The following is a 144,179-nucleotide window of genomic DNA, read 5'->3' as shown; positions in this document are numbered from 1 at the left end:
AAAATCCCCTATTTCAGTTAGATTAAACGACGTAAACTATATTGATAACCAATGCTGTCTTATTTCTTCTGATTTGTTAATGTATTACTTCCTGCAGCAGTTGACAAGGATATACGTGCATAAAACTATTTACTATCTATAGTTTTGATCATACAATATATTTCTACAGTGCGTATCCTACTTTAGATTGCATTGTATAATGTGACCATTCTATAAAGCGTTTTGAGCTATCAATAACATCTCTTCTTTAATAATTTACCTCATGTCTACTATTAATTCATTGTAGCAGATGATTGACATAAACTTTCGATGTTTATTCGATGGACTTAAAGTACAAAGTATAATCGACCGATATATTTCGCAAATTATACGCCCGTTTAAGTTTTAAATACAGCTGAAAATTGATGCATGAGAAGATTAGCGGTTAATTTCAAAGAGAATGATAAAATAGAATCTGTCAGTACTTACATTATTTTTTTAATAATCCAATCACGATTAATTTAGTATAAATAAAGCTGTCATCTTAAAGTTAAGGTGCTACCAACTTCGGTACGTAACAAGTAAAAGATAGCGTTGCTGACTAGTCAGGCGGTTCGAAAAAACAGAAGTAGAGAAGGAATTGATGTAGCATATTCTGCAGTAGTTCAAAAAATATTTTTTCGTGCAATTATAAGTATTTAGTATTGTCTGGTACTACTTTTAGCGCTTTTGTGCGTTTCTGGCCTTAGATTAAAATGAAGAGGTGTTCCCCCTAAATAACACAGGGGCAAAGTAGTATTGTAGTAAGATTCTAAAATTTTCTTTTCTATTATTATTAGTTTTATGGACGGTACGTATCTTGAGCTAAAAATATAATAATAATTAGAATTTACGAAAGCAAACAATTTAATAAAATATTATGTATTTCTATAAGATAATAGTGGTTAGTCGACATTTTCAAAAATATACAAAGTCAGGATTATACTAATTGAAAACATGAAATAATATCCTCTTAATAAAGACTACGTTCTTTAAAACTTAAGTCACATTAAACATCCTTCTACAAGAGGATAGATAATAAGTAATTTGTAACATATCAAGTAATGCATTTTATAGTTTGATTGACTAATTGATATCATTATTTATAACAACTATTTTAAAAATCTTACACTCATGCTAGCATTATAAAATTTTAATTATAATTGTTAATTATTCGAAATTCCTAGAAACCTTAAAAGAACAAATGAGCTTTGTATTCATCACGTCATTTTAATATTTAATGTATACAATATTATAGCTTATATCTCTAAACTGTTGATGTTTTTTGTGCCATTGAATGAGATTACAGTTTTTATTTTTCTCTATAGATATTAATTATCCAATAATGTACATAACACTGTATTATAAGTCTTTAATCTAGCGAGTAAACAGTTTGAGGGCAATGATTCTTTAACAGTCAAAAAGGGAGCTTACAAAATGAAAAATTATCAAAGGAATGAAACGACATCAAGTATCTTTGTGCTAAGCTAAGAATATTAGCTTAGCACGGCCGAGGTTGTCGCATAAAAAGATAGTGTAAAATGATACTATATTAAATGAGGATACTATACCTTCGTTGTTACGGTAAAACTACCTCGCAGCTTAATATTAAGTAGAATTATTCTTCATGTATTGGTTTCTGTACAGATACAATCGGTACTACTCTACATTTTCTTCTACAGATAACATTATAATCAACGTATATACTACGCTACTAAACTGGTAGCTTTATTAGTTTATTTTACGCAGTAGAACTGAGATTACAGTTAAAGAGTTGCAAAGTATAATTAAAGCGCAAAATCTCTACTGCAATTTACAATTTAACGGTAATATGTTTTTAAGTAAATAAAGGACCTAGCTTATTATTACTAGATCATAAACTATAAAAATTGGCAACTGTCCACAGAATTACGATTAATCAAATCATACTTTTAAAGCAAATCAATAGGTAGCAAACCATTGCAAGATATTGCTACCGTACTATACAAGCAATCAATACCATATAAGCTTGAGAAACCTTAACGAAAATTCTTAGAATTCAGTCAGATTTAGTATAAATTGAATACCACCACAGTATCTGAGTAATATTGCATTATGAGATAGTAATTTTTCAACTACATTGAACTACTCAAGCTAGCTGATATATTACAAGACTCACATAATGTAGCCTGAGAAAGGACCTTGCCACTAATATCGAATATTATAAAATCAGTTCTTATTCAACTAATTCTATAAAATGTGTATGCGTAGGGACTTAATTTTTAAGTAGACTAATTTAAATCAAAAGTTAAAATTACCGTAGTTATTCTAACTAACCTTTCTGCTAAGCAATGACAAATTAGCCTAGACATTTTCTGAAATTTTAGCAGACTAATACAATTTGATGTTCAGTTTGTCACTTTAAGCGAATAACTCACTGCTAAATCCATTGATTAAAAAATTACGAAAGAGCTTGGCAATATACCAATCCAGAAAGTGTCGGTAGCACTTCCTTCCTGTAATCGAGGGTTTGGCTTATAACTTATAAGTCAGCACGTTTTTACTGATATCAAATTAAATGAATAACCAATATATTTATATTTATTCGTGATATGCATATCATGTCATTCACCGGCAAACTGGCGTAACAAATCTTCTGGAATTAAATTATGTTAATAAAATTAAATCATAAATTAAATAAAATCTTACTTTATTTGATTAAAGATGACTACCCTAATATTCTACGTAGTTATTGTATTTATGTACCGTAGGTATAAAATAAGTATAAATTATCAGTTTTAAAGTTGCTGCTCGAATAGCAAATAATTAATTTACTGTCAAACTATTACCTCTATATCATTATAATTTCAGATATGAATTAAGACAAATACACCATTTTTCCAGTACGAATCAATCCACTAATAAGATAATTGATAGCCATAATTTAATATATGATTACTTTAATCTTTGTCTTTTCTTATATAGTCGCTAAATCCTGTTAAGTGGGTATCTTGATATTGTTCTTGCCTCTATATCAGTAGGTATATCGTAGAATCAGAAAATGTCATGAGACACTTTTGACGGAATAGGTGCTAGTCTAACAATTTTAGTTCGACTTAGTTTAGGATTGCTATATTGAGACATGTCTAGAACGCACTGGTACATCCTGCTCCTTAAGAAGTTACGATATCGTTGGCTACTTAATAGTATTATGTAAGGACCTAAAACGCTGTTTGAATACATCAAAATCAGCAAGATACTATATTGCAATATATTCAAATTAATAGTATTGGTTATCTGCAAAAAAGTGGCAATTGCTGCAGGACTGTAACTAATCCAATAACCTAAGAATATCATAAGCAACACCAAATTAACTCTTTCTTGCTTTTTATTCCACAAGGTTTGCACTGTTTGAGGATTATAACTGCAGCGATTACCCAATCGTGAGCCAGCATGCTTTTGTTGTTTCTTTGCTTTTAAAGGTTTGATAGCTTTCCGCTTTTTTGAAAGAATGTGTTTATAGATAAAATAATAGCAGTAGCCGGTAGTACAATTGATACAGCAAAAGAAAATAATTGTAATCAAGATGTAGTATGTTAGATGATTAAGGTTGTTTGTAAAGTAAAAATCGGGTATACATATGCCATAATAAGGATCGTAAACTAGTTTACCCCAGAAGCCAATAACAGCAGGAGCTAAACTTAAGATTGCAATAAACCATATGGCAGAAATAATTACGAAAATGCGTTTAGAATTTAATAAATGAAGAACATTACGATTCTTTACCGTAATCAAGTAACATAAAATTGCAATTACAGCCAATAGCATGGCAGTAGCAAATGAAGTCGCCATAATAGGACCATAATGTAGTCTACACCAAAACGAATCATTCGAAAATATTGGCTTTGGGATGATACTGGTGCCAACAGGTAAAAGATAAATGATACTAAGACAAAATATAATGAATTTTTAATACCCATTCTAAACTACTTGTAATATTTTGATCATTTTTTATCTTATTGCTGTACTGTCTAACCTTATATTTTTAGCACTAAATTTATAAGCTAAACTGAGGAGCTTCTACTATATATTTGTTAAAATCGATACAGCTTTTACTTATAATTGGAATATTTCTGATCTGACTTATCAACCTATAATTAATCAAACTAATAATATATGCAACCAAATTGTGATGGAGGGTTCGATATCTCAGAGGATTGAGATTTAGTCGCCATTTACAATTATTACAACAAAGGGTTTATAAAAGTTATGCTTTATTGTAGGTTAGTAATGTGAAGTACAGTGAGGTAGTTACGGTAGATCAGCGTGCAAGCTGTCGTGAGTAACGAGTAGAAGTATTAGACTGTGAGAGACTAACTAGAAGACTAACTGAGAGGCTAATGAACTCTGAGGTAGAAATCGCTGGTATTTATAGTTTTAAAGATAGAGCACATGCAGAGAATAGGATTGTGGAATTAGATACAACATATACCATAACAGGTTACAAAATAGCAGATGATTGTAGAAAACAGCGAGTACCGTAATAACTAAATACAGTAGTCTATATATGAATGTAGAGTAAGCGGACTGTAGATCTGTTTAAATATAAGAGCAATACAACATGTCTATATTTAAGAGTAGAATATAGTTACAGTATATTCTAAATACACTACACAAATGATTGCAATCTATTTATTATTGTATAATTTGCTCACTTCTACTCTTAGATTTTATTTTAGTTAGGAAACTAGAATAGAGCTAGAACTTATTTTTAACTAAAAACATTTGATAATTTGTCGAATAGGGTGAAAAGCACTCCTAATATTTCTAATTGTAACTTCATAAATTTTACCTTATCCATTAGCTGGGAACAACAATTTTATTTACGGATATTATATAGAAAAAATAGTGAGTGCTTAGGATATCTGTTTTAGTAAGATCAGTATTGTACAGTGTGCACAATATTAACTTATATTACAATTATTAGGAACTAATTATCGTCACAATTTTTATACCTTAAATGTATGAAGTATTCCATCAACATAACTATTCTCTTTCTTATCCTGCTTACATTTTCAGGATATATCACCTCATTTATATTGCCTGAACTGCTTTCTAGTATTAATAGCTTATGATGCAGTAGCTACGGCATCCAACTATCTTAAAAGTCCTCACAGCGTATTACGATATTTACAGCATATGGATTACTGAATATGATAAAGCAATTACAGTAAATAAAATAGTCTGCACTCAGATAGAAAGAGATTATGCATTATGTGAAACTAAAGATCGGTAATTAAATACATATTTCAGTCAAGAAGCAATAAAATCAGATTAAATCATGTTTGGCAAAATTAGGCTGTAAAATTTCAGCTATCGTTCCAATTTGATTTTCTATTGTTACAAACCAACTTACCAAGATACGACAAAACAAAAGTCGCCCACTAAAAGATTCGCTATGACAATTTCAATTGGTGAAATTTTGGTTTTATTTCATTTCCATATAGTCTATAAGGATATAACCGTACCTAAACTGGATATAATCAGAGAAATAATCCAAACGAGGGATAATATATCTTGCACCTTTCGGGGAATGTCTTCAACATTAAAATTACTTCTTGTTGCATTATCAGTAATATTCATGGCGTAAGTTTTCATGCCATTTTACCATCATTGCCGAAAATATCGTTTAGCCATCAGGTATTGAATCCGCATATATCAATATACCAATCAAAAACTATCAGAATAAATAGACTACTTATGTAAAATTAAATAATTTGATTGAAACGCTAATTAGAAACTACTAACGGCATTAAAATATTTGGTAAAATCCAAATACAGCACCGTCATCATAGTAATTAAGTGCTACATAATATCATATTGAAGATAATTGATGCTAACTAACTCATGTAATAGATTGCTACTAATATAAACGTGAACTGCGTTTAAGCTTTACTATACGATTTGCAGTAAATATATAGTCATATAATTTAAATCAGAAAGTTAGAAAAAAATTTCTATAATAAACAGGAATTAATGATTATCGAAGCCACACAAATCTATTAATTTAATGCCAGTATACCTTATACAATAATAACGATAAGCAGACCTGTAGTCAGTTGAGGTCTTAATTGATCATAATAAATATATAAATAAAAAAATTTACATTTAGCTTAAATTCCAGTAAATATCAATGATTAATCGGCTTATTGCTATTCAATAAAGCTTCCTTAATTAATAAAACCTTTAGTATGCCGAAATAACAATAAACCAAGGAGTACTTTGGTATTAAAACATAATAAATTAAAAATAGAATAGAGATAGAAATTAGCAAATACATAAGACTATGGAAGAACATCAGTAATTAATCAGCCACCAATTTGACTTTCATTAATTTAATTTACGGTGATGCATTCATAAAATAAAAGCTTTTTAATTACTTTAGCCAGATGCCAGAAAGTTTTTCAAACATTACTCAACTGCCAGATGTCGTGTGATCTCTATTTATTACAATAAACCCAGAAGACAAGATAATTAATTTCGATAAAAGTCACGCTATGCTGGTATTGAAATAACAGCCATAAAAGTTAGCCTTCAGCGATAAGACAGCTAAATATTCGATTAGTCTTGAGTTTCTTAATATCTTTGATTTGGCTCCAATATTTCTATCTGAAACTCTTTCAAAAGAAGAAAAATTACTGTACACCTTGTACACTCATTAAAGTATTGCAAATGGTAGCAAATAAATCACACAACTTCCTTGCAATAGCTATTCTCTCCATGAATACGCATATCAAAATAGTCGGAGAAGAGTGTTATAAGTACTTGCAATGTGAAGAAGTATAGGATATAAATCATGAAGTAGGTCAGTATTGAAGAACATCATGAATGTCGAAATGGAACTAAAAATATAAATTACACTACGTATGTCTAACCTACAAGGTTTACTAAAAAAACTATCTGCTTCAGATTGATTCCAGCAAAATAGCTAAACCGAATTGATCGATATTTTATTACTAAAACTGTTCTTGTGTTGGATATTTGCAATTATTAAATACTAAGTTGTTTGAAAATTAAATATTCTTAAACATTTCATTTTCTTTACGGCTTATAAAACAATCTTCTTTTTAATAAGTAAGCAGCCGGCACTAATTTTTCCTAATGTATAACCTACAGTATAGCATTGACCTTCAATAAATTAGAGCCCAACACCTAACTTATATATAATAAAGTATCAAAATAATACATATAATGTATAAAAATCAGTTTATCAATGGGCAGCATAAATGATGAGCGTAATTTATGTAGATACAAGGCGAGTTATGAGGAAATTCTAACCGTATTGGTGTATAATTAATGTATGCTCATAAGCCTATTGCAGTTAATGGGTTCTATAACCATTTAAGTTTACAATCAATACTAAAAATTTAAGTTATTTAAACGGATTAAATCTCCAACGTGACACAATTTGGTTAACACCGTGCTTAACTTTAAAAGTATCATGTATTTATGGCAACCCTGACGGATATAAATTCATTTTTCTTTCCTTCATAATAACAGTTGAAAGTGGCCACAATAAACCGGATAATCGACTTTAGCCTCTACTAAAACAGCAATTACTTACAATTTAGGAATCACATTAGTAAATTACACAAAATTGTAACTGTATACCTTTGTTAGCTACTGCCTTATGCATCCATAGTACAAATAGTACAGTGATACCGTTCATCATACTAGCCATCTTAGAATTACCTTATTAAGAATGTCAGATTATTTTTTCCTAACGCTACCTTACTTCATGTTACTACAATAATTAGCCGAAATTTTTACTCTCAAATAACGAGGTACCAGTTTCATCTTATCAAGTCATTCAGAAGCTAATGCAATTCATTACAGATATATTAATTAACTGGCCAATTATATTTATTTTTACAAATATTTTGAACAAAACTGGATCAATATTAAATGTTAAAGAATCGATTATGATCGGAAGAGAGGACTCCAAAAACTACTGCAAGACCATTAATATAACAAAGTGATACATTTTAAGATCATCACTTTACATAAAGCCTAATCTAGAACTATATAACTTCCGATTGCTTATTCTAAACCTTATACTCAAACTGTGCATACACTACCGATAACTGCTACATCATCAAATTACAGACAATTTTAGTTAATTATATTTTAATTAGTTTAATTTTTAACGCTACTCTTCTACCATAAAATCAAGACGCTTACTTATAAGTTAACATTCAATAAAGAGTCAACTCAGTTTAACTGAGCATATTAAAACGACAATTTGATAAATACGGTAATTAATCCATTTTGTTATACAAAACGCTAGCATATTATTCGTTTAGGGTAAATAACGAATATTACCAATTACCGAATGCAAACAGATGAAAATATCAAACTTCAGTGCCAAGTAGCATAAATTAAACATTCTATTGTAAGTTTGATATTCATGCTGTCCGCCATGAACAGTAACACCAAATTAGTGTTTTGTGATAGCAAAATTTTCGAACAAGATGTCAGTATCAAGCATTTATGTACGGAAATTCTATCTATATCAAACAGGCAAATCAGTAAATAATTATTCTTTCAAAATTTTGAGCAATGTTGTAATGCTATAATTAGTTTTGTAGTATTTTATTCAAGTAATAAAAGGTCATTGAATTTAGGCTTTAAAGATTAAATTTATAAACGTGACGTGGCCTAAATAGCTCGCAGATTACACTGTAGGAGAACCAACCGCGTAGTCAAAGTCATTAAACATTTGCGAAATCATTGAATTATTCTATTATGTATTTGGGGAAGATTAACTCTGGTACGAAATTACTGATAATTACTATAAGAAAGTTTGAACGCTAATTGAGTTATACAAAGTGCAGTTCTTTTCAGAGCAGTATGTAAATTGAATACTACTACACCAATTTGTTACTAAGAGCTTTCGCGAGATATTTCGTAAACTATAATTATATCTGATATAGAATCGATAAACTTTCGTATTAATATAACTCAAGTTAGGTATTACTATTGATGGATACACGTAGTAAATATTTCTATATATGCAAAACGTTAGCACTTCTTAGACGTTCTATCGGTAGCATAGTTAAGTTATTGAAGGAAGGAAAGTATTAACCGTTTTCTGAGTATTAATATTTTATCTCGAATTTCATTTTTGATGTTTCCTTGTTTGGGTTAATAATGATCACCAATCAGGTTACATTGTTAGTGAAATATTGGGCTGTTTTGCTGTTATTCCATTCCCAAATTAGAGTATTTGTGCTGATAAGCTTTCGTTACGTATTTAATCAGCTATTTTAAAATGGCTGTTTATCTTAAAGGAAATAGCTGGTAATTGCTACCAGAAATTTAGGTCGTAAACAGCTTCATTCTTTGTATTTGTGTATATGTTGGAGTAATACCTCTAACTGCTATTCGTCGACGAGTTAACAAAATATATGAACGTAGAAGAGAATGTAATTTTGCTATGAAAATACTGCGATAATTTCGACTACTCAGTAATAATATAAACGGATTGGCAACACTATTAGAGCACATCACAGTGAATAGGATGCAGGATCGAAGACTACTTGCCGTAACGATACCAGCAACTTGAAAAATAATAACAATTGCGGTTTGACCATATGTTATAATATAGCCCATAAATATAATAAATAATATCAAGGTGATTCTGTATTCTCGTTGTGCCCAAGGAATGTGTTACGATGAAACTCTATCATTAATGGCAATTGTATAAGTTTGATGGCGAACATCATTAGCTGGATTATAACTTTTTCTAAATTTAATTAATCGCAAGCATCGATAAATTTGACAATAACAATAACTAGTGACAAGATGGAAAATACAAGAGAAGGTAGTAAAAATAATTATATTATATGTGAAATGATTGGTATCCATTTTTTGACCATAAGAAGATGAGCATAACCCGTAATGACTGTCATAATCCAATTTACCCCAAAAACCAATAATTGTAGGACCAGTGCATAATGCGGCAATAATCCATGCAGCCAACGTCGCTATCAACATACTTTTACGCGTTACATAATAGAAATATTGATGATAACAGGCTATATTTAGATAGCGAATAATGGCTAAGGCAACTAGAATGATTGCACAGCTGTAAGAAGATATAAGGATAGGACCATAATACAGACGACACCATCCAGAATCGCTTGTAAATAATGGCCGAGGTATGGCTTCAATTACTCATAGCAGCATGAAAGCAATACTATCTTAAACGAAAATGAACGTTTAGCGAGCTTATGAGTTACTATTTAGTTATTATTAAGTATGATCTATTCCATTTACAATGCTATAAATATATAAAATGCTCGTTGAGGCATGTCTTTAGTGTTAAATTACCTTAATAAAGATGGCACGCAATATTTAACAATTACAGTAATAATTACATTATATCGTGCAAAACAAGTAATTTCGAAAACTTGCAATTCTACAGGTAATAGACTTTAATTTTAAAGCTATTTGAAAGTATATCTTATTCCTATACGTCTCTAAATCAACTCAATATAATAAATAATTGTATCAAAGTATTAATTTTCATACTTTTAGTTTACAAAATCATAAAGAAGAACTAGTATAATAGTCACACAGCTTCGATATATTTGATGAGGTTTCCAAAGTAACGTGATTTAAATGGCTTAGCTATTAATAGCTTATACGAAATTTGTACATTATATATTACCTTTAACTTTATATATTACCAATATAGAAATCGTTAACACTTATTGTTTTCGACGTACTGATTTAGGTTTGCAACCCGTCAGAATTTTCTTACCCGAGTGTCTCTCTCAGAATACTGACTAATCGGAGTAGCTCAGCAATGTAAGCTCTGCTGAATTGATATAAAGAATAGCAATAGCAATCTTCTGAAGTTTAAGAGTAGGAACCAGTATTGCACAATAATATTGACCAAACTGTTTTTCTTCTGATTTTATCAAAGTGTAATTAAAATTAGTGTTATAATTCCTATATTATTCAGCAATTTAAAACTAACAATCTATCATAACTTTATAGCTTCCTATAGAATTAGGCGAAATTGTTATTTTTTCGTACATTCTAGACACACCTAATGTAACGATCGCGTTTCGAAGCTGAACAGAATAGCAATTACTAAAGATGCGTTATTTTAAGCAAGTACTCAAAATGCAGACAATGCAAAATATCTCTTTTTTGCCGAAAGCAACTATTTACTGCCACTGATTGTGTAACGATTTCGTAACAAATTTTCTCTATTAAAGGCTTAGCAAACAAATTAATTAAAAATTACGAAGAGCTACAACTTTAATAGCACTAACTTTAACAGTGCGAAATTACCCTTGATATCGTGAGAAATATAAAATTAGCCAACGAAACATTACCATATGTAATTTGCAGTAAACATTACTTTGCTCCGTTTAGTACGCGAATTTTGTATTTATTTACAAAAATCTTTTCTTTACGTGTTTTTCAACTCATTATAATAGTCTTGTCAATACAGGATAAATTTCGATTATCTTAAGATTAAAATAGCTGGATGCAAAATAAACATAAAGAGAGGGGTGTCCATCTAGCGGCCTGTAGCTACTGTAATTTGATCGAACCTTAATTAAATAACGCATGGATTATCATGCCTTTTTCAGAGTTAAAGTCAATATTACGCTTGCATAACATCATACTTTTTTAATTTAGCAAACCAAAACGATATATACTGGCGTATGTGGGTAAGTAATGCCTCACTCATCGTAATATTCTTTAAAAGTATCTAGCATTTATAACCTGATTCTGGCAGAACATCTATTCTTCAATCAATTTCTAAAGTGTGAAATCTATTCTTTTGTGATATTTATTAATATACTTCAATTAAAATAGCTTAGTATTTATAATTCGATTCTAGCCAGATGTCTGTTCTGAAATCAATCTATCTAGTGTAAAATCTTGTACTTCCGCGGCATATATTAATAACATACATACAGTCGCAAAACGCTATATATGTAATGCTCAACTCATTGAAAAGCTCTTTAATAAAGTTTGGTATTTATAATCTCATTCTGGTCGGCCATCTATTCTTGAATCAGTGCATGAAATACAAAAACGTGTACATTCCTAGTGTTTATTAATACATTGTCACAAACCAGCTTCGTGACAAAGATAACGTAAAACAAATCTCTAAATTGCTATAGTCTCCGGGATTCAGTATCCCTTAACTACCTCACAAGAATTTAGACGCCTTTGATTCTACGTTAAATTCAATTAGACAATTGAGAACTATTTTATTCAGCTATTTGACGGGTTTATATACCCTTCTACAGCAGCTAACATTCATGAGTCATCTTATAAAAATACTTAGGTGAGAACTTCTACTAACTAATTTTTCACAGTCGGATTACAACATGTCCATTCACAGAATCATTTCAGTGCACATTACTACACAGCATTAAATTTACTGTAACACATTTATAATTAGAGTAATTCCTACTTTAAGTAACTATTTGTAACATATTATCACTATATTATATTAACCAAATTTAGATGGCTATTTCTTCACGGTAGTTTGTACCGTAACATACATATAGCTGTATCAAATATACCAATCGGTGTTACAGTTACCAACAATAGGTAAGTAGAACTAAATTTTCTAGATAGCGGCTCTAAATCTCGATCTGTCTACCTTTTTACTGCGTATCCACTAAGCTAGATAGCCAGTAAATATAATTAAGGTTAACCTTTCATTTGCGGTAAAGCTTAACTGAAAAGTGAAGCACTTATAATTTATTTCCGATCAAGCAAGTATTTTAAAATTGATTCAAGCCGTATAAAATCTATACCTTACTGGTATTAAGAAAGCATTGTTAGGTCAGAGATACCAAATAATATCACATGTATAATGGGTATTAAAGCCAAGTTTCATACAAAAATATATTATACCGCAATGATTGCAAAGTCATTTCTTGGTTAAGAATTCCACGACGTAGCACTTCAAGAAATTCAATATCGATTCAAGATATTACACATTCTCTGAGTAATAATCTCATTTAACAATCGCGATCTACCACAACGATACCTTTTCCACATCATAAGCATCTCGATGCTAAATTAAATATTGTAACTGAATAATGACACTCTGCAACGCATAAATCCTATGATTAGTTCTGAAGAACTCATCACAACCCTAACCTGTGACTGAATGTTTAATTTGCATTATTGCATTATATTGTGCTAAAGATATTGAAGATAAGCTTCTTCACCAGATAAAAATAATTCGCATTATTTTACTTGGTTTTGATCAAATTTGCTTTTCTATTTTGAAGTAAACTGCACTACTGTAGCTACACTAAAGTTAAAAATTCTTCAATTCACATAGGTTGTATTAAGTTATCGATGATTAAAATCTTGTCATTATTACTTCACTATTTTAAAATGTCAGATAGGTTTTAAACCAGTCTAAGAGCTACAATCCTGTTCAAATCCTTAACGAAAATCTGAAACTGGAATAGTGCTCTCGTTTATTACATTAAGAATGATCGCAATTGTTATTTAGGAACAATTTATCAGCTTTTGCTAAGACTTTATCCTTATTTGAAGCCTCTGAGTAATTAAAACTACATAACGAAAATCTGAAACCTGAATAGTATTGTCAATTATTAATTTAAAAATAGTCATAACTGTTTTGTAGCAGTAAGTTATTAATTTTAGCTAAGACTTCATCCTTATTTGAAACCACTAAGTGGTTCAGAAATACTTTAAAATGAATAACTTAAAGGAGTGTAACTTACCCATTTCCAACAAATATAAAATCGGCAAATACCAAATTGATAAGCAAAAACTTCTGTTGGTGATAGTTTATTTTTGTATCGATGATATAGCAATATAAGAATGATAATAGTTTCAATTAATGATAGCAAGAAGGAGAAAGCCCATATTACTAAAAAAATTATCTTGTTCGTACGAGATAAATCCATTACTGAGCTACTTTTATTCATATTGACACGCATTCAGCTATAAAGAGTTACAATTTTTTTAGGACAACTTAATAAATTTCTTCTTGAAATAGATATAGATAGATAGAACTGAAAGTATTTAAGTTTAAACTTTTTCCAGTATCAGAATTAGAGTTTATATCCTCAGATCAAAGTCATAACTAGTTTTCCTTGCACTAGATTAGAATTAAGATCACTTTGAATTAAGTTTACATATAATAAAATTTGATAGAGTATTTAAATTTAACGAGGGTAAGATTTAGAATGAAATTGATGGCAATACACGTATTCGTGAAGTTTGTTACCCAAGTGAAACTGAATTAAAGGCCCAAGTTGTATTATAAAGCGATGATAATACAACTATTACCTATGTAATAATGAATAATTACATGTATTCCTATTTCAATAGCAGATTATTCTATACGGAAAAATTTGCAATAGAAAGCAGAATTTCATATTAATTACCGTGTTCTATTTATAAGCTATCTGTATTATGTAATGGATGCCAACTATTCAAATTGATCCTGTTAGTAGGAAATTATTCATGGGTTTCAGCTAATCACGAAAACAATGTAAATTAAAATATACGAGTAGCCTGCACATAATTAAGCAATGTTTTGCTAAATTCAGTATAAGATTAGTAACCAGATAATTATGATGAAAACTGTATTAGCCTTATTTGTAGTATTCAGAATATTGCAACGATTTGTCGTCAAATAGTGGAGACTATGCAATTTCTATATCTCAAATGCATTGCTGTTCCGTGAATAGCGTTTCGAAATAAATAATTAGTTGCTAGCCATAAGATAAAGTTTGGAGTTTTCTCGGCCATTTATTAGAATAACTGATATTTCAAATAACAATTACATAATGGAACCTTGTGCCACTTTTACGTCCTTTTGTAGAATAAATAGTAAAATCTTAGCTTGCATCATGTTGCACTACTACCCTCTATCAACTATTTATATTAAAAATTAGGCAATTTATTGTGTAAGTGATCGAGACCTAGTTCGAATATTTGCGAGATATTAAAGAACCTCAATGGAAATAAATTACTAGCAATAGCCTAAATTTGACCTAGTTTTCAGGCTTTTAATATCAAGTTATTATATATATAAATATTGGAGAGCTAAAAGAGAGATAATAAAATTATAAATATACACTAGTCTCATTAAAATATAAACTGATCTCGCTTGCCCTCAATAATAATATGCTCATAAATCAAAGATTGCGTAACGTGATAAGAAATCGGAATAATATTAACCAAGTATAGCATGCAAATAATACCATGAAACTAAGTCACATGGTCATTAACCTATTGGGCATTTCGGAACTGCCAACAGGCATATTCTTACGTTTTTCTATTTTTAGCGGATAGGTTATTTTCTTATAAGATATATGAAAATAAAAGATTTAAAAAATTAGAGTGAATGAAAAGGATATATATAGCACTGAAGTTATTACAAACGCTGCCTTAGAGAAGAAATATAATGAAGAATGTCAAAATATTTCAGCTATTTTTCTTTTCTATCTCTACGTTTTTTAAGTTGTTGTAAAAAAAGTATGCTTATCCATTTTGTTTATAGCTGAACGATTCTACTGTGTTGGTTATGTGTTTTGTATATTGTGAAAGTATCTGTATCCTATTAAAAAATTTCTGATATAATGCCTATTGCATTCTTTATTCTCTCATTTTAATCGTCAATAAATCATTACAACCCTGGACTCCTTTCTTCTTCGTATCTATCTTACCAAAGTTATGAAAGCGATAATAACTCCTAAATTTCTAAGTATTCAAGTTTGAATGAAAACTTTTAGGCAAATTATGCAATCCAAAATAGGCCGCACTAAATATAATTGATTTCCTAATAAAGAGTTTTAAACGCTTTTATACGTTTTCGGACAATCCGTATTAATAGCAAACGATATCATGAAAGTAGATGCATAGATAGAAAGTTTTGTTTTGACGTAAACTCAATTGTATAACTGTGTGGCTATTCTAACAAATCTTAACAATGCTGCACATAGAACATATATTTTAGCTAAGCTTTTTCGCAGTACACTATTCCACTTCTTTAAGCAAGGGATTGTTTCTTTTATGCATTTAAGTATTTTCTGGCTAAATCAAAAAGATCTTATAAAGCTTTTATAATTCCTTAAATTTTATGAGCACCATCAAAAGTTGATAATGAAAGCCTATACACATTAAATAAAACTTTTAAAGTAGTTATAAGGGGATCAATTAACGCTATAAGCTATGAAAAAGATTATATTTCTGAACATAAACGCACGTAGGAACGATCAATAAATAGCCTTAAGGTTTAGCCTACATACTAGTTCAAATAAATAGCTATTGAGTGATACTTATAAGTTTAGGAATATTTCTCATCTACTGTAGAAACAATATGAAAATCTTCTTTTAACTTCTTCTACTGTATTTACTTGTCAAATAAAAGCTGATATAATCAAAAGGAGCGCGAAATAATTACAGTTCTAACTATTTTAGAGAAGCTGATTTCTCTCTTTCCGGTAAAACCTAGTATTGGAATTTAAATGTCAAGGCGAAAATGAGTAGTAATATGATCGTATACAAAACATACTAAATCGTGAATACTTTGTTTAAATTTCATTGCCATGCAGTTGATTTTTATTGATGAATTTTAAATTAAACATTAGTAATAATTATTTAAAAAAATCTAAAGCTAAATTCAGGCTTTAAACATGCTTCTGCAGTGTATTAACTGATTCTGAGGCATAAATATTGACCACAGATTAAATCTAGCGGTTCTAAATGAATTTGAATTTCGAATTCATTTTCCAAACTTTTCATTGATTCACATCAATAGTTATACCATAAAGTACCGATCAAGCACTTTTTCCTTTTATGGACTTCGAAGAAAAAATTTTTAGGGGCAGTGGATACTCCATACTTTCCAATTTGGGTATTTATTTACCGCCCTGGCAATAATTTAATTAAGCTATCAGCTACATAGGTAGAAAGGTGATCGTCTTCATGTCTATCTTCAAATCTATATTATTCATCTAATGACTTTAGCGTTGTAAGGTGATCCAATATTGCGTAGTGTAAAATACTGTAACGGTAAATATTGCTAAGTGTAAAATGCCATAAAGTGCTAAATTTATTGGATTAATGATTAATACTGAACCTTAAGTTGTTACCATAGCATTTCACGATGCTGATTTTTCTAGAGGGGGAGGGAAGCTTGCTCGGGTAGAGGCTATTGCTCCGTACTTTATGGTACGTGAATTTTCAAGCAATTACCAATAATAGTAATTATCAGTCAAATTCAAAAAGTAAACTTATTCTGAATTAAACAGACCTGATATCTCATATGGAAAATATTATAACTACAAGGAATATTGAAATTGAAGTGCCTTTCGAACTAAATGTAGCAAATTAACTTGCTAGCTTGCGTAATAATATGCATATTAAGAATACAGCCGAATAGGTGGGAAAATTTATTTTTAAAATGCTGCAAGAAGAATGCTAAAGATTTACCGATACGTTATTCTTAAGCATTTGTAAGATTTAATAAATTATGCTACGTATCTATACTACAGCATAGAATTAATTAAAAATTCTGTTTACCTAATTTAATTGAATTTTATTACTTTTAATCTTGCTATCTTACCGTATAAAATTATTATATTCAACTACCAGGTCATAGTGCGACTTCTAATTAACTGCAACTTCATATGACTTATTGACGGTATAATAGTATTTCGACGACCAGTTCGCCGACATAAGAAGGACTGAAATTTTTGACTGCGACTAATAAATATAATAGGATTAGTAATACCATTTATAAATGAAATCATGCACAATGTCAAAATAGTTTGAATTGGTAATGGACATCGACGAAATAAATAAAACGTCTGTACTATAACATATGGGGAATAAGAGATAAAATAAGTTATGACAATCATAAATAGGGTAATAGATAGTTTCCTTTCCTTTTGACGTAATATAACACTAGTAGGAATACGCCGTCGTTTTTTAGTAATTAATAAACTAATTGTGTTATAACATCGTCGGTGTGCTCTACTTGCACTTTTAAATGCGGTTATACAAATCTTGGTATAACAATAGGTGATAATGATGGTCGTTATCAGATAGCCAAATCCACCGAATAAGATGATATAACTTAAGGATGAGGGCGTTTGGTAGGGATTAAATGTTGGCCAGCATACACCAGTCTTTGGAAAATAATCTAATTTTCCCCAAAAACCAACCACTGGTGGTATTACCGCAATAGTAGCAACTAACCATAGGCATGAAATTGCTATTTTAACGGTCGCTGTTGAAAACCAATGAAGATTTTTTTGCGGGTAGGTTATCTTATAATATCGTGTCGTAGTTAATATGATCAAAGTTGTAAAACTAACAAACGTACAAACAATTGTAGGCGCAAAAATTAACCGACAAAGCAATGAATTGTTTGGAAAAATGGGTTTAGGAATTGGTAAAATCACTAGTAGCGCATTGATTACCCTACGAGAAAATTAGAGATCAAAGATTAAGAGGACTTTACAAAGATTACTTTATTAACAAAATCAGGTTGTGTATATGATTCATGCAGTTATTATGACACTCAAATAAATTCTAAAGGCAGACTTAAGTAATATACGAGTATATGCTAGATATTGAAAATTCCCAGTCTAATTTTAAACTTCTGTTTATTACCTTTAACAAATCTCTCAAGTTCACTACTTTAACTATATCTGTTGCATGAAGTTTTTGGAATAATATTTTAATAGTTAAAGCTGGGAACAACTCCTATTAATGATTTAAATCATCTCATTCAAAAATTTGGGTTTGATATTGTAGTCTATTAATTTCAGCATCTGCATAATTTCCTTCATATATCTTTGTATTTTCTATAGCATATTGCAGACTATGAAACGCTTTCGATCTTATTTTCCTAGCTTTAAAGTCGTCGTAATGTTTCACTGCATTTATTTAGCTAAATAATATAATTGACGGCTAAAGTATATTAACTGACATGTTTATATGAAGTCAAGCATTCAATTATAAATCTTTGGCATGATAATTGTGACTATAATACTATCGTTCGATTTTAATAGTTACACATATTAAATTTATACATTAAACTATTCAAAAATTAGTTTCTATTCCATATTTCCTAGATTAAGCTCAAACTGTGATTATTTTGAAGTCGTAACGATACCTCAGGCTGTCTAGACTATAGAACTGAAGTCTTAGAAACGATTAAATAAAGATTTTAAATCTCTTTTCATCTTTACTGAAATACAGCTATTCGCACAATACACCAGTAAAATACTCCAGGCATATACTGTACATTAATTGAAATTTTCAAATACTATGATACTCCATCAAATTCATTCTGAAATGGGCTTTGCTAATGGCTTTATACTGCTATCGTCTAAGCAGTTATGATTGAGACTTAGCTGAAGTAATTGTCGGTTGAAAGGCTGTCATGATATTTTTGACTACAGTTTTTGCATCTTTCAATTTATCAATAATAAATTATTAGTATACGCGTATTACTACAAGAAAAGAAACAACATCAATATAGTGCCTGTCCAATAAACGTATAACAGTAAATATTTCACCAAATAATTTAGCAATAATTATCTCTATTAAAACATAAGTTCGTAATATATAATCTTATTTCGTGTACTATATTTTTTCAAACTATCCACTTATATAAATGAATTATTCGTCTATTCGGATATGTAACAAATATTGACTTGATAAACTTACGTGGATATCAAAAAGATGACGTCGGAAACGGATAGGTTGGCAATTATTATTTCAGTCGGAGATAAATATTTGCGATAGGCGATAGCAATGCTAATTAAAATTCCGTTACTAATAAGTGAAAGAGTAACTGCAGTGCATGAAATGATAATAAATGGCAGTTGAGACGAAAATTTAGAAACAGTCTGATTATTTTGGAAAGAATTATTTTTGTAATCATGCCACATGATGAATAAATAACGAATATGTATACTCAATTTATCCAATGTTTTCACTTAATTGAAAACCGAAACGGCTAATACCAAAAGATCGATACCAATTTCTTTACGAGGAATGAATGGAAATAAACAAAATTACAGTAAATTCGTCAAAATAAAGCTGTTGCTGAGTATTCCCAAGACAATAATTGATACTGAATTATCCTTGTTCTGTTATAATAAGTGAAATACCTAAATTTCAAGTATTCAACGCATAGATAAAAATTACTTTGAAGTCATAAGTATTAATTTTTAAGATACACTAAATATCGCATTTAGTAAATGTCCTGGAATTTACTTCTAGTTAATTTTTTGATCATGTTTTATTGCAAATAGAATAAGGCGAAAAATTAGCAGACTGTATGCTTACACATGCTAACATATCGGTACTAAAAGTACGAATGTAAGTAATGGATATTGATAGCGAACAAGCAGTAAATTTTTTGCTTATGATAGAAGTATATCTGGATCTTCTCGCTACCAAGATAAATTTGAAGTGATTAAGCAATATTTAAGATAATTCAATCTATAAGGCCTACTTCATCCCTAAAGAAAGTATATTTGACTGTTTCGAAAACTACAATAATAAAACTTCAGTATATGGAAATACGGTATACCGAAGATCGATTTCTAGTACAAGTACACAAATGATATTTGGACGGTACAGTTTTTCCGCTAAATCTATACTACTAAAATAGCTACCGTACATAACATTCTTAAGGTCTATTCGAATAGAAACTGATGGTAAAATCTTGGGTATATTGAAAGTACTCGTCAAGAACAGATAAAAGGCGGATATAATACTATTCATGCTATGAATTTTCGTGAAAGAAAAATACTGATTATTTCAGATGATTAGTTGTCAAGCCTAGACACAATCCAGACCATTGTGAGTAACGACTAGTCAGTGGAATTTCAGTAATTGCCAAGTATTTTGTAATGTATTGCATACTATACAGTTATCAGTCCATAACAGATCAAAATTGATTTGCCATGGCTTAAGATGAAATTTCCAGGCATAAATTGATAGAATATTATAACGAAGACAACTTTTAATTTTACACACGTGATGTCTAGATATCTGTTAGCATTATAAACGGAAGTACCAGATAGATATTTAATTAAACGATTAGCATTTTAAATTGCAACCATTAAATATCAGCCTGCTTGCAACATTGAAGGTGTCTTATAAGTGATTATCAATATTAATAGCCATTAAATTATCGGAATGGATATTGACATTTAAAGATCATATTAAGGTATAACAGAATAGTCTGAAATCAGATTATCGCCCTTATGTAGCTTTCAAACGGTACGAAAATTGTTGCATAAGTACGAGAAATATATCAAGAATGATACTTCACTACATGATACTTTATATTTAATTAGAAATTCGATCGACTTACACTAGTAACAGCGGTCTGAAAATAATCAAAGAATTTAATATTCTATTAAACTATGAAAGAGTATGCCTAATGTCCTGAACTCAGTATCGTAAAAGCTCTATTTCACTAGAAAATTTTTTAAATGATCAATCATCTTACGATGGAATAAAGCGATAGAATATACATTACAGTGCTTGGGCGCACATAGCTACTGCACTATATTTATTCTAAAGTAAACTTTGTAATGCATTTAAAAGATTTACTGAAACAGTGAAACGACTAGGATTATTAATCAAAATCTAAATACTAAATCTAGACAAAATCTTAATCTTAAAAAGCTGAAGTACACAATAATTCTGAAGTAGTATGACATTTTCATGTTATACAAATTGTTTAATAAGCGAAAAGAAAGTCGTTAGCTTACCTGAAGCGATTAATAATACAATTAAAAGCTTAAGTTAAACACTTTATCTGCTAAATTTCAAGGTACGATGATATATATGGTCGTACAATTATAGAAGGTTTATGGAAAATAATAATGATAGCTAAGATTACCTGTGTTGTAAATACAAAGTAATTGCTAAGTCTTATCAACAAATTTGTAGGTATGTCGTATTCTGCTGTTTTGGCAAGAGTGTTCACCGGCGTAAATAAATAAATCTATTCAATACAAGTATACTGCAATAAATATCAAATCAGCTTAGTAAATTTATGTAACTTAGACCATACGAAAAGCAAAGATGTTGTCAACACCGATACACCATTCTGAAAAATAATTTCAAACAAAGGATTCGGCTGTGATACCAAAGAAATATTCTGATCGAAGCTAGTCATTGCCTCGAGGTCAAAACCTAGAACTGAATGTAAACGATAGCAACATTGATCCAAAGCTGACGTTGAAATTAAATCACGTCAATTAATTGGCAATTTTAATATACAATTGTAACCAGGTGAAAAAAACTAAATGCTATCGGTAAATTAGCTGAACTCATACAAGGAAACAATTTGAGATTTATACTAACCGGATACTAGAATTTGGTTTGCTCTGTTCTGTATTTAATTTTTTGGTATTGACATCGAAATGATTTGTTGCATATTGTTGTAAGAATAAGGCACGATTTTGTGACTTTTTATCCTCTATGTATATTTTATTGATTCATATTCATTTGGCTAAAATTTACAAATTTCGCGATACTATAAACAATCTTTGAGGATTGAAAGTTACTGCGAGGACTAGCGAAGATAGTCTCCACCTACTGTCAGAGTGAAAACTAAAGTCTTTATAAAATAGTAAAAGTTATTGTTTATAGTCTATTAAAGAACAGAATTCAGATTGCAGTATTATATATAGAGCATTATTTCTACATATCCCTGTTAAGTCTGTTCGTACATTAAATCGTAACCATGCAGTGATAATACATTAATTTATTTATTTAAGACTTTTTCTTGATTGGACGCCTTAACTTTGATATTTTCGTGTCAAGTTATAGGGCACCACTCAGCTTATGATCGTAACAATTGTAAGCTGAAAGGTGTACTGTAACAACTACTTATATGCTGTCAATCGTAAACATTTTAAATAACACTAACTACTAATCACAAAGAAATATCCTCGAGGACGTTTACAATTATACGCACAAGATATTGAAATAAGAGCTACACCTTGTTTACTACTTGCATTGTAAATCAGTAATATTTTGCGACTGAACATAACGAGAATTCTACTATCGAGAATCAAGCATTTTCTAGACTCTAAATATTATCTAGCGCCATATTTATTCTCATTCAGTTGGTGAGGTCAGACCAATTGACAAACAATGTATCATGCCTGAAATCTATCAATAGTAACATAAACAATGCGAGCACAACTTAAACATAATTGGATTTAGTTAGAGTAATATAGTAGTCTACCACTTTTGTTTTACATTACAATATAATATGATTAGCTTAAACGACTTATTGACATTTGATTCCTGCATCTAGAAAGAATGTATTATCACGGATACTGAAACATAAATACAGTACCTAAAAGAGTGTTAACCAATTCATGCTTATATATTGAGTAAGCTGCACTAAAACGGACATTATACATCTTTGCTAAGGAATGAAATAAGTTTAGCAAAATCACAAATGCAAATAATCAAAGTAGGATAAACTAAATAGTAGATTTACAGTTGTGGAGATATTAGCAATGATTATGGCTAATGATGCAATTTCTTAGCAATTCCATTCTTAGCTTATATGGATAATATTCGAGTCGGTCTTATATGATAATTCAAAAATATTAATATTGCAAGAACAGTAATTATTGAAAACACATCCTAGAAAGTTTAATTACGATTTATCTGAACTAGTAACATCTTGAGCTTTTTGTTGTTGTTTTCTCAACCATTGTCGATAATCACTTAACGTAACGATAGTATCACCATAATAATCATCTTCATATTTGCTCGTACCATACGACCTTGAAACACGATTGGCTTCTATTCTTTGCAAGAAATCTTTCTCACGCTATTTGACATTAGTGAAGAAACAACATTTAAGGTATAGTTGACTATATCAATGCTGATGTTATTACAATCTTTCAGTATTATTTCTGCAAATAGCTGTATTGTTAACATAATGGTATCCCAAGCAGTCGGACAAGATTGCAAATATATATTTTCAAGAATAGATACCGTATGCAGTAGCGGTACCTATATAAAATTAGGTAGTAATCTGTAATGTAATCTTACCTCATCTATATTCTTAGCTAATTCTCTATTAGAAATCTTCCAGAAAAAGCGATACAGCGAAGACCCTCCAACAAAAGTGCACAAGCTAGCTAAAACACCAGCTGAAGCGCAAAATATGATTGGATCCATTCCTCTATAGTATAAATGTACAATGGATGATTAATATAGTTGTGGTTGACTGTGCTCGTATGAATAAATAGCTTGAATTATTGCAAGTACAGAGAAGCCCTTCAAGTAAAAAGATTGATGATATCATAAAACTATTATTTTAATTGACTGAAGTAGACAAGAGTAGATCTATTGAAATCTTGCAAGTTTGATTCTCACACGATGTATGCAGCTGCATGTTGGCAACGATGTTCGATGCCAGCTGTATAGATCCTACCGTTGATTTTGAAGATTGATTGATTCTCTAGTATTATAGTATGCAGTCAGTGAATTGCAATGTACAGAATGCTAATACGCGTCTAGTTCAAAGTAGCAAGCCAAGAATTGAAGGTAACTTCCAATGATAAACGAGGTTAAGCTAGAGTTATCGCGATATCGAATGACATGGAATCATTGTATGAGATAACTGATCAGTTGCGCATAGCATTGATTTCTAGAACTGTAGAAACCTTTATAAGTAGTTTTGCATCATGTTGAATGTATACCATGGATTCAATGAGTGGCTTGGTATAGTAGTATACTGTAAGCTACCTATTTAATCGATAGTATTTATAGGCTATCATTGCAGTATTTTATAATGGAAGTGTGCCGTTATTAAGATCCAATTGATTGATAATAGAGTGGACTAATTTCAATGTACTGTATACGGAATCTATCTGTGTGACGACGATTGTAAGAGTCAAGAAATGAGTTTCATCGACTGCTGTACAGTAATATAATTTGCAAGCGTAGCATTTGCTAGCACTTACAGTATCGGTTGAATCTCATCCGGTGGTGTATCAAACATGTTTGGAAGCATGTAAGCTGATACCATTGATGAAGCTGTTAAACCTAACAGGCCAAAAGGAACTCCGGCAATCCTACTTCTGACTTTTAATTTCTTACGAAATGTGATAAATTCTTCAAAAGGTAACTGTAATGGGGTAGGTCGAATTTTGGATCCGAAACGACCAGCCGTGGTATTCAGGCTTGGAGCTGTTGCTTTATTCTCTCCTTTCTCATTCATTTCTTTGTTATCATACTTGATCGAGCTAAAATGAAGATATCTACAAAAGCTCGGATGATGGCTTGTACCTCTATTATTTAAATATCGATAAGATACACCTAGCATTGAATGGAAATTTCTCCATCGGATTACCTGCAGTCTGCATGCAGCCATCTTTGTTTTTATTCATGCGTTGAAGGGTAGCGCAGGTCTTACTGGTTTGTGTGCACGTCGAGCACAGTACCACACATGACTGTACGCACAGTACAGTACAGTCATGTGAGGTAGAACATGCGCAGTCGTACAAGTGGACCATTTTTCAACAGTCAATTGGACACAGTGTACAGTACAGTACTCTACAGTATACTGTAGTGTAGCGTGACCGGACTAACACCAGTGTTGAAGTACTGTACTGTACTGTACTGTAGGCCATGCTACTGAACAACTACAGTACAATTACTGTAGTACTGTTTTACAGTTAGTGCATGGTCCTTACGAATCCCATTATATTCCCGCCAGTTATTATAAGTAAAAAGTTCTTACTGCTACTTGGCTGAAACTACCGCACTAAACACGATGCTAAATACCTCGAGATCCCCCAATTTGGAAATGGCAGTAATCCCATACTCACCCAGTAGGAATTTTCAAATACTGTAGTGTTACCCTCCACTACAGTACTGTACAATGTACTGTACATAGACTGTACACTGTACAGTACAGTAATAGCAGTCAGAGACATCGGATGGGACAGACTTACTGAATTCGATTCATTCGCCTCGGTTCTATAGTACATAGTATGGGAAACAACCAAAGCATCTATAGGTTGATTCGAGGTTTGCGATGCCTTGGAAACAACTCTTAAACTTTAACTTTACCGTGATCATAAGTGTCAACAGTTTCTTCCTAATGACTCCTTAATAAGAGAGACAGACATCAACCCATGAGCTTGGGGAAGAAAAAAACTGCCCTTCTACCATCTCGATTCTAGATACTAGTATCCAGAAGAAATCGCTTCCATTCAGCAGTCCCTGCATCGTAATGGATAGATATCTCCTGACAGATATACAGTACTGTATTGTATTAGAACCAAGTGGAACAAATTCATACATAAATAAATTAATGATATTATTGTATTACTGCCTATACGCGTACAGTACTGTACTGTATACTGTATTGTACTGTGCTTCAGCCAATACGTTTACATTTCTTGATGTGGATTATATTTATTTATATATATTGAACACGCTTGATTCATTAGGCCCCTTCGGTTTATACGATTATACCATAGTATAAATGATATTTGGAAAACGTCTACTTAGCAGTTGTATATCCATGAATAAGCTTAATGATTAACCCTGCCGGAACTGGCAATCAGACTCATTTATTGTAGTAATAAGTGAATAATTTTTAAATTTCGAATATGCCTTAAGTACGTCAAAAATAGCTAATGTACGTACGTCATAAATAGCCAATATTTCATGTACAGTATTCCTAGGAAGTCTATATGGATTCAATTTAGTCATTCTCCGTTATTTACGTAAAATTCCACTTCAAGTTTAGCCGATTCTTTCGGATACTATAAATTTACACTATTTTATATAGTAGTAGTAGCTCGAGATCAACTTTTTACTCTTGATTAATGCTGCCAGAACTGGCAATCAAACTCATTTATTGTAGTAATAAGTGAATAATTTTTAAATTTCGAATATGCCTTAAGTACGTCAAAAATAGCTAATGTACGTACGTCATAAATAGCCAATATTTCATGTACAGTATTCCTAGGAAGTCTACATGGATTCAATTTAGTCATTCTCCGTTATTTACGTAAAATTCCACTTCAATTTAGTCGATTCTTTCGGATACTATAAATTTACACTACTTTATATAGTAGTAGTAGCTCAGATCAACTTTTTACTCTTGATTAATGCTGCCAGAACTGTCAATCAAACTCATTTATTGTAGTAATAAGTGAATAATTTTTAAATTTCGAATATGCCTTAAGTACATCAAAAATAGCCAATTTACGTACGTCATAAATAGCCAATATTTCATGTACAGTATTCCTAGGAAGTCTACATGGATTCAATTTAGTCATTCTCCGTTATTTACGTAAAATTCCACTTCAATTTAGCCAATTCTTTCGGATACTATAAATTTACACTATTTTATATAGTAGTAGTAGCTCGAGATCAACTTTTTACTCTTGATTAATGCTGCCAGAACTGGCAATCAGACCCATTTATTGTAGTAATAAGTGAATAATTTTTAAATTTCGAATATGCCTCACGTACGTCAAAAATAGCCAATTTACGTACGTCATAAATAGCCAATATTTCATGTATTCCTAGGAAGTCTGCATGGATTCAATTTAGTCATTCACCGCTATTTACTGTATGTAAAATTCCTCTTCAATTTAACCGATTCTTTCGGATACCATAAGTTTACACTATTTTATACAATAGCAGAGGCTCGAGATCAACTTTTTACTCCTGACTAGGCGCGTGATAAAAGGCTATGGAAAATGATGCATTGCACGTGCAAGTACTGTCTCCATTTGTTCCTCTATCTATAAAATACAATCATTTCAGTGTAAATTCAAAAGTATCATAAAATTAATTAAAAGGTCTGTAATTTACCGTTATAAAATTATTGCTTGCATAGAAGGAAGTCTGTCATTTCCTCTTGAAAATTGCTTGGCGATCATATCTTAGTATCCACTGACTATCCTGCATCCAGTAGGATACTTGTATATCGGCCTTGTATAATGAATATCAAGTATGTCGGCGCTAGCTTGGATCGTTGATATACCAGGAGAACGGTAAATAGTTCTTCAGGAAAAGATCTCAGCCTATGGGCTATAAAGATGGCCGCTAAAATTCGAGTCCATCCAAAAATAAAACCAATCAATAAAATACTGCTATAGAATTGGCGGACAGACGATCATCCAGTACTCTTGCTGTGGCCTATCGTAATACGGTAGCAATGGCAACGTACAGCATTATTCAGTACCGTAGCAGGGTGCACAGACTACGGTATCAAACCAGTTCGTGTACTAAAGTCGCAAGGCAAATTTAGTAGAAATAGACTTGCGCTCTACTCATTGCTCAGTCCTGAAGTATAACTAGTTCATTCAGTCATTTATTAACTTTCCAATAGCAAGCAGAAGAAAACATGTCCGGTCAAACATCACGTTGGTTGCCGCTTGAATCCAACCCAGAGGTATTGCATAATCGTCGTAGATTGCTATAAATTGAAGCCTACTTATCATAACTGCATAGAAAATCGATCAAATCATACGTGAGAAGCTCTCTATATATATATACTGTACAATGGAATTCAGTGCGACGTGTAGATGATCCTAATTTGAAAATAATTCTATTTATTATGCTAGGCTATAAACAAGGTATCACTCATAGCGTCCAATAAGAAATCCAAGAATTAGAACGTATAGATAGACTACAAGTTGATAGACGTCATTGATGCAATGCCTGCTTGTTTATTAATTTTGATGTGATCAACCTCATATCGAGGGAATAGTTTGCTTATGCTTTAGGGGTCCCCAAAGCATGGCAGTTTGTCGATGTTTTCGGATTAGACGATGAATTACTAGCTTTCTTACCTCAACCTGTCGTAGCCTTATTAGTTCTATTTCCTATAACATCGAAGGTGATTGATATCAGCTTTCTTTTACCTTTCTATTTCCCTTAACACTATGATAGTCGTTGGAATTATAGTTGCTAATGCGTTTACGTGTTTTATTAATTTATCTAGTACGAAAATTACATAACTGATGAAGTCAATCGACTTGGTACTCAAGGCCAGGTCAGCTAGATACGAACATTCGTAACTGTAAAAACTAAGAAATAGTATCAATCGATAAGTGAGTTAATATTAGGTCTACATGGACTGTAGTGTCTATCTAACTAACTACTCGTTATCCTGCAAAGGAACAAAGTTTATTGTACTGCTATAATATACGAGCACATCTAATTTTGCAGTAGTTAAGTATTTGTTTATGTGTGCCTACAGATACAGCAAATTATAACCATAACCATAAATTTAATTAATCTGGTAACAAATTGTAAGTGTATATTGTATTGGCCTGATGTACTGTAGTTTGTTGGCGACGATGTCTATTTTATGAAGCAAACGATTGGCAACGCTTGTGGTACAATCGCACTTATACATGCATTCGGCAACAACAGTGCAAATGTTCAGCTCGATAATGGCTACCTAAAGGAATTTTTACAAGCTACAGCTAACATGAATGCGGTAGAAAGAGCAGCCTATCTTGAAAATGATAATGTAAGTATACCTAGGATATCTTTAAAATTTCACCATCTACCAATTCTACTGTAACCTCACAATAGAGAATACGACTACAGTATAATGATTGCACGAAATCAATGATATTTCTTATTAATCTCTATCAGGAAATTACTTCTGCTCACGAAGCATGCGCTCATGAAGGGCAAACTCAGGTAACTGTCAATAATTATTATTATTACTTGAATATCTTACAGGCTAAAAGCAATACTTAAATCTTCATGGTACACCGATGTAATGGGCAATATATAGAAAATAACAATTTATCATTTTCCAGCAGTTATGATTGCGATCTACAGTACATTACAGTCTTTTATTAATTTACAGTAAATAGCGTCAGTACAAATATTTAGCTGATGTGTAGTATATGTATGAACGTACGTCCGGTTATAATTGTATCCTCAAGTTACTAAACTGTGACATTTGCAATTTGCTATGTCGTCGGTGAATGAATAAAATTATTCGTTGTGTTAGGCTCCAAGCGTTAACGAGGAGGTTAACTTGCATTACGTTGCTCTCGTCCAAAATGGTGGCCATTTATATGAGTTAGGTACGTTGTACACCACCTATACTGCAAGAAAGCCATTGATAGTACGATAAATTCTTACAATTTAAGATTTAATTCATGTAGATGGACGCAAACCGTTCCCTATCAATCATGGCTCCTCAAGCCCCGAATCATTTCTAAAGGTAATGTTCATCGCTATTTACGCTTTAATATTACAAGCGTCAGCAATAGCCTATCTACGTATCACTAATTAATACCATTCTTCTTACGGCAAACATATCTGTTCACGAATATGCTTGCTCTTAATATCTTACTATTTAGGATGCCGCTAAAGTGTGTCAATCTCTTATGCAGCGTGATCCAACAGAAGTAAATTTTAGTATTATCGCGTTGGCACAAGCATAAATTTGGAATATCAACTAGGATATTTTCCTTTATATTTTTACACAATACGAATTGATCGCTTATATAAGTTTTATATGTTCAAATATTATAACAGACGCCAAATAGGATACTGCAATAGTTATTCTGATAACTTTACTGAAATTACATTTTGAGGTGCTAGTGTGTAATCGTTTAACAATGTCCATAGTATCATTAACAAATTCATTTCCCATGTAGCGTTGTATTAATTATTTATGACTACTCTATGATGTTTAACTATATCAATCAATAATATATAACTGAATTGAAAAGCTAAATTTTTGTAGAAATATCCCTTGATGTTAGTAAAGTGGCCTATCAATCATCCAACAAGGATTTCGATTGACGGTTCAGAAAATAAAACTTTCAACTGAAAATGAACTAGCTCATATGATAAGATAGCATCTTAGTTGATGCTTTTCTTAATATTTTCGACTACGGAGTATTTGTTATCGATAAAAGATATAACTTTACGAGTTACAAGATAAAACTTAACAGTACGTAGAGAGTTATAAAAGTAGTGTCCAAGAAACGAATATTGTACATATGCAGAAATTGACTATCATTGAGTTAACAGTAGCATTCTGAAACAGTATAATTCCTACAAAACGTCATTTAAAAACATCCAAAGGATGCGTAAACAATCAAGTGACATATTCTGTTCGTAACCCTAGCTCTCTACCTATTTATACAAAATACTCAAGGTATACTTTTGAATAAACATCAGTGTGATAGTTGCATTTAATACACAATTTTAAACTAAACATATTAATGTATAATTAGGTCGAACTTGCTATTCCTAGCTGTCAGCCACCTGCCGCATAATTATTATTTAAACTGTATTCACTAAGCCTCATCGGAAATAGTATAATTTACATCTTTAGTCATCTCTGTGTTTTTTACTTCGTTTCCGTCACTAATAGAATCCTGGACAGCTAATTGCTCAAATTCTGAAAGAGTATTGCTGTCTACTATTTCTGTAGCTTGCTGTACATCTATTTCGGTAGTAGAGCTATCCATCGTCTTCAGATCATGATTTAGTTGTAAATTAGAATTTTCATCTTCATCCTCTGGATTTTCGCAAATTGATCCATTTACTTGACCCTCAGCGCTTTTATTTTCTAAAAGTGCAATTTCCTGTGCATCAAATTGAACACATCACATATACTGTACTGAAAGCGCTTATGGGTAAACTTTATAGTTATAGAAAGCTAAAATGCATCAATTATATAGTAACAATATAATTTACTTCGGATATAGCTGAGATTTCTTTCTCCAATTTCTTATTATCAGCATAAATTCTGGTAGCTCGATCCTCTATTGTTTCAGACTTAGAATGAGCGAAAGCATGTCTATTATACATACCCGACCAGAATCTATATGAAAGGATACTACAATTAATGCCTACATCAATTTCAAATGCTGCTATTTGAGTTGTGTATTGATATAGTAATAACATTATGAACTGACTTTAATGATTACCTTATACACTGAGGATTTATCAATGGAATAATTATTCCTCTTTTATCTGCATTAAAGTTTGGGTCGTAGTAAGGGTTCAAATATGTTGCCAACTGTTTGCACATATAACCCCACAATGAATAGGTCTTTTCAGAAAGTCTATCCGTATAATTGGTAAAAGATTTAGTATTTCACTAAACAGAGATAGATGAAACCCAATTTTGAAACATAAATTAATACGTCAGCTATATTACGTACGACTCCTTCCTTCTGTCCTGTTGGCAGTTTCCTAAGAAATTTCCAAACTATAGAAAAATTGATAGAATTTAAAGAAGATAGACTATATTCCTGATATTTTAATAATATTAGCACATATCAATTTTAAAGATCTCAGGAATAGTCTTACTAATAGTAACTAACCTGGCAAGAATAAACATGGTCATGTATAGTTAAAAGAAATTGTTCGTTAAATTCAAATGCGAACGGAAACTGTTGCATTATCTGCCATGTACAATCTATAAATTGTGTGAATACAGGCGAAACTTCGCGGTTTTCACGGCGCAGTAATCCACAACTAAATCAAGTTCGTCAAAGAATTCATTATAATACTATAGTTAGTAACTAATTTTGAAATAAACCGATATCTAGAAGTAAATCTCTTACCGGCAGTTGAATTTATGGCCAAATGCAAGCCAGTCTTTCTCAATTAATATCTAAAGCGTCAATTTATATTGTTTATAGAATGACTGGCAACTATATTGGAATAGCCAATTTACTGTACCTGGTAGCCTTTAATTGTTCTGTAATATGGGTCAAGAAATAACGATGCTAAAGCACATGTTTGAGCAGTTCTATCCCATCCATCACTACAGTGGCATAATACTGATGCATTATCCATTAGCATTGCCTAAAAAGTATAACATTACAATCTGCGTCACTTTAAAAAACAAGGTAATCCTTTAAATCTGAATTTCGTCTTGTACCGACGCGATACTAACCAGGGCAATAAATCTAGACGTATCAATTACTGATCTAATATGCTTAAGCCAACTACTACTATCTAAAGAATCGAAAAATTCGCCAGCATTTAGCGCAGGATTTTCTATAACTAGAAGACACATTAATTACAAGTTAGCGATTGATTAGCATAAAAAATTAATGATATTCACATGATCGTGGAGTAATTGGCTAACCTTCCGATAACTTTTGCAAACTCTCTCGCATAACATGAATATTTTGTATTCCACGAAATCGATATAGAACATTAGGATAATTGTCCAAATTTTCATAACCTTTGCCAGCAGCCTTATTCGCCATAGCATTAATCTAAATTCAGTCCATAATGCAATTCTTAAATAAGTATAGACATCAATAAATGATAATATAAGTAAATGACATTGGTCGAATTACCTTAGGTCTGGTATCTACTATATACATAACAGGAGACTTCGGATTTGATTGAATTACAGCCTGTAATAATTGTTCATCATCTACGCTTCTTCCCCGCATTCCTGTTAATGGCTGACTACTGCGGCATAAGGCAGTCTACGTGCAAGAATTTAACATGTACTGAAAAATAACCTTACGAATAAATTGTCTATCAAATCTATCAGATCGAGTAGTCTAGTACTCGCTAATTATTAGTTTAGATAGCTTTAACAATAATAAAACAAAATTCTACCTTGTTGTATTTATGGTAATAAGTCAAAACGGGTAGTCTACCTCTGCTACGAAAAGATGCACTACCGGTTAGAGTCTCTTCTGTAGCTGTCGCTGGCACATACAAGACTTCAGGATAGGTTGGACATAGCTACACAGAGTATTTACAACACCATTACATAATCATGTTATTCAGCGATTGCTAATATAATATGACGGTAATAGTTTTAGATCATAAGCGAAGAATCAACTCTACATATGGTAGTAGCTAAGGAACAACAACGTGTGCACATTAAATAGATTTATGATCGTAATTTTACCTTATAATCTTTATTAATATCTGTTTTCCTCCACAAATCACTCGGTACTTCTAAGCGAGTCATTTCAGCTTCGAATTCGAAAATATTCCATCCGTCAGATCTAGGCCATTTACTACCAGGAGGTTCGTAAGTAAAGGCGTGCAATTCCGCATAATTTACTGAGGACGATAATTTTAAACAAGTAATTTTAGGAATTGGTAGTAATTACTAAGCCTAATTTCAATTAATATTTCTACATTTGTAAACATACCTGGTTTTGTTAAATTTTGTAGTGAGACATAAACGTCTTGACAATCACGCTCCTTGTAGAAGACAAAGTTTAGGACACGAAAATCTTTACAGACAATTTTTAGTGGTGCTCCTTTAATACTAATTTGCTGCTTCTCCACAGTAGCTATATGCGAGTAAGATAACTAAAAATATAAGAAAATTATCACTGGATCAGTTTGGCTGATACCATGATGAAAAATCTGATTTACCAAAATTGCACTAAAACTTTACTTTAGCAATCACTCAAAGGTCTATTCAATATAATTGATCCAAAAATGAATAAGTTAAAACTAATGCTGCTATTAATCTAATTTATGACAAGTATTCAACAGAAGTACACATAAGATGAAATTGAAGCTCAATATATTTAAGCTAGTAGAGTATTAGACTAATTGCTTCCAACAGTAACCACCGTACATATGGAGTTTGTATTCAATTTCATCCATTGCAATTGAATATAAGATGTACTGTAGAATATTTGACATAAAGCATTTCTTAATTAGCATTGTAATTACCCATAGTTCTGGATTAACTGCAGGATTAATAAAAATTAGATGGGTTGCTGTTAAATGAAGCGTTCCGTTATTTTCAAAGCTTGGATTAAATCTATCTTTCAATGTGACCTTATCTACCTGTAAATACGAAATGAGTAAATTGCAATAAATTACGCAAGAATTAGAATCTGATGTTGCAAAGATAATCACAAGGAGAAAATCAGGACAGAAAATTATCTCAATTTATGCTGTACAATATCATGAGCAAAAATCAAAGTACTGGTACATACAAATTTGAAATCAAATCACAATTCTTGGTGTATAAAGGACGATAGACGAGTACAAGTAAATAATCCGTCAAAGGTTAATAATAGTACGTTTATAGCCAATCGTTTTTACATTTTATGCGTCTGTCAAAATGTTGTAAATACATTGTGCCTTGCAAACAGAGCTTGTTATTCTATCTCATCGATCACCGGGACCATATTTAACCTATTTTATTGATCATTACTTAGCTTGTTACTTTCGTTTGATTTAAAAGGCAAATCTACATGAGTGTATATCTATATGCATTGGATAGAATATGGATTTATGTAAGCGAGATGAATGTAAGGAGTGAAGAGAGAAGCTAGCAGCCGCTAATCGTCGTTAGGCGTGATGGCATGCTATCATCAGTAGTCTACCCCTTGATCGTAGTCCGTATCATTGATCGATCACTAATTTACTGATACGTTGTACAGCTATCCTTCTACACCACTACTTTAGCCATCGAATGTTGACTTGATTACAGCCATTTTAAATCAAGGAAGAAAATAATCCCTCCCCTCTAGAACTCATCATCGCTGGCTGATCTATCCAAAGGCAGATATACCTAGAGGGAAGACAACACATCCGTTTCAACTAGTCTCAACCAGTCTCAACTGGACCCGTATGACAACATTTTGATCAATTCTTCACAATCCCCATGGACTGTACTACAGTATAACGATCTATCCAAAGGCAGATACAACCTAGAGGGAAGACAACACATCCGTCTCAACTAGTCTCAACCAGTCTCAATCAGCCTCAACCAGTCTCAATTAGCCTCAACCAGCCTCAACTGGACCCGTATGACAACATTTTGATCAATTCTTCACAATCCCTTGGACTGTATAACGCCAGACATGAAGGGAAATTTGAAAATCAGTTGGAATAGCATGATCGTGTGGTCTCGATTTTATTCTTGGCTAACATACCTTAGTTGTTTGTAGGTAATCCATCGTGTTGTAAGGCCAAAACGCAAATCTAATACCGTTATTGAGTGGTTTGTCTTGGGCCGATTGATTGATGCGATTTCAGACACTCAAGGCTTCTCCGTACGGCGGTTTTACTTCGTGTCGAGTTCCTGGCCCAGTGCCCAGGTAGGCAGACCTTAGGGTACAACGCGTTGGCGTAGTCCATTGCCCTCGCCAACAGTCACAGTACTGCACGAGTGGTCGTACATTGTACAGTATACTGTACAACGTACAGGATGCGTCAACACACAGTTCATTGGTGGGTTGGCCGTTTGGGTGTGTAAAGCAAGTATGGGGGTGGTGCGCTATACTATGACGGAAACGCAGTTTGGTACCCATACTAACTTCATGGCGTAGTACAGCCATGGTGAACTGTATGAAAGTAGTGACGTCAGCCGCAGCAGATTGGTTATTATCATTACTGTAGAGACATTGATTTGCAGGCAAAGCTAACGGTATAGCAATGGCCGGCCACTTTCTTACTACAGGAATGGCTATGAAATAAAATGATATCATTACCAATTTGTATATAATTATAGGCTTCTAGAGGAGGTTGGCTTATTCATTGCATAATATCTCCATGAAAATTAGTCAAGCTTACAACTGCACAAGCTATACTGTATCAATAAAAATGTTCATACGTTCTAATCTATCCAGGAAATATCTCAACATAAAGAGGTTAAAAATAAACATCGTAGTCCGCTAGGTTTCATTCAATAAAATAATGATATGCAATGTTTAGAATATGCGATTGTGCATGGCGAAATGGAACAATGTACATTGATTTTTGCCTCCTCTACTGTCGGTAATCAAATATCCAGCTAGTATTTACTACAGGCTTTCTTTTCCAGCCATCTGTAGAAAGACGCATACATACGTAGAGATCACACAAACGTATATTAACGACATTGGCTGTCCCATTTTTATTATCAAATGACCCCAGTAAATTCAATTCAATTAAAATGGCAATTCAATTTGTTGGTAGTCTAGCCCAATCTGCCAATTGGCAGACTTTTTCTCCATAGTCTGCTCTATTTCCACCTTTTCCCTTGCTTTATTCTAGCGTGTGGTAGCAGTAGTTTGCTTCTTACTGTATCGAGGTGTTACTTTGTTTCAGCTATGTTTTACTGTAGTGGCCATCCATTCGTGTACTACAAGCTCGACGCTAGCATTATGAGAGTGTAATAACAAAGTTGTATTGCACGATGTTTTCCGTAAGAAAAAGTGGGATAAAACACTTACGTGCACGCCTTCATAACAGGGAATTGAAAGAGAATAACTCAAATTGTAATGATTAACTGAGGCTGCAAGCTGCAATAACGATCACGAAAAAGGACAGCTATCACATGAAGACACCACTGAAGAGTAAAAATAGTGCGGTAACTTGGTCAGACGAGATGTTTCATCATCAGCCAAAGTCCACCCAAACTTGACCTACGTACGAGTAAAAGGACTGGATCTAGCGTAAAATAATAATCAGTTTAAGATCGTCCCAACGGAAACGGCAATGTCATAGTTTTCAACTGACGTATCTTAAACTAGACATTAGGATAGCTCGGTAAAAAGAAAAAAGATTACTCATAACGGCTAAAAGAAAGAACTTTACTTGCTTACTTTTCGTTTACTTATGCAGTACTGGTAATCAAACATAAACTGCAATGATTCAAAAGAGATAGAGAGAAAATGCAAACTCTCTCTTTCACTATGCGCTGAAATACTGTGCTAGATAAGGGTGACAAAGCCCAATTACGTATTCGTATGTAAAACTATAGGATAGACAGATTCATAATTAGATAAAGGCTTGATTTTAATTGACTACTGTACGTCGATGGATATTTCAAGGCTAAGGTAATTCGAATATTGGTATAGTAAATTGTACGCCCAAATAATGAGCTCAGCTAATATACTGATTCAGCATAATTTGACCAAGTCCGTTATGTCACTTACACGTATACAGTATTGCATATTAAGTGATAGTGGTGATAGTGGCAATGATAGTGAAGACTTGCTCGATACAGCCTCTCATTAATATTCGTATATAAGTAACTTACTATATTATACGCCATTGGAAATGGTCGAGCAATCGGGCTAAGTCATGTCGTACAATGCAAGTAGCGCTATATATCTTCTAGATAGATAAGTTACGTAGACAAAGGTAATATTATAACTCGTTAGCCGATATGAATCATTTTGCACTAGTGCCGTATGCCTGTAATCATTGACCTTTACAAAAAAAGTTGCTAGAATTGATCAGTAGAGTTTGAATTATTAGCATTTTTATCCTTCTCTGGAACTATTTTGTGTTGTTACCTGACACGTATTGTAGACATAGGAGTACACATTTCATGCATTAAAAGGAAACAGAAAACGAAAGCAAAGTACATGAAATCCAGATTTAATCAATTATTATCAGCAGCATGGATTTAAAAGGCAAAGTTTGCAGATGTTGTTCTTCACTATATACAGAATAACATGTACATCAGAATATTAAATAATTAGAATAACATTATGTCGGATTATAACCTATTTTAAACTCTAATTAAATAATCATCTTTTACATACTTTTCTTACAATTCTAGATTTGGCTTTTTGGATATATTTATCGTATTGCATATAGCACAATAGGTAGCAAATATTCTTCCGTTATCGTAGCTGACAATTAATCGTAATACTAATATACTCGTATATCTTACTCCCACATCATACTAAATATTTATAAATTATTCCAATCTTTACTTTTAATAATATTATAAGTCAGCGCCTATAGATAATTGCACTGCAGTAAAATCGTGTACAATTCTGAAATCACTGTCAATAATCTGCATTACCAGCCAATAACCCAATATAATTTCCATCTAAAATTATAACTACTGTATATGGTTAAACGCCGCAATGAATATTTTGTAAAATTCTTATCTACATAAGAAAAAAAGCATCACCGTAAACCTTTTACATCTAAGATCTTAGATATGTTGATACATTTGTATAAATCAAACAGATTGTCAGTGTTGATTCTATGAATATTAAATAAAGTTATCCGGCTAGTAATAATGGCACACAATACTGAAATAAAGTTTAATAACAATATTTCGATAGTATTAACATATTTTCTTATAATAGCATGGAATAAGACTGGCAATCGCATCCATCTACTAATATGATAGAATTAGCATTAGAATGTCTGCCAATAGGAATTAAGCTAATGGATGAATTGATAAATATATAACTGAAATTAGATTAATCATTTAATTTAGACCATCAAGTATCATGCAAGTATGAAATAAATTCATTAACATCTGTAACGTTATTACCATCTTTTAGCATATTAAATGGATTATCCATATTGCTATAATTTCCTAGATTGATGCTGTTGTAAATGTTAGTGAGACTATCATTGTTATTATGGTTAAAATTCTCTTCAGGATTGATTACTCGATCAATGATACTCCGTTGATTCTCCGTAGGTAAATGAATATTCTGTTCAAACGAATTTCTCTTATTAGGATCATTGAATTCAGCGGAGTTAGGCATGAATGAATGCTGATTGAAATCATTTTCGGTATTAAAGTTAGCATAATATTGCTTAACTATTTGGTGTAGTAACAATAAGGCCATCCTGACCAGAATTAATCTTGTTGCTATTATTTGTAGTCCAATTTCCTACTGGATTCTCATGGATATCGTATTCAGGTACAACATTTAAAGTTGAAGGATTTTGAGGCGTAATTGGAGCGTGTTGATATTGCTGCATAGTTTGAGATGTAGCAGGTAGCGGATTTTGTGTTGATTGTGGTCCTTGTGATGCATTGGTAAAAGTGTCATTAATTCTATTTGGGTCAGTGTTGATCATGTAATGTTCAGGTAGATTTGAATGATCCTGATAATTGCCTAAATTTGTCTGATTATTGGCTTGTGTGCGTAACATAGAATGCCCTGCAACAAAATTGTTTTGATTTTGTTGCAGATTTGATGGATTATTGTGATTCAAATTTTGTTGCAATAATGGCACAGACGAAACTGCATGTTGCTGAAATTGAGAATTGTTTCGAATTTGCTGTTGCTTTTGCATTGAATTTTGTTGAAGTTGCTGCTGAATAATGATTCTTGACGCATGAGGAATAGGGCCTCGTCTGATTTGTTCTTTACCTTTTGCCTTAGGTATGATCGGTGGCCTTGGCGGCCTTTTCATCCATTGTTCTTGATGCTTTCTATGCTGTTGTTTCCGATTAATTTGTTGCCGATATGTAATTTGACTGCTGTTGTATCTAATTTCTTTCAAAGATAACGGTTGTTGCTCATTACCTTGTCCTGGACGCTTAGGTATGGAAGAATGAAAGTGATCTATTTCCTGGTTAGGTATAAATGCTTCCGGATGTGCAGCCTGAAGATGAGGTTGATGTACTTGTTGCTGCTGTTGTTGTTGCTGTTGTTGTGACTGTTGTTGCGATACTTGGACCTGCAATGATGGCACTGGGTGATTAGCTTGTTGTAAATTGCTATCTGTTCCATTTGGTCGAGGATGATAATTAGCTGGTATGGTATGCGCATTATTCGTCTCATTCATATCACCAAATGGACTCATAAATGTCGCAGAAACAGTAGCAGCAGATGCATCATTGGTTGAAGTTTGCCATTTATTGGGGTGGCCAATAACTGATTGTACATGTCTACCTTGCATTGGTACGATCCCATCTAAACTTATGGTGTTCGATGTAGATGGTGTTAATGATACATTAACGGCCTTACCCGATGTTGGATCATTGATATTCATGCCTACGCTACTCGTTATCGGCAACGTTGATTCATCATCATGTGGCGTACAAGCAGCACCTACCGCTGGATCTGACATGCTTTTAACCTTTGAATCGGCTAAGTTAGCAATCGGTGAGTTTGTTACAGCTATATCTGAATTAGCTGGACTATGAAATCCTTTTTTATATACCGATGGCCTATTGTTGACTGAATTAGCCTGTACGCTATTTAAATCAAGGCTTGCACCTGATTGTTTCTTTCTTCTATTACCAGACATTAACATGGATTTATATTTCAATTTAAGAGAATCTGTAGCTTGATCTTTACCAGGCATCCTTTGCGGTGGCAAATCATAGTTTGGTGTACTGCCCATATTTCGTAAAACTACTTCATTAATTGGACCATCGTGATGATATGCTTGACCACTTGTAGGAGCTAATAAATCTGATCTTTTTCTGGGCATTAACGCTTGCTGCTGCTGTTGACGTAACGTTTGTGGCTATTTAGAAATGAAATAATAGTTAATGTGGTATACCGGTGAGATTATTATTAATGTAATATGCATAAGTTAGCAAAGTAATTGTAACAAAGCATAAAAATTTTGTTTTTCCTATTTTCGACATTTGCAAAAGATAAATATTAATTAAAATGAGAACTACTAATATAAATATCAACTACTTTAATTGATTACATTAGTATAACATTGGTTACACTTAATTGATTATCAATAACTATTTTAATAACATTACTTAAACATAACCTCTAGAGTGAAGATTAAGCTGAAATATTGACCTGCTTAAATATGAGAGCCTTAAGATAAAAGCCATATAATTGCAATGACTAGATCAATGTAACAACATACTGACAAGCGGATTATTCCATAGATAAAGAGCATAAATACAGATCTACATGGTATATACTCGTATGCTGATATCAAGTAAGTAAGTTGCATTCATCAACTCGCATCATACATCTAAGTATACAAAATCAGCCGATTGCCTTACGAAAGTATCCCAATTTTCAATAATCTATTTTAGTTTACGGCGCTTTCAGTTAATTATTTTGTTGCTAATTATATTTACATATACTGGTAATGCCTATGTTTTCATTCCATTAATAGGAGCATTTATATAGAGTGTAATGTACCCACTTTACGAATGCAATGAAATTTACTTTTACATCCCGGAAACAGCCATATTTTCACTCATTGTTTGCCCTTAATACATAATCAAACTCCGGTAAGATTCTCTGTTCTAGTAGGTAAACTGACTTACTGAAAATTCCGTTTGAGTCAGAAAACCACACATTAACTAAAGCCTTATCAGTATATCATTCTAGTTTTGAATTCAGAAGAGAAAAATGTATGTAATAGACTTTGTGGTCCAATGGAGTATATATGTTACTATATAAGTCCACAGCAATGTATGTACTATTAGTAAGGATAGACGAAAATGCGAAGATCCTTTCCATATCATGTTCTTAGTGTTTATGTAAGTTTGGCTACTCTCTTACACAATAATAATTAATGATGTCGTGATAAATATCGCAATTATATACCCACTTTAACCGAAAGTAGACGTACAGTATTACTAAAATCATTAAAATCATTTACAAAATCTCATAAATATTATAAATACCGGGAAAGTACAGTATCCGCGTATATACGCTTAGATGGAGATATCAACATTATTAGTAAAAGGGAAGTTGTATATTTAAGCGATATAGTGAATAGTTAAGTTATAAGTGTAAGAAAAAATGGCGCGGTAACATAAGGATAGGAGTTTCTATATTTTGGTACATTTTACGCGTAAATAAACTGCTACATTTATGAAGTTACCTAATCGACAAAATAGGAAAACAATAATTGCTATAATAATCGCCAGCTTCTCATTTTGACTTTCAGGTAAACTATATGATTTACGGACGAGCGTATTTTTGCTACAGACTGTATGCTATAACTCTATGGTTTATAAAACAGACCTATCATAATGTGATCCTAATTTACCAAGAAAATTTTTTTTATTTGATCACAAAATTGTTTTCTTACCAGCAATAAGGCTATGGATAGGTACGGTATTAATGAAATATTGCGAACAATTATTTAAATTTCATGTGATTTCAAAATTCTTCTTTACTATGTTTCAAATTTTAAGAACTTAAATCAATCCTGGTGCAGTACTATCTAGATATAAAGTTTATAATAATAGTGATGGAAATAACGATGACCTTAGTAAAGACCTGATTTTAGGCTGGTATTATCGATTTATGATTTGTTAAGCAGTTTACAAAAGGTGGTATAAAAAATGTGTATGTTGACTTTGCCTATACCGTTGTTTATGCTATATATGTGTTCCACATCAAGAAAACTACGTAGAGTTAAGGCTTTAACTACCATTAATAGCTAGATTAAATTACTAATAGATTACCAATAATTCCGCTCAGCCTAATAGCTGAGAATTCATTAAGAGAAATTAAATCATTCAAATGGTCCCCAATTTTTTTCGTGTAAGAGTTGTTGCTGTAGTTACCGTAATCGTAATCGACGTATTTCAATTTGTTATAACTATCCAAAGATTCGAAATCGTGTAAACAGACAGAAATCTATTTATTACGTTTTAAACAGATGAGTAAAGACAATGGGTGTACAAGTGTATTACGATCTAAAAGCATGTTTTTAATTAAACTTTGATATCAAAGAGAAATATAACAATTACAATCCTCTGGTATTAACTAGGTGCAATACTATTTTCTATTGGAGAATTCTACATTATTGCCCTAATCTTTACTTGCCGTTGTAAGAGTTATTCATAGCTCAGTATCTAAGTAAAATAATTCGAGTAGGCGTATGGTGTTCTAATAGACTGTGGCTTGAATAAATCTCTAACAGTTGATAAAATAGTCCTTCCTTCTATTATAATTCTAGTTGAAAAAGTACTTAATAGAAATTCTATGGGTAAATTACTACTTCAACGCATCCTCATTGTGGGCAAAATTTTATTTTGAAGAATATGCTACCGAGTGATGGCTACTATTTGAACTAAGATTTTTTATAACCGATTGGCTAGTCAAACTTGACTTGTTTACCAATAAAGTTTACAATTTTAACCTCCACATCAATATTTTCTCTCTTTCTTAATCAGGTGATTTGATTATTGAATTGTAAGTCAGTCCTCAATTAGAATATAATAATAAGATAACATTAAACTAATACAGTCGGCAGTTGTCTCGTTTCTACTGTCATCTTTAATTGTGAATCGGTACTTTCTATACAATTATCGACTTCCGAAAATACAATTTTAATAAATAAAACATTAATTTGATCAATTTTACATCTTTTTACAAGGCAAAATCGGTAGTATTTTATTTTGGACTTTAAAATGCATTCTATTATTGTAACCAGATGGTATAGTTAGTTTTTTACTACTCTTGATACGACTTCCATATGCTTTGGTTTGATTGAAAGCATTTCATATAATACCTGAGGAATAAGTTACTGTATGACTATACTGTAATCATTGACTCTGTAAGCCTCGAACCAGCTATTTGTAGTATTCTAGAACTTAGTTTTGACGTTAATTAAGCTATTTAGGTTAAATAAAATACATTGTCAATTAAATTTTTAGATAAAGTTGATCCAACAATCTTGCACTTTATAAATACTTGACTAATAGAACTGTACTACAGGAATAGAAATAATAACTTTTGCTCAATGTAACAATTACTTGATTATTACTACACTAACTAGTTATTGAATATTACTTAGGGTATCTATAGCTCCTACGATATTATGGCTTAATTTGTTCAACCATTGCAATCTCACTTAGGATATGACACTTTTGTTTACTTTCGACGCTAAATTGATGAAATAGCAATTCTATCTATTTTTTGGTCACAAGTAACGACTGTATATCATTCTTCTACTTCTTAAAATTTTAAAGAATGGTTTAAATGATGGATACTTTGCCAAAATTGACTGTATAACAGGCTTCGCTTAGGAGAAAGTGACTATAATATTGAACAAATTGTGATATGATATATTTTCTACGTTGTATTTCTAGGTCGTTTATCATTAAACTTCCTATCCGGCTTTTTCGCCGCAATTTTAATATGACGATTGTTAACGACACTAATATGTATCTAAAGGAAGTAAATTCCTTTTTCATTTGCTAAAACGTGTATTATCTTTACATAGCAATTGTACTATAGAGAACAACTCGTTCTCGTAAGTTGTATATTCTTTTCTAACTGATATTGAAGATTAGATATGAACATATGGCATAGAAATGTACTAAGGTTCCTTCAATGTATAAATTTAATAGAATATATTCTCTTATCGTTAGTCATAAGTTATAAAATTAAACAAGTACCAACTGTAAAAATAAAGCTTATAGCTCGTAATACATAACTTTAATTCTCAGTTCACATGCATCTTACCTTCTTATTTGAACTAAATTATATTGACAAGATATAGTTAGCTCAATTACTTTTCAAAAAAATTAATATGCGTTTTCTAAAGCAAAAGAGAAACCTCGAACTAGTTCTTTGAACTACTCGATTAAATCTATTTCATTGGTTTGCAACCTTATTTACGGTAGTTCTGTATCATTTAAGTCTACTTTATGGTTCTTATTTCAGGAACAAAAATACTGATTGCCGTTAACAATACCGTTATACATTTGTTTCGGTTAGAATAAATAAAATAAAATTTAATTAGTCAACTAAATGTTCACTAGTTATCTATCAACGCTTTAATGTCTACTGAATAGATCAATACCTATTTTCCCTCCAAAATAGTTAAACTCCTTAAGAAAGAAATCAAATATTGTGAGCCGATTTTTCATTGCGCACGATCATACATTGCTTAACTTGATCTTAGAGAGTTAATATTTGGACTTAATAGGATTAAAACATGTACTCTTACTTAGCAATGCATGTAACGGAATCCAGTGGAAGTCAGCAACTGATCATTTAAAGGAAGAAGCATAATTTAAATGCTCATATGACATAAACAATAAATAGAAGCGAAGCTAGTTCTGTTATTGTGAGGAGAAAAGATCCACTAATTCCCTATTGTATCATGGTCTTTTGTACAATTTATACCAAAGATCAATTTTTAAATTTCTTTATAGATTAACAAACTAGGAAGTTATGATTAAGTCTTATCGAAGTCCCTAACTAAATAAGTGGTTTAAATATTATATCATCTCTTCCTAAAAAAAAAATGCTGTATTCAATAAGACGACCCACCGAAGCTCCTGTTAAGCTACTTGTAAGTCAACGATAGAACAACCAAGAAAAAACTGCTACTGTATAATTTTTTAAGGAATTATTCCCTTCATGATTATACAATATACATTAACTTTTTGTCGTCCATTACATGTACATGGTTCTACTAAAGTTAAATTATACCCTGATTGTAGATGATCTAAATCGGATATAGACGTTTCAAAGCTGTGCAACCTTACTTTTATAAATTATTATAGTTATCCTAGACAACGTGTCCAACCAGTTTTATCCTAGAAGTAAAATTTCACTATGTCGATAATTGTTCAATCCTTAACAATCATCGCTTTATCTCATCCATTACTAGATTTATCACATCTCCAGCAGTCTGTTTCTTACTTCTTTTTATGTTTTCATATTATGCAAACACAAATCCATCTCTTATTTAGCAAATATAACATAGATTTACAGGCATTAAGCTATCAAGCGCCATTGTGTCTTCCCAACTCATACAGCAGCATCTACAGCATCAATTTTTGTGCTACTCGAGAATAACTATCATTAATGTTAGCTGGCCTTGCTTAAGATTTTATAAGCAAAAGTCTTAGCCAAATCAATATAGGAGGTAAGCCGTCTAATAAAAATGATTTACTCAGACACTCAGTCTTCAAAGTGAACCCGTAGAATTGATCGAAAGCAATTTATAAGTACTTCCCCAAATAACTTAATCATAACATACTTGTGTACTATTTTTATGTCTGAAACTTCCATTACCAGGATAATTTAATTATTTTTATGGCTATAAATCTCCAGTAATGTCGCAGTGTGACATTCGTACTAATATCATGGTATCGATCTATAGATGGTAACTTATAAAATTCCTTCATACCGTTTATAAGTATTTAGCAAGCATAAGTAACAGATCAATCAAGAACAGTAAACATAAGAATCAGCAAAATTTTAAATTATCAAAAACATATTATCGTAAAAATAAGTGTCTGAATACTTTAAAAACTTAAAGGAAGAAAAATAAATATTCATTAAAGTCTAACAAGGAAACAATTTGCCATCAGTGATTACGACCTCATCCTTCAACTTAAATATAAAAATAAGTAATCGTAATGGAGTATAGGAAATTCATACTAAGGTGGGCTTACCTTGGTGAGATCGTTTTGATACGATGCCACATGGTTGAATGGATTTTGTTCTGTTTTGTCGTGTGTGGGTATGTTAGTTGTAGTATTTCTGATAATGGGGTTAGTTTGATTTTGCTGCTTTCTCAAAGCCATTCCAGGATGTAATTCGTATATCTGTTTCGCTAGTTGTTCTTGATTTAACTTACTCTGATTTTCTGTATTTGGTATATTTTTAGAGTGTAGTCAATCAATCGATTAACCCCATGATTATTATCGATTCATACGATTAAAAAAAAAATCGCCATTAGTTTGTTTGAATGTATCGATTTGAACACTTATTACCATAGATATTATATAAACTAAGAATAAACGTAAGCATCTTGTATTTTATGTTGCATGATAATCACTTTGTTAGCCAAATAATATGCAAGTATAATATTCATATGCTTAATCCAAGAAATGGAAGTGGTGATAGCAAGGATATATATGATACGGACAAAATATTAACGACAACAATTTCAATTACAGAACCATATAATAATCATCAAGAAAGCGGAACCAAGTAAAGGGAATAGAAAAAAAAAATGCTTTACTCTATTAATGGACGTATAGTCAATTACTAAATATAAAATTGATTAATGATAATGTCATTGCAAATCTAGTAATGACAACAGCGGTAGTACTACGTTTCATTTTGATGATGATTATTGCATTCTCACTTGGCGTATCAAAATAATGTAATATGAATATTTTATACTTGATTGATATAACTCTGGTGTGTGACACTTAAGCTAATTGGGATATTCTTGTATAAGATAATCGGTATATCCCTTTTAACTATCCAAATGGGTTAATGGCACGCCATTTTTTTACTAGCAACGGTAATGAAGCAATCTTTCCAGGGAATGATCCTATCTTGTGGTTTATAACTACTAGTACAACTACTGATTGCACTCTATCGATCGATCCATATATATTCGTATACGCTAATATTAGTCATAAAGTGTAGATAAAAATAACGCTGGTGTGTGTCATAGCTGATTACTTTCATTAAATAATCAATCCTAAGGTAGCAATAATACCTCTTGTAATAGATTGGGCCACTATGATTATTGAGATTGAAGTTTACTTAATATAAAAACTTTAGATAGATGGATGAATATGGCACCTTCCACTAACTGTTAGCTTACAGTAGTGTAACATGATCATCGATATTGTTTACATGAGATGAAATTAACGTAGCTTAGTTGGACAGTAAGTACAGTAGATACAGGCAAGTGGAAATTAGAATTCGTTGATTCATTTATCAATTCTTGAACTCATCTCGTAGGTAAGACTTGCTGCAATAATATACGTAAAAGGGATTAAAAACAGGATATCAATGAGCTTGATGAACTGGATTAAACTATAGTCATGGCTTATTTAATGATGATCAACCCGTCATCATACCTTATTTTGTTGATTAAATTATAGAATTACTGATAGAAATAGATGATATGAATATTGACTGTCGTCGTCTAGAATGGCGCTAGAATACTATAGTCGATACAATATTAAACTCTTCACCCAATATTACTTACGGTAGACGTATCCTTTCTGTGCTATCAATCTAGATTGATTAATATATCTCAATCGATTGCTGCCTATCTACGTCAACTTTTTGATATCAATTTTGTACTATATGTCTATGTAAGCCAGTCAGTCATGTTGATCGATTGGTTCTATCGATCTCTATGTTATGAGTATTGACATCAGTCTGTTTGCGAGTCGACTGTATTTCAATAGACTATATACAAGCCTAGGATAAGTCTATCCGATGACAACGTTGACCTAGTTCACGCTTATCGTTTACTACCGTTATTAACATCAAAACATCAATCAATCAAGTTGGAGAAACTTACGGCATGGATCAACTAATTCCGAATATTTATCATCATGGCTGGTCGTAACGGTTCTGTTCTCGTTCATGGTAGGTGGTAACAATGAAAATTCATTGATGTCGACTTGACCCTCGATTTGATTGCACTACTTGGATGATTGAATTTTTTTTCTTTCTTGTTACTAATCAATCGACTTTCAAGAAAAAATGAAACTCAAGTTGACAATTATTTTCTTTCTCTGTCTCTTTTCTCTGACTTTCTCTCTCTGACTCTGTCTCTTTCTCTCTCTCTTCTACACTCTTGACACACACTGGGACTGCTTGTTTCTCTTTTATATATCCATATGTATCGACTTGGATATGCATAAACGGTATGTGTTGTCAAAGGTCTTTTTTACACCGACACTAGAAGTGATTAGGCCAATAATACCGGAGATGGAGTTGTAGTCGATTTCTCTTCGATTAATTCAATTTGGATCTTGTATTATTCAATAGCAACCAAGTACAATTTGCAAGTAATTATTGAGTAGAACGATCATACGGTGTACCATTGGATCAACATGACGATTGGAAGGCTATGAGTGAATGTATCGATTGCGCTTATTGGCTAACAACGAGCAATTACTACCGTACTGTGAGTCCTAGTGGAATGAAATCAGTCAGTTAGTCAATGAACAAAACTAGCCGATCGAAAAATAACATGTCCAATCCAAGTGTAGAATGATTATTATTATGATGATGATGATTATTTTTATTTTTACACAAAGTTTTCCTTTTTATTTTTCACTTTTTGATTGATCAACTTCAAAGTTATACAAGTTGAACTAACGAATGTGAGCGTGTGTCTTATTTTATTTTTTTATTATCCCATTGTTGCTGTTGGAATCTTTTCAGTTTTTATTTTTTGCACGCTATTGTTGTTGATTTCTTTTCAATGGCATTCTTTTCACATTTTTCATCGGTTTGATTGTTCACCACTGGTTGCTTTCAACTTCTATCCTATCATCATCATTAACGGACGACATTGGTTGCAAACGTCAATCATTTGGACCTCTTTATGGCGTTGATTGGTGGATACTGCCGCCAGACTCTCTACCTTGTATTCAAGGGTCAACAATAGCATGCTGCTGATTGGTGCGCTACTCAATGATTGGCTTCAAATGTAATTACAATGGTTGTATTCAACCAGCGCCGTGGCGTAAAACGCTATTAAGATCATTTTGATTATCCAAGGCACGCGAGTACTTTAGTTGCAAAAAATACTCCAAGTCCCCCCAAAAAATAATAACGACTTCAATGATGATTTCCAATCGGAGTTAATCACGACATGATGAGTTGCAATCATGCTTTCATCAACATCGTCTCTGTCCAAGGGAACGGTCAATCTTGACGACGTGTTAATATTGACATTGGGGGAGAGAGCACAGTCATGATCAAGAGGGAAAGAAAGAGATCGACTTAGGGCAATGGCTGGCTGGTGTAGGCTAGAGTCAGCAAAAAGTGAAAATAGATTTGATCCCCCCAAAAAATGAATGATCATCAACCACTCCAACATCATCTATTTGCAGTAGTCGATGAGAAAATGACAGTAATTATCTTATCCACTCTCGCCTCATCGTCTTTATGACTTAACTCAAATTAATTATACTATTCTTTCCGTTACATGGATACTTGCCGCTCTTGCAAAAACATAAATGTCCATCACTATTCATTTATCAAAAGTTCTACTTATCGATCGATACTTCCATGTGTAGGCAAAAGAAATCAGTAGTGTTCCTTCCTCTACTTGGATAGATCGACAGTATTTTGTTTTTGATTTCTATTCATAAGGGTCTCTTTCTATTATGACTTGTTGAATTATTTTTTTTTTTTTCCATCTCTTTCATATCTTGCGTCAGCAATGCAAATTGTCCAACTCTTTCATGATCATGACGAATCACCATTATCGTATGCGAACAACTTCATCGATTGATTCAGTCATGTGGTCGGCATGGCGAACAAGACATGTTGTTATAGTTTACCCTTCAATTTTACAGGATCCGATTACTTTCTATTTATACAATTTCCTATACTATACCCCTATGGAGTTGAATTGTTAGTTTTTTGTCACCATCCACACGACATACAATAGCATTACGGTACTCATATGCTAATAATCAATAAATTCTCATCAGCCACCGCTCCCTACCAAAAGATAATGTATTGCCTAAATTGAAGACAACACCATGCTCCTTGTTCCCCACCAACACGATCTGTTATCAATTTGAAATCCAAGTTCATTTTGTTTATATAAGCATGATTTTCCTACCACAACACAACTTGGTAGACTGCCAAAGTAGCCATGGAAGATTTGCCCTCTTGTACTTTCTATTTCGCCAAACGCTGCCATTCAAGTTTCGATAGAGACTAATCGATGCTGTCAACACAATAAAAGCTACAGTAATCGAAATAAATGGATAGAGCAACTTTTCCCTTTGACATTGCTCTCATACTACGGGTATCGATTTAGACCGAAATGATAGAAAAAGTCTCAAATTGATTGAGCATACTATCCACCACGACGAACATGCTACGCAAAATTCAATCACAAATGCTATCGATGAGATTAATTGTCAATCATACTGGAAACCTATGTACTTCGCGTTAGAAACATCATACCATTTACATCGTAACATGCAACAGTCTAGTTTACTATCACCATGTTAAACTAGTCAAATTAGTAACATTATTGAAGTTATTTCATACAAGTACAATTGAAATTGAGCCAGTTAAAGTAAAGCATCAAAAGGTATCCAATACCATAGACATGGAAAGTCAAGCAAAATTCAATGTTGCTTTTCTTTTAATACCGACACAGCATCATTGATACCGATAGGATTGTTTGAAATTGTTCTAACCATGCTGTAGTACTATTTTTTTTTTCACTTAGATACAACATTTTTGTACGGAAGAAAGAGAATAGCTTAGAGACCAAGCCATCTCGCTGAAAAGTTTAAAATTTAAAGCGATTTTTGTATTATCTTGTCAATCATTGGACTATAACTGAACAATGACACGGTCTGATTTATATCTATGTATGGACTGCCTACCAAAGGAAGCTATGCGTAAAAGACCTCTTTTACACATTTTCATGTAGGCATGGGATGGTTGATTCATGGGTAGCTGTTTAAGCTCACAGCGATAAGAACTATTTTCTTCTTCTTGATCGTATTAAAACAGCTAAATTGATAATAGGCTGACCAAAGGAAAGAGAGTAATACATAGCAATAAACTGTAAGATTGCCAAGAAAAGTTTGAACATTCTGAAGATGGGAACAGTTAATCATGGCCATACTATATTGTATGCCTAGTTCCTTATTTAGATCTAAACTTAATTTCAACTTATCACTATAATAACCGCTTCATAATATCGGTAGCGTAATACGTTGAATATTGCGTTTAAGTGTAGTTTCTGTCACTATAAAAATATTTAGTTGCTATGAATAGTATCAATTGTAAATACAAAATTACCAATAACCTACTGTTTAGCTTAATATACAGTTAATTTAGGATTGATGTTCATTATGTAATCTTTCCATTAACTCAATGAGAGATTATTTTAGTATCATCATCATTACTGTACCTGTGGCCGTAGCGATTGATGAAGATGGTAGAAATAAATAAAGGACATAAAATGATGACATGCTACAATCTACTATGATGTATGGTACTGTCATATCTTCAGTTAGTAGGTGCCATTTATGCTACAGTTCAATTTGAGCTTGATAGCCCATTTACAATCTCTGTCCAATCAACAATTTAGTTAGCCATACAGCTTTTTACGCAAAAAGTGTCAGTATTAATTGATGATCATCTATTATAAATTAAGATCATAATCCAAACTGATTCGTACAATTATTGCTCAATGGCCAAATATTAGACTAGAAAAGATATATTGTCGCCCATTCGAAGGATAAAATGATGCCTTTATTCATTTGATGTGGCATACGTTACGATTTGTTTCAATTAAACACCACTGTAACATTGATGATATATTACATAAACTTCAAAATGAACAAGGTTGAATGAGTCAGTCTAGATATTGGGGACATGTTGCGTATTATTTCACTTTCATCGTAACGTTCTATATTGGAATTGTATTTCTTATCCATGATGGAGTTAAATGTGTCATAAACTGTAATTGTGATCTTGCTCGATTCGACATCAAAGAGGTTAGAGTCAAGATTACTCAATTTCAAGCCGATTGCAATAAAATATTGATTCTTTATGCTACCACCGTAATATTAATTTTGTATTCCCTATGGCTCAATTAAGCTATTTAACCGATTAAGTGCTCTGGGCGAGTTAAACGGTTTATCAATAGCGATACTGTACTTCGAAACTTTTAACTTAACATTTATGTTACTGTAAAGGTAATAGTCTCATATCCTAGTCATTGAATAACATTTATCATTTGCAGATAATATATAATCCCATGCTAAGATTGAGTTTGTATCGGTAAAATTCTATTACACATCATGATGTGACGATATTTAACCAGATTAGATCACAATTAAATCTTAATGATGGTTTAGTAGATCGAGTAGATAGTTACTTGATATCATTAATTTGTATTTGTAACTATCAAAAATTGTGAATGTCTACAGCGGAGATTCCTTGTCTAGCATAATGTTTTGGTATGTCGGCTTATGTCTGCATACAAGCAGTTTCCTCACACCTGCTTTGGTGATAAACAATATTCAACATTTACTCTTTCATCGACATTTATTGTTTAATCGTCCTATCATCGGTTATAGCCATGATAGAGTAATTAATTTTGATTATTTAAACTATCCAGTGATACAATAACTACTTTAATTTTCAACTATTCCAGCGATTCCCGACATGTTTTATGTCTAGTATCTACTATACACCAACATTTTTTTTCGAAATCAATCTTATTGGATAGGAATAAACATACCACAAAACTCTTGTTCGCTATTTCCATGTTATATATTAACTCGATTATTGAAATTGAATATAATTCTATTTTTGGTATTAAATTCAACCTTTGATAATATTTAGCCCTCTTTAATAGATTGAAATGCTAAAAAGAAATTGATAAAGGCGTAAATTTTGAACATCTATCTCAGTCTGTTATTCATTTTAATCTAGTAAATGATTAATTAGAATAGGATAAAGAAGAGTAAGTAGATGTGAAATATGGTAAAAATTAATTGTATCAGTGATTCTATCTACGGGTATTTAATTATACTTATAATCAGATAGCTAGAGGAACTATTAGCATAGCCTTCCAATTTGTTATCATGATAGCAACTCCTCATTGAACTATACCACCATGCATTGACTAAGTTTATTGATAGAATTAAATTCTATCCATGCTCAACTGCATACAAGCTGATAGAGAGTAAATAGAATAACTAGTAAGAGTTAATAGCTAACTAATAATGTGTAGAGTGTAGACAATACCATTCATTGATCACAAAGCATTCCTTCTTATGGCAAACATCACCTGACCCAACAGCTGGCTATAACGCCGACAATAGGGTTAAATTTGTAACTATGACCCCGAAGAAAGACTTTTTTGGCGGACTACGTTGATATATTTTATTACAAGTTGAAAGTGAAAAGGGTATTTGTGGTGTTGCTTTTACTCTATCCGATTGATTTCATTATTCTACTAAATTGATAATATTATCAGCATCCTAACATTTTAATTTGTTATATAACGGAACGTAGAATAAGATTTAATCATAGAAGTGTTCAGTAAGCATAATAATAATCAATGATAGGCGATATTCAACGCGATACTTTATCATCCTTTCCTTATCACGTTTTGTTTACATATTAGCCACAATGGCTATCATTATAAAGCGATGATATTGTTATTGTAATAAAGAGCTATAATGGAAGATAAAATATATAGAATTAGGGTTATTATCAAGTATGCCAAGACGTATCTAGATGAATAACCAGTTTTTCTGATTCAGAGCCATGTCATCTTGACCTAATTAATAATTGCTAAATTTATATTTGAGCATCGGATCAAGAAGCTAAAATGTAATTCTAGAACAAGAAAAAGTAATAAAATTATTTTGATTAATCTGAATTGTATTTTATGCCTTTTTTATAAGTCATACCAATACATTGGGTGGCTATTTAAGAAATGGTACGACAGATACAACTTAAAAGGGGGATTATAGTAGAGGTCTATATTACTGTTGATTGTAGTTGCCATAAAAGAACTTAAGATAGTGGAAGATAGTATGATAGATTGGAAATATTATACAGTTTAATTCGTAAAAATTATGATTTAACAGCTATATTTTACATCGAGTTTTGATTGATTTTATTGTTTGATGCCTGGAGATTAAAGAACAAGGAATCCGAATCATAATGTAACTGTAATATTATCGACATTATAAAACATGCATTTACATCAGTATCGACAACTCGTAAGATCTTTTCAACGTCTTTTACGGATGCTATTGTCCTTGTATTAAACTATTAGTCAATGTCTGCTTGGTTAGATAATAATTATAGAAGAATATATATATATATATATATATGGTTATATAATGGAAAATTATAATTTTTCACTGTTTTTGGTATCATCGGCATGAGTTTATCTTCATTAATATAATACTTTTTTCCATCTTATTCTTGCTATGTGTTGGGCAAGGATATTGATACGATCGTACGTGCGCATTGTACAATAGTGAGGATATAACATGATAATTGTTCTTGATACTAGCTTTTGATTAAAACTTTTTTCATGCATACTTCAGTAAACGTCAATGCATTATAGACCGTAGTGGGTGTTGATTGAATAAGTATAAGGAGAATAATTCATAGTTTGTAACGAAAAAATATCGCTTATAAGTCGCGATTAATACGGCACTATACGAGCGACGATTGTGTTAAAAGCTGTATTGCTGAATATTTTGACTATATTATAAATTTCATTGCATACCAATTTACTGCATATCATTAGTATTATCTGTCAATCATGGCATCTATTCCACTGGTTTATCTTATATTTAATCTGAAACATTCAGGAAAAAACAGATTTGATGAATAGTTATGAATAATTAAATCATACTTAGAACAGTCGACTTTTTTCTCGGCTAGTATCTCATTTTAGCTGCTATGATTTCTTAATGGAAAAGAGCGTTTATTAACTAGTCTATTTTAGTTAAAACAGGTTAATCGGCACAGTTTGTTTCCATGCTACATATAAATAGAATGTTAAGAATGTAGGCATTTTAACATTCAGTATCATACAGTAAGATAATTAACTCGGGAAAAAATGGAATACAAAACAGGCTTTAATCGCTCAACCAGCTCAGATTTATCACTTGACAAGGATAACAATGTCGTCGTTAGTGAAATTATAGGTATATGCATTATTGTACTGCTTGTATACTGTAGTCTTGCTCGGATCTAGAGTATTTCATGAATGTTTAAATAGAAATATAGCAACATCAATCGTCACTGTCTGTAGTTTATACTGTATATTTAGAATATTTCATAACAGTAGAGTTTAAGCTATGATTGATTCTGTAAGTTACAATTTAAGATTTCAATTATAACCATCACTAGACGTAATGATTATATACTCGTATAAGGACTACCTCATTCACTAAGGTTATCTTATGATTTGGTTCTACAAGTACTATTTAATAATTTCATTATTAGCCATTACTGGTTATAATAACAATAGACTCGAATATTTACATTGACTAAATCTTTCACTAAACTTATGCCATGATTTGGTTCCTCAAGTAGCGATCAAAATTAACCATCCTTGTTTATAATAATAGTAGATTCGTAGATGCACGTAGACTCTTTCATTTACTAAACTTATTCCATGATTTAGCTCTGCATGTAGCCGTTAAGATTTTAATATGAACCATCACTGGCTATCATAATGGCACTCGTATATCAAGACTGTCCAGTTTACTAAACTTTTTCCATGATTTGGTTGTGCCAGTAGTACTTAAGATTTCAGTATTAACCACCACTGGTAATCAAGATAGATAGTTAACTCGCATATTGACTATCACATTCACTCAATTTATTTACTTCTGCAAATAGCATTTAAGATTTCGATTTAACCATCAGGTGGTTATGCTAAGAGTAGACACCTATCGCATTGCAGCGAACTTACGCCGTAATTCGTTCTGCTAGTAGCAACCTAAATGTTCAAATGCATCCATGATTATGCTAGGTTGATGGCAGTCGTATTTACTTTTCGAGAAAGAACAGCAACTATTTTTATATTTTCACTTCTAATGCCTTTAGTCATGTAGAATGAATTAATAATAATAGTCTACCCGAACGTGTATAAATATCTTTTGCAACTGTTTTCTACTGTTTTACTATCCAAATAGGCTGCTATGGTGCTCTGCTATACAGTATCCAATAGCTAGAGCTTGAAATTGGCTTCGATTAAGGCATGCTTGCAGAGCGAATTTCCAAGTAAGAAATTGGCCTTGACAAAATTCTACTTGCAATGATATAGTTTTGACATTTTGATATTTCTTGCCTGATTTACTAACTTCAAATATAAAACATTTTGCCAAATCAGTGAACTTACTCGTACCTAAAAAATGTTAGCATAGCGTCTATAGTGAAATAGGCTTATTTCTCAAACAGTACTGTGCAGTGTGGTCTATTGCTAGTATGAGATTATAGTTGACAAGTTACACCATAGCTTGAATATGTTCTTCCTTTAGCCATGGATAAAAATCAAATTTATACCATTGAATTCGTGTATAAATATGACGCCATTTCGCTCTATACATATATAAATGAATGATTGAATTTGCAGGATTTACATGCTCGAAAAAAGAGTGCAGCCCTTCGAGTTCATAATGGCTTAGCGGCATCATAACCATCGTCCATTTGAGTCCCCAGCAGTTATACGCAAGCTCCGTAGCGCGGCGGTTTATTCGAAATTTGAATAATTCTAGCATAGTTTTGATTTACAAGGAGTAAATAAATGCTGTAAAAATTGCCAGTTAGCTCATGATACAGTCCAAGAGTGGTGCCATTACCTGTCTTTGAGACTTCCCTACCAATCTTATGCTAGAACAAGGATAGATTGGTATTCTGTCAAGTATTTTTTTTGCAGTTATTGTCCGTATAAAATTGGTGGTAGAGTGTTTACCCGTTGATGCTGTCGATTGGCAGTCTTTTGAGCTAGGATGAGAGAAATATCGACTTGTGATTACTTGAAAGTAAAGGTTTAAACTAGTAAAAGAGTATATCGTTGTATAAATACGAAGGGCTGAATGGTAGCCTAAAGTCTAGTAAACACACTCTAGGCTAATCGTTGATGTACAGGCATTCAACTGTGTTTAAAAAATCAAGTGGATTAGAAGACATCTTCAGTTCTTCTGGTGACATCATCAAGAGCGAAATTCTTAGCAACCTGCCAAATCAGTGTATAAACTATAGATCCAATGGCAAGCATCATAAGCACAGACGAGAAGGAGCGTATTGCACAAAAGTTTTATAATCTCATTGCCCAAATAGGCTTGCAACATTGCCATGATATCAATGAGGCTATTGCTCAGGTAGGTAACCTTTAGTCTAATAAGATATGGTAGAAAATGATCTTTCCATAATGTTGTTTATCTTTCATTGCGACTGTAAAATACTGCTTTCTCGAGAACGTGTCAGTGTATGAGTATATTTGCTTGAAGGATGACGAAGCCAAGTTTTTCTAGATTATAGACTAAAATCAGTTGCTGTAATGATTGTAGTATCGTATAACAAGAGGAGTTGATAGAAATGTTTGAATTGCAAATGTAAAAATGACTATACACTTAGCGATGCGTGGTTGGTTACGATGCAATGATACTTTAGCATAGACCTGTCGCTCTCTTAACACATGCTATGACTTACATTGGTTGTAATAGCATTATACATTTACAAGTAAAGCAATATTGATGGCCTAATGCTTCAATTAGAAAATACATTATCCTATGATGACATTTTTGTTCCTGTACTTGTCGCCATTTTAATGCACGCCAAATAATGATACTTGTACGCAGCCAACGCAAGCAAGCATTGTTGATGTTATTGCAAGGCACAATGTTATACTGTGTCACGATATTTTAATCTAGACTTGTTGCTATCTTGACGTAAAGATGCATAATAATCCGATAGGGTTTATTTGTAGTGACTCAAAGCCTCTTGTAGCATTGTGTATTGAAAGCACCCTATCGTGCAGAAGTTACCATGGACGATAAAATGCTTGAAATGTAAAATACTGTACAGTATTAAATTGACTGTTTAACCATAGTTTAACATAGACTTGTCTCTATCTTGACATATCTATGTATAATAATGTAATAGGCATTACTTGTAGTGACCCAAGACTTCTTATAGCATTGTGCATTGAAAGCACTGCATCATACCGAAGCTATATTTACGATGAAATGCTTGAATTACAAAATACAGTATTATTAAAGGATGATATTTTAACATGGACTCATTGCTATCTAACGTGAACAGGCATAATAATATGGTAGGGATTTACTAGTAATTTAAAACCTCTGTAGTGATATTATTGTTAAACACTACACCATGCCTAAGCTATGTTGACTATAAAGTACCTGAATTGCAAAATACAGTATCAAATGATGATATTAAAGAAGGACTCATCCCTATCTTAACTTAAGCATACTTAAAAATATGATAGGGATTACTAGTAATTTAAAATCTCTTTCTAGTAGCATTATTATAAAAGCGCTACATCATATTTAAGCCATGTTGACCATAAAATACCTGAATTGCAAATGATATTATTGGAACGATGGTATTTTAACTTGGACTCATCGCTATCTTAACGTGAACATGTATAGAAATGCGATAGGGGTTACTAGTAATTTAAAGCCTCTCTCGTAACATTATTATAAAAGTATTGCATCACTACATCATACCTAAGCCATGCTTACCATAAATACCTGGATTGCAAAATACTATATTAAATGATAATATCTTAACATGGATTCATCGCTATCTTAATGTGCATACATGTGCTATTTTAAAACATGTAAAATAATACGATAGGATTACTTGTAATGGGGGGATATATTTTAGTAGTGATACTGATTAAGTAATGTTGATAAAATGCCTAATTTGTAAAGTATTGCATAATAATATTTGAATATAAGGTGTCATTATCTAAGCACATAGAAAGCAATGTGATAGGATGGATTATAATAACTGCAGTTGTATCGTACATTAGACGAAAGCAGTGTTGATGACCAATTGCCAAAATTGCATAACACATTATTGAAATGTCAACTCTGACTATAATAATGATATTTTGTTGCATGCACTCACAGCTATCTTTAAATATGCAAAATAATGTGATAGAATTTCGTAATTGTAATGACTGTAATATTATAATGCATAGAAGTAGAGTTGATAAAATATATCATATATCGGTGCTGTGGAGTTTACTTTTAAGCCATGCAGCTAATTGGCAACTTCTCTTAATCTCCTAGTCGTGATCACTTAAACTATTTTAACGTTCGTTATCTTCTCATCCTATACGTGTGTTAGATTGACTAGATATTATGATAGTACATATTCTTAGTAAAACGTGAAAGGTATATTGAATAATAACAAATGTATACTGTGAATTATTTACATCACTAGCCATCTATAAAATTTCTCTTATACATGGCAAGACTTCTATAAAGTTTATCTGTACGTACAATCATTATAATACAGTAATCCTATACTGAAATCGATAGGTTGAAAAGAAAATTACTCACCATAACAAAGATATAATGAAAGAGAACACGTCGGTAAAGGAAAGCTTAGTGGAATCTGCCGCAAATTCTACTTTCTTTGACGCTACTGCCGTCGATCAATCTGGATTAAACAGCGAGGATGCTTTAAGAGGCAATAAGTTAACCATATCAAACAATTCAAATAACTGTAGCTACGATTACGAAAAATCTAATCCTGTTGTAGAAGACGAAAATACTAGAAAGTTAGAAAATGGTAGTAAGAGTATAGAAGAATGTATTTGATCGATACGATAATCATGAATAATCACAATTTCAATTTGTCATTTTCGTCACTGTAAGATTATACTATTTTTATTAGATGATATTAGAAGCCTAGGTAATACCAGCAACCAAGAGAGTTCGCTACGTAGCATACCTTTTGAGAATAATAAAGAAAAGTAAGTTAGTTAATTCGTAGCTTACTAAATCGGAATCTATACTTAACCGTTGTTGAAGTAGGTACTGTACTTGTCAGAACTAATATACTTTACTTTACTATCAGTATTTATCTTCCAGTTACCCTCGCGCTAAGCTTTATCGTTGCAGTATTTTAATTTGTCATGATATTTGTAAGCCGATTCTGATTTGCACTAATTATAATTATTATTAAGTTGAGATCTGCCTGAAAAATTCGGAATAAGCTTTTGCATAGTAGATTAGTGAGAAGTATAACAAAGCTGTCTTCAGTGTCCGCTTAATATGTATTATATTTCTAATCGAGATATTATTAGTCAATAATTTCACAAATTGCCCTTTTGCTGAAACATGCATCCACTATTTGTTGAACCACGATAAAATTATGAATACAGACTCAATTCATTCTGTGATATCTGAATACCAATTCGCATCTTCTGAGTATGTGCAAGGTCGATATAAGCTGAATAATATAGTATACTGCTTTAATAATAAGCTATTGCAATTAAAATTAATCTAAGCGGAATTGGTGTATAAAAAACGTAATATCAGCATTTGCACCTTGACACTATTGCTGGTTAATTAATTAACGTCTTTGATCATATTGCATGGCGCAGCTCATTTAACGAACGACTAAATATCCATACTAAAGATTATCAATATCCTGAAGAAGCCGATGATGAACAAGACTTAGATGATTGTATGTATAATATTTTAATGGTATGAAATCGAATACGAGAATATACTTTATGCCAAATCTTGACGTTACCATCTTCAAATACTATCATGACAATGTTATGATCATAGCTATGGAATCAACATCCAACTACGCTTTAACTAGTGCTATCATGAAGAGAAAACAGCTTCAATTTAGGTATTTTCCGCTATTACTATTTACCGTAATGGCAAAACTATAAAAGTGAATGAACTTATATTTTTAAATCTTAGCGTTCTTCGCAACATCTGAAATTTAATGGATTATATTCTATATTGACACTTAGAGCTTCGATTTCTCTGTATAGGCTAGACTACGAATCAAGCATTAATTTAAGTGATGGCTACAGTTCAATCTGCTATAATCAAGGCGACAATTCGCATAACTTGCTAAATTCTAACTCAAAAGCTAGCAACTCACGTAAGAATTTCTTATGGTTATACTAATATGTGCTATTACTCTATGCTAATATTTATAAACTTTCTACTAGGTGCCTCAGTATATGAGATTTCTAGGTATTAAGGACTTAATTAGATATAACATTGATTGTTTTATACAATACTGTCGTTGATAGAAATAATAATAACAGTTTATACTAGAAATGATTCAAATTCGTGGGTAATATTATAGCTACTGCAAAATTTATGGGTTAATTTTATATTTCGAATAGCACTGAAAGTAATAAAACTGCTTATGATCAAGACAAAGCTTCTATGCTAAAAGATGAAAGTAGTAATTCTGGTGATGGTAAGATAACTCATGTTAATGAACATCAAACTATATTGACTAAGGCTTAGATAGGCAGTTTTATTTCTGTGTTTTAAATAACCCCTAAAAGTGTATTTCAATTTGCAGATGTAAGCAGGAATAGGAATCATACAACGGATAAATCCAATTTGAATAGGTACAGTCTAGCCTGCGTTATTGTTAAATGTACTCCAAATTGTTTTGCAAGTTCTTAGCAATGTATTAATGAACTAATCATTAAAAATTTACAACCTTTTTATTTGTAGTGGAGAAGATAGATCTTTTATTGATGAATCAAGGCCTTCTGGTATGAATAAAAAAATTTTTTTCTCTAATACTTTATTTATCATCTGAAAGAAATGCGTGTACTAACGTGTTTTCATTATTAGAAAATCTTAGTGATCAATCTTCCAGGTATGATAAACTTTCATACTTCTCTAAATACTTACCTTGTAGATTATTATAATATTTGATTCATTTGAAAATATAACTCTGTAATGCTGCAGCTATAATTCGTACTTACGAGTGATTAATGGTCAAACTCTAATATATTTACAAGGGTTGACGAAGTAAATGAAATCCATTGCGAGCGTTTTAGCAGACGCGACTGTAACAGTAGTGACGAAGATGACCAATTTGAATTATGTAATGCATGAGACTCGAAGCAAATCATTTTAACTAAGCTTAATTAAGTATTTATAGCTGTCCTGAAATAACATTATATGTATCTATACCTAATAAAATATTTTAATTCTAGTTTTACGTAAGCACAGGAACCCGACGATGGGAAAATCGCTAAGCGATAAAAGTTCAGATAGGTTAAGATAAATTAAAATACCTAGCGAGTATTGACGTGAAATATAAAATGGATCATAGCTATTGCTATATATTATATCGAAATAATCAATAAGGGCTATTCACTAACTTTTGAAATACTTGGCGGAATCAGACCTATTTAGTAGCCTCTTTCGCTAGGGAATTACGATAAGCTAATTCTGAACTTTTTCATTCGTAGCCTAAATGATTTTATTGTTAGCGATAACACTGACGGATCACTTGACAGCGATGAAAGACAATCATTTGTGCAATCTTGTAATGACGACTTACGAAAGGAAAGTAATTTTGTGGTAGATGATTGCAACAGCAAGAATGATTCTAGCACTGTATCAGATGCCAAGCAGGTTGATGATCACTTATCATCAACACCAGTGGTGCGTTTCACTCCTTCAAATAAACCTTGGAATTCTACTTCTAAAAAAGCAGGTAAGTCCTACTTATCTTCACTATTAATCAGTGAACGATCTGTTCCTAAACGGTAACGCTCGTATATCATCGTCTTACTAGGTCAACTTGTAGTAGAGCGAAAAAATTTGAATTCGAACCAAGAACAAGATTTGTACAACTTTGATCCCCTTAGTGCAGTTTTAAGTAGTATCGATACACCAGCAAAAAGAAACACCCCATGGTCTGTCCGAAAATTGAAAAGTAATCGAGATATACTTGTACAAGGGCTATTTGAAGAATATAATCGACGCGTCTTCGATAGCAAGGTATTAACCTAGAAATTTTAAAATTTCTACGCTGTCGTACTCGTAATGAAAGTGCTGCATTTTCGGAATACGCGTAGACTCGCGTAGTTGTTCATCGGCTAGCTAGTTCTCACATTCAGGGATCACAATAACCTTTAGAAATTTTACCGTCACGTAAAATTTTTTGTTTCTATTCTATTCTGCAGCTACCTAGTGATTTTCAAATTACGTGGAATAAAAAAATGACAAAAACTGCCGGATTTTGTATTTATACGCGTCGAGAAAATGCAAGAATCGCAAGGATAGAGTTATCGGAGAAAGTTTGCGATTCCACTGGTAACGGTTTTCTAATTTTATAATCTTGTATAATGGTAATTTCACATTTGATTCTTTGCTATTATAGAGCGAATTCGTGATACTCTAATTCATGAATTATGCCATGCTGCGACTTGGGTAGTAAACGGTTGCAAAGACGGGCATGGAAAAATCTGGAAGTATTGGTACGGCACAGTAGTAATTTGCTTGATTTCAAATTGAGTGATAGAGAGACGTTTAGCTGCTTTGTGTTTATTTTAATCATAGAGATATTTTATCTATTGCTGGTGTAGTCCATTTATAGACCTGTTATTTCGTGTACTCGTAGAAATGAATTAGCATAGTACACTTATTTGATAATTCAATTACTTCCAATAAACCTATTTAAATGCAGATTGTCAGTAATGAGTATATATATCTAAGCGTAGTTTCGTAACAATTACACAAATCTATTTATAATGTGGAGAATTTTTATAAATTTGTGTAGGGCCTATAAAGCAAATAAAATCTATCCTAATATTCCTTTAATCAGCCGCTGCCACAGCTACAACATCCATGCGAAATATACTTATAGATGTACAAATTTAGAATGTAGCTATAAGTAAGCCTAAGATGCAATTAGTGTATACGAATTTAAATTGCATAAGCATTTACAGTAGTATTTAGTTTATATCTTTTTAATGTATATAGAATCGATCGACATTCAAAGTCTATAAACGTAACCAGCCATGCCTGCCCATATTGCCTTAGGTAAGTTATAGCTGCAATGTCGCACAAATTGAAGGAATTCTGCTTCACAATATTTATATCTAAGGATTTGAATGAATTCATGTAATTATTCCTACTGTCTTGAAGCCATTTAGAAATGGTTCGAAACGTCGGTTCAAATAAGTCGAAATCTGGTAAACCGAATAATTTCGCATTGTTTGTGAAAGAAAACTTTGCAGCTGTGAGATCCAAACATCCCAATTCTAGTCATGGTGATATTATGAAAATGTTAAGCTCATTATACTCTCAAAGCAAGTAATGTTACAGCTGTAATAGATCGTTTCAAATGCCATTATAGCAAATGAATTTCGGAATAGCTTTGCAAATAATAAAAGCACCATCAATATGTAGCGCGTACAGTATGTAATTTTATTCATGAGTCTGTGATACATTTTTATTTAGACTATACAGAAAACTGCATATGCAATTTACATGTTTTCATATGATAAATAATGACTGTCATTGCTTGTTACTATAATTTTACGAAATTTACTTGCTAATCGTAATTAAAAATGGTAACTAAGGCTGATATAACAGCACTATCGTATTATAAACGTATTTTAATTTAGTAATTAAGACTTAAAATCAAACCGCAATTTGTAAAAGTATCATCGACAATCGTTATGATTTGATTTTTATATTTCAATTTGAATAACCGGGATTCTACAAGTTTATGCACTATTTGTAAAGGCACCTTTATCGACAGAGTAATAAAGACTCTTGAATTTTTAGATATTGATAACTATTGAAATATCTTAGCAAGCAAAAGTTAATTAGTGCAACTGTACAAAAAAAAATAATAGTTTCTTTAGTCATTAATCTTCAGCATTTTCTTCATCGTCTTCTTCTTGCTTAACTATTGGGACACCGTCTAGTTTTTTAAGCTTTGGTAAGCGCCTGCTAACTTGATCTCTCCAGTCTCCATCATTGGAGTGCTTTTCTTCTATTGGATTGTTAACAAGTAGTAGGTCTTCCAACTGCGCTACCTCAGCTAATTTTTGAAATTCGGCCCAATCTTTAACCCTATTATTGGACATGTATAAAACTTTCAACTTTTTAAGATGATCGACACCTTTCAACTTTTCAATGTTGTTATAAGAAATCCAGAGTTGCTCCAAAGTATCGCCTAATACTTCCTATATAATATAATATAAAATCAAAATTATGCCAATTGCTGAAGAAAATTTTAATCAGAGTAAAGTATCTAATGATAAACAGGTGAAGCTAGTCTGACGTGTTTGGTATACGTTTTTTAGAACATGATACATTTTTAGTAGTTTAGAAGTATCGATAGCACATTGTTCTGTATTAATGCGGTGTATTTTAAAATAAGTATTTGGGTATCTACAGTAATGATTTTTCCACTGCACGATCGCTCATCATTAAATGCATAAAAAGGTTATGCTACATTAATGTGTAACTGTAGACTGATTAAGTATACTATTCAACAACTTGATACTAATCATCTTACCACTCCATTCAAGCTCTTGATATTATTACGACCCAAAGATAGAACCTTTAAATTCTTTAATCCATTCAAATTAGCAATTTTTTCAATAGAATTAGAAGAGAGGGATAATTGTTCACAATTGACCAACATAGATAAGGAAGCATCCATTTTTTCTATCAAAGGTAACATCCCGCATATTTTGATCTTTTTTTCGTCCGCAGCTTTCTTACCAGTTCGCTCTTCCCATCTTGATAATGCATCTCGAACGTTAATTCCTTTCGACATGTTATAATATTAATTAACTACTATACGAAGGTGTCCTAGAATAAACAAGTTAAAAATGCAACTTGTCCGCTGAAAGATTGAACAGTAATATGGGCAGTAATGCTCAAATAAGCTTGATGCTAAACAGCACTTGGAAATCAGCAATATTGTGATGATAACGTACTGTATGTATTAAAATTGACTCCTGTAGTCTGCAAACTTGTATCAAACTTGATCTACTGCATTAAAATCGTATGTAAACCAGAATAATTGATCGTTTTATTGGTATCACGTTTCCATGGATACATCCTCGGTTGGCTTCTACGCTTGCGTTGACGATGGTATAGTACCGTACGGTCTTGACAAAAATGATGTCACCGGTGGGATTCAATTTGTACTGTAGGAGGTACTTTGAGCAAGATATAGTGACATTACTTATGCTAGCGATTCGTATTACAACCCAGTATTTAGTCACATTCATTAGCAATACGTGGAATACAGTATACAATGCGAAATGTGACACCATTCGCGCTCGCTAAAGGAATGTCACTAGCATATTCGTTCAGTGCTTCTTACAGTACATTGGGCGACATTATTTTTACTTCCGTACAATCAAGTACTTTCAGGGTACTGTATGATACTTGTTGTAGAAATAATAGAAATTGTATAACTTGGTATTTTTCAGTTAGAGTAAAGTGGTCGTTTTGCTATCCTATGTCGTAAACATGATGTATAATGTACTGTTATAGGGATATATCGTAAACATGGCTACTCGATTCATATAAATGACATATTCGGCTCATTCTTTCTAGGCTAAGCAGTTCATCTCGCTACTATGTACTGTAGCCTTGGAAGCTGAGCATTCTGCAAAGCTCAGCTAGAGGCTGCATCGCAGAGTAGCATGCGTGCTAACTCTCCATATTATGAAATTAAACTATATTGAAAGGCCGATTCTCTTAATTTGCAGTATATTATACCATTGCCAGGCTCTCTTTGAATGTCAGATTGCTAATATCCATGATCAATTTTCAAGATGAAGTTTTCTTATAAGGTAATTTGATTGTAGAGTATCTGAAATGTACACTTATATCAACGAAATACACGTTGCAGTAATGGAGGCAATGATTGGATTGGCAATTTTGCTGTACATCCATGATAGCATTGACTGCTGTCTAGCAAAAGTATTGCAATATCTAGTATTGGTGATAGCAATTAGTTTTCGATTATAAAAGAATAGGTAATGATAGAATTGAGCTGCAGCATACAATTAGAGTACAGGTTAGATCGATTGACAAGATTTAACCATCAACGTCCATGATGCGTGTACTGTACCTCTATCTACTAGGCTTGCAACTAATATCTTCTTCTTATTCATGGTTAGTTTTCCAACCTTTGCGGAACTGTTTATAAGCGTGGCAATATCCTTTTCACGCCTAACGAATGCCTGTTGAGTCCAGTTGGAAATAGGATTACCATTTTTGATCTTAAGAAGTAAGTCTGCATTGACATCGCCTGAATGGAGTGATCCTCGTTGTTACGTTTTTATTGTACAAGGAGGATTATACGTACGTTAGAACACATTCTATCAATGTTTTATTTCGTTTTGCAGTCATAAATCGCAGACTTTGCCATTCGAAAATGTCAAAAATATTTCAAGAATTGCTTTATCTCCAAATGGTTTACTAATAATAACGGTGGATCAAGGTAGTTATTACTTATCGAATAAGTCGATTCATTTGAGTCTGTGTTAATTCTTGGATGTTCAATTGTTGTTTATATTAATCTTGATAAATTGTAATCAGAGTAACTATGAATGACGATGATCGAGGTGTGTTCTTGTATACGGTAAATATCTTGAGCTCATGTTGTTTGTATAATTGTCAAAAATAGATGGAAAGGCCCTACTGGCTAATATGCAAACCAAGACTGTATTTCACAGATTCAACTTTAAATCTAAAGTCTATGATATCAAATTCAGTCCAGATGGGAAGTTAGTCTTCTTGTATACTGTAATTTCGATGTATCTGCTGCGTTGAAAGTACTTGTATTTAACCGCTTGATTGCATTAATAATTGCTAGATATATTGCTGTAACACATCAAAAACATGTAGAAGTTTGGTTAGCTCCAGCACACGATGAGAAAAAATTTCAGCCATTAATTCGCCATCGAACTTATACAGGACATTACGATAACACTCTGTGCATCGACTGGAGCTGGGATTCAAGGTTTCCAACTAATAAGAATTATAATTGATTTTTAATTTATTAGAGTAGAAGACCTAAATTATAATAATTATTAATATTATTTGTATGTACCATGGGGTTCTCTCGACAAGTTGATTTAATGAAGCTTGTGCATTTGAAAAATAATTCATTTTTAAACACTTAATGCCTTATATAGATTTTTCGTTATTGGATCGGAAGATATGACTTCGCGCGTATATTCAACTAATCCAATGGAAGATTTTGCACCAGTGACGCTACCGGGGCATAAAAGTGCGATAGTATTGAGCTGTTTCACTGAGAAAAGCCTAAATGTACGCTTTTTAATATTCATTTATAAATTTTAATTTTTAACTTATAATAAACCTTATGGGTAATAATTTTCTAATGATACCACCGTATTGTAGATCTATACTGTGAGCAAAGACGGTGCCTTATTCATTTGGCATTCAGTTATAATGGCTGCAAGTGATATTGCAGATGGTGCACCCCCTAATTCAGAAGATACAGACAGTAGGAAAAAGAAACCTAAAAGAGGCTTATATAAATGGACAAAAAATGCAAAGTTCGTTATTTATGCATTACCTTCGGAAGTATTTTGCTATATATACGCGTAAACGGAATACTTATACGTTTGATCTTAACAGTAATGAAATTACTATGTGTCATATCATAATCCAACATAGGCATTACTTCAATCAAGATCGTGCCGAAGTAACATGTGCTACTTTACATAAGAGAGACAATATGCTAATCGTTGGCTTTAATACCGGAGTATTTACTCTCTATGAAGTCCCTGACTTCAATCTTATTCACTCCTTGAGGTAACTCTTACGGTGCTATTATATTATCATTAAAAGTTCTAGTATTAATAAATTATACAGTAAAGTTATAAATTTTACATCCAATTGACAGCATATCTCAACAGAAAATTACTACTGTTGCTATTAATGAAACTGGAGAATGGTTGGGGTTTGGTTGTGCTGGAATGGGACAGCTATTAGTATGGGAATGGCAAAGTCAGACATATATTTTAAAGCAACAAGGCCATTACTATGATATGAATGTATTATCTTATTCTCCGGATGGACAGATAATTGCTACAGGAGGAGATGATGGCAAGGTAAATCATGGTTATGTATATTTATTTTTATTTGCATACCTTATAGACTTGCCATATGAAATATCTGCATATGATTTTCAGGTCAAATTATGGAATACATCTTCTGGATTCTGCTTTGTTACCTTTAGCGAACATAATTCAAGCATAACTGGACTTGCATTCAAGTCCAATGGTCAAGTAGTTGTTTCAGCTTCTTTAGATGGAACGGTACGAGCATTCGACTTGATACGGTAAGACAATACTTTTATTAACTGTTGGAAACTACATCACGGCAATATTTGTTTGATAGACTGAAAATTGACAACCTTTTTGATGGTACAGCTACCGAAACTTTAGAACGTTTGTTTCGCCATTTCCAACTCAATTTTCATGTCTTGGCTTAGATGGTGATGAAATTATAGCTGCTGGCTCGCATAATCATTTTGATATTTACGTATGGTCAATGCAGACTGGTAAACTATTGGAGGTATGATTTGCTCATTGCAACAGCTGTTTAGATGATTATTGTGACCACAAATATCAGCTTTTGCTTCTTATAAAAAGATAAATTTATTGAAGTAAAAAAAATTTCGCATTGCTTTGCCTTGAAATAGATTTTAAAAGGTCACGAAGGCCCAGTTTCGTCCTTAACATTTAGTAAAGATGTCACATTACTAGCCTCTTCTTCTTGGGATATGACCGTTCGATTATGGAAAATATACGAGAAAAATACTGCTGTGGAATGTTTACAGTTCAATTCGATCGGTAATAATAATAATGTTAATAGGGATAGCGTGTGATAATCTTTTCTAAATTCTATGTTTCAATAATTTATTATTTTAGCAACTTTTACAATCTTCAGCCCCAGTGGTAAAGAATTAGCAGTGGCGACATATAATGGCGAATTATCATTTTGGAATAGTATAGATGCAATGCAAACCCGATCAATCGATGCCAAAGCGGACTTAGGTGGAGGTAGAAGTTCACAGGATATTATAACAGCTAAGAAGTCAGCGGAAGGAAAGTTAGTTTGACAATTATTTGAGTAGTAATATAAAAGTTGAATACTATTTTAAAACAACGATTTAACGATGATTTATTATTTGAAAATATACGCATGTAGATGCTTTAATTGTCTTTGCTATTCTGCGGATGGTGAATATGTCCTAGCAGGTGGTAGATCGAAGCGTATTTGTATTTATAATATTAACCAACAGGTACGCATAAATTCTCCGATTTCTACACATTTTGTATATATAGTACAACGAAAAATTTCAAAATTTTGTTCATAACTGGCCATCTGTTAGGTTTTGTTGAAAGCTTTCGAAGTATCACGTAATCTATCTTTGGATGGTATTCAGGTTATTTGTCATTTGTATCAACACGTCTATGACAATGTTGTTGAAGATGTGAAAGAGGAATAAAATCTTACTTTGTATACTGTAGGAATTTTTGAATAGCCGTTTGATGACAGAGGCAGGACCATTAGATCAGCTAGATTTAAGTGATGATAGTGATAAGGAAGACATTACATTACCTGGTGTCACTAAAGGTTGTATTAATACTTGATAATGTTTCATCATGTAATCAGTAGTATGTAAGTACTATTTCGGTGCAATTTGATTTATATAGGTGATATGAGTTCCAGAAAAGTAAGACCTGAAATACGAGTGAAAAGTTTACAGTTTAGCCCATCTGGTATGACGCTACGACTATTTTTTAATAGCTAAATCTGCCTTTTATGCGTAATATGCTCATAATTTATATTTATATTTAGGCCATTCATTTGCTGCTGCAACAACCGAAGGTCTGATGATTTATTCACTGGATTCGTCATTAACCTTTGACCCGTATGATTTAAGTATCGATGTTACCCCTGAAACTATTCGACAGAATTTGCAAGATGGCAATTATCTTGCTTCGGTAATGTTAGCTTTCAGATTAAATGAAGTTGCTATCATTCGTGAAATTATTGAAAATATCAAGCCTGACAGCAGTAAGTACTGTTATAACGTCTGATAAGATCGTATGATTATGATGGAAAGTGTTACAAGCAAAAATACTGTATTATTTGCCTACTTAGTTGATTTGGTTTGCCAGTACTTACCATTGGTCTACGTAGAAAAAATTCTTCAATTTGTTGCGTTCGAGTTAGAAACATCACGTCACCTAGAATTCTATCTCATCTGGTCTAATCGATTGTTAATGCATCACGGTACTGCTCTGAAACAGAAATCGGGAGATATTATGCCAATTTTGATTTCACTACAAAAGAGTATTAAGGACAAGAAAAATGATCTATCAAAATTGTAAGATGTGATACCTCTACGTACATGAATTTACGTAAGCACCGTTCTGACATTTTTTAGGTAATTAAGCTGCTTATATTTTTTATATAGGTGCAATAGTAATAGATCCACGTTAGAATATATATTAACGTTAGGAGAGCTTAAACAACGGACATCATTGACTGAAGATGATGATAATGAGGAGCTAATGCTAATGGACGTGGATGAATGATATTTTTGTACACTATGACTTTGCAGCACACAATCGTATTGTATCTGAGATGATAATCGTTGCAAAGATGTCTTTGTCGCCTAGTGATGATTAATAATCTATTTCAGTGCAATCTATATCCATAAAATTGTGCTTAGCGATCAATGATAACCTACATCAATATCAAATTGGCTTTTGTACATATTGTAAGCCAATTTATATTCTTCATATTATCTTAGGCAGTTTTATATCGGATTGACATTCATTATAAATAAATAAAATACTCGTATTTAAGAATAACTTCCTAATATTGATTTTAAAGACTTCTAAGCAATGTAAGCAAACACTTTGACTTGATTGGTGACAAGGTTGTCCATCGACATATTGGTATCGTTAAAGATTGAGACACCACTCTCTTTAAGAACTTTCTAGATTTATTATTATATTCAACTAACTTTATTTGGCAAATCACAGTAAAATGAAGCTTGAAGCCCGATGAAACCGATACATGATAAAAGTACTAAGTTTCGCTGTTGCAATCTCATACATGAAATGATCCGTAGCGTTAGCAATTACAGTATATACGATGAAGCAATAGATTATGCTACTAAATTATGAAGGAAATTTTAACATTTTAACAATTGCTTGGTTACAACATTGTTCAATAGATAAAATTAGAGACGATAATAGAAATAATATTATTTTCATAACTTGCTAGATAGAGCGGCAACTCCCGGTAGATTTTTTCCTAACATCAAGTAATTGGAATAATACCAATGTGTTAGAAGAAATTTAGCTGGCAGTAAAGTATTTATACATTGGGGGAAAATAACTATCATACCTTCTAACAGTTCTAAACTTGCACCACCACCGGTGCTAACATGGCTAACTTTGTCTTCAGTACGGAATTTAGCAGCGCATGTAGCTGTATCTCCACCACCGATGATAGTTATTGCACCATTCTTAGTAGCTTCAACGACGGCCTCCATGACCCCTTTCGTTCCGCAAGAAAATTTTTCGAACTCGAATACACCAGGAGGTCTAAAAATGATGTAACAAAAAACTTAATTATCATAACTACTCGCGGATTACGAAAAAGTATTAATCAACTACTATCTTTTAGAAAGATCTATGTAGATTATACTACACATAAAATGATCTCAATTGCTCAAGCTTTTACAAACCCATTCCAAACTATAGTCTTTGCACGACTAATGGCTTCTCGAAATTTAGCAATGCTCTGGGGACCACAATCTAAACCCTTCAAAGCACAAAAGTAATAATAAAGATGATTAGATTCCTACTGCATTGGTCAAATTGATGGAAGAAAAATAATTTACCTGCCATCCATCCGGTATACCGGACTCTACCGTTGCTGAGCTGGTCTGAGACAAGCAATAAATGAGAATAATGAGATTATCAATAGTAAATACACGTAGCGAAAGCTGTAAAAAGGAACTAATTAATCAATTAATCTATATCTATCTAATATCTGGGTAAATGTACTGCTGCATCTGGGGAGAAAGCATCTGCCGTGACGAAATCCACAGGAAAATGTAATTTAACTCCTTTGCTTTTGGCTTTTTCCACTAATTTTTCAACTATTTCTGATCCTTCTGCATCAAATAGTGAATTTCCGATCTGTTGTACATTAAGACAACATCAATGTTAGTAAGGTTAGCATATACACCTGCTAGCATCCAATACAGCCATGCTTAATCTATTCATTGTAGTGTACCTGCATGTTATCTAATACTTTGGAGAAAGTGAAGGACATTCCGCCCCCAATAATCATCTCATTCACTTTATCCATTAAATTTTCGATTAATTGAATCTTATCTTTCACCTTGGCTCTAAATAAATTTTTCAAGTAGAATTTGTATAATAATCGTAAATATGTTTTCCAGTTTCGATGAATTATCCATTGATTACATAGACAGTAACGAAATGATACTATTTTGCATACCCGCCAAGTATAGCTAGAAATGGTTGCTTAGGCGATTCCAACGCTTTAGCAAAGTAGTTTAATTCTTTGGCCATTAAGAAGCCAGCAGCTCTTTGTTCTAATGCAACACCGACCATGGAGCTACAGCATAAATAGCGAATTATACGTAAGCAAATTTCTCAGTTATGATATTGTTGCAAATGATGGAATCATGAAACAAATGTTATCATAATTATCAACGGCAAATATAGCTGAATTTGTATCTACTCCCTTATTAAAGTCACGTAGTCGAATGTAGTATTTTACGAACTTATATTACGGCATTGACAGTGAAAGATTTCATGGATTCAAATTTTACAGAATAATGAATATTATTGAAGTACCTATGAGCTCGATGAGCAGTACCAAAGGCGTCGTTAATATAGATATCGCCTAATTTAGATAATGATTCTCTGAAGACAGCAACCTGATCTTTGCTGGCTGTAATCTAGATTTTCAAACGAGCGTATATATTGTCCTCTTAAAACTGATGTATGAAAATTTTCTCCAGATACCGCCACACGGTCAAATAGTACAATTTACCTTCTTGCCATTGCTATCGACACCTTTACCTTCTTCTTCGACGTGAAAGCGTAGATTTTCTAGTAGAATGATACTACCTACAACATTGATATGCTATCGTAAGAACTTATCTTACATAGATGTGATAAGTGTTACGTATGTCTATTACTAATAAGATTATTTCAATTTAACCTTGACGAGGGTTGCTGCACGCCTCTTCAACAGACTGACCCACACAGTCATCTAAGAAAATGACACTCCTATAATGCAAGTAGACCAAAGTGGCATTGTTAATTGAGTAACCTTAAATAGTCTATTATGTCCTCCCGTAGGAGAAGTAAGAAGCAATTTTATAGTATGAAAACAAAGGATGGGTATTGAGTAAGTTGCTATCAAAATTATACTGCACTTGTTTCAATTTCGACATACCTCTCAAGAAGGCGCTCTAGTTCACCTGCTACTGGAGCAAGGGACATTTTTGGATTACGATTACCATTTGGGCGACCTAAGTGACTCATTAAAACTACCGATTTGGCTCCATTATCTAAGACATGCTTGATGGTTGATAAGGCAGCAACAATCCTATGATAAAGTAAAACTCCGTAATTAATTTTGAGTCAATTCTTCAGGAGGTGCATTGTCAATTTGGAATGGCACTTTAAGAGGTCAGAGATGCTTTGATCGTGCAATTGTGAGATAAAATATAACAATCGTAAGGCTAGAAGTTCTTTAAGCTCGGTAACAGAATGACTTTTACAGTAGTTACATTTACATTATCCTTGATTCAAACTACGAGTGGTATCACCGTGCACATCATAACTGTTGGACTATTGCAACTTGATGCAAGAACTATCTCAATAAAATCCTTTCCATTGCTGGCCATGGCTGAAATAAGGAATTTCTAAATTTATGGCTATTAGCTGAGCAGCATCAATTTACCGTCGTAATATTGTAAACGAGCCTTAATTGAAATTATCCATGACAAGGAAGAGCTTTTCATCATAATTCTGAGTTGTTTAAAAATGACTACGTGACTTTAACTCAGCTTTTATGTCGGTTATGATGATTGATGATCGAAATTATCCATGACAAGGAAGAGCTTTTCATCATGATTTTAAGTTGTTTAAAAATGACTACATGACTTTAACTAAGCTTTGATGTCGGTTATGATGATCGTCAATTTTTTACTATGGAATCAGTTATCAGCCAAAGATAGGCAATTTATCTTAACCGATTGAAAATGATCGAGCAAAGCTTACCTTTGATTGTTGGTAATGTTCAGTTCTTTATCCAAAGGAACATTGAAATCCACCCTAACAGAAATTTGTCATCAAAAATAAGTTGAATACCCCATGGAAGATGACATAACCTATTTGTACTATTGCTATTATAGCATTTCCATTGATGGGGACATTACTGTAAACTGATGTTGTTGTCGCTACTACAACATTTTCATCAGGTGTCTTGAAACGTATTGATGTAAAGTCTTTTACTCATATGAGGATTGTACAGTGGATGAGTTTTACTGTAGCATTTTAGCTTTCATTTCAGGTCATTGCCATGGCATCTAGTTGTATTTCCTACTGCAACTTGATAACAACACTACTAGAGTTTCAACAAGTTTGTCGAATGTATTTTATCGGCTATCTCGAGGTTGTACCGTCTAGGCTTGAGTAGCTTGTATATGCGTATCAAGCCATTTACCTCTGGGTAGATACTATCAAGATTCGCAAGGCTTTCGGAGAAATACCCATTGAGGCAAGTCATTCTACAGTAAAATAATGGACTTTTTGGGGGGCTATCGTTACGTTCTATGCTATCAACTTGATTGAGTTCAGCTTGACTTAAGGTAGGAGGAATGATAAGAGCCAAGAGGTTCAAATAGGATTCATAATATTCAAGACTTGTAAGCCTATCCTGAAATCAACATTGAGACAAGTACTACTAGTAACCATGGAGAATTGCAACTTTATACGCATCTTCTACTTTCGACAGTAACATGACGTCGCTTTTTCACTGTACAGTACTGCATAGAAGCGACGTCGCTTGCTAGAAACTTAACTCAATTCAGCTAGACTTAAGGTAGGAGGAATGATGAGAGCAAAAAGGTTGAAATAATATTTTTATAATATTCAAGACTCGCAAACCTATCCTGAAATCAATATTGAGACAAGTACTACTAGTAAGCATGGAGAATTGCAACTGGATACGCCATCTCCTACTTTCAACAGTAACATGTTGTCGCTTTTTCACCGTACTGTATAGTAGCGACGTTGCTTGCTCAAACTCAACTCAATTCAGCTTCAAGCAAGGAAAAAAGACAGGAGACAAGGGATTCAAATGGCAAACTGCCAGCCAATCGATGAATTAAACTGGATCAATGATTCCTATTGCACTAGTGGACCAAGACAGCAAAACAGCAACCAGCCTCGTCCATCGACTGGTTGCAGCATTGAAACGCCTTGCTGCAGCTCAAGACACTTTTCTCGATCATCAGTTTGCTGTCTCGTACCTACTGTAGTTATCATGACATCATCTTATTTCATGAGATCAAGATTACCTAATAAGGATACGCTTATCTTGGACATTTAAGTCACTGACAGTTAACTTCTCCATTGGCTTAAAGAGTTTAGCGTGGATTCCCTGGCAAAACGAATGGCAGTGTGGCAGCTGAGCTTTGCAAAAATGCTGCCAACCGGTGCCAGTATGGAACTCAATGACTGTGCCTCGACTATCACACTAGAGCCATGGACGAACTGCTGGTGTAAATGATATACCCTACGACTGGATTGGGTGATGATGTCAAGCGAGGGCAGCAACAGCAGTTTCCAACTTGTCACGTAGGCGCAAGTCGGCCGTGAAAGGCGGATCCACCACTATGGTCACCGACGCCGTTGGAATTACTACCATTAGTATGGCATTGGTTGGATGATTGATACCCAGGACCACCACTATCCTTGATTGACTGTGACAGCAAGAGCAAAAATCATGTCACTGTACTATAGGGTAGGCCAATTCAGTCAGCAAGTTATGGACTGAAATAGTGTGGTTATACAGTACACTCAGCAATCACTGGTGGATAATATTTGTTTTCCAGTGGCTAGACTTGAGTCGTTCAAGTACAGTAGTCTACTTAAAGTTGTACTAATTCAGTATCATCTGTCTACCATGGCAGTTTTGTGTTAGCAACTTTGCAAAAATAATGTCACTCTACCGTGTGGAATACAGTCTACAGTGTACAGTGTACAGTACTATATGCACAATTTGTACACTGCCGATCGGACCAACTTTTCTCTACCCTGTCCATTTCTCATTTGTGTACTGTACAGTACACAAATGAGCCAAGCCATAATAACCCCCATGACTCAGATACTCAGCGTCAATAGCCTCAACGGTGATACATTATTGTAAGAGTCTGTACACCCGAACCGTACAGGGGCGACATTCTTTTGGGGGGAAAGGGTTCAAATCCTGTACAGACAGTATGGTAGACGATTTCATCAGTACTCTTTGAATAATGGCATGAAATTGGAGGCACAAACTACTAGAATAATGTATCATCGTTGAAGCGATTGACGCTGAGTATCTGAGTAATGGGGGTTATACTGTATAGTGTATAGTGTACACTGTACAGTACAACTGCACATTCTTCTACTGTACGTACTGTACTGTACAGTACTGTACGGTACTGTACAGCATTGTAACGATACTGTGTACTGTACACTGTACATTGTAGAATGCACAATGGAGTGCAATGAATTTCGATGGAGATCAAGTTATGCATCATTTAATACATCATTTGGACTACAAAATTGTTCCAATTTTATAGGAGTGGATAGAAAGAGATCTGATATACACGTTTGCCTAGTTACTAATAATGGCATGAAATTGGAGGTACAAACTCCTAGAATTATGTATCATCGTTGAAGCGATTGACGCTGAGTTTCTGAGTAATGGGGGTTATACAGTACAGTACAGTATACTGTAGTGTACAGTACAGTACAACTGCACATTCTTCTACTGTACAGTACTCACTGTACTGTACAGCATTGTAACGAAACTGTGTACTGTACACTGTACATTGTAGAGTCCACAATGGAGTGCAATGAATTTCGATGGAGATCAAGTTAAGCATCATTTAATGCATCATTTGGACTACAAAATCGTTCCAATTTTATAGGAGTGGATAGAAAGAGATCTGATATACACGTTTACCTAGTTGAAGGTAAAAGAAAAAAAGAAAAAAACCTCAGATACAATCTTGTAGATGTCGTATACAAGATGGACTGCACGACGCGTCAGAGTGGCAGTACGCTAGCTTACAAGATAAACTACCCTAGCTTACGGTATATTGTACGCTGTATGGCCAACACGGCACATTCATCGTCAACCATTCGTCGAGCATGGCTTGCTTAAGAGCTCAGCTTAGGCTATGGAGGATTGCCAACCGATTAACGCTTCCTCTCGTTGCAAGACAGTATGCAGGTGGTAATGGCCTGACTAGGCAATTTCACTTCAACTATAATCCTATCCATACGGGCATAACAGGTAGGCAGCATTCTATATCATACAGCTGACTATTCACCATAGACAGACGAAGAAAGATGATGCAATACTCAACTGCCAGCTCAATGCAATTTTGCATCGATTCATCATCATCATCGAGCTCATTTCGACATCACCAGTAGGCTATCCACTCTTTTACTGTACGATATAATCGTCTCAGCATTTTTCTCCACGCTACTGCCTTCAGTCCTACCATTTTACTAAATAGGTCGTATTAGAAAGGGACGATGTTGCCTATACCCTAGGCCAAGGTCCCTGCAGTAATGCACTATATCAGCCCATGTCCATAAACTAGTCCAGCACAGTAGTCCCATGGAATAGTTAGTGGATCGAGCTGTAGAGGCTCCAATACTGTGTCAATCAACTTTAGATCGCACAAGACGTCGGGCAAGGTGATTTTGTTTACAATTACAACCAGCCATCACCTTGATTCTCTTTTATTCCTACAGTGTCAATAGCATTCATCTCTGCCGACCATGATATAACATAGAGCTTAGTGTAATATGGTATACTATATACGCATCGAAGGAGCGATGAATGAATTCATTGCTATCCACGAATGACACCAATGATATTGGCGCAGCGCTAAAATACAAACTCTGCCATACACGCAAAATGAATATCAAATAGTCTTAATCAATTATAGGCACAGTTCTTAATACTTTATTACCTCTATAGCTTTACTAACTCTTGTAATGATAGACTACAAGTTTATCTGAACCATCATACCCGTCATCGATAATACAGTACATGTTATCTCACTTTGTAGGACCAAGGGTAATCTCTTCCAGATGGTTATGCTCCAATGGTAAAGCTGAATCTACTGGTAGCGAAAACATCGATTCGGTAAATTAAATGAAGTATAATCTTGACAATAATGCACCCCATGACAGGTGCTGCTCTTGTTCTTGTTAATATGACATCAAAATAAGGGATGAGAAATAGTTCAATCTTTACTAAACCTCTAGTACTACAGGAATGATTAAATTACTACTGCATTAACTCCTTAAATGATTGCCATAGAAAAGTCATCGTGCTAACGCTTGATGTGCATTTTCTTTGTCGCCAATTCAAAAGCAAACAACAACCAGTCAAGATGCTAATACGCCCCAAGTCGATGCAGATCAAGAGAATATCGTAGAAGAGAGCTCAACGGTAAATGAACATATGACCGTCGATAGCGAAAAAATAATAGGTATGTCTATTTGTACATGCTTACATTAGTGGAAAAATTTTCATACGTTGCAAGATAGATACCCCTGGCTTACTTTGCTCTAGTTTCATAAGTTATAATGACATTACGAATAGGAAAGGGCGATACTCATGAATTTCAAGCTGAAACTCGCCAATTGTTGGATATTGTAGCTCGATCGTTATACTCTGAGAGAGAGGTAAAAAAATTATACGAAATGTTTCACTGAAAATTCGAAAGTCTATCACAACGTTATATTTTATCCAATCTCAAAGTTCTGCCAATCTACTAAGGCTGTACTAATACTGTATGTGTATACGCATATCCTATGCTGCTTCAGGTTTTTATACGCGAGGTAATCTCCAATGCTTCGGACGCACTAGAGAAATTACGCCATCTTCAAGTAACAGGAGAGAAAATTATTGACGAAGAGTTGCCCTTAGAAATCAGAATCTCAACGGATAGCGTCAAAAAAACATTCACTATTCAAGTATATTAACATACTAACCTAATCGGTTCTTGCTTTCTTCAATACATGACGAAATCGTTTTACATTTAATTGCAAAAACTTCAAAGTAGTCTAACGCTTCCTGCAGTGTAAAATGCCGTGCCTCAAAGATTGTTTCGGTATTTTCATCCATTCAGGATACTGGGGTAGGCATGACAAAAGAAGAGATGATTCAAAATCTAGGCACGATAGCAAGATCTGGCTCAAAGGTAACGCATATGTACCATGTCTAAGAATGTCCGTAGAATGTTTTTTGCGACGCTATTAACATCATATCTGTCTAACCTTTGCATTTTAAGGCATTTATGCAGCAACACGGAAGTGATAATAGCAATAACATCGCTACAAGCATTATAGGCCAATTCGGTGTTGGATTTTACTCCACTTTTATGGTAGCCGATTCTGTGGAGGTGTACTCTCGTTCTGTACTTCAAGATTCTCCCAGCTACCATTGGACTTCTGATGGGTAAGATGCAACATAAAGACCAATTTAATCTTTCCAATAGTTATACTAGGAAATTTTTTTTATTTTGCGTCGCATGAATTATGGTGAAATAAAATGTTTTGTATGTATTATGGGTACAGCACTGGCAAATATAAAATTGCTGAAGCTGAAGGCGTCCAGCGAGGCACAAAAATTATAATTCGATTAAAGGACGATGCTACAGATTTCTCTTCAAATAATATCGTTCAAGGTCAGTTACAGTAAAATTTTTATCCATGTAGACCCAATATGAAAGTTTCTTTTCTTTCTCACTTGCAATTGCAACTCTTTCCTTTACCTCGATTTATTCTTGTGGCAGATTTGATTAAAAAATACAGCAACTTCGTTGGATCTCCGATATATCTCGATGGTGAATGTGCTAATACAGTTGAGGTACGATAGTTTACATGCAGCTGTACACTCTGTAGCCTGTAGTTATCACATAGAATTAACTATACCATGCTATAACAATTCTCTATAGGCGTTGTGGACCAAAAGAGCAAATGATATATCGGATCAGGAACATCAGGTTAATTGATTCAAAATAAAGAGAAGGCATCAACGCCTTCTATATACACTATACACAGTATACCTAATTTTAGATACTGTATCAAAACGTTCATAAAAACACTCGACTGGCAACCTACTGACTCACATGTATTCTTTATTAGGACTTTTACCGATTTATTGCTGGCGGATTTGATACCCCACTTTACAAGTTACACTATACGACGGATGCACCTTTAAGTATACGTAGCTTATTTTATGTCCCGGACGATATTCCAGGGATGTACTTGCAAGGAATTTCTCGCATTGACAGTGGTGTCAGCTTATTTAGTCGTCGGGTTTTAATCCAGGCCAAGTGTAAAGAAATTTTACCTGAATGGTTACGTTTCCTAAGAGGTAACTGACTATGTTCGATTTTTCGCTTAGTACTGTATTTGAATTGAATTAAATGCAATCACCGATAGCAACTGCATCCTTAATCTCCTAACAATGATTTACAATGATATCTTAGGTGTTGTAGACAGCGAAGATATTCCTTTAAACTTAAGTCGAGAATTGTTACAAGATAATGCTTTAATCAGGTACTACCGACGCTTTTCCATGCATTGTGTTATAGACATACTAATTCGTTGTCATAAAATTATTAGAAAGCTTAGCAATGTTTTGACTTCCCGAATCCTGCGTTTCTTTGCCGAAGAGGCGAAAAGGGTAATAGAGATTTAAAAGCATGCTAGCCACCTAAATCATTATAAGTATATGATATACACCTGTTGTTAGCAAAACTGCAATGCCCAATTCAATGTACGTTTTTTAAACACTAGGATCGTGTAAAATTTGAAAATTTTTTTCAAAAATACGGACTCTTCTTCCGAGAAGGTCTAGTCAGCGCTGACGATAGCTCCACCAAGGTAATTCTAATTTTGTCTGTTAGCATATCAACAAAGTAGTCTTATGTGAGATTTCTGTTACGTCTTGCACATTAATACTCATATACTGAGTATAAAAAAAGTTCGTTTATTTGCATTAATTTTATTAGAAAAATAAAATATCAACTGGACAGTGTATACCAAGTAAAACGTAGTAAATCTAGATTTACTTTTACAATTATAGGAAGACATTGCAAAACTGTTTTCTTTCGAATCATCACTTCAAGAGCCCGGAAAATTGACCAATCTAACCGCTTATATTGACCGGATGCCTCCGGGGCGAAAGCATATCTATTACCTATGTGTCCCAAAGTAAGAAGTTGCTCTGCAATATGTTAGCTTAATCACGTTACGATGTACTTTAAACTAACTAATATACTGTGCACATAAGAAATATTATGTAATATGATAATGATTTTATTCTTTCAATCAAAAAGTCGGGCAGCGGCTGAATCATCGCCTTATTATGAAGCCTTGAAAAAGAAAAATGTAGAGGTATGACTTTGCTTTTAAAAAGGAAATCACAAGTAGCTTTTTTATTGCGTAGATGCTCAACGATTTCGCGCTTTCTGAAATGCATAGATCTTATTTGCTTATCATACGCATGACGACATCGTTTTGGAAAGTTTACATCAATTCAAAGGGAAAAACATCATATCAGCTGAAAACTTTAGGGGTGATGAACAAACCGACGCTGTTGATAAAGAGAAATCTGAAGAAGATAAAGATACAGGCAATAATGATTCTTAGTATTAAGTTCCGTTAAGCTATCAAGATGTATTTATGCAAAGTAGTTCTTTTATTTTCTCATGTACGATCATAGTTACGGAAGAAACAGAATCGGATAGATTGCCTAATGAAGATGTGGCAAAGCTAATCGATTGGATAAAAACGGCTCTTGGCCAAGAAAAAGTTTTCGAAGTAAAGGTAATGTGATAAGTAATTTAGTGCACAGATGCTTGACTAGTTGCTTTAGTCATTATACGTATGTAGTAAAGGAATGCCATTTATTGGCAATCAATTTATTAATTTAGATTGTGGCAGCTACCAGACACTACTGCGTGCACTAATCCCTACTTTGTGTATCGTGTTGTATCAGTCTAGATGATATTCTAACATGTTATTGTATTGTCTTATTAGTCTACTGACAACCTGACAACTCATCCTGCTATGGTTTCTGTGCCGGATATGGCAATTGTTAGAAGACTTTTGAAAACCACCGAAATTAATATACCAAGATCTCAGTTTTTGAAGTCAACATTAGAGATTAATCCAAAGTGCGATATAGCTATGATATATTTGTACTACATCTATCTTGTGTACTTAATTTTATATGATAAAACGTGATTTTATCATATGATCGGTAGTTAAGGTCGATTAAAATAAAATGAATGGATGTGGCGCACATGTTATCATCTTACTTATGATCGATTGTTTGTTTTCTTCTAATAGACATGAAATAATGCATAAACTTGCAAAGTTACACCCTGAGAATCCAAAACTGGCCACGTTAATTATAGAGCAGGTATGAAGCTGCGTAGTTAACTTGAATGCATATCATTTGTCAGTGATAGTAATATCATGTAAAATTGGCACAAAAATCTACTAGTATAATATTAATCCTATTTATCTGCCTGACACTTTTCCGGTATATAGATTTTCGATAATGCCATGATTACAGCAGGGCTAGGAGAAGATCCTCGCCCTATGGTTAAGCGATTAAACGAAATATTTTCAAAGATTTTATAACCGATTGTTATTTATAAAACATTCAATAAGGGCATTCCATTTTTAAGCCTGCAATTGCGAGATATATCAATGAGTTCACATTTACCTTACCAATAGCGTGTGTCAATAAAGAATGTTGTACCCAATTTTTATCGTGATCTTGAGGGCTCTTGTTTCTTGGAATTTTTTCTAACGAGCGCTTTGGAGTAAGTTGGCCTTCATGGCATAATATCTTATGGTCATCAACAATTGTAATTACCAAATATAGGCCTCATCAGTAAAGTTACAGTAAGCGATTCTTAGAAAGTTGTGCTCTACGCAGATATAGATTGTATTACCCTCGTGTAGGCTAAGTTAATATTGCACGATAGCAGCAACTGTCTATTTGCTTTAAAGGAGCTAGTCATTGCATCACTGTTATAAAAGTTTATTTACTGTATCACTCCAGTAAGTGTAGACGGGATCGTTATCTTCTAGAGAATCAATGGAGAGATGTGCACTAAATGTAGAAAAATACGCCTATTACGATGATAATTAATTAAGGTACTGGTAGCATAGAACATTGCCAACTATTTCATCACGTACTTCCCTAAGCATGATATAACATGGGATAACCGCTTTTTAGTTCAGATCGAAAAATAGTCAGCAGCAATATTATAAGGATACAGTTTATTAAAATTTCAGCATAAGCTAAATGAAGCTAAATAGTTTGGCTAAATTTAACCGTAGAAATATAGCCCAATAACAGAGCAAGTCACCTACAAATGTGGCAGACGATCCACCAGCGAGTTTTAAAACGTTTCTACAACAAGATTATAACTGAACACTAAGCAAATAATAACTTATTCCAAAGCAAATGGTTATGTCACTTAGATTATAAAGCCTACTATTAAAAGTATTGATAACAATGTAACAAATTTGTTCTAATTATGAATGAAACGATATTGGGAGTATATCTATGTAGCTCTGAAGTAAATCAATATTAAATAAAGCCTGTAAACCATCTTGTCAGCTTTTTGTCTAATATAACATGTCTGATGTAATCATAATTATTCCTTTACTGTATACATGTGTGGTGACAAATGTTTTTTCTGGAATGGTTCTTGACGTAACCAGAACATTGTATTCTATTTTGCACATAAACTTTTTCTCTTGTTGATGTCGCCATAATAATAAGCATGAAATAAGGATTAAACATTCATTTAACCAGACTTGGTTGACATGATCAGAGCTACGATCAAACCGTAAAGACCCAATACTTCGGCAAAGATGAGGATCAAGATCATACCGACGAAAAGACGTGGCTGTTGGGCAGTACCACGGACACCAGCATCACCTACAATACCGATAGCGAAACCAGCAGCCAAACCACTAAGACCAACACTTAGGCCGGCACCAAGATCGACAAAACTCCTACAAGAAAATCCATTTCAACAAGATTAAAATGCGTCAAGTTCAAAAAATGTTCAAAGATAGAATCATGGTTAAGTTTCATTGACATTGGTAATGGGATCAACATACTACAGCGTGCTTCAACTCATACATCTTCTATTGAGATCAACGTAACATGTGGCGCAATATGGGCAACTAGAATAAGTTGATTACACGCGCTAAAAGCTATATCTTGAACATGAAAGGTGAATTTAATGACCTTAATAGGGTAATGATTCCATTTTACTGTTTGTGACAACAGTTCAAGAATGAAATGCTATTTCAATGTCGTTGTAGCATTGGATTGTCTATCTAATTCTACGATCATCAAGAAATGAAGATCACTGAGAGAGAAGTCATCTATTGTCCTAGAATACTATGTTGGTTCGATAGAGAAGTGATCGGACTAGATATTTTTTGGAAAGAGAACTGATAGTAAAATGGCACTACTACGTCGAAACATTCGAAAAAGAGGAGGAGGACGGCGGACTGTATCTTATCTGATAGCAAGATATTATTGTAAGTAGGAGTTGGAATTCACTTCAATGGATACGATAGGGCGACTATCAAAAGTATTTTAGATATTCATGGCTACCCTATTCTCGCTTTGAACTGGTTGACTGACCAGTTCTTGATACAAAGACAGTACAGTAAGTTGTTATGACGATAATATCTAGGGAATTAATATCGAATATTGATATGCTTTACGGGCAGTCTCTTCCAAACTAAATGATTGTAATGTAGAGTAAAAGTCGATCGAAAGCAATATACCATGACGGGAATTCAAGTTAAGACTACAAAGGTATATCAGCGACTAGCATGTGTCGCGTTAGAAGGGCATATTGGTACACATATGTTCCCTATTTCTTACTGGCGGTGTACTTACATAAACAAGGTATATTCGGTTGGCTTGACTGTAAAATAAAAGTTTAAGTTAAGGAAAAGCAATATGATGTTTGACACAGTGTGTGTATCTTTTTTATTCCTCCTGTACTGTAATATCTCTTTTGAGTTGTACGATAATTCACATTATTTTATGTGGATGTTAAGGATACTTCTGTTGGCGATTAAAACAGCTACTACAAGACCATAGATGGCAATGATACCAGCCATAACTACGGGAATGATGGACTTCATAATTAATTCGGGCCTCATAACAGACATGGCAGCGATACCAGTACCTGATTTTGCGGTACCATAAGCGGCTCCCAAGGCTAAAGATAAGTAGGATAAAATAAAAGACATGATGAGAAAAAAAAATGGTAGACTTGTCATCGACCACCATGCACTCGCAAGTTGAAACGCTTTATCAACCCCTGCTACAACTGTATACAGTACAGTACAACATGGTGGGAAAAATGACACTTCTACTGTGGCCAAATTGACCGTTCCCTCTTCTGACAACTAAAAAAACTTTCCACTTACCGCTAAAAACCATAGCTGCTGTAGCACCCATCACACCAAAGAATGGCGTATACATTGGAATAGCGTTGGTATCAGTCATTTTGGAAAAATAGTTTTTTTCTAAGCAAGAACTATACAGTAAAAAATGGCCAAGTTGGAGCGAAAGCTGCGTTTGCCTTGATGCCGAAAGAGAGAGTGAAAAGACTTTCCCAATTGACTGCCACTTAACGCATAGCGAGTGACACTAGATGATGACGTAAAGCGAAGTCAGTCGACGACGAAGTGCGATTGGTGCAATGGGTGTCACGTGCCAGTTGCATCACAATTCTGCAGTGCGGCGCGTGACTATGGAATGATCGGTACAGTACCCGATGAGCTGGATGCCACTGTCGGTAATCTTTTTCACCACAGTACACAGTACTGTACACTGTACACTGTACAGCACTGGTTTGTATGGGAGCGGCATGGCGGCACTACAGTACATTATACTGTAGTGCCGACGTTCCCGACCGGAATCACTTTGCACTGTACTCTACAGTACTACAAAATACTCTTCAAAATTGTACCTCGACAGTACAGTGTATGATACCAATTATCCTGTATATGGCAAAACACCAGCGTCATCGATCAGGCGCTGGCAAACCAGGAGAAATACTGTATGCACATTGTACAGTCTACAGTACGTGTACTGTAGCACTGTTCAGAGTCTGTGCAACATAACCCACCATATGGGAACAGGTGCTGGATCAGTGGTGAGAACAAGCACGCAATCAGTAGTCAGGTTGACGATCACTGACTGAGTAGTTCACCATGATCGAACGATGGCTCAGCTGGCTGTCAGCGCTTGACCATCAGTCCGTGACCCTTGTACCGTACACTCTGTACTGTATTGGAATCATGGCAAGCAAGCACGACACCGTGTTCAAGCAAATGCCCAATCTGTCCTCCAACAGTGTTTCTATTTTGAGCTATCCACTTGCATTTGCTTTTACACCAAGGTGTTGATTCCATTATTCAACTGCATAATAAGGATGGCTAGCCATGCGCTATACTGTACTGTACTGTAACATTCCTCACCAGGACGGTAATTCAACACTAATGGGTAATACCATTTGCAGGTTGGAGCGATCTGAGTTTTTGCTCCACCTCCTATCAACCATGTTCAATGACATGAGGCTCCATAAGTCGGAACGATCCAACAAATCCTAACCAGGGACTACTCACTATTCTAAAAATAGAAAGTAGCTCCTACATAACAAATTATCTATATCAATGTTATGACAAGGCCTACTTCATTCAATCAACCAGCACAGATTGGCGCAAGTATTGAAGACTACTGTTGATTCCTCAATCCATTTTGCAGATGATCATGGATTTACTTGAAGCGTCAGAAAACACAAAAGTTGCCAAGTGAAATTAAGCAACAGTTCTGAGTGCATTTGGTGCTTTAGCCAAATTTTGCTTATTAAGAAAAGCATATTTGAAAGAATCGATCCATTGTATAGTCGTTTATTTTGAATGCAGTTTAACCTGGAATGGCCAATACTTTATTTATCACTTCGCAATCATGCATTAAGACAATGAAATAGCAATTGTATCCATACAAAATAATACTACCCTATTTTTTGGAAGTATGCTTCAGTCCTGTATAAAAGTTGAACATAATGCAGCAATGTGCAGACGTTACCAATTATACTAACATAGACCTGTAAAAGTGATATTCTCAGAATATCCAGTCTCATGAACATATAAATAACATATTTACAGCATATACAGACTGAAAATAACATACATTACATAAACTAACTAATCTACGATACATGTACTGTAGTGAGTACACCGGACCTACAGTACTGTACAGTATAGTACAGTACGTACAGTGTACTTGGACAGTATCTCGTATCTATGCATATCACCTATTTACATTGAATACCTCTACTGTTAGCCTTTAAACAGAAAATTCAGATAAATTTTAAATTTTACTGCAGAATTAAATTAACTGTTATCATTTTTCCTATATAAAAATATATATAGCCAAAGACTGCATTGTACAGTAAATCAAAATTTAAATACAGTACCATCATCAGTGGTGAAGCAGTTTTAAGTTTCATTAACAAACCCTCCTATCAATTCATCCATAACAATATCCTCAACCATAAATAGTCGGTTGATCAATAACTACGAAGGTTAGAATTATAGAATTTCTAAATCCACATGTCGGACTTCAGGAGATGCTTTCTATTAAATGATAGATAAAATCAACATACCAAGAAGTTAAATTTAACTAATTAATGCTTAAACGTTATTGATCTACAGGATAGCAAAAGAAAAGTACAGTATTTGTCTGTCATTGTGGACTCACCTTAATGTTTTTCTCAATTCGATCAACTTCAACACCCAATACATCAATGATACGTTCACCGTGATGCAATATAAACTCATTTAATTCTTCAACAGTTTTTATTTCCTTTACGCGCTATCAACAAAAGGAAGAATCTTCATAACCAAAGCTAAAATCAAAATAAGCTAAGCTATACTCTACAATTCTATTTTACAATCAACGCAACCTACAACAAGTAGCTCCTCCAAGTCTATATTATTAGCGTAGGACCTTGTAACTTCACGACCATCGAAATTGATTTCCGCTTTAAATCTAACGGTATCCGCACCTTTAGTGTATAAGACATATATTATAATTTAACAAAACCACCATTTGCTTTTTATTCTACAAAAGTTGTACAATTTTAGTAGCAATATCAAACCCAATTCCGTTGCTTTAACATCATGAATCGATCTAATATCCCCCAAAAATAATTCAATCTTAATACGGTAATTTATATGACTAAACAATATTGATCACTGTCTCTAACCTTATCATAACGTCATTTTCTATTAGCTCCACTATTTGTCGAAGGCGATTATACGGGATAGATCTATCCAATCAATAATGAATATTTTACACAATTACTGTTAATGAAATCACATCATTGGTTCGGCGTAGCAAGAACTAATGAATAAAACCTACCTGCCTACCAAAGCATCACCATTACGTTGTATAAGGAATAGAGCCATCACGCCTAGCATACCTATTGTAATTAATTTTTATTATACATTTTTATTTCGTAAAAGGTACAACCTTAATTAATTCACTAACTTATTAAATGTAATCAGCAGCAATGGATATAAAGTATTTTATACTACCTCCAACAGCGATAGATCCTGCTGCATCGTATAATGGATTTCCGGTTAACGATGCCAGGGCAAGACAAATTCCTGCTAACGAAACACCAGCCACTGCTATACCATCTTCTAATAATACTGCTACCACATTTGGATCGCGTCCTTTTAAAACTATAGTGTAGAAATAGGGTAAATTAGCACCTTATTGACCGAATGGAAATCACATCAACACCTACATTACCATATTCCTTGAAGGTTAAACCAGTCTCAGTTGCATTTTTCCTAACTTGAGTGATGGCAGCCATAAGTGTGGCTAAAAATGAAGTTTATTTCTTCATCAATCGTTAAGAAAACGATCTTCCAATTTAACAATATTACAAATAGGTATTATTAATACAATTATAAAACCACATCTACCTCCTTCTACTACGAATGAGCCGGCGAGTATAGAATATGCCTGTAGTATAAATAATTATTCAATATCTTCATATTTCGGTAATTTGAAAAATGTACAATATCATAAGTTGACACAGGTAGTAAATTTTATAAATCAATGGATTCTATGGATTTAATAATTCTAAGAGATTTATATCATAATTCGACAACAAGCTGTAGTAGTATTTCCAAATTACCACAAGCAATGACTCAAGCTGATGAGGATTCATAAGTAACGAGATTCCATGATATATATTAACGCCGGCGCCCACACAAAAGATACCCACTCCACTTATGAGAGCATAAACGTAGCGTGCACGAGAAAATCCATAGCTATAGACAGAATGCAATATAGTAATGTATTAATCATTCATAAGGCTTACTATCATTAAATTATCACTAAGAAATATCAAGTAACTGAAACTAACGGATGATCAGGCGAAGGCTGCCTAAGGGAGTAAAATATTCCATATAATAATAGACACTAGAGAATAATGTGGAAAGATCAGTTCACATAACTATAAAATAGGCACAACAACTAGTTCAGAATTTATACCTGATTGGCTACATCAGCTAGAGAATGTATTCCCTCTGATAGCATTGAAGCTGAACCAGTCCAAATATATGCCAATAGTTTAAAGCACATAACGGAAACATTACTAAAATTAAGATAAAAATATATTATATAATAGTTAGGTAGCGAGTAAGCTATTAGCAGTAATAAAAACAGGAAGAAGGTAGTATTAATGACGCACTTTACATTGACATTTATAGTTAATAAATTTTATAAAGTAGATAAGTAGTACCTTAGAATAGCATACATAACCAATTTTGCAGAGCCTCGAACGTGTGACATACGTTCTTCTTGACTACCAAACAGCTTTTAACATAAAAGATCTATTTAGTATAAGATTACTACGAAATACGGTATAAAGCACTAGACCAGACCAGCATGCGTCAATATCTTGTGATAACATAATTACAACGGAAGTGCTTGCAACTAGACAGCATCAGTATCTACAACTTTGAATCTTACGTTAATTAAATCACCTTATGATCCACATTTAATTTTTGCTGATCTTTAACTTGCTTTTTCAAATGTCCCATTAAGGCGCTTAAACCTTATTGTATAAAGCAAAAGAATACTTCAATGTAAGATTTAATCCGGGTGGCTTACATTTTGCAGAATCACGTATAGTTTTTAAAAAGTAAGAGTAAACCAATATTTGTCCATATAAAAACAATAGCCATCACGGATTACTAAAACTATTAGAAAGACAATGTTTGAAGAAAGTTATAACCTCGTCTTCCTCTCTCATCATCATCAAGCTTCTCTTTCACTTTGCGTAATTCCTTATCTAAATTCTCCAAATTTCCCCATTTTGCTATTGCTCTAATGAAGCAAACCAAATAAATTATCAAATCTTAGTCATGGATGTAACAAGTTTCATTATTTTTAAGCTATTACACGTATGTTATACCCTCATAAATCGTATTTTTTATATCGTCTTTTGAAACGAATTTAAACATAGCATAACCTAAATAGAATATTCAAGATATTACCTTTTCTCAACATCCGACTTCCAATATATAAATTCCGAGGTAAATTCCGATGCATAAGCACTGCGGACGGATATATGTTTAAGATCCTGTAAATCTCTACATTAATCAAGCAAAAGGTTTCAATTTGTTGCTACGTACGTGTTAGTATAAAGCTTAAATCAACAACTATTGTACGTGCGATACAACGTGACATCCTTTGCAGTACTACATGCAATATAGTCAACTATCAATGTAATTGCTGTCAAATATATTACTGTACCAAATTTTAGCGATTGTAGAAATCGACTAACAAAGTTATCATGGATTGCATGTTATAGCAGTGCTGTGAAAATAGTAACGAATTATAATCTTTCAACTTACTCTAAAGTCAGGAGGTAATCGTTCATTGCTCTTACAACTGTAATTTGAGTATTTTGGGTATGCTTGGCATTTTTGTCCATAATTGTAGGTTTCCATCTTGGTTTGGTAGGTTTAGCTGTAATTATCCCAAAATAAAGCAAAGCATCCTAATTATATTAACATTTCAGTAGACTGAAAGTCGTTCATGCGATTCATACTACACATACTTGTATACTATAGTTGACAGTAAGTCATTGAAAACATAATGCATACCGTAGTAGTTTGTTATATCTCTCTATCTACTGTACCATAATACTACAAATCATCACAAAAATATCCGAAATTGTAGAGAGCCAGAAACGATTTTAATAATAGCATTATTACTTTAAATTGTTGAACTATTAATAACCACCAAAACTAATGAAATAGAAGGATGATTATAATTTCTATGCAGTGGTATAATAATCCATGTTTAGGTCGAAAGTAGACAAAGAGAAATAGCGTAGTAAGCTGCAATGTCGAAAACTCACGTTTGGCTTCAACCGTACTGGTATCCATTTTATCTTCTTTCTTCGGATCGTCGTTGTGATTGCTACTTGCACATCCACGAATTGGTGCTGCATAACGATACTTTGTTACCCAACTGCGATCATGAAATAGTGCAGTCAAGTCATAGGAAACACCTAGCATAATGAAAGAGGAGATTTACGTTTGGAATACGTGTTGCTATGAAGTTAGCAATTCAATTGGTGTAACTGTGATGAAATATTGTAGTCCCGCAGTACTAACTAATATCAAGTAAATTGAGTATTTGTATTGATTTTGGGGTTATTGAATCAGATAATCTTTCTATCAAACTAGAATGATAGCATAGATTAAGCAAGAATTAATCCAGTACGTCATTGACTCCATGATCACTGAAGTAAACTCTCGGCAAGGCAAATCAGAGACCAGAGATATTGTAAGTACATTACTACAAGCCAGCAGTGTAATATAAAAACAAAGCACTGATACAATGTTCCATATGACAATGAAAGTAGGATTACATCTCATTCTGCTGTATTCAAAATTTCATTTCCATCTCTACACAATGTGTACATTGAACTTTGTCCACTTACTTCGATAGGATAAAGTCGGTAATCTGATGGCAACTTTGTGAGCACTGACAGCATATTGGTACATTGCTAAAATACCTGGCAAACGCGATAACGCCATTGCGTTCGATACAGTCGTGCGAGTTCCTACTAACAGTCAGTTTTTATACCTTCAATTTCCTTCTTCAGCTTTAACGCCACTTGGATCAATGTTAATACCATCTATTCTACCAATCAAGAATTTTGTCTATCACTATTTTCCATATTTAACCATCGATAGGATAGAAACTCTAGCCAGTACCATGGACTTGCATAATATTGTCTACTGATTCATTGATTTTACGAGGCAATGGAGTGTTCACCAAGGGTCTCTACAGTAGTCTTCCCTATCCGTGCGGTCTACGGCCGACTACTGGACAGATGGAGTATTGAGTCAGGCTTTGCTTCATTTCTCTGAAGTGCTGTACAGTACAATGTACTGTACTCTACTGTAGTCTGCGGCGCAGTCAGTGGCTGAAGCTGGATTAAACTGCCTGCAATCGCCATACTGTACTGTACTGTAGAGCGGCATGCCATTCTATCGTACTGTACAGTACAGTGAGTGTACTGTACCGTAACTTGATGTCTGTCTGTCCGTTTTCCATACTATATTGTTGATTCAGTGTACTGTACGATGGGATGAATTTCGGTTCAAATGAGGAAAAAATGGAATAAATGGAAGGACCAGTTTGGAGTCAAATTTATATCAGTCTTTCGTCTCATATAAATTTTATAGAATTCGTCGTAAAAATTGATCACAAAGACATGCACCGATTTATCGGAAAGAAAATTAATCACGTTATACTATACTGTAGTAACGGTACACTACAGTAGTACCTTGTAGATGAAACGATATCAATGCAAATTGGATATTACGAGAGTGGAATTATAGTTGTTATTTTGCAGCGTTCAATCAATCCAACGTAGATTAAAGTGAAGTTAATACGATAAAGTGTCTGCAGCAAATCCTCCAAGCCCGGTACACTGTCAAACGTTCGATAGTGCAATGGTGTAAAAATGGATCCAAAATTCTAATAGGTTCTAACCGACCATCAGACATAATACAGTCCGTAATGATTTGTATATTTTTCAAGCGTTTTACTCGTATAGTAGTCTTTACTATTCACACCTATCGAATGAAAGGGGATTACATAGGTACTTCATTCAACTTGTCATCGATAATTGAATTGGAAAAGTAGCGCCTATAGATAAAAATCAAGGTATTATAATTCTCAAATCATACTTCCAGTAATACGTTTAAACGTATTGTGTTTGACGCTTTTAAAATAGACGATGAAACTTTCACCAGTATTGCTGGTAATATTTAATATTTATAGTGTACGAGTTAGCTAGTACCCACTCGTTCAACTTCACTTTTTAATATGGTACATAGATTATTACTAGAACATACTGAACAGTGTGCACTGTAGACCATGATCGGGTCTAGATTACTGTACAACTAGCTACAGCAGCCGAACCCGCACACCATACTGTGCGAATAAAAGTTCTGGTAATATTAACAGATGTTATGCTTAGTGCACTATCATACCTTAATAATTCAGTCTACCAGCACTGACATGATTAGTATTAAATATCTTGATTCGTATCAAAGTTTTATAGTACTGGCTATAATTTTAGTTTTAGCATCGCACGATACAGCATCGCACGATACTACTGCACGATTATTGTCGTTTTCTAATACCGACATAATGTACAGTGTACAGTAACATTCTGAATTGCTTGCAGACCCGAGTGCCCAATTAAGTCTAGTGCCTGGCCGTGTGATGTGGATTATACGTGGCCTATACTGTATAAGTCTATATATATATATATCAATAAATTAAATACATATATGCAATACTGAGATGATCCAATTACATTAATGCAATTGCACATAATAACCAGAAGAATAAAACATGATCCGAGTACCTGCAATCTACAAAATAAAGGCTACCCGGGTAGACGGAGAAGTGAGTCCGAATAACTGGATGACAATATAACACACTATGTAATTATCAGTGAAGTACTATAGAAGGAAGCAACATACAATTACGACTAGCCTGATTTGCTCATGATATATTACTGTTGTTGTTTCAAGTAAAAAAATGATTATTACTTGTTCCTGCTATGAGTAAACGTGCATTGCATCAGTTTTCCTGATTTATGTAAAACAGCAATGCCTAATTTGATTCAGCATCAATATAGCCTAATAACTAGTTATTGAAAATGTACCGGGCAGTTCACTACCGCCTTATTTATACATAATAAATACACGCTTTAAATCATGTAGACAAAATTGGAACAGTTATTTGCAATCGAGTGCAATAAATCATCAATTCATTTTAAAGTTGAATTTACATTTATCAAAAGTTCAAGCTTTGCAAATGGTTTATCGGTTAAAGTGTCATTGTAATGCACATTGGAAAAAGAAGGCAATTGTTCCTTCAAACAGACAATATTTAAGTATAGTAGATAAAGATAGATATATATTAGGCATAGCTATGTCGGATTGATCAATCATCCAATGATTTCTCAACCAAAGTATTACGTTTGATGGGACACACAAGTAGAAGCATGGATTAACTAGAACAAAATGAATCATTGATGACCACTTTGATGTTGTTTCTGCAGCAAATACAGTATATATCCTCTGGTAATAGTTTAAATCACACATATAGCTGTACAATAATAAATAAATGTTTTCTGTAGTCATATCGATTTTGTACAGGGTTTTCGGTAAGAAAACTAGTTATTTCTAAACACTGCTTTGTCCGATTTAAAGTAGTAGTGAGTAAACTACAAATTGCAATATTGAAAAACGTTTACTTGTAGTTCATCAAGCAGTTAATAAATTGACATTAAGCCACATTACTTAGTAGACTATGTAAAAGTAGAGAGTAAAGTGATATCACTATCAGTCTTATGATTTATAGTACACTAACTGATATAATATTGGAAATGAGGGTATGTACTGTACACAGATTACATTTCAAAGTCAATATCCGATAATCTTAGCTGACTGTAGTCATCACCGTCCAGATCATCATCTTCATTGACAGGACACAACGTCATGCTATCTTGGGCACTTGTCGAACCTGAAGTCATTTTAACATTTCAGAGTACAGTATTCAAATATATTTTCATCCACGATATTCAACACGTAATTAGTAAGACTATTCAACAACATATCATCTATTAGGTGACTATAGTTGATTTCTTAGGAAGTGCATTAAGTGAAATTATTGGACAGATTCAAGCGTAAAAATAAAGAAATAATTGAATGTTTTACAGCTTAAAAATAGCAAGCATACCGATAAGTTCCAATAAATTAGGTTCCCAATTAGAATCAGCCAATGCAAGCGTATTGCTTGAGTTGCACGGTGAAGTCCTGACAAAGTCTAATGTTACACGAGTTTTAACGTTGGGAAAGAAAGTTGGAGGGGCAAAATTTTCCTCTTCATCGATTACTGTAGTCCATTCCATGAATTCAATGTATTCCAGTACATGCAGACATTCAATGTGTAACACAATTTAATAATACACGTTATTAACATTGCACTTCAAGGCAAACTACACCGAGTCTTATTAATGCAACTTTTAGTTGTACTATACAGTACATACTACAGTATACGAACCAGTTAACGGAAATGATGGTTTCTCGATTTCACAGTCATAGTCGATTGTAGTATCACGAACAGCGTTGACTTCTTTTTTCATGACATTGCCAAGAGGTACATTATGCTTTTTAGGTAAAGCCTGTTTTCTTAGTTTTGTATCATTTCCAATATCTCCTAGGGCCCTACGTTTCGTTGATGACTGATTGGATAGAAGTTGCTTTCCTATCGATCGATCAATAAGCAAGTCATTGAAAAAGACATCAGTACACAGCAATACAGCTACTTGCATTGTACAGGCTAATTTCAATCCAAATTAAACTCATCAACCCATGAACCGAACCTTGAAGAGGCCGAGTAGCATGTAAATTTTCTTTCCGCTGAGCTTGACTAGACATGATTTTGACAACGATTTGCTTGTGTTGACGATATTTACAGTTTTGTCGATGGAGAACGATGCTGCAAAAACCAACCGACTGACGATTTTGAAAATTGCCGCAATGACGTGCAGTGCAGTGTACTGTATAGTACAGCGCAGTACGGTGTATAGTACGGTAGGGTGTACAGTACTGTACAGTACAGTATAGTGGAGTACTGTACTGTATAGTACTGTACTGTACACTCACACGACTGTACAGTACAGTGTACAGTGTACAGTATACAGCATTTGTACTGTGCAATCGCGTACGGTACTGTACCAGAGATTACTGTAATAGCATCTATATTAGACCTACTGTAAGAAAGGTTCGGTTCAATACCTTTATGATCTACAGTACTGTATATTCTATATTATTTTATACTGTAGGATGTTATACAGTACTGTACATTACTGTACACTTGTACAGTGTACTGATAGTGTACAAGTGTAGCTGAGTCTATCTGTCTGTACTTCCACCTTAATGCATACTTTTACTTTACGAGGACATCCATTGATAACTGGATATCCGTAGGGGGATAAATACGTTATTATACTCCTGGAGATCAATCAGACTTTTCCATTTATCCCTATGGGGCTACAGGTTGGTATACTGCGCAGTGCTGTCCATCGACTCTTTTCCACTGACATGAAAGCGTTGTGATGGCGATCAAGGCGTCGTATAGACTACACCGGGGTGTGTGATCAAAGTGCGGAAATGCACTACTACCGTACAGACTGCTCACTACTTGTACACTGTGCACAGTAGTGACGATAATGATAATCCTATTTATTAAAATGGTCTGGATCGATCCTATAGGCCATGACAACAAATAGCAAAGCCTGCGTATTTGACATACCTTACTTACGTACTTGTTTGATTGAATACAATACTTCAATTTATCACTTTATGTATCAAGTAAAATGAATATTTGGCTAAAATGAAGTTGCCGTGATGAGTATAAAGTTAATCGCACCCAATTAAATCCAATTGCCTATACAGTCAAAGTCATTTGATTCTTTTTCCATAGAATAATAATAAATCATAATTTAATTAATAAATACTATATCGTGTCGGATTGGCGATGGATTGCTGTTGCAACCTGTCTACAGCCAGACAGACGCTTGTACCTGCCTGCGGAAGTCTATTCAGTAAAGTGCGTAGTTGGTAGACTGACTGGGAAAGCGACAGTAGCACTTGTCAGAAGCTACCCAGCATGAGTGTGTTTTGTAGGGTAGTGTACCACTTGAATCAGTCACCTTATCACTGGCATGACAAGTTCTTTCAGTACCGTACCGAACCGTACTGAGACGAATCGATCCATTTGCGATGACTTCATGATGACGAATCGATTGGAAACTAAACAAATTCTAGCGTAAGAAAATGGCAAAACATTTCAACTGATCATGTCGTAAATAGTGCAGTGCCACATCGCTGAACTTTATCAAGATGAAGAAATTATTCAAAAATATCGCCGATGGTATTCAAGCACCCTACGCAAGGAATAAAAAGGACGACTGGCTCTGTAGTACATGCGGAACACTCAATAAAGACAGCGTGAGGAATTGCCAAGCATGTACGATGCTGAGAAGTGCTGGTGAGGATCATTTCCATTCCAGTCAGGAAGGTACATCGATAGACTACTTTAGGATACAGTATACCGTAGTTTCTCCTTTGACTCTGTTATCGCAAGATGGAAGCACCAAGAGTAGTGTGCTTTTATGCTTGGTACTCTTGTTAAAAGGGTCGACAGATACAACGAATCGTTTATTTATAATTTTAGTGATAGTAGTCATAGACTTACTATACGCGTTCGTCAATCAAGAATTAAATATTGCAGGATCGATAAGCTTCATTCAATGAATCCTTAGCCAATGTTAGGCTTCGGGAATTTTACTACTGGCCAGTAGATCGAACGTAGTTCTGCCAATATTTCATTAAACTATGTAACTGTAGTGAACCGAAAACTTGAAATTTTTCTAAAATAGTTCAAGAGTATAGGAGTCATCTTCATTGCTGATCGTTATAATTAATTATTATTGATGTAAAATCCTTTGATGTTGTACATCATCCGCCGATATTGCAGTGAAGTTAATCCTGCTTTATCCCAACGATACAGTCTCTAATAATTAATTCCATGTTGCTTAAAAGGTTACTCTCTACATTATCATTCAATACATTCATGCTACATGTATCTTAAATGATAGACTATGCTTGTGCCGATGAATTGATGATTTCTAAAATGAAACAACAAAAAGTTGAACGAAACCAGTGGAAATGCCCATCCTGTAACAGCATTAACTTATCGGCCAATTTAACATGTGGTGTTTGTCATCAAGCGATGAAGACAAGGAGTACAACTAACTCAACCACTGCTAAGAGCATCCACAGTAAAGCCAACAGTAGTATCAATCATCCAGTCACCAATCATAACCTTCATAAAGATAAAAAAGAATCAACAATTCAATCATCGCATGACTCGTCGTGGACTTGCATCCACTGTAAATGTGCTAATAAGAATTACGATAAACGATGTATCCGTTGTGATACTCCAAGAGATAAACACTATAATGCTGATGATAGAGTACAAATTGTAGATCTAGGGTGGAAATGTCCGAGATGTACTTTAATAAACACCGGTAACTATTGCCAGGCATGTGGACACGCTTTCAACCACAAGGAAGCAGATAAAGCATCCATTAAAACTGAAGGTTTGTTAACGCTGCTTCAATGGAAAAGTATCCTATTCATCATTAATCCTTTAATTTGCCTTGTATTCTTTGAATGTAGTTGATCAATGGCAGTGTTCACAATGTACCTTCATCAATAATGCTACAACACAAGTATGCACGATTTGTGGCAATCAACGTATAACAGCTGTGAGTAAAAACGCCATTGCTGATAAACCGGCAACCGCATCCATGACAACCGATATAATTGTCGATGAAGATACCGGTGGGATATCAATGGAAGAGCAACGTATTAAAGATGAAGCGGTTGCAAAGGCGCAATTTAATAATATTATCAATACTTGCAATAAGGTAGATCGTGAATAATGGCTAAGTTACCGACAAGTATACTCTGTGATTTGTTGTCCAATAAAATTATGATCGTAATATTATGTACGCATACTCACAAGTCACGATTCATTTCGTTTTTATGATGCTTATAGAATAAATGGCAGTTTACCGACGATTCATTTTTACCTAATGCCAAAGCTTTATATCGAGATGGAAGATCTAGACTTGGAGCAAGAGTTAATAATTGGCTTAGACCTGCTAATATGTCAGCAATGCAAGCAACTTTCAAAAGTTTTTTAGCAAAGCATCAAGTTAAATGGTCCATTTTTCGTACCCCGTTACCATCCGATATCAAGCAAGGAGTTTTAGGCAATTGCTGGTAAAGAGTAATATATTACGATTATTACCCAACGCCAACACCAATGGCTAGACGTAATTGACCACTGTACTGTACGCATTTTTTGATAGGTTCTTGAGCGCCTTAGCTGTTTTAGCTGAGCGACCAGAACTGGTCCAACAGGTCATGATCACGCCTGAGGTACATGAGAAATTTCACTTTTTGATATGTTACCATAGCGTAAACAAAATAGCTTAAAATAGTTTCTATCAAATACAACAGAATGTAATTCTACGTACCGAGTTAGCTCGTGATATTGATATGATTAGATGTTATTTGAAAATTTAACTGATAATCTAAATATTTTTTATTTCTTAGATTAATAACGAAGGTGTATATCAAGTCAGATTATGCAATAATGGTCGTTGGAATATCATTCTTATCGATGATTTCCTTCCGTGTGATGAATACGGGCATTTAGTCTATTCTCAAGTATGTAACTATACTGATCGCAGTACAAGTCGCATAGCGATGATAATTAGTTTAGTCGTAGCAATACTTGTATTATTAAAAGTCATGTGGATAATTGCGATTATTTAATAGTCAGCTACTTCTTTAGGCTGAAAGAAATCAATTATGGGTTCCATTTATTGAAAAGGCTTTAGCTAAGATGCATGGATGCTATGAAGCATTATCTTCTGGTCGTTGTATTGAAGGTCTAGCTACACTTACTGGAGCTCCTTGTGAAATGATTAAATTACAAAGTTGGTCACAATCTAAATTTAAATTGATAATGTTATATGCATATCATACTTAATAATGAAATTTATTCATTAACCGTACAATCTGGTTCTTACTTTTCAGAAACAATAAGTAGTTATTCTCCTGATATCGATAAGGATTTAATCTGGGCCCGTTTATTAAGTTGTAAAGAAGCTAGGTAGCTATAAAGTTATGAAATAACCATATCTCCGCGTAAAATTAGCGTATTATTTATCATTCGACTGATTAATTAATTATTTATTTAAAATGTTGGTATAGCTTTTTGATGGGTTCATCGTGTGGTTGCTTAAATAGCAGTATAAATGCAACAGAATATCACCAAGTTGGTTTACAACCCAACCATGCTTACTCGCTTCTTGATGTACAAGACATTAATGGAATCAGGTAAAGGAATAATATGAATAGGTGGACATGTATCTTCTAGATCAAATGAAAACCTAATGATGTTTCCATGTCAGACAATAATCGATAACTCTACATCGATATTACTTTAAAATTTAGACTAGTAAGGCTACGCAATCCGTGGAAACGTTGTTCCTGGAATGGCGATTGGTCTGATGATTCACCTCTTTGGACAATAAGTTTACGTAATAAATTGCTTCCTCATGGTAGTGAAGAAGGCATATTTTGGATGTCATTTGATGATTTTATGAGGTATATTTACCCAGATGAGATCAAGCCTTTTATCACCTGTTATTAAGTTCGGTATATATCTTCCATGTACATGTGCACTAAACCCCGCTACTTTTTGAAAGATCTCAAGAATACTTCGCTGGAACTATTGTACTTGATGCATTATATACTACTAAACACTTCTATATAAAAAATTTCAAAATGAACCTCATTCTATGGTAGCATAAATCGAAAAAGGTCAACCTTTATGTAATTTCGTGATTATTCTGTAATTTATTGATATTACATGAAAATCGCCAATCTACATAAACGCTGACCTATTTTCGGTCTGTGTTACCCAAGAATGCGATTAATTTCCAAATTTTCTTATATAGAAAGTGTTTAGTAGTATTTAATAAATCAGTAAGACAGTTCCAGCGAAGTATTCTAACAACTTTTTCATAAACTGGCGGAGTCTAATTTGCGCTTGAGAGTATAACCCATTGGACAGTAAAATTTCTTATAGCAGCCATTAAAATATCAACGCCCGTATTAGCCTTGACTGTATTCTTTGCTTATGCCTCAGATATTTTGAAAGTGTTGATGTATGTAAAGTAAATCCGAGTTGGATGGAAAACAGGATTTCGGGACATTTTTCTTTACCAATGACTGGTAATGTTGTAAAGTGCCACCAAATTGCTGTCTTTGAAACATCAGAAGTAGAATTTTCTCTATACCAAGATAACCTCAGGTGTGCTGGCTAAAATTTCGTGGGTTAAATTGTAGTTGCAATTTCCTAACGTAAAATCTATACATAAATTTTCTTTCAATTTATAGAGCCGTAGGAAATAAATCAAATGTTGATATATTGGACGCTGTGGTAGTAGTTTACAAATGTGATTCTGTAACAGGCGAAATTTTGCACTGTGTTGTTAAAAGTGAAAGAAGATATCACGCTTACTTAAACTGCCATGCTCTACTTGAACCTGGTTTATATATTGCTATAACACTGTCGTTTCAAAACCTCTCCATTATTATGCAAACTTGCTCGCTAACAAATTTATCCAGTAAGAGATCTAAAAATATATGAATTTGTACTTATGCATAATGAATGTTAAATCTTTGAAGTCAGATATAGTTAGTTATATCTGCTGAAATTTCACCGAGACTAACTGTAATTTATTATTGCTATTAGATGAAAATTTATTATTGAGTGAACAATCGAAGTATGTTTTAGCCTTGCATTCTTCCAAGGTCATTCAAGTAGATGAGGTAGAAAATACATCAAGTTTTGTTGCAAATGCCTTATTCTTGATGGTTGAAAAATATGGAAAGCAGCACGAAGTAATATAATATTAATATAACCTAAATTTTCAATTTATAGCCTAGCATGACATTACTTATACTTACATTTTCTGATTTTTAGATAGCGAATCTACCTCAAACATTAAAGTGTTCATATCTTATGGACAATATGGGCGGATTGATCATGACTGCGGAAAATGGTACTGCTAATTCATCATTTTATATTGAATGCGATTGTTCTGGTAGCCAGAACCTAGTGTCGACTCGTGGTGGATTATTAACAGTTGATTGCCTTCCTCCAAAGACACGGTAAATTGTCGATATGCGTCAATATACCCTTACTATTTTTTATAATTGACTATGATATTGTGGTTATAATATGTTGTTAAATCTATCTTTCTAATTGAAGATGATTTATATCAGATCTACAAGTGAAACATTTAAAGGAGGTCTATTATTTGCATCACAATTTTAACTCAATTTTATTGTTACTATAGGCAAGTTATCACAGTACTAAGTCAAGTTGACCCTCTGGAGCTCTACGTAGTTAATCACAATGTTCATTTAAGATGTATCTCCTCTCGAAGACCGACTCCTATGCATACGAGTACGCCAGAAGTTAATAAGTTTAATCATGGCTTACACTGTGTATTACCTGTTTACAAGTAAATATTTAATATTTTCTAAAAGTTAATGCTCTTGGTACAACGACAGCGAACTAAATATCACCAACGTCTTGTTATCGTGATAGCAAAATAACAGTATGGAATACCTGGTATATTTATTTGGCACGAATACTGCCATCTTGTGAATTTATTTTAAATCGAAGTCTATCAGTATCATGCAGTATACATAATTTAATGTATCTTATCTTATTAAACAGACTGATTTGAGCTTCCGAAGTAATTTTTTATGGAATTCTTGAATTTAATATCTTATATATACTATATATCATAAATGGTGTAATTTCCATGCCATAAAAATCTTTTATGTTGACTATCTCGTTTTCATACTGTGTAACAGACACTAGTGTGGAAGGTCTTGAAAGATTACCCATTTAATTGTTGGCCTTATAATTTCCAGTACGGAGTCCATCATATTTCGTAGATATTATGATGACCAAAAAACTTTCGATTCTAATAAAATATCGATTTTGCTAACAGTCAAAACCGTTCAAATTTGTGCGATATCGACTGTAAGTTTTCTACGACAAATCGATACATTAGAGCAAACCGAACCTTTCTCAGATCTATTGTAGTATGGGATCATTAAAAAATTCGAATATCTTACATTTATGCGAAATTTTTATAAATAAAAAATAAAAAAACTTATAATTTTATTCAATTTCGCAAGGTTTGTAACATGTCGCACGCAAATAATTGTTGAAATATTTTCAAATAGTATAAAGGTACTTGATAATTTTAAGCGAAAGTATACACACTGATTGATAATATACGTATTATGTATTGTTTATGAGATCAAAATCGAAGTAGCAAGGCTGCCCTGATTTGATACAGTTCTATTTTATATCACTGCACCTCATCAGAGATCTGTTATTCTTGAATAATAACACACAATTTACCATACATGTACAGCACTTCCGAGGGTAAACAGTTATATACTCTAATTTAAGGCTAGTATGTATTAGATTAATACGAAAATATCTATTGTAAAAGTGGTCAATGAAAAATAAGAAATTAAACGTTGTCTGCTATGTATTGTACAATTAGGCAAGCTTGCTGATATTCCTAAACGTTTACCTAGATTTAGTAATAAAGAATGTATTTTCATTTATAATGCTTCCACCGGTATAGTTTATACGGAAAGTACAGCTAGTGCACTAATCGCTACAATGCACGTACAACACCAAGTTGTTGATAATTACAGAAATTTTTATGATTGACGTGATCTAATTTCTCAACTAATAGCATATAATGCAGAAATATAGAAGTTGATCTTTATGCTGACATTACTACCTACTGTGAGAGTTATCCAATCCAAGTAATTTTATTCCATTTTCTTCTTAGTTATAATATGATCTTGCGTTACAACATCAGCGTCCCAAAAATCAATCATGCCCGTGGTATGAAATGCCACATTGGATAATATAATCAAATATTGGAATAGCGCATAATAGCTATACACTGATATGATAATAATCAATGTGTTAAGAAACCTTGCATAATTTAGGTAAAAACTTGGGGATCAGATGCAATGTTAGTGCGACTTGTATATAACATCTGATCCAAATACTTCGTTCGCTTAAACAGTTAATATAAACGTGTAAGAAATTAGTCAATACAATTATTTTTTCTTAACGTAACCTTAAGTAATACTGCACCAACGTCAGTTCTATCTTGTTCGATAGATTGATTGAATACTTTGTAAATAATTGCATAAAAGGATACTGTAAGGTTCACAGCGGGCATTGTGTCTAACATAGACAACCATCGCGATTCCAAAGAAGGAAACAAAGAGCAAAAACATTGCGAGCTTGTACCTCAAGGATTTTTGCCACTGTTTTATGTTCATCCAACAGTTTATTTTGGTAATAAATAAAGAAAAGAGTGATTAGATTAATTTTAAAATTAAGCGTAAGTGTTCAACAAGGTTATAACTTTAAGTTAGTCTTAATCACTAAGACGGTATAGTAGAGTACGAGTTTTACATTTACGACGATGTTTATGTATGAGTATTTTCTGCCTACCGTTGACGGCAAAACTACGTTTCTGCGTTTCCACCAATATAAAATACAAGTCAGCATCATGTAGATAATTGCAAAAGTAATGAAATACACAAAGCTATTGATATGGAGACCTATAGAAAAAGGGAACAAGATATGTTCTGAAAGCTATAAAACACGACAGAGATATTCAATGATCGCTTAATATATGGCCAGGTGAAGAAGCAGTTGAGTGATGTAAACGTGATACTGTATATGAAAACTAATTGAAGGAAAACCAATGATGTTAAAATTTTGACAAGGGTAGATGACTAGTTTTCCCATTCATTATAATGAATTGATTGTTGATACAGTAAATGTATAGTAGTTAGAATTAATTGTAGAATTCTTACGGTGATTTTCAGTTGATGGCACATTACTTAGCAGCATTAAAAAAAAATTTTCCAAGATACCACTAATCACAGTAACGACAGAAATAAGCCAGTATAACGTCGGCCAATTACTAGGATCGGTAGGTCGATAAGTTTGAAAGACGTCGTAATATAAGACGTTATAGTAGATTCTTGGTCCACTATGAAATCCTATTCCAAGGCGCCAAATATAGCTTTGAGGAGAGTTACATATAGCAGCGCTTAAGGAAGGCAGGAATTGAGGCACCTGCAATGGAAACAGTACCACTATTATTGATGTTATATCAGTGCGAAAGATGAACTTGATAACCGATGATAGTACAACTTGACAAACATATCCATCTACAAAATGTGCTTTGCATTCCATACTATTTTATTCTATCACGCCGTCTATATAATAATTATCATCAGCCAGATCAGCTCCAGCATAGGATGCAGGGTTAATGTCTTCTAAACCATGTCGCATGTATTACCATTAATGAATAAGAAGCAACGCACACTACGATACAATCATTTCGGATATTACTTGGCAGTCTACACATACTAAACTTAACGTAGTGTTATCTTGTCTATCGATCAACGGTAAGTCCCTTATTGATTGATCCTAGGGAAGGAGTTGTAGTTGTTGTGTATACGATTGGATTATCAAGCTCAAAATCAATGCGTAAGTTACATGCTGTCACAACATCCTTTTCGATTGAGTTATGTCATATCCCCGAATGTACAGTACGCTGTCTGCAACAGTTGTTGCACGTTTGATATTGGCGTATATCAATGAGCCAATACGTATATCACTTGTCAAGATTGAAAAGGTAGGCGCAAATAACAAGATTAAGCGGTAGGACATCTGATGATATCAGTCTATCGTATAAGCGTAGATAGACATTTGTTCTACACTTGTACAGTAGCATTGCCTCACCAACTGTTGTGATGTTGAATGAGGCAGCAAGAAGGCCATTATCAACGACTAAATTAGCAACCATTACCTTGCAATGAGTGGCAAGAGATTCTTCAAAATGGTAAAGAAATGTTAGAATTAAGCAGACACTGAAAGAGAGTAAAGGAAGCGATAAAACAACATAGCCACTACGGCGAAATTTATGCGTGAAGAATGTCGGCTTGGCTGCCAGTTCGGAGGAAGCCATTTTGCAAGTTGCTTTCCAACTGTACCCACACTGAATGTACAGTTGTACACCATGGACTTTGACTACTCAATTACCATTTCAACTCAACACACTAGCCGTACCAACACCGGTGGATAGTTGAGTCCGAAGCTGTACTACAATGCAAGATACCGTACTGTGCAGTGTTGTCCTGTAGAACTGCGTACTGTACACTGTAGTAGAGTCATGTGACTTTATCGTATATGTCATATACTGTACAATGTACTGTACATTTGTAATGAGAATACTGTAAGTCATACAGTATACAGTACAGTGCTGTACTGTAGGTACGAACTCGTACATTACACTATCCAGTATTGAACACAGCCCAGCAAAGCAAAAGCAAATGAGTGAAATCGAATCTTCATTGACAAAAATCTTTTGGTTGTGGTAGCCTGTGATTGAATACTGAATGTACAGTTGTACACGATGGACTTTGACTACTCAATTACTATTGATAAATTAGTCAACACACTAGCCGCTCCAACACCTGTGGATACTTGAGTCCGAAGCTGTACTGCAGTGCAATATACCGTACTGTGCAGTGTGCAGTGTTGTCCTGTAGAACTGCGTACTGTACACTGTAGTAGAGTCATGTGACTGTACAGTACATGTCATACTGTATACAGTACAGTACAGTACATTTGTAATGAGAATACTGTACAGTACGTCTGTACGTCTGTACTCTGTGCGTACTGTACTGTAGTCTGTAGGTACGAACTCGTACATTACACTATCCCAGTATTGAACACAGCCCAGCAAAGCAAAAGCAAATGAGGTAAATCGAATCTTCATTGACAAAAATCTTTTGGTTGTGGTAGCCTGTGCTTGAATACTGAAAGTACAGTTGTACACGATGGACTTTGACTACTCAATTACTATTGACAAGTTTGTCAACACACTAGCCGCATCAACACCTATGGATACTTGAGTCCGAAACTGTAGTACAGTAGAGTGCAATATACCCTACGTACAGTATGGTACTGTAGAACTGCGGACTGTACAGTGTACAGTACTACAGTATACCAGTGTACAGTACAGGAGAGTAATGTACTGTACGTACAATAGAGCAGAGTCATGTCTACTGCACTGTACTGTACATTTGGAATGAGAATATCTCATGTACGTACAGTATAAGCACCAGCTCGCCCATTGAACACGGCACAGCAAAGCAAATGCAGATGAGGCAAATCGAATGTTCATTGACACCAAAATCTTTTCATTGTGGTAGCCTGTGACTGAAGAGAGTGAACATGGAACCAAAGAGATCCAGTATTCCTCTTTTACTCTTTGTTAACACTGCACATACAGAGCAGATTTCCCCAAGCACAACAACTCTAACATTCACCGAGAAAGGCAAAGCCGTAAACCATGCTAAATAAAAATAATATAACTCAAGTACTCTAGTCGAGGTTCCCTACCGTTCAGAATAAAATAACTGTAATTAGACAGTTATTTTCAATGAGTGCTACAGTTTATCAACTATTTACGCGTACAATCAATTTCCCGTCGATTGGTATTTTAAAATAACAAATAAACTAGTCAACTGCTGGCTGCTGACCCGATTTTCATAAACAGCCGTACAGACTGAAGTTGTTTTATTTGCAGAAGGATTTGCGAAAACCACCGAAAAAAGAGTTGGAAATGATTTCTTGATTTCTTACCAAGATTAGATCACTATACCATCCTGGGCCCTGGGCTACAATGTCGAATTTAGAGAACTACAAATATTACTGCACCGTGTTGATTACAATAGCGTCACTAATAGTAAAAATAAATGTAATTTTTTTTCCTAATTTTGCTAAGGTATGTAAAGAGCAGTATCATACTATCCTTAATTTACACTCGAAAATTGCGAGACAGTAGAGAGACCCTACGGGCAAGTGGATCAATTACAATCCCGTACACGTAATAATCTATACAGTATAGTACTGTATAATGGGACAATATGCTGTATTTGCTTTCAACTTACCGTCCGCTTAACTCACTTATACGCTTATTTACGCTCAATCAATTACGATTCTCTAGTGATAATACAATTGTTATCATTGTATGTTTTAGCTGAGAATACACCAAAAGATGTCCTCAAAAAGATGGTAACACTTTTACAATCTAAAAGTTTAGGAAATGTCTGACATTACTTGCTGTCAGCATGAAAGGATCAACGATAATAATCTGCAAAGTCGTTTTGAGAAAAATATTCTTTTACAGTGACTAAACTGACTGAGAACTGTAGGATCAATCTTGAAATACTGTTGCAGCACCGTGATTGAAGATGACACCTGCCCGGTTTCACCTCGTAGTGAGTCATGACTACTAACTGTATTAAAAGACGAGTGATAATAGAAATAAAATGATGCTCTCTGTTTCTAGTAGTTTTTAGTAATAACAGCCCCTGACACTATTGTAAAATCATGTACTGTATAGCCTGTAAAGTAATTTATACGTAGCGCGATCGTAGTACAAACTATAGGGACTAAACAATGCGTAATAATGTAATGTTGATCGATCAATATTCCATTACTGTCTACGAATTACAAGATGATTTACATCTACTCGATTATTCCAGGCCAGGCCTTGACCACAGTATGGCCACTGAATCGTACATTATTTTGTAGATGTTCAAAATAGAAAGAATTCAAAACTATAGGTAACACGGTAATTAGCAATCGATCACAGGACTAGCCAATCAAATACATAACCATACTTCCATTATAAATATCTTATGCTATCAGACACCTCATAGATTTGTACAGTATTGTGTGTATTTGACGTTTAATTCATGAATAAATGAATATCAACATATATATACAGTACAGTACAGCTCCTGTGAATTGGCTATAAAGCATTGGCTATATTGTATGTCTGTCTATACGAATGTCCTTTAAAAGTCAACCATCAACCCGAATTGAACCCGATTCGATGGGGGAGGTTATAAGAATTTCTATGCTAATAAAAGTGTTTGTATAGCAATTGCACTCATTTCGGGTTAGGAAATTAACAATTTGATCGGGTTTGGGTTGCGTTTTTACTCCATTGCAGGACTTTAGTATTTACTGTACGTACTGTACATAGTGTACATAGCACTAAACTTGCAGAGACAAAAACTGCAAACTTCGCCTGCGCGTTATTGATTCATAATTACTATTACTCAACAATGCCGTCGTCAGTCAATTTATCGGTCAACCTTGGCCGTCATGACGCATACACTCTCCTAGCAGCATCGACTGTACGATACTTGTACGGTAATCTAGCAAGAGTCCATTTTAGGCCAATTATTGGACATGGACGAAATACCAAACTAGGTAATGTTACTTGTTTATTTCCATCCAACTTTCCTGCTTTCAACGATTGAAACACTGTAGCTTCTCCATTTTAGGAGCAACATTATTTCATTTCTAGCAGGAGATCACACGCACTATCATTCACTCTGCAAAACACAAAAATTAAAGGACAAAGGTAAAACCATCAGGATGCATCAACATCAAATATATCCGTATTCAGCTAATTAATGACTGGCTTTCGACGGCCAGCTTCAAAGGCAACCAGTAGAAATCGCATGTGTAATAGACGCTAGCTCACGTTACTGTCATGCAAAATTGGGTGTGTTGCCTTTTGTGTTGCAGTTGACATGGACAATAGGTGCGGGGGCGATTGTTGGGCAGCTCCAGAGGTGCCCCCCTACTGTGCTGGAAAATTTGACCATATATGGTCAAAAATGAGCCCAGCACCCGGGCCGTCTGCAATCAGTGTGATGTCATTGCATTGTTTTCTAAAGACTTTGTATTATTGTACAGATTCAATTTGCTCAATAATAATAACTACCACAGTAGACTACTTCAAACAGGATAGTCAATTGGTAGTCTAGCTATACTTGGAAGTCCAAGATTGCCTTGAAGTGAATTCATCTTGGCAGTATTTACAGAATAATTAAATGAGATGTTTTTTCAAGAAATAGGACAGTACAGTATTATGAATATGTGAAAAAATATGCTATACAGTAGTATAATGATGCTACGTTGTCATGACTGATTGATGCCACTACTTGTGATAGAATAGTAAGGCAAAGCACACTTTTGTTGAATGATTGATGTAGAATGGGAAAATTACGTGGAAAAAATTCCTTCCTCTTCATTGGAAAGCGTTCATCAGACAGTTTAAACGTTGATCATCACGCTAGAAACAATGATCGTTTGTGGAAGACGTTTGCAAAATAGACTCAACCGAGAGAGAGAGAGAGTACGGTATAAATATAGTCCTGCAGCTAACACGCTGAGCTATGACAAAAAAAGTAGAAAAATAGGCCTAATCCAAAAGTAATGACCATGAAATACAGTACTGTCATGCAAAACAGGCATGTTTTTCTTCTGTGAATGTACTGTACATTGATGATATTTATGTATTTACTTTATTTACCCATCCCCCAAAATGAAGAGAAGTGATGACAAAAGAAGTCAAGAAAAACACTTTTTTCATGACCTGATATGGAAATTGGTTTGCTCCGATTTGGATTATAGGATAATGTTGTACTCAATAGGAGGGATTCTACAGTATTGATGGGTATGGTATCTGCAGCTATAAATTTTATCCATTGGAATTAATTAATTAATTAATTCCATATCGCCCTAGTACAGTACAGTACAGTACTGTACCGTACCGTATCGTACTGTACTAGACGGCGTACGGCGTACTGTATATAGGCCTGTATGACAAAACAAAGTAAATGATACTACTGTGCATTCTCAAATTCAAAACACCTTGACCATGTTTACCATTGGTTATCGTCACCTGACGTCATGTAACAACCGTAGGGGGGGGGGGGTGAATCCCTCAGCACTTTATATAAATCGTATTTCACATTCACTCGCCCTCCACTTTTCGTCGACGTTGCAACTCGAAGGTACCGTGCGAAACTTCCACTTGACCGTTACAAGGATTTTTTCCTCTTGGCATTTCTGATTTTTTTTTCTCTCCATAAAACCTAATTTCAATTCACCATGTCAGAAGAAGATGTTCAAGCTTTGGTAATCGACAATGGCTCCGGTATGTGTAAAGCCGGATTTGCTGGCGATGATGCTCCTCGTGCTGTTTTCCCTTCAATCGTCGGCCGACCTCGCCATCAAGGTATCATGGTTGGAATGGGTCAAAAAGACTCGTATGTTGGTGACGAAGCACAAAGTAAGAGAGGTATCCTTACCTTGAAATATCCTATCGAGCACGGAATTGTCACTAACTGGGATGATATGGAAAAGGTATGTGACTTTTTGGTAAAATAAAAATGCAGATATGCAGTGGTACTGTACAGTGTACAGTACAGTACTTACTGTTCGATAGTGTGCAGTGGCAAATGATGCATCGCGTCTTGACACATTCTTTTGCAATGCTACTGCTTTCAGTATAGACTTTGCAAAGAAAAAAATGCCGTTACGAAAATGAAAGAAAAAAAATTGAATGTATCCCTTTTTTTTCCTGTCTAGATCTGGCATCACACTTTTTACAACGAATTGCGTGTAGCTCCAGAAGAACATCCCGTCTTACTAACTGAAGCTCCCATGAATCCCAAAGCTAACCGTGAAAAAATGACTCAAATCATGTTCGAAACATTCAACACCCCAGCTATGTATGTCAACATCCAAGCTGTACTATCCTTGTATGCTTCTGGTCGTACTACTGGTATCGTTCTCGATTCTGGCGATGGTGTAAGCCATACCGTTCCAATCTACGAAGGTTACGCTTTGCCTCATGCTATGATGCGTTTGGACTTGGCTGGCCGTGACTTAACTGACTACATGATGAAAATCTTGACTGAACGTGGCTATACTTTCACTACTACCGCTGAACGTGAAATCGTTCGTGATATCAAGGAAAAATTAGCCTATGTCGCTTTAGACTTTGAGCAAGAAATGCAAACCGCTGCTTCTAGTTCAAGCCTTGAAAAGAGCTACGAATTACCTGACGGTCAAGTTATCACCATTGGTAATGAACGATTCCGCTGCCCAGAAGCTCTCTTCCAACCCGCTTTCTTAGGTATGGAATCCGCTGGTATCCACGAAACTACCTACAACTCTGTAATGAAATGCGACGTCGATATTCGAAAAGACTTATACAGTAATATTGTCTTGTCTGGCGGTACTACTATGTTCCCTGGTATTGCTGACCGTATGCAAAAGGAAATTGTTAGCTTGGCACCTCCAACTATGAAAATCAAGATCGTTGCTCCACCAGAAAGGAAATACTCTGTATGGATCGGAGGATCTATTTTGGCTAGTTTATCCACCTTCCAACAGATGTGGATCTCCAAACAAGAATACGATGAATCTGGCCCCGCTATCGTTCACCGTAAATGCTTCTAAGTTCGTGTTAAGTTTAATTTATACAATATCCAAAAAATCAATAACTATAGCAATATCAAAAATCTGATAATAAAACTGATTTAAATCCAGACAAATTGGTTGATGTCGACCATTTCTGTGCCTCTATTGACGGTATAAGTTAGTTAGAAAGATACCTGAATTGTCGATGCATATTCAATAAAGAAATCAGAAACGGTAGTTGAAAATTTATTACTTTAAATTGACCTAGGAATTGAACACAATATGCAAAAACTGTACGTCTTTATATTTGCATTACTGCCGGTATTCTCCAACAATTGCCTGATTACTAGTTGTTTAATTAATCAAATTAATTTACGGTTAGATATGTAAATGCCCGCCATTTTCATACATTAGACGATAGTCTACACTCTATAGTATTTGAATTGGCGTAAAACATATGCGAAATACTCGTCGATAAACAAATATACGTGTTGGAATTGGAGCTTTAGCATTAATGGAAAGTGATAGTAAATCGAAATAGTTCGATAATATTATAATCAGAGGATCTTGCCTCCGGGCTTTGAGGTAATGATTATTTTAGTAGCATGAATTATTTGCAGTACTGTATACCGTATACTTTTTTAAAATTTTGTAACTACTGTATAATACAAGATCGATTGCAGCCTCATATCCCCTCTTTCATAGATGATAACTGCAACTAAGTTGTAATGAATAAAGCAACAATTATTTATTGTGAGACGCGATATTAACTGGAACCAGTTAGTTCCCAAAAATACAAATGAAAAGAAATTCTCGATGCATACGACTACTATTAAGCGTAGTTATATTGGCAAAGTACAACAATAAGCGTTTTATTGTCTCTATTGATTATACGTATTGTGTATATGGCATGATCATCTCACGATTTAATCTTGAATATAATGCCACTTAAGATAGGTGAGACAAGCTATCGTCGATGACACAAATTAGATCAATTATTTCTTGACAAGGACGACTGGTAGTCCATGTCTATGTCGATTTTTTTTGCTGCTGTCTTTTTTTTTATGCCGGTTTCTTAGAAACATTAAGCACACTTTAACAGGCTTCCAGACATTCTTTTACACTAATCTTTATACTGTACTGTACTGCATTCTGTGCTCACACTCTTCGTCTAATTCCTACCGGATCAATACTAATCATGATTTATAGAAAGCCCTTTCACTGTTTGAATTGATTAATCTTGAAATTATAGCATCGCTTCCCGCAACTGGTATCAATTTCGTCACTGTACTCCAATATAATGGTTCAATTTACTCAGCTGATAATTTTGGCTCATAACTCATGTGATTAAAACCGTCGAGTGCAGTAGCGTTAAAATAATCTGGTTTATGATTATTGACGATTTAAAAATGAAGTACAACGGCAGCTTAGTATGAGTTTATTATGATATCTTTGCTACAAACGGATTGCAGCATGATTAAATTTGGGATGCATTTAGTTGGCGTCTCTTCTACTAAGAACATACAAAGTTATCAACGCTGCAAATTCATTCTTTCTAATCCATAACTGATTATGGCGTTTTAACTATTTCCCGTAAAATCACGGACAAATAAACAAATTTACAGAGTCCATCTTTGAGAAATAAAATTTTCGTCATTAAAATAAACTGAGCTTGTTGATCGTTCATATGTGTGTTAATGTCGTAATCTAATGTTATTTTATAAACTGGCGTAGTTAGTAATTTGAAAATATAATTATAAATGTGTCAATTCATTTTAAGCAGGAAATGAAACTTTTACACAGTAAATGTTAAAATTGCAATAAATCGGAAATACACCAGTAGGAGGAAATCAGGTTTAATATCTTTGAATGGATTATCGTATATCAAGTTTGTAACGCGGCTGAAATACGTGAAATTGACACTCCTGAATTATATTTCGTATTCGATCGAATAAACTATCTGCAAATTTATATCATGTAATAAGGTGTTATCGAAGACGTAGAATTAGCAATTCCGCCTATGCTGTACGTCATACGAACGTAGCGTTGATTTGCTTACATTAAAAGTTTCAATTTCGCACGTATCGGAAAAATTAACAGTGATTAAATATAAATCTTATTTTCATTCATCAAATTTGCACAGACTGAGAAGGATCATGTAGATATCTACGGCTAGCTATTAGTATTCTGTGAAATATCTCATCTGTACAACGGACTACCTGAAGAAGATCGGACTTTTTCCAGCAGTACGGCTTCTCCCAGTAGTCCATGAGTGTACCAACTCTATTCTATTTTAATATGCTGTACTATACTGCGCTTAAACCATGGCTTGAACCACTATACTTTTTCTGCAGCTGGTTCAAGCATACTACTTTATACACTCGTATGCGGTCAATATGCCTATCCGGAATGATCCTTGCTACTATAACATTGACACCGAACTGTTTTTTTTCTGTTCCACATACTTCAGAAGCTACTCAACTTTTATTAATTAAGTTACGCCACGCGGATATATGCTAAATAAAGACAAAACGATTATTCATTTTTTTTCTTAGAATAGCAAGCACGCGAAGTATGTGCGTACTACAGAAAATCTTCAAAAACTTGATTTGAGTCTAAGCGAGAGCTAAGAACTGATTCTAAACGAATATAATAGCGATGTATAATACACCTAATAATTAATTGAAGTCAAGCACTATTTACTACTATTTCCTAAAATCAATCAGTCTTAACCGGCCTTAAACAAAATACTAAGGCTATGCTCTTTGAATACACTATTGCTATACTGTACTCTTCACGATTTCAAATCACTCCCTGTGTTGCTACACTGCACTCATATTTTTTTTACATGTTTTTATTGACTTTCATCTATTTTTACAATCTTTTACGCAATAATAACTCATGATATATGGTGATTTAATTAGTCACGAAATAATAGACTAAGGAATGTTGCGATATTACGATAAAATAACATACTGTTACATCATTAATAAAGAGTGATTAATTACAATTATAACATTAATTAGCTACAGTACAGAAAATGGATTAGATAGGCAGTCTTATGTCATAAAGTAATAAGAAAATGATTCTGAATCACTACTCGAAAACTGAGGCAAAATTTATGTATCAATCAAATAAAATGGCAATTTAAGATACTGACTGATCTCTATGCTACTACGAGTACGGTACTGTGATTTACTTACAATAATTGAAGAAATAGATAAATAAATCATAATGCAGATGCTAGATAATTAATTGCGCACTTTATAAATCTTATATAAATGTAATAAATAACAAAATGTATAGCATAATGTCACTGTATCTTCACTTTTTGTATTTGCCAATGTTATTCTATTTGAATAGATGGTTGCATTCATGGAAATCATTACACTGATAACTGTGCATGAGTAACAATATAAAACTACTTTTTATTAATCAATCATAATCCTATATACCTATCGAGAATAATCCTACTAATTATCTCGTTACTCCAAGACTAACCCTACAAAATTAAATCTTTACTATTTGAATTTGGAGGAAAATTTCTTGCAAAGGTGGCAGTGATTATGTATATCGTATATCAAATAGACACGAAAATCTGTGATTAATTTATCTACCCCGAGCAACTCTTAGACTACTGAAGAATTTTGGCAGCATTTGTCACTTTGCTAGCGTCGTCTAGCATGTTATACGCACTTGACTAATTTCTCTCGTGAAAGTTATCGATTCTAAAGTTTCACCTTATAGAATGTACTTTACTAATGTAAATTTAATGCTTTTACAGTTTATGGGCGCTATTTATTGCAAACAGATGCAACTACATTTTTAAGATTTGATCAATGAAAGAATAATTGATTACTTCATATATCAACAAAATTCAAACACTTTATGGGACTACATAACCGCTGGAGTAGCTAAAGAAGTGTTATTGCTGAGCTATATTACACTGCAGGAAAATTTTTAGAATCTATAAATAAAATAAATTACGTCGTATTAATTGATGGTATCGCCAATTTGTACGACTATTCGACGATTTTATTCATATATTTCGTAGCGACTAAGGGTAATGTTTGTATCCTATGTACCGTTTATTATTCCTTGTTATATATACAGATAATGATAATAAAATTCATCAAATTCGATATTGTTACTGAGTGCACATATGTTAGCCCACACCTTAGATTGAAAAGAGCACATTACAATACTAATCATGCAGAGTTCAAAATTCATGCATTCAAACTGAAAGAGCATAGAAGACGCTGAAATGATAGGATAATTAATAATAAAAATTTCAGTTAATTTCTTGCATAATTTTATATGACGAAATACTAATCTTCTATCATTATAAACTATGCTGTATCAAAGGTACGAAATACGTTGATAGAGGTCTTGATGATCATAATATAAACAGCTTGCAACAGCCAAGAAGGTTGATATTCAATTCATACAATTCCCCCACGACCGGGTAATTTCGTAACCATTAATGACAGACCTTCTAAATCGATAAATATCGTAGCATGAAACGCTATATTGGTCAAGATTAATACATATTCGCAAAAAGCGAAATAGCTATAAACTGATGATACTGTCAAGGCTATAACATGAACAATTTCATAAAATTGATGTCAGTCTAGCAAATTAGCTTCTTGTGCATTCTATTTGATATGAAGGATACTCATAGGTTCGCAATATTTGTTATGCCTTTCATATAGGTAGATAGAACACGCGAAGAAGAAGCCAAAATTCATTAATAAATATAGCTTACGTCTTGTTGATATGAACCACTACAGGAAAAGAAAGCGATCAAGAATTAATGTCGGAAGACTTTTCCTATACCTTCGATCACCAAACTTGAAATGAACGTATTAGACAATAATAGCTTTCGAGAACAGTCATTATTACGCGTATACCTTCGCTGGCAAAGTAACACTATCCCTAGGCCATCTAAAGATCAGGTACGTCATTATCATCCCCAATAATGAGCATGACAAGAAGGCTATGGTAGCATTCATATGGGCGGCTAAGTATTCGGATAAAGCAAGCAAAGCTCAATCGTATATACTTAGTAAATTTACTGCAATAGTATATGCTGTTATATATATGTTAAAGCATGTGATTGATACGATCCGTATGGAGGATATGAAAGAGCATTATACTAATTATAAAGTTTGCATCCACACACTCTACACTTAGATCAACTGTTTCATTTATAATATAATTAATTAAAGCAACTCTAGAAAATTCATAACAATTAAATAATGTCAACTTAAAGGTTTTACTTACGGTAGTATTCCGTTGATCCAATGCATGTTAATATCATTAAGGCTGTGATTTCAATTATTGTACAATACCAAGTGAGTTTTACAATAATTGCGTAAAAAATGGGATGATTTCTAGGTAAATAGGGTCGATATTTTGTAAAATAAGAATTGTATAAAAAAGTAAAAAAATATCTAGGCCAAGAATGTAAACCAATACAAAATCGCCAGATGTATTTTTGCGGCGGATAGTTGATACTTGCACTAACGGTGGGTAATATATTATATACCTACGAAATACAATCGAAAAAAATCGATATATCTGACTATTAATATCATCTTGATGGAAATGGAGGATAATATTGCGTACGTGTGTGCTTTGACTTTACCACTACTGCGTGCAAAAGGGAAAATGCTTATTCTGCTATCGAGGAGACATTTAGCCTAGCTGCGATATGGATGATCAGCAGTCTACTAACCGTTCTATTATACTTTGGACGACTACTCCCATATTTAAGTATTTTATCCTATCAAACTACGGTAGTAATTTGCAATTTACGAGCAATTTCTGTATTTAAACAACATCATCTACGCGTACACGTACTGTATAATAGATTACTTACGAGCATAAGCATCATCTAACAGGATACATACATTGCAATGTGTTGAAACGGCAGCGTCATAATTAAGGGCCATTGCCATCATTAAACAGACCACCAGGGATAAAACCGGCAACGACATTGTGGTCAACGCCACATAATGAAGTAAAATGTTATAAAATGGAATTGGATCATTCATTTCCACTACTGCAAGTTGAATCTCCTAGCTAAAGTAGTACAATAAAAATACGAGTAGATGCAGCATTGATCACATTGCAAGCGGCGCTTAACCTTTAAAGATAGCAGTTATCTCATGTCCCATAATTCGATGGATGAAAACTGTGGAAAAATTTGAAGACAGTGCAGTTAGAAGTAGCTTTCAGCCACGTTCTAATAATGAATATATCCCGGCAAAGATCTAATTTGTGCTGCAGGAGAAGGAAAATGTCGCTAAGGCTGAGCTGTGGTAAAGTTCGTAAGATTGAACTTTCGATCAACACTCTTGAGTGAGTGAGTGTACACTAGCGTCCTGTACAGTGTACAGTGTACAGTACAGTATACTTTGCAGTATATTGTACTGTACTCAGTCAGTACTGTTCAGTGTACAGTGCGCGGGGACTTTCGAACACCAACACGAACAAATGGCGGAAAGCACATTCAGGAGCTGAATTTGTTGCAGAAATACAGCGAAAAGATGGATAGGAACGATCGAAATGACTGTATGCAAAGATTAGCTTTTCTATGGAATTGCTCTCATGCTTCTCTCCGACACAGCACACAATTATCGGGATTCTATATGTAAGTAAAATGATAGCCATGCTATCGTTGAAAGAACTGGAACCGTCCACACACCTGATCAGTGAAACGTTGCAATATACGTAAACTGAGTAGGTGTTTGCCGGCCTAGGCGTACAGTAGAGTAGATGAAGATAGATGTCAGAATGGAAAAATGATCAAGTTATAATGATACTATCATAATGGTCTTTAATTCTGTCATTATTGTCAATTTTTTAGCTATCGTATAAAGCAACTTGCCTCACAGTTTGGAATAGGTAAGTCTCTACTTCTGCAGATGTGGTGCCAATGTACATGGTACAGTAGCTGAATCATTTTGAAAGTCCTTGGTACTATACAAACTATAGCGTTACTACTGTACAGTATATTGGTAGAAAATTGCTGAAGGCTACCTTATAGTGGCGCTGTAATATTACTAAGATTCTAGATTAACTTTAGTACTGATATATGCAACAATTTTATACTACTGTACTCGTATATACACGTATATTCGTGTTATAATGGCAACGAATGAAGACTTGACACCTGATATGGAAAGCATGTTATGCCCCTGCTGCCATTGCATGTATATACCCGCAACTGGAAACTTGCGTATCATCTCAAAGAAAAAAATGAAAAAATTACAACAGAAGAAAGCAAACAAATTATCAATATGCAACAGCATTACAACTGATGAAAAAACAAAAAATTACGTGTATATCGTAAGGATGATTGAATTGATATTACTGTATGATCATCGATTGAGATAAAAATAAATAAGTATTAGCTAGCGTAGCTCTTACATAGACTATGACTTTTACGTATTATAGAAAGTCAAATGTACAACTTGCAATAATATTTCCTACCGTCAGCATTATATCAACAGCAGTACTCGTAGCCTTAGCCAAAACCAAGGTTTGTATGGATAGCATTGCTGCTACTGCAGATATACGTAATGAAATAAAACTGTATTTGACTACCCATTATTGAAATAGTTGGGTCTACTGCCTGTGTACCTGTATACGAGTATAAGAAATAATTGCAAAAAGATTTTAATAGAGAACATCAGAATTATTGTAACCCCTTGCTGTAACGTTACTTTTACAAAGATACCTTCATGAAAATCTATCACAAACTGGCTTGTATTAGATTATGTTCATTTATCATTTAATTCTCAAAACTATTCAATATTCCTCCATTAGATTATTCAAGTTCTGCCAACGAACTGAAAACTCCAACTTCAAGTCATAATAGAAATTCATCTATAGCTGTCTCTAGGTCAGCATACCCATTCACGATTTTGTGTTAGTGAATGTGATGTACTAATCAGATAGTATACGTATTTTAAGCCATGACAATCATTCATTAAATATTGCATTATCTAATATAAGTGTAAGTTGCAATAGTAAATATAAACAACTGCAGTTCTACAGGTATGGATATTTAGTTGTAAATTAGGAATAATAAAAATAGCTATGAACAATTCCCTTATACACGGCATTTTTGAGATATATCGGAATTATATCTTTATGTATTGATGCTTTTATTGATCAAAATTTCATCTTATACATACTTATGCTCAATATGTCTTTGAATTTATGTCGTTATAGCATTTCAAAAAGTGCAAAGAAGCGATCTATGATCCGTCATTCATTACTGACATCGATGTTAAAAGCTTCAGCTGCAAGTACTCCGCAGTCCTCACCAAGTCTAAAAGACTTTTTAATGTCAACATAAGGAATTATGATTTGAATGTTTTATATCATTGCTACATTTATATAAGAGATGGTGTCATTTTTATGAAATAATTTAAACCAAGTAAGCTCAATCATGAATTTAAAAATATTGCAAAATTTACCGATTTTTAAGCAATTTGGATCCATATATCCTTCACAAACCGGTAAAATGAAGTAGCAAATGGCTGCTGAATAAACTGTTAATACAACATAAAAGATTAACCTACTCATTTTGAAATTATGCACAAATTAAAAGAATTGAGCAACTGCAGACGAATGCATAGGGAATATGCTCTTTAGCTTTCAATCAAGTTAGATAACGAGATGCCCTATCTTTAATAATAATACCACAGTCTTTCTGTCTTATTATAAAACGATAGTTCATTATAGACAATTACAAACTACAAAATCCTGTGTAGGAAATAGGCACGATAATGATCATTAAGAATAATCACTATGAGCAGAAGTCACTTCTCCATTCTAGCAATCACAAGCTATTTCTTGTCCATTAAATAGGAATTCTTAAACGCAACTAAAATAGAGATGCACGTATTGCATACGCGTAGACATATAAATACTTTTTCACAACGTAGTAATTCAAAACATGGTGCAAAAGCGCTGTAGCAGATGAAATAATCAAATACAGTTGCTATAATTCTAAACTGTATCCCATAAGAAGCGTTACTCCATGCTGTTTATTGCACTGTATCTTACTCTGCATAAAGATCTAGGCAAATATTCTTAACATGTAGAGTCTACTGTAGATCTCACTATTAAAGATTGGCTACTCTGATGCTAATATAACAAGTAGTATTGCTTCAAATTGATTTTCATTGGCATCTTTTACTTTATCATCATCTGATGATAAACCATCAGATAGTCAATGTCATTCATTGACTTTAGTATTCGTAGTTATTGTTAGGGAAATTTTCGCTTCCCAGAGCAGAGCATAACCCATATAAGCATATAAAGTTAAACATCAAAATCATTTCAGGAAAATATTTAATTTTTCATCACAGGATATCTAAAGTAATCAAATCCATCAAATTTGGGTTTATAGTACGATAAACAGTAAACCAAGAATCGATCGAAATTTCTAGGGATCCATCAGCAATAACGCAAATCGATGAGATGAACTGCAACCGGCTGATTGCAGTTCATCATGTGTAAAAATGTAAATACCTGCATATTTTTGATAGGAACGGGATAATGTTAGCTCAACGCTTCATTAGAACTGACCTTAGATGATATCGTATCCTCTATATTGTGCTCGTAATCTTATACTAGTAGAATCATTTGTTAATTTATATAATAAATTTTTAGCTCTATATAGCTTGTGCGTTATTTGTACCAATTATAATCACATTTAATTAATAATACCATAGCGCTGACTACCGCATAGCTGGTGCATAGTTGCATTTGGCAGTCTCCGTCTCTAACTATTTCGTACAGTATAAAAAATTAAGTCATCTGGGGTCAATTTAGGGCTTCTATAGGGGAATTTCTCTCCTGCAAGTCCATTCTTAACCTTGGCTATTTTTCATTTAGTCTGCTATCCTTCAATAAAGGCTGAAGTCTACATGTACTGTTGGTATGTTCACTAATAAGTAATAATACGTGTCTATCGATAGCATATTCGAAAAGAGGCCAGAGTGAATAGAGCTAATAACAGAGCAAACCGTTTGCTGAATCGAACTATCCACAGCTACCGCTTTGTTTTTATGTATTGTATTATTGCAATGATATACACTTGATTAAAAAGTCGAGCATTTCATGAAGGAAAGTCGATGATATGTATCATTAATTATCGATTCATTAGCCGTCATAGGTATATCAGTTGAGATGTACGTGTATGCATATATACATTGCCGGTAATACATACATCTATCCCAAGTAAAATTTTTTTTAATTGTGCATATATCATATATCCTGCCTAGAGTTGATAAAATAAGTCTCGTATTCTAACTAAAGTTTCATGTTCCCAGGAAAAAGTTCTCAATGATAAGTTTATATTGAAATATGTATATGCACGCGTGCCTTATAAGATCATTTTGTGGTAGACTTGAGCCGTTGGCGATGCGCAGTGTGTTCAATTCTGAGTATGATTTGACTACTTTCGGTATAACTAGTGCAAACTCCCGTCGCTTTGCTGACGGTTTACGATAATGTGCTCATTTAACAGATAATATTACCATTTGATAAACCTATCAGAGTCATATTTTGACTCCTGCAATTTTAATAGGCTTTTATGGTATTTTGGCACCGTTCATACTATGAGAGCATAAATTGACGCTACGCGATTTTTAATACATAAATACGCATAGGGATATCAGAGGTACTGCTTCGCATTCATTCAATTAATTATAACATAATTTGTAACGGAAAGTCAATGAATAATTGGTTATCCAAAGTCAAGTACAGTAGTCACTTTTCTACCTACTGTTGCCACAGAAAAGATATCAGCAACAGTAACAGCTGTATCGAATGGCACATTACCCACTGTTTTGCTGCAATCTTAACTGCAAGTCCATCTATAAAAGTGTAGGAATTGGATACTACTGTTGATCCCATGGCTCTAAACAGTAGGAGTCGGATATTACTGTTGATCCTATTGCTCTATTCGCAAGAGCCTAATTATACAGACTTGTTCATCTAACGAGCATATTCACTTTCGATGGCATCAAGCATTCGTTCTGTAGATCAAGGATGGTTTTCGACATGTTCTCACAACTATAACAGATCAAGTAACGCGGGTAATGCCATTTACTATGGCATTGTAGACTCAGGCTAACGTTATACAGCCGCAGGCAATAAAATCACTCAAATCACTTCATTACGATCAAATTAAGTTAAGATAATAGGTTGGAGACAATTCGCCAATATTGAAACAATACCGACCAAAAAGACAATACTGCCCTAAAAAAGCTGAATAGACAATCTACAATTGGATAACATCCTTCAATAGCTCCCTTGAAAATACGGACAATGATATCATTATTTCCTTTGTTTATTATGATATGGATAGATTAACTGGAAGTCGATCATTCTCAGTAGTAATCAGTCAAATAGAAACTAACATGTACAAATAGTCAAACATTATTTATGCTGTGGAAAACAATAATTTTCGATAGTAGTAGACGATGTCCTTACCCTGATACAATCCTACAACACACTTGAATCAAAAGAAGATTATTGTATGGTCTAATCGTCCAAGTATTGAAAGCAACGTATCAACACTATCGCGTATTATTATTATTATTATTGCCCTACGGCCAAGTGTCTTACCGGCTTACAACACTGTTGTTATTGGCCAATCCGCTTTCGTGCATTGTCCATCGAAAAAGTCAAGAATTATCTGCTGGTAGTACTGTATATAATTATTTATTTTGACTGTTGAAGTTAATCCGTTTTTTCCTTTTGGCTTTTGTTGCATTTTCGCATTGCTTAAAACCGATTGCATTTCACCATGTCGGATGATGATGTTGCAGCTTTAGTAGTCGATAATGGCTCCGGTATGTGTAAAGCCGGATTTGCTGGCGATGATGCTCCTCGAGCTGTTTTCCCATCGATCGTCGGTCGACCTCGCCATCAAGGTGTGATGGTTGGAATGGGCCAAAAGGATTCATATGTTGGTGACGAAGCACAAAGTAAAAGGGGTATCCTTACCTTGAAATATCCTATCGAGCACGGAATTGTTACTAACTGGGATGATATGGAAAAGGTATTAAACGACTACAGTACTGTTTAGTTGATCTAGTTAGTACTTTTGATAATGGATTGATTTGCCCAGTTGTTGAGTACCGTTGAAAGTTTTTACCAGTACAGTACTGTAGATGAAAAACGAAGAAAGAAAAACTGAAAAGATTCAACTCTACCCTATTGAACTTTTTTTCTCTACCTAGATCTGGCATCACACTTTCTACAACGAATTGCGTGTAGCTCCAGAAGAACATCCCGTCTTACTAACTGAAGCTCCCTTGAATCCCAAAGCTAACCGTGAAAAAATGACTCAAATCATGTTCGAAACATTTAACTCGCCTGCTATGTATGTCAACATCCAAGCTGTACTATCCTTGTATGCGTCTGGTCGTACTACAGGTATCGTTCTTGATTCCGGCGATGGTGTAAGCCACACTGTTCCAATCTATGAAGGTTACGCTTTGCCTCATGCAATGATTCGTTTGGATTTGGCTGGTCGTGATCTAACGGATTACCTAATGAAAATCTTAACTGAACGTGGCTATACTTTCACTACTACCGCTGAACGTGAAATCGTTCGTGATATCAAGGAAAAATTAGCCTATGTTGCTTTAGACTTTGAGCAAGAAATGCAAACTGCTGCTTCTAGTTCAAGTCTTGAAAAGAGCTACGAATTACCTGACGGTCAAGTTATCACTATTGGTAATGAACGATTCCGTTGCCCTGAAACGCTCTTCCAACCCGCTTTCATTGGCATGGAATCCGCTGGTATCCACGAAACTACCTACAATTCGATCATGAAGTGCGATGTCGATATTCGTAAAGATTTGTACAGTAATATTGTCTTGTCTGGCGGTACTACTATGTTCCCTGGTATTGCTGACCGTATGCAAAAGGAGATTGGAGCCTTGGCACCTCCAACTATGAAAATTAAGATCGTTGCTCCACCAGAAAGGAAATACTCTGTATGGATCGGAGGATCTATTTTGGCTAGTTTATCCACCTTCCAACAGATGTGGATCTCCAAACAAGAATACGATGAATCTGGCCCGTCGATCGTTCATCGTAAATGTTTCTAAAGTTGTGGCTATCGTTTATTTTATATTATTTGTCAGCCTATAGCTACTAACAGCAACGCACAGTGAGATGTGTGAGATCATCTACTTGTACTTCTAATAACTATGATTAATAAAACTAATTTAAATCCAGACATTTGGGACGACAGTTTTGTTTTGCGTCACTATTAACCTGATCGTATGAGTAGAAGAAAGTTTGTTGCGGCAGGTTGCCCTTCGATAGATAATAACATCCAAAACGGCTAATAATATTCTGGCGAAATTGAAACTAGAAAATTAATACAGTCAATGCAATATTATTATAAGCGAGTGCCGTTTATATGAATACCGATGGCATTAAACATACGAGATATTATAATCTGATTTAAAAAATTCAACGGTTAAGTCTATTCAATGGCCGCTAATTTCCTTTCCAGTACGATAATCTACCGTAATTAAATTGCAAGTAAAACACAGAAAGGAAGTATTAAAGTGAATTCGGGAGCCTTCCTTTATGTTAGAGGTAGGCTAGTCACTCACTGGAAAGATTATATTCAAATACGTGCGGTGTAGTTAGCCAGGGCAGGCATCGCTTACTTTAAATTAAAAGTGAAATAAGCCGTAGCCCGTAGACTAAAAAAATAATTACTGTAAACAATTTTCATTTTTATTTTAGTGCCGTTTGAATACAGTTCTGTTGAGTATAAGAGTACCTGTGTACTATACGTCTACTGTAGTCTAAGCACAGTACTGTTCTGTAAGTGGAAACAAAATGGCCGTTTAATGCATTGTTCGTTATCAGTAGCTCATGCTGTGATAAAATTTCAAATTCAACACTCAACACTAAAATACGAAATCAATTTGACCGTATTCCAGCATTACGAAGATTTCGTGTTTTGAGAGAAGCCGGCAAAATAATCACTGCGATTAGTTTTATTACTAATTATAAGAAGGGTCAATGAAAAACATCCTTGCTTCACGCGACTTAGTACCACTTAACATATTACGAGTAAAATCGTCTAAGCAATCGTATCATTGTCTACGTGAAATAGAATATTGGAGTGGATATCATCGTCATCGTCATTACTCTTCATTAGTTTCCCATGTCGTAATTAATGATCAATGCGAAAATTTGGTCCATGGAACGCCATCGATCGCATTATCTTTATTGATTGATTTTTACCTCAAATGCTGTGACTGCACTGTAATTATCTGCAGAATAATTAGGATCAATTTTACTTTGACGTACTTTGTACAGTATTCTACTTTGTCAATATAAAATAATAATATTACTTAATGGCGGTCCGTCGGCTGCGTACAAAAGCAAGATGTGCGCGTAAAGTACAGTATAGCCATTAATCGAAAAAGACGGTAGCGTGACTATTTCTTGGATATGGTTATTTGCTGTCTAGGCTATTATTAACGTTGAGCTCTGCTTTAGAAATCAATGTTAGCGATGATCCGTTAATTAAGTAATATTTCCTAAAGCTGTAGTGTATGCGTGTACGTATACGCGCATACACTACATTAAAATAGGCGAAGTGTATAAATAAATAATAATATGGTGACTCTAGTGTGTAAAGCAATATAGATAAAAACAAATCTACGGAATATCATCACCTAGAGTAGATATGCTATCGAATCTCCTCGATCGATCTATAAAAGTCAATTTTATGCACTCGTATACAAAATTAGGGTTGATCGCACGTATGGTAGTTTAAAATCTTCGATAATAACTATAATGAACTCGCGTTACAGCTATATAATATCTAATTTTGCCTTTTCACTAATGCGGTACAAGATGTACGTAAAGCCGCAATTTGCAAACTTTTAGTTACGTTACTAACTCGATCATTGACAATAAATTCAATGGTGTTATAGCTAATTCCTTTAACGAGTATATTTTGATTTGATGTTATGATAGTTACTGACTGTGGATAATATCATTATTAGCTTAATTAAACAAGCAGTTGTTTATAATTAGAAAATATGAGAATTACATTAATTTACGAAACAGCTTCAATTTGTGGCTTGAATGTGCCCGTGAGATGTCGATGAACCCAATTTGTTTAAGTTGATTGACTTCATTTTTCAAAGGAAGACTACATAAATTTGTTTTGTTCGTACATGATATTCTCGAAAACACATACAGTAGTTCAAACGCTTTAAATATTGCTGAAATAAATTAATTTCGTTTATTACTTATTATATTTTATTTCATAAGTAAATGTTTCTTTGATCATCAAAAATGGAAGAGATTGCAAGTATCCACAATCTCAAAGAATCGCACAACATCTTTTTCAACCAATGGTTCATAGTACGCCCAATTCTGCCTTAATATTGTACTTTGTATACGGGCGGTATTTTAACAGGTATAATCATAAGCCAATATCACGTTGATAGTGAGCGATTTTTCTATTTATTTCAGAAGTGAACGGTATACATTTTAAGCTGAATTATGAATACGAACATACGCAAGTTGAATAAGATGAGAACAATATGGTTAGATTTTCTATTGACGATAATGAGTGATATTAAAAAGAAAGTTTGATTTTATGCCTTAAGACAAGTAAGAAATAGACTATATGACATAATAAATAGTATACAGGATATTGTATACGTACTCATATTTCTTAAAATCAGTCACTGTCTATCACTTTTTCTTAAAATCCACCAGATATTAAATTTGTTACACTGTGCTGTAGATTTACAAGACGTATTAAAGTAATTGAGAATGAACTTGATCAAATCCGGTATTTCAGTACCACGGATAATTTGTATAATGGAATATCTATTGAAATAATCAAGAGAGATATAAGGAAATATTAATGATTTATGAAATTAATGCCACGATATTCTTCAATACAGTATACCTTTTCAAGATTTTACGCGTAAGTAAGGTACTGTTATGCTATAATTTTGTCATTTTATTAACTGGTTCTTAAGTACAAAGTGATCAATAGTTTTATAAGCTGCTGTAGAATATTGTAAATTAGGTTGTGATTGTCATATATCTGAATCTTAGACTTAGTTAATGTTAGTACACGAAAATACACAACAGTGATGTGATTCCAGAAAATATAATATAACTAATTTATAAGATTTACAATGTGCAAAATTATCGCTTACAGTCGTTGGTGTTATACCGTATGATAATCTGGTATTTCACTATTAGAAATAGCTGTAATACTTACTACGATAGTGCGGAATTTCATATCATCATAAGATAAAATTAGTCAAACTAATTTAAGGATTATTTGTGTTGTAGTAATATCACAATAAAGACTTGACATTGGATATGGAAAGGATGCAATATCCTTGCTGTCGTAGCATGTATACGAGTACAGTATATACTCATAAGTGGGACTTCCTTATCACCTCAAAACTGAGAATGCAAGATTTACAACGGAAAATGATAATTTTATTTAATAATCCAATAGTATGTCAAATGATGGACCAAAAGGAGAAATTGTCTCTAAATCGTAAGGATTAAATCGATATAAAGATATCATCACAAATTGGATAGGAATATTGAAATAAAGTTAGGTTTTAGCTAGCATAATTTTTGGGTGTACTGTACTATAATATTTCACTGTAGAAAGTTACATGAGCAACTTGCAGTAATCCTACATTCTCAGCAGTATTACGACATCAACGAATAAGCATTAATTATAGTTTTTCTTGTTAGATTCTCGTTAAATTGTATTGTATGTACAGGGGAGTTTGCTTCCTTAGCTCTTAATAATGATGAATGTTACACATTGTGATAATGATCCACAAATTGCTAAAAATTTTTCAGTAAATATAGCCATACGTAGATGCTAAAACTTAACGATATTCCCAGAAATAGTAAAACCGCTACAAATACCTTCTTCTGATACATTACTTAGGTGCATCCTTACGCGTCTAAAACTTATAACGCACAAATTTCATCAAATGCACATTTTTACTCAGGTTATGAACTGTTTCTTGTTATAGCATTTCCACGTGTTTCAACTGCGTGTGCCCTACCTTGTAATCATCGCCAAGTCTAAAATTGTTTAAGAATTGGCCTTAATATACAACATGATTTTCGATGTTTTTATTTCCCATTAAGATAATTTTAGCAAGTAATAGATTAACAGTACCTTCATTACAATCAAAGATTTTTTTATCATGTTGATTAATGTAAAGAGCTTGACTTATCACGATTTATGTGACATCGATGAAAATATTTACACAGTATAAGTAATTAAGCGACTCTTTTTACAATAATACATAATTTAGAAAACTGTTGCACTTCAATTCAGAGACGACTGCAAAAGAAACATGCATTTCAATAAAGTTAGTCAACAAGATAATGAATTGTTAATGATATTATTATAATGCCTAATCACAGACGATACTGAATTTGCAGACAATTATGGATTAGGAAATCCTGCGAACTAATTGGCTACCGACTACGATAGTCAAAAGAATCAGAAGCAGATATCACTTTCCGTTTTAGTAATCAAAAACCGAACCTTATCCATTGGAATAGAATTCATAATAACTACAAAATAGGATAGTACTTCACAATATAGCCCTTCAAACTATTATGATAGAAATATGGTAGTAGTTGATATAATCATCCACAGCACCTACAACTCTATGCGGTATCGCTTCAAGGAGAGTTCTTTCCATGCTATCTATCATAGTTTATATCGCATAAAACTCTTTAGGCAAACAATTTGAGACTGCAATACTGGGTATGCTGTAGAATGTGATATCGAAGCGTGAAAACCGGCTTCTATGATTCCAAGAAAAGGTGGTATTACTGTACTTGAAAATGTTTTTTCTTGGCATTTTGTTTATTTGTCATCATCCAGTGGTGCATTATCAGATCGTAGATGCAGTTCTTTGACTTTAGCATTCGTACCTTTTGTTATGGGAAATTTCCGTTTCCAAAAACAATATGTATTACAAATATACGAAGTTGAAATATCGAAACTAGTTTAAGATAATGTTAGATTCTATTAAAGGATATTTAAAGTAGTCAAAATCGGCACCAACAGCGGACGACATCAACGCAGCTATGTTATGGTCGGCTTTATTAAATATATATCCGTTGGCTTTATCAATAATTTTAACAACATTGGCAACGCTTTCTTTATCCTGTATATAAAATGAAACGATATCGTTAAAATGGTGAATTTATTGTGGATAATAAACGAGTAGTGCACTACAGTATATCACACAGTCTTACAGCAAAAATTTACGTGTGAGAGTTGATTTTAGCACCTGAATATTCAAAGTAGCAAACCAGACTAGACTATAATTTTCGATCAGCCCAGCCAGAGCTGCACTGAGTTTGCGATATTTTTTACTGAATGCGTCTTCATTCATTCGTTCCAATAAATAGTCCAAGTTTAAGACTTCGGTATAAAAATCTAAACCGAAAGCTAGAATACCAAAATTAAGTGTATTTCTTAGTGTAGTCTTAGCATGCGTAGTAAGCATGCAGGTACACAGTAGAAGGTATATAATGTTCTATGCATACGTTACAGTAGTAGTAACACTTGCATTTGAAAAATTAGGTATAATTGTGGGCAAATGATTGTACAGTATAATTACCTAGTTTGCCATAGCTTTCAATAAGATCAATTTTGGATAAAATATTTACGTGAGGCAATTCAATTTGCAGCATGGTAGACAAGGATGTTAAGAGAATTGATAAAAATTTGGATGGATCTGTACAATAATGTGAATCGACGAGATGGACTGCAACCAGCTGATTGAGTCATTGCATACGTATAAAAAAATTGAAGAAGCATCAAGAAGAATGATATAATTATAAAATTGTTCAGAGAAGAAAATAAACACTCGCATGCTCCATTTTGCAGTAGACGCACCTTAAAATCTAACTGCTGTAGTCGTTCTACAATAGATCTGACCGCTTTATGGTGAGTGTACAATTCTACTTGACCAGGGCAATCAAATAAGAAATAGCAATCGCTGAATTTACTCAACTGATCTTCCAGCCAGTCTATATTTTTCTCTAAATATTCCATACAATAAATTAAACCACCATTGGGACCTAACTTGAGCAACTTCATTGTGTCTTCGACAGTCACTAAGGAAGAAATATTAATATCACATTGATAAGGGAGCGAGTCATTTGCTGGATCTAAATTGACCACCGTGACTTTACGTTTACAAGCTGTTGATAGAAATTGTTGCATGCCATGGCAATATGTAGTTTTGCCTGAACCAGGAGGTCCAATCACTAATTGACCGTAAGGCATTACTGGGATTTGAAGTGGATGCTTTCAGCGATGAATTGCAATGCAATGAATAATGTTGGATTTATCGAGCGCGTATTCAATGAATTCGATGGCCAATTCCCTGCAATTCAACAACATAGAAACTTTATAGTTATTATTCTTGTTCGATTGATTACGGAAAGCAAATTGCTTGATAGGAGATTTATTGAGCTACTGCAGCCATTATGGAGCCTTTGAGGTGCTTTTTGTAACAGCAAGCCTCTACTGTCGCTTGACACTCGGTAAAGTATACTGTACTGTATAGCCTAGCCTAGCCTAGCCTGGCTTGGCCTGGGCTCCATAGCAACTAGGCAAAAGGAGCTGTTTTCCAGTAGTTCTGAGCTTACAGTATCTAGTACTGTACCTACCGCGTTGTACGGTACACTGTACACTGTACTGGAGTCAGCCTTGGCATCATCCCATGGTCCGTCCTCGTCTTTCAATTTTACGTCTGTACATGGCATGGTATAGGATGGAAGAGTCTAATTGATACGATTTTCGTGAAAACAAATGTATCAAAATTGGACGCTTCTTCAATCAATGTTATACCCAACGAAAGGAGAAGGAGTGGATTTACAGGTACTAGTAGCAATAACTTGTGATGGGCAGCTTGATTCATTTAGTAATTTGGCGCCAAAAAAATTGATTTGTACTGTACTGTACTGTACTGTACAGTATTGTAGATCCAAGCTTTTGCTGGAAGCGTTGTAATTCGATCGTAATGCCTGGTAATACTATAGTAGTGTATGCAGCAGGGCTCGGGCTTGAAACACTATATTGCACTATGTTTTCCGTACATACTGTACAGTACAGTACTGTAGCTCACGAAACTTTTGTACTGTACACTGAGTGTACACACGGTACACTGTAAAGTGTACAGTACTGTACAGTATAAAGATCTTCGATCTTCCAGTACAGTACATTGTACTGTAAGTGAGTAACAGTCTCTCCCCTCTCACTCTGCGAGTGACAAGCGAGATGACTGACGCATACAGTACGCCGAATCAGTAGCGACTTTAAGCGGTGCAGAATTCCAATCTCAAATCAATTTCAGGAAGGATGGATTGGATCGGATCATATCTCTATGTCTAATCCTTTCTTAGAACCAGCAAAAATGATCCAAATTCAACCTTGATTACGCTTAATCCAGCTAACTCCATTCCATGATTGAATGGTAAGTCGATACAATGTGATTTTTGCGATAATACCCGCTGTTGTCTTGGAGAAATTGTTCAATGTGATGCTGTTACTTGCAGTAGAACTCTATTGGAAAGCCAACTTAATCCATAAGCATATTCGAATAACATACATGATCGACTTTGTTCAAGAAAGACTGGATTGCCAGTAATACTATGCGATCAATCGCTCAACTGGTAATCGATTGACATCAAAATAGTGTCAAAGTAAAAGAACATTTTCCATCTTAAGATTTAGAGAAATAATCTTACTGAATCAGCAAATGGATACCAGTAGCTATAAAGTTCATCATCATCCAATTTGTCGTATTGCATGATAATACAGTTGCTGTTACTGTATGTATACAGTATGATATTATTATTATTTTTTACGGATCCATTAGAGTATCTTGGCAAATTTATACATGCATACTGAGTAGATAGGGCACCAACAATGAGATCAAATTGTTCAACGTAACTACAGTAAACGATTTACTATGCTATTTTGCTATCATTTCCATGGATAGTGTTTATTGTACGCATGAACTCCATTATCGGTTATCGATGGCCACTGTTAGTAGAATCGTATCGATTACATACAGTAGTTAAACTTACCTACAACATTGCAAATATAGAATAATTTCAATCATGATCCTCCTCGCTACTTAGGATTATTGTGCCCACACTTTATCATGGTGAATGTTGATATTGAAGCACTATTCATATACCATATAAAACAGAATATGCCAGCTGAGAAGGTCAATGTAAACAAATATACTCAGAGTATCACAACCAGTGCCTTCCAAAATAGTATCAGTATTTGCTCTGCAACGATAGTATCAGTCATGGTAGCAGTACAGTACTTTAATTCAGTCAGGATAGCATCAAGGTAAGGATGGATTTTTAACTCATGGTTACTTACTGCATTACTAAAACTAGCATAGATTTGGTAGTCGTACAAAAAAATCTCCTCCCCCCCCCTCAAATTTCATTGCCTTTCCCTATCATAAGAAAAATTAGACTACAATTAAGCTTTGTACCTTTATAAAAAGTTGTCTTCGACATAACTTTATTCTACTTTCTCAATACATTCGTAAAATTGCTTTTAATCTAATTATACCATACTTTGATTCAAATTCTTCGTAAGGAATGATTGAATGATTTTACGGTCATGCTGACTAACAAGTCCAATATTGTTTATTCAATCATTTAGGATAAGGTTATGATGAATTGATTATACAGCAATTGTGTCTACTTGATAATACACGTAAAGTTTATAACCAACCAAGAAATAGAATACCAAATCACTTTGCAAGATGGCTCTTAGTGATGAAGAGTTCAATCGCGATTTGCAAGATATCCTGGGTGGAGATGCATCGTCTGATTCTTCTGCTGGCCTTCACTTTGGCACCAGTCAGAAAAACAAAACTGATAAAGGGAAACGAAAAAATAAGAAAGCTAATGTATCATTGCCATCGTGGTATTCCGGTGGTACTGCTATGGATGAGACAGACGATACTACTTCAGATAATGACAATGCTGACGATTGGTTTACCACTGAGCCAAGCAAAAATATGCAAAGTCTTACCTCGAAACAAGCAGTTACTAGAGTTGATGATTCCAACACGGATTTACTAGTTGATGATCACGCTACTACAGATCCTTTACATGATAGTAAAAATCAGCCAACGGTTACTGTAGATGATAGTAGAATATCGATAAATCGCAATAACAAAGAACTAGGTGGCTCTGCCGGCGATCAAGATACCTTGAAGGAAATGGAAGAAAAGAAAGAATTGTTTAATCGTTTACAAAAAAATTATGGTGATAATGTACCCTATGCTAACTTATGTGATCAATTGGAAAATTCTGATAATATGACTTCTATATCAAGTAAGAATAAATCAGCAACAGTAGATGCTAATAGTGATGAAAATAAAGATGTTACCGATTGGACTGTTAATGATCAACTTCAAGACCCTACTACCAATTCTGAACCGTTGCAATCACAATCGAATAATGCTACATTGGAAAAGAATAACAACCATCCCATTAAACCGTCAATGTTGTCAAAAGTATCCTTAGCTGATACCCTTGATTCTACATTGCAACAAACCATTAAGGACGATAATGATATTTTTGAAGACAGCATTAAACTTGGCACGGTCAACAGTGCAATCAATACCAAATCTGGCGCTACTAGTGATCTCGATGCTATCAAAAAATTAATTGAAAATGCCGGATTAACTGGTGATGACGAAACTTTAAGCACCACCAATTTTATCGACAATAATACTGATAATAATAACAAAAATGCTGAAAATGTTGCACCGCTATTACCAGAACAGCCTAAAAATGATACAGATATTCATTCAGGAGAAACACTTCCAGTTTTCAACCATCCAACTACAAATGATGCCGTAACAATCTTTGACAAATCAAGGCAGGAAAGCGAGAACTTAGTTCGTAATAATGACGACAACGAGACAAATGACGAAATTGCAGATGGCCAGTCCAAATTGAGTTTACCAACTAAGGGCTTACAAAATGTTTCTCATAAACAAGAACAATCAACGCCTGATCAAGTAGCAGAACCGAGAGGTTTTGATTTACAACTGGTAGCAACAGAATCAGAAGATGAAAGAATACCCATAAAGAGCCAGGTTGATAATGTCAATGAACAACGAGGTTTTGATCTTCAAGCTATTGAAACTGATTCAGATAGTAACATTAGCGTTACGAAGTCGGCAAGCATGGAGAAAAAGCTAAGAGCCGCTAGAGAAAAGTTTAAAAATTCAAGTGATCAATACAAGCCTAAATCTAGTAGTTATTCTCCTGCCGCAAATACCCCTGTATCGTCAACCAAAAACTTTATAGAAAGAAATAAAATCATTGCGAAAAAGCGTGATCCTCGCACTCAGCACGGAAATACGCCTCGTAAGGAGCCACATTCTACTCCGGTTAAAAAAACTCCTAATAGGTACATTTACATGTATACGCCTATATCTTATTTCGTTTAAAATTATACTAAAATTTTTTACAAAATGGGTTTACTTTATTTCAAGAGCTGACTTACTAATTTAGTCACTATATATTCATATTCAATAGAAATGCGCCAAAAGGTAGTAGTAACATACCTGTTAGTATACAAAATCGGGATGCTCAATTAATAGCAGCGTCTGTAGAGTCTTTTGCCAATTATATTCAGGATGTAGTTGGGAAAACAACCAAAATTTCAGCCTCTCCTCAGGTATTTATAAACTTTACTGCCCTTCATTCTGATAATATGTAGAGTATATTCTTCAGAATTTTAGATATTTATTTCTTTTTTTATGCAACTAAACAAGATGGAATCAAGCAAAAATGATGAAAGTACAAAATGGAAAGATGCTTGGATGGAAGAAAAGAATAAAGTAGAAAAATTGATAGAAGATTTCAAAGTCAGGGAAAGCTCATTGGCACAGCAACAGCGAGAACTTGAACTTACGATGGAAAAAAAGATGCATGATGTAAAACAGGACAACTTCATATTACTTGCAAAGGTTTGAATTACGATAACATAAGATGTGGTTATGAATTCTATCAAATGTTTGTCTTGACTATTTGGCTTATTGTTGTTGACACTTATCATCGAAGATTCGAGAATATGAGGAGCAATTAAATGCCAGAAAACGAGTTATAGGAGGTGGTGGTCTCGAAGGATCTACGAACAATGAACTGAAAACTTTAGAAAAGGACATTAAGGACCAAGAATCATTATTAAAGGGTTATCAAACTGTAAGTTATCACCGAAGGAAAAGGCATTCCTGGGATGCTTGATGTTACTACTATAATACAACCTAGTTAGGGTTAAGATTAAGGTAGTACAGTATTTAATTATTTATAAAATAATGTCAATGAAACATCCTATCCAAGAAATTAAGCATTATTACATCACAACATATATTGTAACATTTACATTTCGTCCTTTTCGGTTTGCAATTCACTATGAACAGGAAAATGAAAGATTATATGAAGAACTTAAATTAACTCGAAACCGTAGTAAAGCCATCGAAAAGAAAATGTACACAGAAAATGAGCAACTAAAGGTTGAAATAATGTCTTTAAAGTAAGCTTAAAAAAATTAGGAAATCGTTTCCAATACGCGTATAGTATTTGTATATGATTAAGTAGTGGATAATATGATCTATTGTTATAATTTTACAGTAGCTAATATTGTTAACTCTTTCTATTTGTAGGAATAAACTTGAGGCAGTTGGATTTGATCCTGTTCAGAAAACTAATCCAATTATTTTAGGAGCAGGAAAAATTGCTGAATTAGAATCAGAACTTAAGGCAAGTAAAGAGCGTGAACTTAATTTAAGACAAGAAGTAGATCAACTTGAAGTAATCAAAGGTGAACTTGAGAAGCACATAGATAAATTGGTGCGTGAGCTGAATGAATATAAAAGCCATATTGAAGAAGGCAAAAGTAAGCTAATTTTCATCATGTTAAAGCATAATTGGGATGACGAATTCTTTCTAGCAATTGTTAAATCATGTTTAACATTCTACAGTGATTACCGCAGAGAATTTAAGCGAATTAAAAGAAAGATACGAAAAGGAATTGAGCGACATGCGTGAAAAATTGAAATGGTACGCCGAAAATCAGCAGCTTTTAGATCATGACAGCAATGAAATTAAAGAGAAGCGACTTCAAATTAAAGAATTAAATCAGCAAGTAGAAGAATTGAAGAAAAAAGTTAGCAAAACTCGTTGCAATGAATCATATATTTCTGCTTTATTAAGTTCTCCCTATCATTTTAAGATGTGACAAAAATTGCATTTGCTAGATCTCGCTTAAGACATACGCACGCACATGTTACATTTCATTCCACTTAATTTTAAAAATCAAGGCTGCAACAGAAATCCAAGAAAGCGAATTATATACTAGCCAACGACAGTTATATGAACAACAGATTAAGGACCATAAGCGACAGGTATGATAAGACTTAATATTTATTCGCATTACTTCATGTGATTTGTGTCTTTAATCAGGCTTTTCTCGGCAATAGATTAGAGAAATGGATGAAATCATCAAGCGTCGTTATCCAAATTCGATATCTGCTTTGATTTATGCTGCTAATGCATCTTCCGGTAATGAACCTAGTGTTGACAATGAATCAAAATCGCCCCATTCTGCTATTTATCTTGAGAATGAGCTCCAAAAACTGAAAGAAGAATTAAAGGAGAAGGAAATTGAAAACGAAAAGAGTATTAGATCACTTAAGCAGCTAAATGAAGGGATGAAGGTAAATAAGTAGTGTGCACTTAGTTTCGTAATGTATATATATATATATATATATATAATATTGAATAGCAACTTCATTTCTGCTGTCGATGAAAATGATGTTGTATCTTCATTCCTCTGGCATTACTGTATGTTTAAAAATTTTTATTTATTCAAAAATATATTACTGCTCTCAAACCTAATTATTGTAATATTATAATAATATATGTTTCAGTTTGATGTTGATAATTCATAAATTTTATAAGCTAATACGTGAATCTTAGGATTTGTCTCAAATTATTTTGTTAGTTGGTAAATTTTAATTGCCACTTACTGTATTTTTGCCAACTAAATATTACAGATTAAGTACGACGATCGTGTAACCGATCTAGAAACACAACTAGCTACCGCCACTAACAGACTATCAAGATTAACTGGTGAATATCATCAACGCTCAGTTCATCCGTATACTCGCACTCAAGCTTTAGAGAAAGAACTCGAAAGTTTGAAGGAAAGACATAAACAAAGAGATGCGCAAATGTTAAAGGATATTACCACTGCAGTTGAATCATTGTCCAATGTAACCACATCATCTGCATCTCCAGGTAATGACATTGCCAAAACGGGCAGCGTGATATTTTTCTCGATAGCATTAATTCATTGTAGTTTAATGGTTGCGTGCTCACATAATTAGGTGTCGATGAAGCTATTATATCATTGAAGGATGATAATCTTGAGATAAATGCGGAAAGACCAACGAAAGATCAGTTGGAAGTAATTGTTAAGAAATTGCTGGAAATAACAAAGTTAAAAATTGCAGACATTAAGGATATCAAGAGCCAAAATGGACGTTTAAAATCAACCAAGGAGATTAAAAGGAAGAAGACCGACATAAGGAAGACGCCCAAGAAGTCAATAGTAAGAAATTAATGTTTACCTCCTTCGCATTGGTAAATAGGAACTTAGGAAGTGATATTCAGATTTTCTTTTGATTAGCAAATTATGCAAAATATTGCTGCCCCCGAAAATCAGAATGCAGCAGTACAATCTAACCAAGAAGATAAAAATTATAACCCGCGATATCTGCTAGAATCCGAACTCGCAGATGTATCAAATGAGAAAAATGCATTAGAAAATCAGGTAATAAATCATTACAACATAATTTATCTGGATGTGCAAGTTATCTGAGATCATTATAGCATTTCACTCTTAGCAATTTAAATTTACTGTCACATTTTAATTTTAATCTCGGATACAGATTGCAAATTTAAAGCTAGAATACGAGAGCGACGTCAAATCATTACACGACCAAATTCATCAAGAAAGATCTTTGCTTGAAAATACTCGGAAGGATCTCCTAGTGCAGGTCTCTTTGATACTCAGCTTATTATAGTTATGAATGTGAATAGGCCAAGATATTACTAAGAGGACACCGTGTTTAAATTGTTATATTATCGAGCTCTCGCAGAAGTTGCAATTGGACCGATTAATACGTATATGATATTTCTCATGAATCACTAGATTATCTATATATTTTTGTTAGATGGAGGAAATGAAAGAGAAGCATATGGAAGAATTTCGAATTTATGTTAATCAACATTCAGAAATCAATTTATCAGAAAAGAATGCCAAGATAGAAAGCCAGAAGGTAAGATTTAGATTCTCATATGCATACTTTTCGAGCTTTATAGTAAAGAAATACCACTTTTGCGCAGCTACTTATAGAAGAGCTTCGACGGAAGCTGACTGATGCTAACAAAGTAGTAAAAACTGTCGACATCTATCAACAACGCGAAGTATCATTAAAGGACAGCGTCGCCGAACTGAAGGAAGAATTGACATTAATCAAAGATGTTTCTAATCCGGTTCGTTAATTGAAATGATACAGTAACTTTGCTTATTTGAGTCTGCTTTTAAACAGCTAATAACGGACTATTGTTACGCACCACAAGGACTTGCGCCACTTCAGTTTCCTTTTATCGAAAGTTAACCAGCTTGAAAAAAAGTAAGTATAGATCCGTTTAATTGCATTACTGCTGTAGGGTCCGTGATTTATGCTACCTTTTGCAATGGATATGCGATAGCATATATGCGCATAGTCAAATTAATATGCTAAGGTAAAATTTAAAAAGTATATCAATCGTTTAGTTGTGTACGTCTTACTAAATTTTAAGGTATAAAGAGAGGGAGAATGAATTAAAGAATATGATCAACTTTTCTAATGGCATGAATGAATTCGATGTAAACGAGCGAGAGGTAACATGCTTTGTAATAATGGCAATGCCAACGTAAACAATTGTTATATCTTCGGACCTCAAATTTATTTTTCCTTTTGGTCATTGACGGATATAGAGCATACTCACTGATTTAAGTTAGGGTTGATAATTTGTCTGCCAGTATTTTTTGATAATCTTCAATGCATAAGTTCACGTTTTTTTTGTTTAACTTTTGGAAGACAAATCAATTGTGGATATTGCCTAACGGTTATTACAAATACACAGTGCAAAATTTACCATCTTTATAACCATAGTACTTTTTTGTTCGTCTTATAATTCATTTAATTATTACATTCTACACATAGTAAGAAAGTTGGGTACTAACGTCGAGTTTTGTCCTTTCCAACAGGAAAAATGGCAGCGAATATTACTAGCCAAAAATGAGCAGATCAATTATTTCAGGCAGGAATTGGATAACATGATGGAAGTCCTATCAAAAATACGAGCACAGGTAAAGACTTACTCAGGCCTTCCTAAGGAATGTAATCATTAAATGAATCGTAACATCTTAAGCCAGAAGTATTAAGTATTGTTTCTATTGTTCTTTAGTAAGCATCTTCACTGATAATGACAATTTATATACAAAAATGTATTTATTTTGTTCAAGCAGAAATCACTAACATCGCTAGGCGATCAA

General features: G+C 33.7%; 17 protein-coding genes across 17 annotated transcripts; 8 read left to right on the top strand and 9 right to left on the bottom strand.

The window, feature by feature from the left end:
* Positions 1-23,743: 23,743 nt before the first annotated feature.
* On the bottom strand, positions 23,744-25,318 carry TRIADDRAFT_56126 (uncharacterized protein; the record flags this gene model as incomplete). Its single annotated transcript, XM_002112230.1, has 3 exons — positions 23,744-23,920; positions 24,145-24,277; positions 25,062-25,318. 3 exons carry the CDS (start codon positions 25,316-25,318, stop codon positions 23,744-23,746), a joined length of 567 nt encoding a protein of 188 aa, XP_002112266.1.
* A 3,150-nt stretch (positions 25,319-28,468) lies between these two features.
* Positions 28,469-30,536, top strand: TRIADDRAFT_56125 (uncharacterized protein; the record flags this gene model as incomplete). The annotated part of the gene is made up of 8 exons (XM_002112683.1): positions 28,469-28,516; positions 28,835-28,963; positions 29,069-29,119; positions 29,414-29,602; positions 29,731-29,778; positions 30,098-30,173; positions 30,255-30,313; positions 30,453-30,536. 8 exons carry the CDS (start codon positions 28,469-28,471, stop codon positions 30,534-30,536), a joined length of 684 nt encoding a protein of 227 aa, XP_002112719.1.
* An 864-nt stretch (positions 30,537-31,400) lies between these two features.
* TRIADDRAFT_56124 (uncharacterized protein) lies at positions 31,401-36,017 on the bottom strand (the record flags this gene model as incomplete). Its single annotated transcript, XM_002112229.1, has 15 exons — positions 31,401-31,691; positions 31,804-31,930; positions 32,037-32,174; positions 32,274-32,320; positions 32,436-32,589; positions 32,679-32,728; positions 32,797-32,922; positions 33,014-33,123; positions 33,209-33,341; positions 33,426-33,560; positions 33,697-33,825; positions 33,995-34,152; positions 34,245-34,407; positions 34,780-34,896; positions 35,994-36,017. The coding sequence occupies 15 exons, from the start codon at positions 36,015-36,017 to the stop codon at positions 31,401-31,403; spliced, it is 1,902 nt and encodes a 633-aa protein (XP_002112265.1).
* Positions 36,018-39,615: 3,598 nt separating this feature from the next.
* On the bottom strand, positions 39,616-41,247 carry TRIADDRAFT_56123 (uncharacterized protein; the record flags this gene model as incomplete). The annotated part of the gene is made up of 1 exon (XM_002112228.1): positions 39,616-41,247. One exon carries the CDS (start codon positions 41,245-41,247, stop codon positions 39,616-39,618), a length of 1,632 nt encoding a protein of 543 aa, XP_002112264.1.
* A 17,242-nt stretch (positions 41,248-58,489) lies between these two features.
* On the top strand, positions 58,490-65,582 carry TRIADDRAFT_56122 (uncharacterized protein; the record flags this gene model as incomplete). The annotated part of the gene is made up of 15 exons (XM_002112682.1): positions 58,490-58,603; positions 60,797-61,052; positions 61,155-61,233; positions 61,867-61,949; positions 62,455-62,479; positions 62,635-62,711; positions 62,820-62,868; positions 62,978-63,018; positions 63,469-63,529; positions 63,727-63,974; positions 64,056-64,261; positions 64,447-64,576; positions 64,644-64,734; positions 65,246-65,305; positions 65,411-65,582. The coding sequence occupies 15 exons, from the start codon at positions 58,490-58,492 to the stop codon at positions 65,580-65,582; spliced, it is 1,692 nt and encodes a 563-aa protein (XP_002112718.1).
* A 556-nt stretch (positions 65,583-66,138) lies between these two features.
* On the bottom strand, positions 66,139-67,058 carry TRIADDRAFT_56121 (uncharacterized protein; the record flags this gene model as incomplete). Its single annotated transcript, XM_002112227.1, has 2 exons — positions 66,139-66,459; positions 66,795-67,058. 2 exons carry the CDS (start codon positions 67,056-67,058, stop codon positions 66,139-66,141), a joined length of 585 nt encoding a protein of 194 aa, XP_002112263.1.
* A 1,012-nt stretch (positions 67,059-68,070) lies between these two features.
* TRIADDRAFT_50274 (uncharacterized protein) lies at positions 68,071-72,675 on the top strand (the record flags this gene model as incomplete). The annotated part of the gene is made up of 19 exons (XM_002112681.1): positions 68,071-68,088; positions 68,419-68,528; positions 68,647-68,741; positions 68,928-69,027; positions 69,117-69,263; positions 69,439-69,574; positions 69,668-69,825; positions 69,947-70,084; positions 70,176-70,383; positions 70,465-70,613; positions 70,705-70,849; positions 70,977-71,127; positions 71,206-71,386; positions 71,486-71,579; positions 71,670-71,723; positions 71,809-71,914; positions 71,995-72,060; positions 72,140-72,358; positions 72,446-72,675. The coding sequence occupies 19 exons, from the start codon at positions 68,071-68,073 to the stop codon at positions 72,673-72,675; spliced, it is 2,505 nt and encodes an 834-aa protein (XP_002112717.1).
* An 890-nt stretch (positions 72,676-73,565) lies between these two features.
* On the bottom strand, positions 73,566-77,983 carry TRIADDRAFT_63295 (uncharacterized protein; the record flags this gene model as incomplete). Its single annotated transcript, XM_002112226.1, has 13 exons — positions 73,566-73,609; positions 73,703-73,902; positions 74,046-74,122; positions 74,202-74,246; positions 74,368-74,502; positions 74,600-74,714; positions 74,828-74,947; positions 75,190-75,293; positions 75,389-75,465; positions 75,560-75,627; positions 75,797-75,949; positions 76,627-76,680; positions 77,928-77,983. 13 exons carry the CDS (start codon positions 77,981-77,983, stop codon positions 73,566-73,568), a joined length of 1,248 nt encoding a protein of 415 aa, XP_002112262.1.
* Positions 77,984-81,225: 3,242 nt separating this feature from the next.
* On the top strand, positions 81,226-85,299 carry TRIADDRAFT_25786 (uncharacterized protein; the record flags this gene model as incomplete). Its single annotated transcript, XM_002112680.1, is given in 18 exon segments — positions 81,226-81,324; positions 81,466-81,615; positions 81,771-81,842; positions 81,933-82,099; positions 82,219-82,328; positions 82,437-82,510; positions 82,599-82,646; positions 82,789-83,020; positions 83,136-83,205; positions 83,272-83,332; positions 83,446-83,532; positions 83,735-83,862; positions 83,988-84,045; positions 84,133-84,299; positions 84,318-84,477; positions 84,691-84,827; positions 85,003-85,075; positions 85,207-85,299. 18 exon segments carry the CDS (start codon positions 81,226-81,228, stop codon positions 85,297-85,299), a joined length of 1,986 nt encoding a protein of 661 aa, XP_002112716.1.
* Positions 85,300-85,938: 639 nt separating this feature from the next.
* TRIADDRAFT_63114 (uncharacterized protein) lies at positions 85,939-88,327 on the bottom strand. The gene is made up of 4 exons (XM_002112225.1): positions 88,135-88,327; positions 87,765-87,923; positions 87,596-87,623; positions 85,939-86,691 (listed from the first exon to the last, which is right to left on the bottom strand). Exons 1-4 carry the CDS (start codon positions 88,211-88,213, stop codon positions 86,481-86,483), a joined length of 477 nt encoding a protein of 158 aa, XP_002112261.1. The 5' UTR covers positions 88,214-88,327; the 3' UTR covers positions 85,939-86,480.
* Positions 88,328-90,306: 1,979 nt separating this feature from the next.
* On the bottom strand, positions 90,307-92,374 carry TRIADDRAFT_25311 (uncharacterized protein; the record flags this gene model as incomplete). The annotated part of the gene is made up of 12 exons (XM_002112224.1): positions 90,307-90,351; positions 90,476-90,589; positions 90,685-90,782; positions 90,876-90,907; positions 90,984-91,046; positions 91,139-91,199; positions 91,315-91,464; positions 91,535-91,606; positions 91,711-91,750; positions 91,926-92,061; positions 92,157-92,212; positions 92,285-92,374. 12 exons carry the CDS (start codon positions 92,372-92,374, stop codon positions 90,307-90,309), a joined length of 957 nt encoding a protein of 318 aa, XP_002112260.1.
* A 5,371-nt stretch (positions 92,375-97,745) lies between these two features.
* Positions 97,746-98,775, bottom strand: TRIADDRAFT_56115 (uncharacterized protein; the record flags this gene model as incomplete). Its single annotated transcript, XM_002112223.1, has 4 exons — positions 97,746-97,858; positions 98,075-98,230; positions 98,399-98,602; positions 98,721-98,775. 4 exons carry the CDS (start codon positions 98,773-98,775, stop codon positions 97,746-97,748), a joined length of 528 nt encoding a protein of 175 aa, XP_002112259.1.
* A 3,762-nt stretch (positions 98,776-102,537) lies between these two features.
* Positions 102,538-105,163, top strand: TRIADDRAFT_25226 (uncharacterized protein; the record flags this gene model as incomplete). Its single annotated transcript, XM_002112679.1, has 9 exons — positions 102,538-102,642; positions 102,770-102,918; positions 103,025-103,090; positions 103,192-103,317; positions 103,435-103,587; positions 104,132-104,298; positions 104,385-104,612; positions 104,783-104,889; positions 104,972-105,163. Coding segments are annotated over 9 exons (1,293 nt in total), but the record flags the coding sequence as incomplete, so codon positions are not given.
* Positions 105,164-113,975: 8,812 nt separating this feature from the next.
* Positions 113,976-115,551, top strand: TRIADDRAFT_35956 (actin). Its single transcript, XM_002112678.1, has 2 exons — positions 113,976-114,358; positions 114,584-115,551. Exons 1-2 carry the CDS (start codon positions 114,104-114,106, stop codon positions 115,457-115,459), a joined length of 1,131 nt encoding a protein of 376 aa, XP_002112714.1. The 5' UTR covers positions 113,976-114,103; the 3' UTR covers positions 115,460-115,551.
* A 6,420-nt stretch (positions 115,552-121,971) lies between these two features.
* Positions 121,972-123,788, top strand: TRIADDRAFT_56112 (uncharacterized protein; the record flags this gene model as incomplete). The annotated part of the gene is made up of 4 exons (XM_002112677.1): positions 121,972-122,075; positions 122,292-122,329; positions 123,254-123,329; positions 123,662-123,788. 4 exons carry the CDS (start codon positions 121,972-121,974, stop codon positions 123,786-123,788), a joined length of 345 nt encoding a protein of 114 aa, XP_002112713.1.
* A 3,465-nt stretch (positions 123,789-127,253) lies between these two features.
* On the top strand, positions 127,254-128,565 carry TRIADDRAFT_56111 (non-muscle actin 6.2; the record flags this gene model as incomplete). Its single annotated transcript, XM_002112676.1, has 2 exons — positions 127,254-127,508; positions 127,690-128,565. 2 exons carry the CDS (start codon positions 127,254-127,256, stop codon positions 128,563-128,565), a joined length of 1,131 nt encoding a protein of 376 aa, XP_002112712.1.
* A 4,944-nt stretch (positions 128,566-133,509) lies between these two features.
* Positions 133,510-134,804, bottom strand: TRIADDRAFT_25821 (uncharacterized protein; the record flags this gene model as incomplete). The annotated part of the gene is made up of 4 exons (XM_002112222.1): positions 133,510-133,674; positions 133,801-133,961; positions 134,134-134,290; positions 134,412-134,804. The coding sequence occupies 4 exons, from the start codon at positions 134,802-134,804 to the stop codon at positions 133,510-133,512; spliced, it is 876 nt and encodes a 291-aa protein (XP_002112258.1).
* Between the last annotated feature and the right edge of the window lie 9,375 nt (positions 134,805-144,179).

The sequence above is a fragment of the Trichoplax adhaerens genome, genomic scaffold (assembly GCF_000150275.1).
Source record: "Trichoplax adhaerens TRIADscaffold_5 genomic scaffold, whole genome shotgun sequence".
Taxonomy (NCBI): domain Eukaryota; kingdom Metazoa; phylum Placozoa; class Uniplacotomia; order Trichoplacea; family Trichoplacidae; genus Trichoplax; species Trichoplax adhaerens.
The sequence above is the reverse complement of the archived record's forward strand: the minus strand, read 5'-3'. Positions and strand labels throughout refer to the sequence as shown.

What these genes read in the sequence shown, in the direction of transcription:
- TRIADDRAFT_63114 (XM_002112225.1), bottom strand. Translation starts at nt 88,213, where the DNA reads ATGACTGATACCAACGCTATTCCAATGTATACGCCATTCTTTGGTGTG. An exon ending in TGTTTTAATCGCCAACAGAA is followed by an intron (nt 87,624 to 87,764) that starts GTATCCTTAACA and finishes TTTATTTTACAG; the next exon opens with TCAAGCCAACCGAATATACC. An exon ending in ACCGAATATACCTTGTTTAT is followed by an intron (nt 86,692 to 87,595) that starts GTAAGTACACCG and finishes ATTTTCTTGTAG; the next exon opens with GAGTTTTGTCGATCTTGGTG.
- TRIADDRAFT_35956 (XM_002112678.1), top strand. Translation starts at nt 114,104, where the DNA reads ATGTCAGAAGAAGATGTTCAAGCTTTGGTAATCGACAATGGCTCCGGT. An exon ending in ACTGGGATGATATGGAAAAG is followed by an intron (nt 114,359 to 114,583) that starts GTATGTGACTTT and finishes TTTCCTGTCTAG; the next exon opens with ATCTGGCATCACACTTTTTA.